This window comes from Neoarius graeffei, chromosome 1 (genome assembly GCF_027579695.1).
Source record: "Neoarius graeffei isolate fNeoGra1 chromosome 1, fNeoGra1.pri, whole genome shotgun sequence".
In the NCBI taxonomy this organism is placed as follows: domain Eukaryota; kingdom Metazoa; phylum Chordata; class Actinopteri; order Siluriformes; family Ariidae; genus Neoarius; species Neoarius graeffei.
In genome coordinates this window covers 26,802,295-26,943,730 of record NC_083569.1, presented here as the reverse complement: position 1 = coordinate 26,943,730, position 141,436 = coordinate 26,802,295, and the positions used below count along the sequence as shown (strand labels likewise).

General features: G+C 44.0%; 34 non-coding genes and 2 pseudogenes across 34 annotated transcripts; 21 read left to right on the top strand and 15 right to left on the bottom strand.

Moving 5' to 3' along the window:
- Positions 1-40,050: 40,050 nt before the first annotated feature.
- Positions 40,051-40,122, bottom strand: trnad-guc (transfer RNA aspartic acid (anticodon GUC)). Its single transcript has one exon. It is a non-coding gene; the product is annotated as a tRNA-Asp (tRNA).
- An 8,755-nt stretch (positions 40,123-48,877) lies between these two features.
- LOC132896196 (U5 spliceosomal RNA) lies at positions 48,878-48,992 on the top strand. The gene has a single exon (XR_009655964.1). It is a non-coding gene; the product is annotated as a U5 spliceosomal RNA (small nuclear RNA).
- Positions 48,993-53,817: 4,825 nt separating this feature from the next.
- On the top strand, positions 53,818-54,738 carry LOC132887065 (uncharacterized; annotated as a pseudogene).
- Positions 54,739-63,082: 8,344 nt separating this feature from the next.
- Positions 63,083-63,268, top strand: LOC132898636 (U2 spliceosomal RNA). Its single transcript, XR_009656566.1, has one exon. It is a non-coding gene; the product is annotated as a U2 spliceosomal RNA (small nuclear RNA).
- Positions 63,269-65,695: 2,427 nt separating this feature from the next.
- On the bottom strand, positions 65,696-65,768 carry trnav-aac (transfer RNA valine (anticodon AAC)). Its single transcript has one exon. It is a non-coding gene; the product is annotated as a tRNA-Val (tRNA).
- Positions 65,769-65,855: 87 nt separating this feature from the next.
- trnag-ucc (transfer RNA glycine (anticodon UCC)) lies at positions 65,856-65,927 on the top strand. Its single transcript has one exon. It is a non-coding gene; the product is annotated as a tRNA-Gly (tRNA).
- A 1,538-nt stretch (positions 65,928-67,465) lies between these two features.
- trnav-aac (transfer RNA valine (anticodon AAC)) lies at positions 67,466-67,538 on the bottom strand. Its single transcript has one exon. It is a non-coding gene; the product is annotated as a tRNA-Val (tRNA).
- An 87-nt stretch (positions 67,539-67,625) lies between these two features.
- Positions 67,626-67,697, top strand: trnag-ucc (transfer RNA glycine (anticodon UCC)). The gene has a single exon. It is a non-coding gene; the product is annotated as a tRNA-Gly (tRNA).
- Positions 67,698-72,915: 5,218 nt separating this feature from the next.
- trnat-agu (transfer RNA threonine (anticodon AGU)) lies at positions 72,916-72,988 on the top strand. Its single transcript has one exon. It is a non-coding gene; the product is annotated as a tRNA-Thr (tRNA).
- A 4,228-nt stretch (positions 72,989-77,216) lies between these two features.
- LOC132895543 (U1 spliceosomal RNA) lies at positions 77,217-77,380 on the bottom strand. The gene has a single exon (XR_009655766.1). It is a non-coding gene; the product is annotated as a U1 spliceosomal RNA (small nuclear RNA).
- A 4,566-nt stretch (positions 77,381-81,946) lies between these two features.
- trnad-auc (transfer RNA aspartic acid (anticodon AUC)) lies at positions 81,947-82,018 on the bottom strand. Its single transcript has one exon. It is a non-coding gene; the product is annotated as a tRNA-Asp (tRNA).
- A 337-nt stretch (positions 82,019-82,355) lies between these two features.
- LOC132899171 (U5 spliceosomal RNA) lies at positions 82,356-82,470 on the top strand. Its single transcript, XR_009656655.1, has one exon. It is a non-coding gene; the product is annotated as a U5 spliceosomal RNA (small nuclear RNA).
- A 188-nt stretch (positions 82,471-82,658) lies between these two features.
- Positions 82,659-82,858, top strand: LOC132898527 (U2 spliceosomal RNA). The gene has a single exon (XR_009656547.1). It is a non-coding gene; the product is annotated as a U2 spliceosomal RNA (small nuclear RNA).
- A 272-nt stretch (positions 82,859-83,130) lies between these two features.
- On the top strand, positions 83,131-83,310 carry LOC132898138 (U2 spliceosomal RNA; annotated as a pseudogene).
- Positions 83,311-92,218: 8,908 nt separating this feature from the next.
- trnav-cac (transfer RNA valine (anticodon CAC)) lies at positions 92,219-92,291 on the bottom strand. The gene has a single exon. It is a non-coding gene; the product is annotated as a tRNA-Val (tRNA).
- An 87-nt stretch (positions 92,292-92,378) lies between these two features.
- trnag-ucc (transfer RNA glycine (anticodon UCC)) lies at positions 92,379-92,450 on the top strand. The gene has a single exon. It is a non-coding gene; the product is annotated as a tRNA-Gly (tRNA).
- A 1,544-nt stretch (positions 92,451-93,994) lies between these two features.
- On the bottom strand, positions 93,995-94,067 carry trnav-cac (transfer RNA valine (anticodon CAC)). Its single transcript has one exon. It is a non-coding gene; the product is annotated as a tRNA-Val (tRNA).
- A 1,707-nt stretch (positions 94,068-95,774) lies between these two features.
- On the bottom strand, positions 95,775-95,847 carry trnav-cac (transfer RNA valine (anticodon CAC)). Its single transcript has one exon. It is a non-coding gene; the product is annotated as a tRNA-Val (tRNA).
- Positions 95,848-95,934: 87 nt separating this feature from the next.
- Positions 95,935-96,006, top strand: trnag-ucc (transfer RNA glycine (anticodon UCC)). Its single transcript has one exon. It is a non-coding gene; the product is annotated as a tRNA-Gly (tRNA).
- Positions 96,007-97,550: 1,544 nt separating this feature from the next.
- On the bottom strand, positions 97,551-97,623 carry trnav-cac (transfer RNA valine (anticodon CAC)). Its single transcript has one exon. It is a non-coding gene; the product is annotated as a tRNA-Val (tRNA).
- An 87-nt stretch (positions 97,624-97,710) lies between these two features.
- trnag-ucc (transfer RNA glycine (anticodon UCC)) lies at positions 97,711-97,782 on the top strand. The gene has a single exon. It is a non-coding gene; the product is annotated as a tRNA-Gly (tRNA).
- Positions 97,783-99,326: 1,544 nt separating this feature from the next.
- On the bottom strand, positions 99,327-99,399 carry trnav-cac (transfer RNA valine (anticodon CAC)). Its single transcript has one exon. It is a non-coding gene; the product is annotated as a tRNA-Val (tRNA).
- An 87-nt stretch (positions 99,400-99,486) lies between these two features.
- trnag-ucc (transfer RNA glycine (anticodon UCC)) lies at positions 99,487-99,558 on the top strand. Its single transcript has one exon. It is a non-coding gene; the product is annotated as a tRNA-Gly (tRNA).
- Positions 99,559-101,090: 1,532 nt separating this feature from the next.
- Positions 101,091-101,163, bottom strand: trnav-cac (transfer RNA valine (anticodon CAC)). Its single transcript has one exon. It is a non-coding gene; the product is annotated as a tRNA-Val (tRNA).
- An 87-nt stretch (positions 101,164-101,250) lies between these two features.
- trnag-ucc (transfer RNA glycine (anticodon UCC)) lies at positions 101,251-101,322 on the top strand. The gene has a single exon. It is a non-coding gene; the product is annotated as a tRNA-Gly (tRNA).
- A 1,544-nt stretch (positions 101,323-102,866) lies between these two features.
- trnav-cac (transfer RNA valine (anticodon CAC)) lies at positions 102,867-102,939 on the bottom strand. The gene has a single exon. It is a non-coding gene; the product is annotated as a tRNA-Val (tRNA).
- A 1,691-nt stretch (positions 102,940-104,630) lies between these two features.
- Positions 104,631-104,703, bottom strand: trnav-cac (transfer RNA valine (anticodon CAC)). Its single transcript has one exon. It is a non-coding gene; the product is annotated as a tRNA-Val (tRNA).
- An 87-nt stretch (positions 104,704-104,790) lies between these two features.
- trnag-ucc (transfer RNA glycine (anticodon UCC)) lies at positions 104,791-104,862 on the top strand. Its single transcript has one exon. It is a non-coding gene; the product is annotated as a tRNA-Gly (tRNA).
- A 1,544-nt stretch (positions 104,863-106,406) lies between these two features.
- Positions 106,407-106,479, bottom strand: trnav-cac (transfer RNA valine (anticodon CAC)). Its single transcript has one exon. It is a non-coding gene; the product is annotated as a tRNA-Val (tRNA).
- Positions 106,480-113,297: 6,818 nt separating this feature from the next.
- Positions 113,298-113,370, top strand: trnat-agu (transfer RNA threonine (anticodon AGU)). Its single transcript has one exon. It is a non-coding gene; the product is annotated as a tRNA-Thr (tRNA).
- Positions 113,371-117,885: 4,515 nt separating this feature from the next.
- LOC132896904 (U1 spliceosomal RNA) lies at positions 117,886-118,049 on the bottom strand. Its single transcript, XR_009656202.1, has one exon. It is a non-coding gene; the product is annotated as a U1 spliceosomal RNA (small nuclear RNA).
- Positions 118,050-121,042: 2,993 nt separating this feature from the next.
- On the top strand, positions 121,043-121,157 carry LOC132895630 (U5 spliceosomal RNA). Its single transcript, XR_009655793.1, has one exon. It is a non-coding gene; the product is annotated as a U5 spliceosomal RNA (small nuclear RNA).
- A 166-nt stretch (positions 121,158-121,323) lies between these two features.
- Positions 121,324-121,506, top strand: LOC132898851 (U2 spliceosomal RNA). The gene has a single exon (XR_009656591.1). It is a non-coding gene; the product is annotated as a U2 spliceosomal RNA (small nuclear RNA).
- A 2,418-nt stretch (positions 121,507-123,924) lies between these two features.
- Positions 123,925-124,038, top strand: LOC132896500 (U5 spliceosomal RNA). The gene has a single exon (XR_009656067.1). It is a non-coding gene; the product is annotated as a U5 spliceosomal RNA (small nuclear RNA).
- A 2,073-nt stretch (positions 124,039-126,111) lies between these two features.
- On the top strand, positions 126,112-126,301 carry LOC132897208 (U2 spliceosomal RNA). Its single transcript, XR_009656279.1, has one exon. It is a non-coding gene; the product is annotated as a U2 spliceosomal RNA (small nuclear RNA).
- A 7,500-nt stretch (positions 126,302-133,801) lies between these two features.
- LOC132897868 (U2 spliceosomal RNA) lies at positions 133,802-133,998 on the top strand. The gene has a single exon (XR_009656395.1). It is a non-coding gene; the product is annotated as a U2 spliceosomal RNA (small nuclear RNA).
- The last annotated feature ends 7,438 nt before the right edge of the window (positions 133,999-141,436 follow it).

Here is a 141,436-nt window from a genome sequence, read left to right as displayed (position 1 = left end):
CGGGTGCTCCAGTTTCCCCCACAGTCCAAAGACATGCAGGTTAGGTTAACTGGTGACTCTAAATTGACCGTGAGTGTGAATGGTTGTCTGTGTCTATGTGTCAGCCCTGTGATGACCTGGCGACTTGTCCAGGGTGTACCCCGCCTTTTGCCTGGAGTCAGCTGGGATAGGCTCCAGCTTGCCTGTGACCCTGTAGAACAGGATAAAGCGGCTAGAGATAATGAGATGAGATGAGATTTCACCATTGCTGAGATCTCATCTCATTATCTCTACCCGCTTTATCCTGTTCTACAGGGTCGCAGGCAAGCTGGAGCCTATCCCAGCTGACTATGGGTGAGAGGCAGGGTACACCCTGGACAAGTCACCAGGTCATTGCAGGGCTCACACATAGACACAAACAACCATTCACACCTATGGTCAATTTAGAGCCACCAATTAACCTAACCTGCATGCCTTTGGACTGTGGGGGAAACCAGAGCACCTGAAGGAAACCCAGGCAGACACGAGGAGAGCATGCAAACTCCACACAGAAAGGCCCGCGTCAGCCACTGGGCTCAAAGCCAGGACCTTGTTGCTGTGAGGTGACAGTGCTAACCACTACACCACTGTGCCGCCCCCGCCTAGTAGCCAGTGTCAGTAATTACTGGTCATACACACTGCCTAGGCGGCATGGTGGTGTAGTGGTTCGTGCTGTCGCATCACAGCAAGAAGATCCGGGTTCAAGCCCCGTGGCTGGCGAGGGCCTTTCTGTGCGGAGTTTGCATGTTCTCTCTTTGTCCGCATGGGTTTCTGCCGGGTGCTCCGGTTTTCCCCAAAGACATGCAGGTTAGGTTAAATGGTGACTCTAAATTGACCATGAGTGTGAATGGTTGTCTGTGTCTATGTGTCAACCCTGTGATGACCTGGTGACTTGTCCAGGGTGTACCCCGCCTTTCGCCTGTAGTCAGCTGGGATAGGCTCCAGCTTGCCTGTGACCCTGTAGAACAGGATAAAGTGGCTAGAGATAATGAGATGAGATGAGACACACTGCCTAGTGGCCAGTGTTATAGTATAGTGTAGTCAGACACATAAAGCAACATGTGAACTGGTGCCTTTTGCTATTTTGGATTTTTGAAAAAAGTATTTTTCAAATTTTTACATAAAAAATTGATTTTGACTTAGTTTCTCAGAGCAATGTTCGTTTCTGGACCATATATCTAAAACTATTCATGATCCAGATTTGAAACTTGGTATGCATGTTAACAAGGTGATGTTACATGTTCCTAACATTTTTTTGAACACTTCACCCTTATCCCCAACTGCTCCTTGGGTGCTGTAGCATAGCTGGCCACTGCTGTGGGTATGTTTGTGTTCTCAATGCTCACTTGTGTGTGTTCACTGCTTCAGATGGGTTAAATGCCGAGGAGAAATTTCACTGTGTACTTGAGTGTACGGGTAACAAATAAAGGCTTCTTCTTCTTCTTAAATCTACTCGGCTCGATAACACATGTTCAGTACTGACACAGATACTAATAAACAATCCTGTTGTCATTGCAGTGTGATTCTTGCCGTCTACAAAGATCTCGTTTCTCCGTGAATAAAAACAAAAGCATGTCACATAAAATGATCAGTGATCAGGTTTATTTTACACCCAAATGCTTGACACTCAGCATCTTTAGGGTTGTTTACAACAATTTAGAAGCAATGTGTCCACGAGCTCCACTAGCCTCGCTAAATCATGTTTAGAGCGCTGTTTGGAGTGAAACCATCTGACTGCCATCTTACCACTCACATCGTGGAGCAGCATGGTTATTCAGACTACTGGAAGCTACACAAAACTTTTTCTGTATTTTTAGGCTCTGAATGAGATTCTCTCACAACATGATCAAAATGTGCACTGTTCAGTTAATACTGTATCTTCAGCTACTATTAACACATCATATCCATCTTCCATCAAATACTGCCTGGAAACACAATAAACTTTTTTTGTGCATCAGGCACAAACACAAACAGCCTTTACACCCTCTCCTTCAACTACAGCATCGGGGTTTTAGTAAAAAAATAACAGTAATTGCTGTAACTGTTTCCACAGTGCCAAATACATTACTGTTTCTGAAATGTGATCAGGAAATTTTACTGGGGCACAGCAGATATATATTGGGGCACATGTCCCAGTAAAATGGGTCTGGCGATGCTGATGGACAACTCATAAATTCAAGCAACAGGCTAAATGCAAGCTTGACACTTACTGTGTGGTGAGCTCTTTGGGATGGCGCTTCTGACTTTTGTTTCCAGATCGTAGGAACTGCTCCGCGTACCAGACATCGCTCAAATCCTTCAATATGAATCTGCATGACAAATTTATCTTTTTCAAAATGTATGGAGCAGACACCAAACCGTCCTGTCGGCTTGAAGTTACCTCTCTTCGTCAGTACAAATCAAACCCATTCGTTTCGCAAGTGTCCTGCCGACTTTGGGCTACAATGGATCAAAATTCTGCTTTTTTAATTGGCTACACTTGAACAGCCCTGAAGGACACAACCCTGAGGAGGCATGCTTTGGTTTTAGTTTTGTTGCAGAATAAAAAAAAAAATTGTTAAAAACGTGTTATACTTTGCAAAGCAAATGAAGCCAGAAATGCCACAAACTTTCAAGTGTTTCGCATATGACGTCACTTCATTGAATGAACAGTAACTTACCAGGAATGCGTTCGTGTAATGGCGGATTCAAAGAGCCAAACTTTACCAACTAAACAGAACATGTTCCTGGTCTCGTATTAAAATGCAATTTAGATGGTAAACTATTTAACATGTCTAGTTTTATAAGGTATAATTTATAAGGTATAATAAGAAATGTGAGAAATTTAAATTTTTAGCTCACCTGGACCAACGCCAGGTGGGCCAATGCCATGGGCTGCTGAGGTCAGTGTAAAGAGGTAGGGTTGGTTTCCTGCAGCAGAACTTGAAAACTGTGACAAATAATATCTTGAAACTTGGTATATAGTTGGTATATAGGGCAGGGGATATAGTTGACTCTGTCTTCTTGTTTGTTTACTGTGGCTGAGATTTAATGTGTTCTTTATGTGTGTCTCTTGCAGGTCTGTTTAATATATTTTTGAGCCCAAATCTGATTGGATGTACTGTATCTATATTACACTAAAATCTGGTAAGGGATGTTCGAAGCACTTTCAGAGAATTGTGTAAAATAAAACCACAGCGGCCTCCACACAAGGAGGTTGGGTTTGATTACACACAGCTGCAAAGGAAACAGAAACAAAGAGACAGGGACAACCAACACTGCATGAAAATCCACAGCAGTGAAGAAACCACATTACCTGACTTAAATGTAAATTATTTAGAGTTATGCAGACATGTTATATCTACCTCCATTCATGCAGTATTTCAGTATCTACAGAGAATTAATGAAGTATCGTGGCCCTGTAAAATGTCTTTAGGAGGCAGTTAGTCACACCACCTTATTGGGGCAGGGTTTTTACATTACTCAGAGCATATTTACTGTTGATATCAGGTGACATGTCAAACAACGTACATGATTTCAACAATATTTACAGGGTCATAATAGACATTAATTAGAACAAACACCATATATATATATATATATATATATATATATATTTTTTTTTTTTTTTTTTTTTTTTCTGGTTATATATTGGGAAATGAAACAAGCTGCTGATACTAAAAGCTTTCAGGTGAGTAACAGCACAATCATAAACCAAAACATTAAATGAAAAGAGAATGTCTGCACTTTTTCCTGACCTAATCTGAAACAGAGAAAACACCACTATGCCCCATTGAATGACAAACACCACGAGGAATTTCAGACATTCACAGTGAGTATCTGATATATACAACATACAGAAATGTGATATCTGTATTCCAGCTGTTAGAAATTACACAAGCTGCCAAAGTGTTACACTCTGACAATTCAACTAATCAAATTTTACAATCATGATGAACAGAAAACCATCTCAAAATGCACAACACATCGAACATTAAGTTGGATGAGCTACAACAGCAGAAAACCACATCAAGTTCCAGTCCTGTCAGTCAAGAACCGGAATCTGAGGAAACAATGGCAATAGACTCACTGAAACTGGACAGTTGAAGATTTAGAGAAAGACGAGAATAATTTTTTCCCCACTAATCTTCAACTGTATAATCACCAGCGGCAGCTTGTGGACTAGCAGGACTAAGCCCTCATGTCTTTCAAAGAAAAAAAAAAATCAGTATAATATTTCATTTTTTGGCTTCTACATTGTCTTATTTTGGTTAACAAAATTTTAAAGATTACTATTTTGGACTTTTGTGAAGCCAAGTACAAGAGCACCATAATAAAGAAGAAGAAAAGAAAAATAAAGAATGATATAAAATGAGGCTTTGGGCAAACTGAATGAGCCCAGCGCTGTAGATTCACTCAGCGAATCAGGAACAGCCTTGTCAGATGATTACACAGAGTGACACGCCCCCTAGTTATAATCTCCATATGGACTAATACTAACCCCATTTCCAGAAAAGTTGAGATATTTTCCAAAAAGCAATTAACACAAATATCTGTGATGTGTTAATTCATGTGAACCTTTATTGAACTGACAAAAGGACAAAGAAGAGATTTTCAATAATTTTACTGACCAACTTAATTGTATTTTGTAAAAATTAAAAAAAACCTCAGAATTTGATGCCTGCAACACACTCAAAAAAAAGTTGGTTTATCTAATGGTTATTAGATGGTTTTAAGACGGCGGCATGTATGGATGCAGCAGCCCCTCACAAACCCAATAACATGATGTTTTGAAATGTTTCTTCATCTATGTCTACATGGTTGTATATGTTAAGACACAAGTACAGTTGCCAGTTTTTGGTGAATATTGGCAGAACAAGTGAACACAGTTTGACAAGCAGCACAAGAACAAAATCTCTAGAGCCTCAGCCTACTCTGCCAGATCACAACATCACTGACTTCAAGTACTGTTTCCTATCAGGAGAGGGGGCACTGCAGGCATTGTGAGAGGAAGCAGGAAAGGGGAAAGTGCAGAGGGACATGGGCTAGGCTAGCGGCTCATCCGAATAGACCGGCAGTACCAGCCATCATATTTGCCAATGTTCGTTCCATAGACAATAAGATGGACCATGTACACCTTCTGAGAGCCACCCAGTGCGACACAAGAAAATGTGTTTGTATTTTCACAGAAACATGGCTAAATAACATCATCCCGGACTCCGCCATACAGCTAGACTGGCTAATGTGCCACATAGCTGACGGAGCCTGGGGAGTGGGAGGTAAGACCAAGCAATGCTCAGTGTCAGGATATGATAGTGGTTTCTAAACACTGTTCAGCTCTGGTGGAGTTTATGATCATGAAGTGCTGAACTTTTTACCTGCTGATGGAATTTACAGCTATTTTGTTAGTAACTGTATACATTCCACCCAGCACTAATAACAGCAACAGAGAGGCAGCACGAAGTGAACTGTACCAAGCTATCAGTGAGCAAGAGCCAGCCCACCCAGATAGATTTCTTATTCTTGCTGGGGATTTTAACTATGCCAATCCAAAGTCTGTTTTACCCAAGCTACACAAACATGTTGATTTCCCAACAAGAGGAAATAATACACTGGACATTGATTTCACTAACACCAAAGGAGCATACAAGGCTGCCCCCCTCCCCTACCTCGGAATCTCTGACCACATCACAGTTATGCTAAAGCCAGCAGACAGGCCAAGGGTGAAAGTGACCAAATCAGTTCTTAAAGAGATACGTGTGCAGCCAGAGGTGCTACTTCTGCACTTCAGAACTGTTTCGACATTACAGACTGGGACAGTGATGCAGGCAGCCATGTACAACCAAAACATAGACCTACTAACCCTTCACACACCTTCTTCAGTCCCCTGCCTTCTGGAAAAAGGTACCAGAGCCTCCAAGCTAGCTCCACCAGACTGGCGAGCAGCTTTATATACCATGCTGTCAGGATGCTGAATTCTCTCTCTCTCCCCTATCTCCAAATAACTCAGTCTGTTACTACAATTCATCTGTAGTATTGTCAAGTAATAAAGCACTTGTCACTTTATGACACTTCCTCACCTCAACATCTGCTCACGACTCATCCTGTAAATGGATCATGATTTGCATATTGCAGATACTCCCATATCCTTAGCCATTTTGCACTGTTACTATTACCATTTGCACTCATGCAATTTGCACTATTTCTGTTTGTGTGGTATTGTATGTGTGTGCTTTTTTTTTAATTAATGCTTGTTTTGTTTGTGTATTTATGTTTACACCGAGGGTCTTGGAGAAACAATATTTCAATCTGTGAAAAAGCCCGTTTGCATGGCTCTGTCCTCCGTTGCATAGTTGCTCTGTTCACTAGATGAGCTCTAGTGCTCCCTTTTTAGTGAGCTCAATCAGCAGGCTGGTAACCTCCAAAAAATTAGGAAAAACCTCTTGTAATAGCCAGCCAGCCCCCTTTTTGGTCTTGAGTCTTGGGCAGGCCACAATCACTGCATTCTTATCAATTTAGGGACGCACCTGCCCATGACCCAAGTGAAAGCCCAGATACTGTACTTCCACCCACCAAATTGTACACTTCCTTGGGTTTGCTGTGAGTTATGCATATTTCAGTGATCTCAGGACAGCCCTGGGGTTTTGGAAATGCCACTACCAATGTCCCTGTGTGCTCGTGACAGGAATTGAACTATGATGCAATGGCTGGAGCGCACCTCTGCAGAGCAGGGACCTAATCTGTGAGCATTGTCCACTGAGTAAGCCACCTAGTCCACGATGTCCAGGGAGACGTGTTTGAAAATGTCAACGATGATATTCTTCACGTTCTCACCTGCTTGCTCCGGAATGCCAGACACTCATAGATTCCATCTTCTTTTTTAGGCATCCAGGTTGCTGCTTTGTTTCTGAGGACACTGTTCTCTTTTTCTAAGATGTGGACTTTACTTTGTAAGGCGATGACTTTATTTGTCATGTCCTCTACCTGTTTCCCCATAGAATCAAGGATGTCGGTGACACTTTTAATGGAATTTGTATTATTGTTAACCATTGCCTCAAGTGACTGAAGCCGTCTGAGAGATTCTTCTTGCATCTTTTCAATTATTTCCATTATTATTAGCAAAAGCAAGATGGGCACAGCCTCTTTATAATCCTCGTCACTGGCATGTGTCTTCGACTTTTTGGCTGGTCGTGGTTTTGGAGTTTCTGGTAGTGGCACCAAACACTGTTCCATTCTGTCTTGTAAAGCATCTGGTTCAAAATTTTCCCTCAGAGACGTTCTGGCATAGAAATGCATTACAGCGCAGCTATCTTCCTCTGTTTCCATATTGATGGATAACCTGAAAAAATAGCAAGTATGCTTACCAACTCCTGTCGGTTTACTTCGTATAGTGTTATGTTCACTTCTTTAGTTAGCAGGTTCACTGAATGGTTAACTAAAGGCGCTAGCTGGATAACAGTGAATAAAATGAAAGAAAACAAGGATTAAAAAATTGTTTCTGAGCGAGGTCCTTGTAGTCGCTATTTAGTTTATCAATTAGGTTCATTCTAATCAGCCCTTAAGCATATTTAGCAATTCAGCACATTAGGTTTCGTTCATCATGTTGCGGAGCTCCACAAATCACATATTACACTGACGCCATCTTGGCTGCCCCCCTGTTGCTCTTCTTCTTCACGAGCAACTTGGCTTGTATATTTGTCTACCTCTTTCTCCGTGGCTATAGGTTCTAAATCATCCTCAGACAACCAACCAACGATTGAGGATGAATTTGAAGAGCCTTTTTGTCTCTTTCAAAAGAATTAGTTTCAAGAATGGACGCCACTGCAGAGAATAGTATGGAGTCCATGTGGACACAAAAAAAGGCATTGGTGCACATGATGTCACGCATGCAGCACCGCTAACCTGTAAATCACTGCGATCTCATAATGGCGGACAAGCTTTTAGTGATTCTTGGAGCAGAATTCATATGCAAAAATGTATTTTTGAACCAATTTTTTTATTTATATGCTAACTTTGAAGAAGAAGAAACCTTTATTTGTCACATGCACACTTCAAGCACAGTGAAATTCATCCTCTGCATTTAACCCATCTGAAGCAGTGAACACACGCATGCACACACACCCAGAGCAGTGGGCAGCCACACTACAGCGCCCGGGGAGCAGTCAGAGGTTAGGTACCTTGCTCAAGGGCACTTCAGCCCAAGGCCACCCCACATTAGCCTAACTGCATGTCTTTGGACTGTGGGGGAAACCAGAGCACCTCAAGGAAACCCACGCAGACATGGGGAGAACATGCTCCACACAGAAAGGCCCCCACCAACCACTGAACCCAGAATCTTCTTGCTGTGAGGCAACAGTGCGAACCACTACACCACCCTTTAAAATTTTCGAGCTAGCCAGGAGTCGAACCTAGAATCTTCTGATCCGTAGTCAGACGCGTTATCCATCGCGCCACTGGCCCTATAACTTTGTGGCTTATTTGAGCACATCACACACAAAAAGCCAGATATTTTATGACGTAATTTTCATGAGACTAGCACTTTAAGAACGATGCAGCCAGCATTCCTTTAATTTTTTTTCTAACAGGTGAACAATTTAAGGTCAACCCTGGGCTTATCCAGGATTTCAACCTTGGACCTCTTACAAGCGAAGTGAAAATCATACCAGACAAAGCCAGACGACCCACACAAAAGTGCTTATGTGCTACTGGAATTTCATTATATCTTTCAAAGGTTTGACTTTTCATGTCTGCAGGATCCTGCTCAACATTTGAGATGGTTGCATGAGATGTGTGGAGGAAAGCAGGTTCATGTTGCTTTTGCTTTCTTCAGAAAATCTCTATGGCTAACCTGACCAAAGTGCCAGGCTCATTGGTATGGCAGTTAGAGCACATACTCAACTGTAGTGACAGGCACTCCATCACACCTTACACATGCTATTTGTCTTGTGATACGCCAAACTCATATGCAAGGTATTTTGAAGAAAGGTTTAACTGCAGCCTAGCCAAAGTTAAAATCAACATTTTGTGATTTGATGTATCCAATGCCTCCAATATGGCCAACTTCCAGTTTGATGACGACATGTGAAAATACTCTATTTTTGAGTGATTCAAGCAACTCAAGATACATTTTATAGTTGATTAAAGTAAAGTTACTTTCAAAATTAAGCACAGTTAGATTAATTGTGGTGTAAGGGCCTCTGCATGCTCTTGCGACAAGGCTTTCGCAGATAGCTTTTCGCAGACAGTTGTAATTTATCGTTGAGCGGGGAGTAATAGGCGTGCGCGATGTTATTCACCGCCACAACGCAAGGGGGCGCGAAGTCACGAAATCGCTAGGAGTAGTTGGTGGGTGTGGTTAGTGGAGTGTTTATCCTCCGGTTACTTATAATGACTAGAACTGGAGTCGTATAGATGTACGTACTTCCTCACTTCCTCGATCAACCGCTCTTCGTGCTGCTCCATCTTCGCTCGTGTTTTTAAAAATGGCAGTCGTGAAAACAAAACAAACCGGGAAAGTAGGGAAGCGGAAGTGCGTGTACAGCGGATGTAGAGTGGACCAATCAGAGCCCTCTTGTCTGCGACGCTGTCTGTGAGGCTTCTGCGGTGGTCACAATTTTTGGGAGGTGCGCGCAGAGCGTCTGCGAAGGTGGGGGGGCTACGCAGACGCTATCTGCGACACCGTCTGCGAGGACTGGGTTGTCAGCATAAACTGGCCTTAAGTGGTTAGCACAGTTGCCTCATAGCAAGAAGGTTCTGGGTTTGCGGCTGGTGGGGGCCCTTCTGTGTGGATTTTGCATGTTCTGTATGGGTTCTCAGGGTGCTCTGGCTTCCCCCACAGTTCAAAGACATGCACTTAGGTTAATATGGGATGGCTGTGGGCTGAGGTGCCCTTGAGCAAGGCACCTCACTCCCAACTGCTCCCTGGGTGCTGTTAGCATGGCTGCCCACTGCTCTGTGTGTGTGTTCATTGCTCAGGTTTGTGTTCACTGCTTCGGATGGGTTAACTGCAGAGAGGAATTTCACAAGTGTGTGATGAATAAAGTTGTTCTTCTTAATTCAAAGAAGAGCACTGATTTTTAAGAGATTCATAAGTGCTTCTCTTTGAGGCAGTCTCATCTGTGTATTTGAATTTCGTGTCTCCTGTGAGCGCTGCAATGTTTCTCTGGCTGTTACCCTAATTGTAGCACATTTAGTGTAGTTTGAATGTAAGTGCTTACAAGTTGTCTTCTAGAAGTTCAGCACTTCTTGTACCTGACTTTTGCAAAATGCCTGCTATGTGATCTCATCTCCTCTCATTATCTCTAGCCGCTTTATCCTTCTACAGGGTCGCAGGCAAGCTGGAGCCTATCCCAGCTGACTACGGGTGAAAGGCGGGGTACACCCTGGACAAGTCACTAGGTCATCACAGGGCTGACACATAGACAACCATTCACACCTACGGTCAATTTAGAGTCACCAGTTAACCTAACCTGCATGTCTTTGGGGGAAACCGGAGCACCCGGAGGAAACCCACGCGGAGAACATGCAAGCTCCACACAGAAAGGCCCTCGCCGGCCCCGGGGCTCGAACCCAGGACCTTCTTGCTGTGAGGCGACAGCACTAACCACTACACCACCGTGCCACCGCAATGTGATCTCAGAAACAAAAATTCTGCTTGCTGCATATATTTGACAAGGACTAACTGTTGTATCTAACTGCTTGGATGGCAACATGACCTACTCATAGTGGGCTTGCTGAAATAGCTCAGTAGGGAATGCATTAGTATGTCTCCCTAATGAGACATATCAATATCAGACAAATATTTCTAAGGAATACAGTGGATTACTGCATAATTTCCTCCATGTTGCAAGACAACACTGAACATGATTAAAATGGTACATATATTTATACATTTTTGAATAATATAAACATACAATATTAATAATGGGTGGCACGGTGGTGTAGTGGTTAGCGCTGTCGCCTCACAGCAAGAAGGTCCGGGTTCGAGCCCCATGGCCGGCGAGGGCCTTTCTGTGTGGAGTTTGCATGTTCTCCCCGTGTCTGCGTGGGTTTCCTTCAGGTGCTCCGGTTTCCCCCACAGTCCAAAGACATGCAGGTTAGGTTAACTGGTGACTCTAAATTGACCGTAGGTGTGAATGTGAGTGTGAATGGTTGTCTGTGTCTATGTGTCAGCCCTGTGATGACCTGGCGACTTGTCCAGGGTGTAACCTGCCTTTCGCCCGTAGTCAGCTGGGATAGGCTCCAGCTTGCCTGCGACCCTGAGATATTAATAATAATGTAAATATTTTAAATCACGTAGGTCATGTGAAAAATGGAAATTAATCATGGAAAAAAAAAAAAACTTTGTGAAATGAAAAGTAATGTGAAAATCTGTCTGTCACACTGCACTTGTACTGCATTGTTTTAGGCTACTAATTTCCAACACAGCAGATGGACTACATATGTCAAAGTCCCTCCTGCAACAGCATCTGGTCTTCTCAGGCAGTTTCCTGTCCCAGTACTAACCAGCTCTTGAGGCACATGGGTGCAGTACCGATCTCTGTTTCACTAGCCCTTGGCCTCTCACCTATTATATAGCCAGGGCAGTGTTTCTCAAACTTTTTCAGACCAAGGACCACTTTATCCATAAAAAAAAAAGTTTGTGGACCACCTTACCCCCTAAATATCCTGAACAAAAACAATGAGCCCACTTCAACAGTATATTACAAATTACACAGTAATGAAATGACAGTTTTACAAACAGTATAGTCAACTCACTCATTGTTGTCCTTCTTTTAATGGGAAGAATGGTGCTGCTTATTCTGATACATCAGTGAAGCAATGTCTGGCTCCAAACTGGACAGTTTTAAATCTCATATTGGGGGCCACATTGATTCAGTTGCACTGCTTTGTTTTCTCAAACAAAGAATCATCATGTCTTTGCACTTTGTCCTTACTTGTGTTGGATATTTCTTGTGCTTTTCTTTTGACTGACCCAGTCTTCAGCCATCGACCCATTATCTTTTTGACAGATTGATCTCTCATCTCATTATCTCTAGTCATTTTATCCTGTTCTACAGGGTCACAGGCAAGCTGAAGCCTATCCCAGCTGACTACGGGCAAAAGGCAGGGTACACCCTGGACAAGTCGCCAGGTCATCACAGGGCTGGCACGTAGACACAGACAACCATTCACACTCACTTTAGAGTTACCAGTTAACCTAAGCTGAATGTCTTTGGGGGAAACCAGAGCACCAGGAGGAAACCCACACTGCCATAGGGAGAACATCCAAACTCCCCACAGAAAGGCCCTTACCGGCCACAGGGCTCAAACCTGGACCTTCTTGCTGTGAGGTAATAGCACTAACCACTACACCACTGTGCCACCCCAATTTGAGAAACATGATACTTTATAACATCAACTTCCAGAAACAGTGAGCTCAGGTTTGGTCCTCTGGCAAGAGTTTGACTCCCTACTCACATGTGTATTACAGCATGCCTTGCCAGATGGAATAGGTAAAATTTTTATGATGACCTTTAGTATGACCCAATGGTGACTCGAACTCACAATCACCAAGTTAGAAGGTAGACACACTAACCACTAGGCCAACTTTCAGCATATGAAAAATGTGCGCCAAAGAAATAGGCATTAAGTTGAGCAACTTAATTTTAATGTTTAGTTATACTTCATTTGATATTTAAATTGGGCAGTATGGTGGTTAGTACTGTCACCTAACAACAAGAAGGTCCTGGGTTTGAGTCCAGTGGCCAGCAAGGGCCTTTCTGTGTGGAATTTGCATGTTGTCTGCATGGGTTTCCTTTGGGTGCTGTGGTTTCCCCCAAAGACATGCAGGTTAGGTTAATTGGTGGCGCTAAATTGACTGTAGGTGTGAATGGTTGTTTGTCTCTGTGTCAGCCCTGCGATAACTTGTCCAGGGTGTACCCTGCTTCTTGCCCATAGTCAGCCGGGATAGGCTCCTGAGAGCCTGTAGAATAGGATAAGTAGCTACAGATAATGGATGGATGGTATTTAAATTTGCTTACCTGTAAATAATTATCATAAATAAGGGTAACATTGTATTATGCGAGCTATTATATAGGCAATTCATCTGTTATATGAATTGTTTTTCATTTTTTTTTTCAAACATCCAAAATGATTTGATCATATTTTTTCAAGCCCTTGAATAAAATTGAATTCTACCCTTTTACCTGAACTGAGACAGAATGCAGTTGCCATACCAGACAGTGGTACAGCTCCCCAGCATGCTCTCTAAGAGTCTGCTGAATGTAATGCAGACAGGAGGGAAGAGTTTGCTTTCAATATAACAAAACTGTGTGAAAGTTTTTGTACAGTGCAGTTGGATTTCCTGTCACTGTGGGCTCCAGAGCACAGTAGTATAGTGCAGAGTCTGATACAGCAGCAGAGGAGATGAGCAGATCCACTTGTTTCTTCTCATCTCATCATCTCTAGCCGCTTTATCCTTCTACAGGGTCGCAGGCAAGCTGGAGCCTATCCCAGCTGACTACGGGCGAAAGGCGGGGTACACCCTGGACAAGTCGCCAGGTCATCACAGGGCTGACACATAGACACAGACAACCATTCACACCTACGGTCAATTTAGAGTCACCAGTTAACCTAACCTGCATGTCTTTGGACTGTGGGGGAAACCGGAGCACCCGGAGGAAACCCACGCGGACACGGGGAGAACATGCAAACTCCGCACAGAAAGGCCCTCGCCAGCCCCGGGGCTCGAACCCAGGACCTTCTTGCTGTGAGGCGACAGCGCTAACCACTACACCACCGTGCCGCCCACTTGTTTCTTATCTTTATTAAGTTTAGCGGATATTCGTGGAGAGGTGTTGGGACTTAGAGATCCACTTTGAACAATAATATAAAGAAGAAACTCAGGTTGAGATTTTGGATCTTGCCTGTACCAGTGCAGACTATATACAGAACCACTGAAGCCTTTGTAGCTGCAGGACAGAGTAACTTCATCACCTTCATTTTTAACAGTGTGAGTGACAAGTGGCTGTATTGTATCTGCCATGGAGTCACCTGTCATTGGGAAGAAAGTTTATTGCTGTTGAAATCAATTATATTAATAATACTCATATTTTTCTCTTTTTAATACCACACAGAATAATTCAGTCCTATTTCAGTATTTTTGAGATAATAAAACATCTCAACTCACCTAGTGAAAGCTAAACACATAGGAATATAACAGTCAACATGATGAATTATCTTAGCTGAATGAAAATATTCTTCCTGCACTCTGATCTGTTAAAATTATAAAGGTTCATGAAGCTCAACCCACAGCATCACATAGCAGTGTCACCAATGTTGCTGAAAGATTTTCTCCCATTGTTTAGTCTTTGTTCAGAGAAATATTTTTATAAGTCTTGAGACATCTTGAATCATTTAAGAATAATTCACAAATAAACAGTTTATTATATAAAAAGAGGAAACACTGAAAGTAGATTACAGACAAGCATGACAATTTTCTCATTTTTAAGCAAGTCGCCTCACAGCAAGAAGGTTCTGGGTTCGAGCCCAGTAGCCGATGGGGGCCTTTCAGTGGGGAGTTTGCATGTTCTCCCCTTGTCTGCATGGGTTTCCTCCAGGTGCTCTGATTTCCCCCACAGTTCAAAGACACATGGTTAGGTTAACATGGGGTGGTCTTGGGCTGAAGTGCCCTTGAGCAAAGCACCTAACCCCCAACTGCTCCCCGGGTGCTGTAGGATAACTGCCCACTGCTCTGGGTATGTGTGTGTGCTCATTGCTCACTTGTGTGTGTGTGCATGTGTCTGTTCACTGCTTCAGATGGGTTAAACGCAGAGGACGAGTTTCACTGTGCTTGAGTGTACATGTAACAAAGGCTTCTCTTCTTCTTCAAGTAAATACCAGGCATGGGGTGATGTAATATGTAATAGCTGTTCCTGACTATATTTGCACTGTGTATCTACCAGGCTAATAGAAATAAGAAATTCTAAATAATGACTTCATTTCACTAAAACACACCTCACTGTCTAAAATCACTGTGGATTAAAAAAAAAAAAACTAACACACAAATATCATTATAAAATTCGGTCTCTGCAGGATCTTGACTTCAGAAAGTGGGATGTATATGAACTTATTAAAAACTTGTTTCATGCTTTTTAGCTCTAGTGATAATTTAAGGCCTATTTCAGAATATAGGAAACATATTGTAGTTATTATAATTATAAAGCAATACTGGGTTTTATGAATAAAGACTAAATAATTGTGACGTTTGGGCTTTATTCTACAAATAATAAGACATTAGTTTACCTCCAATATTGTCTTCCTTAAAATAACGTATTACTGCAACGTCAGAGCAAAAATGATGGTTAAACTGACATCATGAAGAAGTGAGGGTAAACATGTACAGAGCTCCATCTTGTGAGAAAAGCATGGCTCTGTTCCAGTCATGTGTAGTGCTTTTTTTACAGTGTAGTTGGGTTTCCTGTCACTGTGGGCCCCAGAGCGCAGTAGTACAGTGCAGAGTCTGTCACCGCAGCAGAGGAGATGAGCAGATCCACTTTCTTACTCGTTTTATCAAGTTTTATGGACAGTCGTTGATGAGGGGGTTGAGTGTGTATGACACGTCCACTGCTTTCAAGAATCAGCAGCAGAAACTCAGGTCTTGATCCAGGTTTTTGTCGATACCAGTGGAGTCTGTTATCTGTTCCAGTATATCCAGTGTATGTGCAGGACAGTGTGGTGTTGCTGCCTTCAGTTGAAAATACATTAGTTTGGTTTGATTTAATGCTGTTGTCAGCAGCCTCTGTTAGAAAAACATTATAATAATATTGTGAAATGTTCATCATAAATGAAGCTATTCATACAGAAATTGTGCTTCTTAATGATAAAAATTATTATTTCATGTGTAATGTATAAGACTTACCAATATCAGTGATACTGAAGAAAACTAAGAGGAGTAACATCGTTATTCTGAGTGTTTAGTTCAGACCTCTAGCTTTAGAAATAGATGCCTGTGTTGTGCATTTGAGATTTTCTCTGATGTCTCGACATGTTGCTCCACCTACTCATATTTATTCATATTCATGACAACTCTGCTTCATCTCATACTGCAAATGAGAATTTTATTTATTCAGTCTGTTTATTTAACATCTTAAAAATATACGGAAAAAAACATCAACAATAAAATACACTACAGTACTAAACGATAATGAATTCATATATTTTTACTCCTTTCCTGTGACAACCAGTTATTTTTATTTTTTTACTCATGCTCTTTTGGACAGAAACTTTTGGACAGAAGCTCAAATTATTAATTGAAAGTTCACAAAACTTTGTGTGTGTGTGTGTGTGTGTGTGGGGGGGGGGTTATAGCAGTTTGTTATAGGAACTAGTGTTTAAAGTTCCCTGTACTTTATCAGTGTGTAGGTTACATCCAATTAAATTGTGCTTGAGCAAAGTTTCATTAACTCTAAATTCTATATCAAGTTCTCAGTCATTACACAGGGGAGTTAGTCTGACTTACAAATGTGTGTTTTTTTTTTTATTGAGTGCTCAGTTTAAAAAATCTGAGGGGACAAATTCACGTGTTCAGGGTGTTCATCAAGGTCCATTACCTGAGCTCACATACCGCAAAGTAACATTTATATGTACTGTACATGCATAATAAACACATGAATGAATGAATGAATGAATGAATGAATGAAGTTAATCATGGGGAAAACTGACCAGAAAAAGTCAATTAATTTATTTACACATCGTTTCCACCAGTAACACCAGACCTTCATGGTTCTGGTAGCGTCATTAAAATACATTCTTGAGCATGAAAAATGTAGATTTAAAAAGTTACTCTGATTAATGTATTGTAGTTCATAACTTCTTACATTTATTTTCCATTTATTTCAGTTGCGTTATCGCTTTTGTTTACGTCTGTGGTTAACTGACAAGAAGTTGGTTAAGGAAGTATCTTTCACCTTCTGTGGTTTTTACAAATGTTAGGTTTTTGTACAGCCTCTCACTGACTCTGTATTACTGTGCTGCTACAAGAGCGCAGTGATAGAGTGCAGAATCTGAGATCTGTAGATCTTTAATAGTAAGTTCAGTCGAGTCTGAGGATGTTTCTGCCTTGAATCGAGCGCCAGTGGGGTTGTAATTAGAAGAACTTTGTGACTTTGCGCCTTTAAACAGTAAAAACTGCGGTGCGCTGTTAGGATATTGTTTGTACCAGTGAAGCCAAATGTCATTGCTGCTTGACTGATATGAACATTTCAGAGTAACAGTGTCTGTTTCTTTCCCCACAGTGTTGGTATCTTTGTCTGCTGGCCCAATATTATCTGCAACACTGCCTGAAGCAAACAAGAATATAAAAATAAATATGAATATAAAAATACATATTTGAACTATTTTTGTAAATGTACCCAAAACATCAACTACATCAACTCATGCTTAAATTATTATATAAAAATTAATAAAATTAATGAACTGATGAAGGTTAATTACCTGTTGCTACAGTGAGAATCAGTGGGATGTATCTCACTGTGTACAGTAAGTTGTATAGTTGAGGCATTTCTGAACACAGCTCTGTGAGGATTCTGTATAATAGTGCTGTATGTATTGAACTTCACACATGAGGGAAAATGTGTTTAGAAGGCCACGCCCAGGAAGTGCAGCTGTTGTGGCATAACTCGTACAGATCATCACTTCTCAGTGTCAGTGAACTGCAGAGGTGGGAAGTAGCGAAGTACAAATCTTTCATTACTGTACTTAAGTAGAGTTTTCAGGTATCTGTTACTTGAGTATTTATTTTTCCGACAACTTTAGATTTACTCCCTACATTTAAAAACAAATATCTGTAATCTCTATTCCTTACATTTTCAAATCAGGCTCATTACTTTAGTTTCAATGTATTTGAAAAGAATTATTGATTTTTTATTTTATTTTTACTTTGCTTCAATTGCATGCCTTCCCAACATCAAAACCAATTTCAACCTCAATGGATGAGACAATAACATATTTAAATAAATAAATAAATGATTAACCTAATCCAATCTGGCAACCCTGACTCTGAAACATGAGTTTGATGAACAGGTTTTCTTTGAACTTCTAAACATTTTGGGGTTAAATACATAATGCTTTAGCTGGATGTGATGTATGCTCTTCAAACAAGCTATTAGTATTGTTGTGGTACTTGAGACTGGTCTGAAGACCACTTTTTGAAGGCCTCAGTCTCATTTCCGAATTGACCACATTTTTACTTGGTCTTGTCTCAGTCTCAGACACTGAGGACTCAGGATTTTATTTCAAGACTGGTCAAGACCACAACTGTGGGGATTTCACTACATTGCCTATGAATTGTCTGATTTATTTGTGAACATCGTTACTGTGATTGGGTGTAAAATGTCCTGTTTCAAATGACAATAACGTGACTCATTGCGAATTTGAATTTTTCTTTTCCTGTTAATGGCCATGACCCCTTCCCGCACCCTTCACACACATTGGTCTGGTCCTGGCCTTGACTCGGTCTCATCCTGCCTTGGTTTTGACTTGTTTTCAACCCTTCAAAGTCTTGGTCTCGATACACTTTGGTCTTGGTTATGACTTGGTCACAGTTTTGGTGATCTTGACTACAACACTAGCTATTAGCAAGCATGTAGGGAGCTGAGTAAGGTAAGGATAGCTATAGGTTATCATTAAATACAGCTGGGTTGTTGGTTAATGCGCTGTACTTAGGTAGCTGCTAGTCAATCAACTGCATGTGCAAGTAGATAATTTATTTATCACACATTACTTTGCAATTAAAATATTTGCAGTGGAGCATGGGTGATTCTTCTATTCTCTTTTTTCCCTCTTAAATTCTGATAAAAGGTAACTAGTCATAATTTTCTTTTAATTATGTCAAGTAAATTATGTCAACTGAGCATATATATAATAAATAAATTTTATAACTATTTGCCAGGTGGCATAGCAAAATCAAAACCACAGTCTTTAACATGGTGAGTACAAATGATCTGCTTATCTCCTATGCTGTAGACATTGTTAACCATTAAAAAAATTTATTTATTTATTTATTTATTTATTTATTTTCTAGTTTATTGAGTTTCTTTGAGTTTTTAACATTCCACAACATGACAATTTTCATCTTTTCACCATCAAATCATTATTTTTCTGTATAACAATATACACTTTTGTTTAATGTGTGGAAAATTCTTTTCAGATTTTTTTTCCCCTTTGGATAGGTGGGTGATTATTTCATTAAGTTTTACATGTAACAGTGCAGCATTGAAGATAAAACAGTTTTAAATCTGCTTTTGCTGTAAATAAAGTATCACAGCAGTAATGACGTGGTGTTTCTGGTAATGATAATGTTTTGGTGATGACATCAATGAAAAAAAATAGCATATTATAATCAACCAAAATACAGAGAACCCCCCCCCCCCCCCCCCCCCCCCCAAATCTTCAAGAAGCCTATGAGTTGTTTGCTGGAGGATCAGATGGAACAATAACATCATCAAACTAAAACAGCAGAAAAATCCAAACATAGCCTAGCCATAAATGCTACGTTCAGACTGTGAGTCTAAATCCTTTCTTTTTTTCATATCAGATCTGAATCCAATCTTTCTGATTGACTGTCCATATTATATATTGCAGGTGATCAGAGCCGATCTGTCTGTCTGTGTGACAATCCTCTTTTTCAGTTTTATTTATTTTGGTTGCTATAGTAATAGCATTGCTTCCAAAAGTAGTTGATATAAATGATGCAAAATGGAGGGTCATGAAATGGGCTTGCTTATTTACCACATGGTAATGTGGAGCCATGGCACAGGTTTTATAAAAATAATGACACAGCATCACAGACGTAGGAAGGTTGCCTTCCCTGCTTTATTTTGTGCACCACAAATTTGTATTGTTTCCTGTACATGTAACCTAAATGTGAACTTTAAATGGTGTCAAAAGTCATCCATGTTAAAAAAAAAAAGTGATCATAGCAGTCAGACCAAAAGAGATTTGCAAAAGCTGATATGCACAAAAATCAGATTTGGACTGACAATCTGAACATAGACAAAGACTCTTATGCTAAGGTCAAACATAGCCAGTTGATCCATGAAAACCGTGGCCAGGCCTACCGTGGTCATTCTGGCAGATTTGTGGGGATGATCTGTCACATAAATTTGGGTGAAGTAAATATATGCAAATGAAGCCACAGTAGCCCTGATGATAGCAATGGAAGACACCGGTAAAACTAGTGGTGCCAGCAACATTTAGCATTGTATAGCCTTACAGCAATGATGGCAGTGTGTACAGATTTCATGACTACAGTACGGCGTAGCCACGGCAAGACAAAATAAGCCACGCCCCTCTAGGCAAACTTTTTACTTTCTGCAGAATGTTGTTCCATGAACAATTTGAGCTTAATGGTTGCGATGGAATGCCATACATGTCAACCTATACGGAATGTCCGTATTTTATACGGATTTGATTCAATAAACGTAGTATACGGGCGTACAAATAAAGTTATATGGATTCTTTAAAAAAAACTTCAATATTTATTTAGAGCTATAATCAATTCCCACGATGATAAAAGAGCGCATAACATTTACAAACGTACTGTACACTACAGAAAGCACACACAGCCAGTAAAGAGTCTTATGAAATCGTGTGTTATCTTGTGGTAGCGAGACTTCGTTCCACTTTTGATCATGTGCACACCGCATTGCGAGAATCCCGCCAACCTTAACATTTTGTTTGAAATGCGTATTTCCACCTGAGCGACTTTCAGTATGAAACGATTCTGAATGGGCACTCCGGCAAGATCAACACAGACACTTGCTGTGACATGCAGCCTAGTGAGGTATTGGTGCAGAGTGCTAAAAAAGCTGTCATGGAGTACAATTCAGAACATTAGAGTGACACTTTGTGTTTTTGTCGAACATTGGAGCTTTGTATTCATTCTGAAGGTTTATTGTTATTAATATTGAATAAAAAGTAACTTGGATATATCATTGTTAATTATCATTCAAATTTTAGGTAAATTATTTTAATTTGCATCTTATATGGATTTTACAAGGGAAATACGGATTTTGGAGGTTGGTTATACAGGTTTGATTGACCAAAGGTTGACATGTATGGAATGCGATCATAACCCCTGGTAGCTGACATAAGCCTCACGAATGCCTCAAGGATGATCATGTATGCTTCAAGGATGCTCACAGATGCCTTCATGGTTGTGACAGATGAATTCATCTTGTGCTTGACCCACAGCAATTTTCAACATGACGAGATTTTCTGGGGATGCAAGCCATGCTCTCTTAGTTGTGAAGGTAGCTCCCTGACTCTCACGTATTCTGACAGAAGGGCCCAGAACATGTGCCGGTTGACCCCTGGAAGGCTCAAAATCATCTACCGGCATCTATCAAGAAATGATTCGGGCTATGAGACCTTAGCTTGAGGACAAAGATGGTAATCCATACAGTTGACATCTTTAGCTTAAAACTTAAAGAAACAATGCTCATCAAAATATGGTTGCCTTTAAACATGACACTGAACATAAAAAAAATGTGAAGGAGAGGTGCATGTGAGAAAGTTGGAGAGATGAGATGTGGAGAGTGACTGAGAGAAAAATACATGGAGAAAGACTTGGGTGACAGAGAGTAAATGAGTGTGTCCAGTAGCTGAATGAACCTATTTTAATTATGGGTCTCCTGAACCCAAAGTCTGATTCCTTCACAAATCTCATATCTCAATATGGGAACACAGTTTCTTACAGACATCCACTGGCAGCTTCATGTGCCTCTTCCTCACTGACAGAGGTGGTGGGATAAGGCAAAGGAGAACATGTGGCTAATACCACAGAATATCATCCTTCATAATCCATAAGAAATGGTTTTGGCCTGAACAGCTCATAGTTTTGACAAAAGTGTAATCCTCTGCATCCATATTTTGAATTATTCCTGGACACACGTCATATTTTACAACACACCAACATCCTTTGAGTTTGTCTGTGATTTCAGTGACCAGAGCAAAGGTTGCTTCTGCAGTCATCACAGATTTCTGCACACCCATGTTTGCAGCTCTCTTAGATGTGGTGGGCACTTACAGTCATCTGGAGCTGACCAGAAGCAGCTGAGTTCTTGCCAGTTTATGTGTCCTGGGGTGCTGGTGAACATCTGTTTCAGTAGGAAAGACTGTATGTTAATGCTGCTTTACAGATTATCCACATTATGTCAACAGCATAGAACTGAAATTTACTTGGTGAATCTTCATGGTTCCACAGACAGTGTCCAGCTGTTGGGGAATTAATTAATTAATTAATTAATTAATTAGCCTCGCTCTCAAAGATACACTGCTGCCTCCCCACTGTTTCTTATCTGGGATTTGTGCTCTCACAAGGGAAAAGAAAACTGTCCAAGGACAGACAGCGAATTCTCTGTGAGCTCAAACGTCCCAGCACCCAGACAGGCATGCTAAGGTTCCTCGGTCTGGTCAACTACTGCAGACAGTGGATTCCTCACTGCTCCACACATGATAAAGTCCATCACTCTGTTTGTAAAAAGGACTCTCCTGAACAAATCACATGGACAGAGAACATGATGAACCTCTTTTAAGACTCTCAAAACCTCCCTCTGTTCTGCTCCTCCATTGGGTTTGCTGAATGATGCTTTGCCCTTTCACTTGTATGTCTTTGAATCAGGAGGGACGGCAGCTGGAGTGTCAGCTCAAGAGCATGGAGGTAGTTATCCCTTTCTAAAACTCTAGAATTGGTTGTTCAGGGCATGCCTGCCTGTCTGTGTGCTGTCACTGCATCTGCCCTGATGCTGAACAAATTGTTTTGTCTCATCCACATGTTGTATATTCGTCTCATCAGGTAGTGACAATTCTTAATAACATTCAGACACAACACATGACAGCACAGGATTGCGGTGGGGATAAAGCAATCCTTTCTGTGACCCAAAGTCCTTCTATTAAGCCTGCAGACACTCCCAATTCACCTGCTGTAGTGTTACATCATCTATTGACTGCCTCATCATCCTCTGAACCTCCTGACTCACATGACTGTTTACATGAAATTACTGATGTCTCCAGCATTAGTTGGGATTAATCCTCTGGGCCTTTTCAGCATGGTGTGCATGTGTTTGTTGATGGTTTATGCCCAAAGCCTATTATTCCACTTTTTACTGTTGTTATTTTCTGTGTTCTTCAATACTCTCATTCCCATTATACCAGTAATTGACCTTAAAGGACACTGAAAAATCAGCTTTCCAAGATGACACTGTATATGTTCGGCACAGTGTGTCCATTCCAGTGTATTGAAGCTGAATGCATGTGCACTACCACTACTGGATCGGCACATGACTGCACATTCAGTTCCACACATGCGTAATCAATGCGCACAATCTGCTCAGACTTACATTACTGCCCCCTTCTGGAAATCATCTGTTACTGTCTCAAAGGGGAACATGGAAGGAAAATGGAAATGAAGCTGATTTTACCTGTAATTTGATTTCATTTTAGTTTGTGTTGCATTAATCATTGTTGTCTCTTTTTTTAACTGTTATTTTTACGATGATTAACCCTGGGAAGTAGGACTTATATATATATATACACACACACACACACACACACACACACATATATGACTTAGACATTTACAAACCCACTCTACAGCTGCAGACAACAAATGTTCATTCATTCATCATTTATTACCAGGAATCACTTTATCCTGGTCACATTTCCATAACTGACTTCCATAACAGCCATTCATCTTCAGGAACTGCTTTATCATGTCCAGGGTTGTGGTGGATCTGAAGTGCCTCCTGGCAACACTGCCGATGCAGCAGGAATAGACACTGGATGGGACACCATGCGCCTTCACATGTCTTGGCAGCTCTGACAGTATTACTTTATGGTGGATGTGATTAGAAAAGCTTGTTAACCATTTTTTAACCCACATTGTAATACCACTTAACCCAGTTTGTAAATATTTGATGAAAGGAGGCTGGCTACCATAACAAAACCACCAGTTTGTTTTGTGGTACAGCCCTCTCAGCCCCTTTATCAAATATATTACAGCACAGTGAAATTCTTTTCATATCCCAGCTTGTTCGAAAGTAGGCACGGTCAGCCATGATGCAGCATCCCTGGAGCAGAATGGGTTACAGGCCCTGCTCAAGAGCCCAAGAATGGCATGCTTGAACCTCTGATCAGTAGCCCAGAGCCTGAAATATCGAGTCACCACTACCCCAAGAGATTAAAGGCCCTTATTGTGTTAGGAAGATGGGAGGGGACATTCATAAAGTGGATGGCTTTATAAATTAATATTTTCTGGGAAGAATCCTCACTGAAGATGAGAGACCCTGATGATGTTCCCAGTGGTTTTCATTATCTGCTGTTGGATCATGGACACTACAACAGAATACAGTTTTCATCACAGACAGTGTTACAGCTGCACAGGGTGCTGTCTCTGATTCTTCTGAATGTAGTAAGGGTAGGAGGGGTGAGGTTTGCTCTGCTGTATTTACAGGAAATTAAGACAGTGCTGGGATTTTTCTGGCCCAGGTGAGATCTTCTGTGATGTGCCCCAAAGACTGTCTCCATGATCACAGCAGCAGAGGAACACAGATTGACCACTTGGGTTCTCCTGAGCTGTACTTTGCAGCAGTGTTGTGAGTCATCAGAGGAATTATGATCTCAGCATCTAATAAAATGTACAACCCTGATTCCAAAAAAGTTGGGACAAAGTACAAATTGTAAATTAAAATGGAATGCAATAATTTACAAATTTCAAAAACTGATATTGTATTCACAATAGAACATAGACAGCATATCAAATGTCGAAAGTGAGACATTTTGAAATTTCATGTCAAATATTGGCTCATTTGAAATTTCATGACAGCAACACATCTCAAAAAAGTTGGGACAGGGGCAATAAGAGGCTGGAAAAGTTAAAGATACAAAAAAGGAACAGCTGGAGGACCAAATTGCAACTCATTAGGTCAATTGGCAATAGGTCATTAACATGACTGGTATAAAAAGAGCATCTTGGAGTGGCAGCGGCTCTCAGAAGTAAAGATGGGAAGAGGATCACCAATCCCCCTAATTCTGCGCCGACAAATAGTGGAGCAATATCAGAAAGGAGTTCGACAGTGTAAAATTGCAAAGAGTTTGAACATATCATCATCTACAATACAGTGCATAATATCATCAATATATTCAAAGAATCTGGAAGAATCTCTGTGAGTAAGGGTCAAGGCCAGAAAACCATACTGGGTGCCTGTGATCTTCAGGCCCTTAGACGGCACTGCATCACATACAGGCACGCTTCTGTATTGGAAATCACAAAATGGGCTCAGGAATATTTCCAGAGAACATTATCTGTGAACACAATTCATCCGCCGTTGCCAGCTAAAACTCTATAGTTCAAAGAAGAAGCCGTATCTAAACATGATCCAGAAGCGCAGACGTCTTCTCTGGGCCAAGGCTCATTTAAAATGGACTGTGGCAAAGTGGAAAACTGTTCTGTGGTCTGATGAATCAAAATTTGAAGTTCTTTATGGAAATCAGGGACGCCGTGTCATTCGGACTAAAGAGTCGAAGGACGACCCAAGTTGTTATCAGCGTTCAGTTCAGAAGCCTGCATCTCTGATGGTATGGGGTTGCATTAGTGCATGTGGCATGGGCAGCTTACACATCTGGAAAGACACCATCAATGCTGAAAGGTATATCCAGGTTCTAGAGCAACATATGCTCCCATCCAGACGACATTTCTTTCAGGGAAGACCTTGCATTTTCCAACATGACAATGCCAAACCACATACTGCATCAATTACAGCATCATGGCTGCGTAGAAGAAGGGTCCGGGTACTGAACTGGCCAGCCTGCAGTCCAGATTTTTCACCCATAGAAAACATTTGGCTCATCATAAAACAGAAGATACGACAAAAAAGACCTAAGACAGTTGAGCAACTAGAATCCTACATTAGACAAGAATGGGTGAACATTCCTATCCCTAAACTTGAGCAACTTGTCTCCTCAGTCCCCAGACTTTTACAGACTGCTGTAAAGAGAAAAGGGGATGTCTCACAGTGGTAAACATGGCCTTGTCCCAACTTTTTTGAGATGTGTTTGTAGTATGAGAGCGGGTGGGTGGAGCACAGAAGTACGGCAGGCCAGAAGTGAGCTCCAAAAACTCTTTATTTTCCACTTTTCAGTGTAAACTTATTCTCCCAGGCACACACACACAAGTTGCCTGGTTGGGGAGAGAGCTCCCTTCATCTGCTCTTTCTCTCCTTATATAGGGTGCGGTCACTGGGGGAAGACACACAAACACAGATTAACAGACATCACGTGCAGTGATTCTGCCACGTACCTTCCCTGACTCCGCCATCCGGTCACAGACTGACGCTTGACCACGCCCCTGCTGCCACAGTGGTGTTGTCATGAAATTTAAAATCACCTAATCTTTCTCTTTAAATGATACATTTTCTCAGTTTAAACATTTGATATGTCCTCTATGTTCTATTCTGAATAAAATATGGAGTTTTGAAACTTCCACATCATTGCATTCCGTTTTTATTTACAATTTGTACTTTGTCCCAACTTTTTTGGAATCGGGGTTGTAGTGTTCAAACAGATTCGCAATTTTGAACTCCTGCCTAAAAACTCAAAACCAAATCAGAGTGAAAGTTACTCTTAAAATTTATTGTACTTATATTATTAGTTGCTGTGATTAAAAAGAAAAGCCAAACCATTGTACAATTTCCACTTTTCAGGTACAGTTGAGCTGTGGGTAGTATTGCTGCCCAGTTCAATGCTGAGCTCAGGTTACTGTCGATGTCGAGGTTTGCATTTTCTCCCCATATTTGTTGAGGTTTCCTTCATGTTTTCTGCTTTAATCATATTCCTCCCTCACTCCCAGTTTTCCCATGAATCAATCATGGGATGAATTAATGAATGAAGGAACTGATATCTAATAATCCAGTATATGCTAAGAATAGAAACTTCATAAATCATGAAATAATCACCCCCAAAAGTGCATGTAGATTTCTCAAAATCTTTGGCAGAACTGCTTTCAAAGGAATAAAACTGTGAAGGTTTTTGTACAGTGCAGCTGGATTTCCTGTCACTGTGGGCTGCAGAGCACAGTAGTATAGTGCAGAGTCTGATACAGCAGCAGAGGAGATGAGCAGATCCACTTGGTTATTTTCCTGAACTTTAGCAGTCATTCGTGGGGGGAGGTCAGGACTTCGAAATCCAGTTGGAGAAATATAAAGAAGGAACTTGGGTTTAGATTTTGGATATTGCCTGTACCACTGCAGGTAGTTGTTGCTTCCTGAAACACTGCTGAATTTGTAGCTGCAGGACAGAGTAACATCATCACCTTCATCAACAACTTTCTGAGTGAAAAGTGGCTCTATTGAATCTGCCATGGAGTCACCTGTCATAAAGAAGAGAACATAATGTTTTTAATCAAGCCAGGACTACATGTCAGACCTATGTTCTGAATTAATCACTAGTTCAACACTTAATTTCTGAAACAACAAAAAGTCAAAGTTAACTCACTCAGTGAAAGCCACAGACACAGGAGTATAACAGTGAACATGCTGAATGGTCTTAGTTGAATGAAAATATTCTGAGATCTTTCTGTACTCTCATATGTTAACATCATAAAGCTTCATGAAGCTCCATCCCACAGCATCACATGACAGTGTCACTAATGTTACTGTCAGACTGTTGAGTTGCTGCAGCGTTCTGGCTTTACACTGAGCATCACGTGGGACCCTGACCAGGATAAATCACTGACTAAAGATGAATCAGCGTGTGTGTATATGAGGGTGTGAGTGAGGTTTACTGAATCAAATAAAGTTTGCAGTGATATTTGCTTGAAGAGTGTGTGATAAGTTGTTTTATGTGTTTTACTTCCTTCATGTGTGCAGCAGCAGGTTAATGTTAGAACTGCTAAGTGGAAGAGAACCACGTTTACTTGAGAATTAGGAAGAAATTCATATATATTACATTTTTTTACTTGTTAACAGTGGCATTGTTAGGCCCTATCACTCGGGACTATAGCCCCGGGTATTTTCACTCTCAAAAAAGTAAGCCATTAATCGAAAACAACTGACTGAAACAGATTGGAACTTGACTTGCAGCGTCCAAAGACAAAGGGAGTAGGGGGACCAAAACTTTGGTGACTGCCAACAGAAGAAGAACATTCAGAACTGGTTGGAAGATGGCTTAAAAAACAATCCACCATTGTTGTATTTTTCAAGCTGAAACCAGATAGTAAGTCCTCGACCGTGGGCGTATATATAGAATGTATCAACAATTTAACCTGTCAAATTATGCTGATGCACAAAAACCACTCCATGTAGCCTGGTGATGTTGGATTTACAGCGTAGGCTCTGTATGATTAGTGTGCCAGGTGAGCTCAAAACTTCCAGTGGTTTAATGAATAGCCACAATCGTGGTCTATTTGTAGACACCAGTAGTTGCCCTGACATCATTTAATCATATGTTTTAATGCTTTGGGTAGCCTACGCAGAACCAGCCAGCCAACTGAACCATAGCCAGCCTTTAGCAGATTAGTCACATATAGGAAGAATTTTTTTTTCCACACAATATTAATGTTGTCCAGACATCACAAATGAGCTGCTGCAGTCAACTGAGCCTGGATGCATTGGAGAAAATGGTATTTATGTGTGTGTGAGAGAGACAGACAGAGAGAGAGACTTGGAAGACATATAAATATGATCATAATCTTGTGAGATGGGATGTCATTTGAGATTTTGGATACTGCAATATAATAATGTAGCTTAGAATGTTTGTGGTCCTAAAGGAGAGATATGTGAGTGACAAATTTTTATGAGTAGCACGCTGTGTGAGCACAATCGCTATCAGGCGCGTTAAAATGTAAATAACTTTTCTAGAATTTCACCAAAACTCATTGAATTTTCAGCATTGTAAGAGAACTCCCTAAAGTATTATTCAGCAAAACCCCAGAATGATAGCACAAATCTAGAATTTCTCATCTCATCTCATTATCTCTAGCCGCTTTATCCTTCTACAGGGTCGCAGGCAAGCTGGAGCCTATCCCAGCTGACTACGGGCGAGAGGCGGGGTACACCCTGGACAAGTCGCCAGGTCATCACAGGGCTGACACATAGACACAGACAACCATTCACACTCACATTCATACCTACGGTCAATTTAGAGTCACCAGTTAACCTAACCTGCATGTCTTTGGACTGTGGGGGAAACCCACGCGGACACGGGGAGAACATGCAAACTCCACACAGAAAGGCCCTCGCCGGCCCCGGGGCTCGAACCCAGGACCTTCTTGCTGTGAGGCGACAGCGCTAACCACTACACCACCATGCCGCCCCAAATCTAGAATTTTTAACAGAATTTTAGTTCTTAAAATTTAACGTAATTATGGACATCACGCGTAATATTTACACCCGTGAAAAATCACTTTGAATGCTGTTTTGAAAGTTTTGATCAAATATTCTCTATAATAAAAAAATCGCTTAAATATTATAAACACACAGTCTTTTAATGTCATCTCATCTCATTATCTCTAGCCGCTTTATCTTTCTACAGGGTCACAGGCAAGCTGGAGCCTATCCTAGCTGACTATGGGCGAAAGGCAGGGTACACCCTGGACAAGTCGCCAGGTCATCACAGGGCTGACACATAGACAACCATTCACACTCATGGTCAATTTAGAGTCACCAGTTAACCTAACCTGCATGTCTTTGGGGGAAACCAGAGCACCCGGAGGAAACCCACACGGACACGGGGAGAACATGCAAACTCCACACAGAAAGGCCCTCGCCAGCCACGGGGCTCGAACCCAGACCTTCTTGCTGTGAGGCAACAGCACTAACCATTACACCACCGTGCCGCCCATCTTTTAATGTATCAAAAAATAATTTTGATAAAGCAAGGAAATTCGGAAGAAAATTTGTTTTTTCTTTTGCTTGTTGTGCGCGTCACGCTACCAAAATCTAACTAACCCCTTCACGAACAATTCCAACTTTCATGGACTTGTAGCGCGAATAAACCTTTCAAAAAATATATACAATACTTCTCACCCAGTAAATTAGAATCCTGGTGATTTATATCCTCGTAGCTTCAGTAGATCTAGAGATTTAGTCGATTTAGTAAATCCCAAACGCTGTGAAACACGCCAGCCATCTATGGTGAGAAGTGCTGCTGTAGTTGAGAAACTCTCATTTCTCCCGCTTCCAACTACGGTAACTCCGTGACCCATACCAAAATAACAATGTCATGCTCATCACTTAAGGATGATTTATGCCAAGTTTCATGGAAAAATACAGCAAAATAAACTTGCTAGCAGCATTTTTCAAAATCCCAAACATTATGAAACATTTCTTGTAGGGTTTCAGGTTACAAATTTCGAGAATAGAGAAATTGCGGTGCAAAAGTTTGCCACTAAACTCGTGAAAATACTCCATCCTAGTGAGTTTCACAACCAAACTAGGCTACGTGACAGTCCGTGACCACCCAGGAATGTTCTAGAAGGTACGCTTCTAGGCACGTGCGATCGAGAAAGACGCCACGTGAAGGTAGTACAGGTAGTATTTCCACTGTCTTATGATGTTTTTGCTTGTTTTAGCGCGATAAACAATGCATTATGGGTAATCATTAAAATGCTGATTTCAAGGTTAAAATGGGTAAAAACAACTAATTTATATAGATATTATAAAAATTGTGCCTAATAGTTATTTCAGGACATAAAATCAAAACCTGATTTTTTTTTCCCTATGTTACACCATTGTGCATCTATAGCATGCTACTCATCTCTATATTTTCAGTAAAATTTATCAGCACTTTAATCGTGATATTTAATAGTCAGTTGGCACATGCCTCAGTTTCCTGAAACATTATAGGTGTTGATGATGATAATAAAGGAAACAGAAACTGAACTACATACATTTAAAAAGAGCAGTGCAAAAATCAGTAATAATAAAGATGAGTGTGGCAGTGAGGGTGTGATCGAGTGTCGGCTGTGAACGGAGAGGAGTCAGATTGAACCAGCAGGCAACATAGGACAAGGTTCAACTGTGTTTAATTATTGGCAGTCTATTAACGTGTGTCTCTGTATGTCTTTCAGATGGCCAGGAATGAGAAAGAGAGTAAGTTGAAGTAGTGGCCCTGAAAATTGACCATTAGAAATAAAAGTGCACCTTGGATTGTAGCGCCTGTCTCCATTTCCTCATTAGTGTTCAAATTAGCTTGGAAGGAGAGCTTCCTGAAGTATAGAAAAGCTCTTAGTGCTGCGAGATCAACATATTTCTCCTCCCTAATAGAAGATAACAAAAATAATCCTAGATTCCTATTTAATACTGTAGCAAAATTAACCAGGAATAAGTCCACTATCAACACATGCACACCTGCAGTATGTAGTAGCAACAACTTCACGAATTTTTTTAATGACAAAATTGAGAATATCCGACAAAAAATTCAAACTACTAATTTAAGGTTAGACAATGAAAGTGACCTTGTAGTTAACAATATAACTGTATCAGATCATCAGTTAGAATGTTTTACTCCCCTAAAAGAAACTGAATTACTTTCATTAATCTCTACATCAAAAGCCTCAACTTGCGTACTAGATCCCTTACCGACACATCTATTCAAACAGATAATGCCTGGAGTAATTGAACCGCTTCTAAATATAATAAATTCTTCTCTTATGATTGGCTATGTACCCAAATCCTTTAAACTAGCAGTTATCAAACCCCTGATTAAAAAACCTGACCTTGATCCCTGTCAGCTGTCCAATTATCGGCCAATATCAAACCTCCCCTTTATCTCCAAGATCCTTGAAAAAGCTGTGGCACAGGAGTTATGCTCATATTTACATAGGAATAACATCCATGAAATGTATCAGTCAGGATTTAGACCTCATCATAGCACAGAGACAGCACTGGTTAAAGTAGTAAACAACCTACTGTTGGCGTCTGATCAGGGCTGTGTCTCGCTACTTGTGTTGCTTGACCTTAGTGCAGCATTTGATACCATTGATCATTCCATTCTTCTGGATAGACTAGAAAATGTTGTGGGAGTTAAGGGAATGGTCCTCTCCTGGCTCAGGTCTTATCTAACTGATCGTTATCAGTATGTTGATATAAATGGTGATATTTCTAGACGTACCGAGGTAAAGTTTGGTGTTCCACAAGGTTCTGTCCTGGGTCCACTGCTTTTTTCTCTATACATGTTACCTCTGGGCGATATTATTCGTAAACATTGTATTAGTTTCCACTGTTATGCTGATGACACACAGTTGTATGTCTCTGCAAAACCTGATGAGAGACACCAGCTTAATAGAATTGAGGAATGCTTTAAGGACATTAGACACTGGATGCTTATTAATTTCCTTCTGCTTAACTCTGACAAGACTGAAGTACTTGTGCTAGGACCACATACAGCTAGAAGTAAGTTTTCTGATTACACAGTGACTCTGGATGGCCTTTCTGTTTCTTCACGTGCAGCAGTAAAAGACCTCGGAGTGATTATTGACCCCAGTCTTTCATTCGAAACTCACATTGATAACATCACCCGGATAGCTTTCTTTCATCTCAGAAATATTGCAAAGATAAGAAATTTAATGTCATTGCATGATGCAGAAAAACTAGTCCATGCTTTCGTTACCTCCAGGTTGGATTATTGTAATGCCTTACTGTATGGATGTTCCAATAAGTGCATAAACAAGCTCCAGTTAGTTCAAAATGCAGCAGCAAGAGTCCTTACTAGAACTAGAAAATATGACCACATCACGCCTGTCTTATTCACACTGCATTGGCTCCCAATCAAATTTCGTATTGATTATAAAATACTACTATTGACCTTTAAAGCACTAAATGGTCTCGCACCATAGCTCCTCTATGACCCGCCATGCCTACTTAGATCAAAAGGTGCAGGCTATCTGCTGGTACCTCGTACAGTGAAGGCTACATCAGGGGGCAGAGCCTTTTCTTACAAAGCCCCACTGTTATGGAACAGCCTTCCAAGTAATGTTCGGGAATCAGACACAGTCTCAGCATTTAAGTCTAGGCTGAAAACATATCTGTTTAGTCAAGCCTTTTGTTAATGGTGTTTATGAGGTAAAGGAGTAGATCTGGAGGGTCCTCAGACATAGAGTGTTTTGGTAAACTGGGATGTATGGATGCTGTCAGTCCCCACTCGCTTGCTCACTCGAGTTTGTTGATGGTGTAGTGGCTGGCTGCTTTATGTCCCGGGGCTCCCTCATGCTTGTGTTACCTTCTGGCTCTCTCCTTTTAGTTATGCTGTCATAGTTAGTTGCCGGAGTCCCTGCTTGTACTCAGTGCAATATGTATACTGTTCCTACTTATTCAGGTGACATTGGGCATACCTAACCACCTGTGTTTTCTTTCCCTCCCCCCCACCCCAAATCTGTCCCTCTGAGTTACATGGAGTCAACAGGAAATCTTTTGGTGGAGACGGTGGAGACCTCAACTGGCTATCGTAGCCTGCAGGGAATCGGCCATCAGACTTTCTGTCGCATGTCCCAGACCCGGTGAAATGTAACTGAATTGTCTTGGCCAGCCCTAAGGGTCCCATCTGCATCTCATCATTGCTGAGGAGTGTGCTCCCATCACCCAATCAAGCATCCAGCCAGAGCAGGTCATGATATATTTTACCATATTAACATGCCATTGTTGTGTGTTATGCCTGATGTAAAGACTCTCGTCTCTGCGAGCCTACCACACAGATTTAATACTTGTCATTTTTAGGGCATACCTAACAACGTGTTTTCTTTCTCTCTCCCCCCCCATCTGTCCCTCTGAGTTACATGTTGATCCTGGGATTGAGATGCTGGCCTCTTCTGCCCCTCGGACCTGCTTGATCCATCCTGGTGCCCTGTGTCTGGTCGGAGTTTTATCGCCCCACTCCTGTGAAGGACGGCCCCATGAGGACAGTTGAGGGTTATACCTGTTAAAACTGTTAATATTATAGTCAGGCTGTCTGTTGTTGCCCAAATGAGGATGGGTTCCCTTTTGAGTCTGGTTCCTCTCGAGGTTTCTTCCTCATGTCGTCTGAGGGAGTTTTTCCTTGCCACCATCGCCACAGGCTTGCTCATTGGGGATAGATTAGGGATAAAATTAGCTCATGTTTTAAGTCGTTCAAATTCTGTAAAGCTGCTTTGCAACAATGTTTATTGTTAAAAGCGCTGTACAAATAAACTTGATTTGATTTGATTTGTCCCAGCATAAACACTGTCACAATGATATAACCTGTGAATGTGCGTTGGTGATGATATTTCTTGTAAAGTTAGATATAACCTCCCCAATCTATCTATGCCAATCTCCTTTAAAAGAAATACAAGCCCCAGGAAAGCTTGACTGAGCCCCTGGTCTTTTCAATAGCTAGAAACGCCCCTGCTTGTTAATTAACATTCATTAAACCCCTTAATACTCAGCCCTAACAACACTAGTTTATAGGGTGTTAGATATGAAAAATAAAACGTTCCTTTACTCAAGATAGCATCAAGAGAGCAGAAGAGAACTACAGGTACTTCACTTTGTCAAAAAACAAGAATGACAATCAATGAATATGTATTCTAATTACAGTTTACTCTTCAGTGGACAGTTGTGTTGTTTTATCAGAATAGCATCTCTGTAAATGAGCGTAGCGACTCAGAGTAACCAGGCAAAATTACAAAAGCAAAATGTTTGTGGCAGATTTGCAGCAAACAAATTAGTTTGCCAAAAAAATGTTGTCACAAGTTTGCCAAAGTTCACCACTAGAGACAAACTTCCAGCAGCATTCTGGCAATAATGAGAAGTTTGCCACTACGAGCAAACATTCACCAGTGGAGGATGTAAGCAGGGTTGGACATTTCTGGAGGATGTAAGCAGGGTTGTGTGATCACTGACTGCGCCATCTTGTGTTCACCAAAGGGAAAAACCTTAACACATGAATAAATGTTCACTGATCATACAGAACAGAAAGACTAAAATGAGGGTTTTTTAAATACATAAATTTAAAAATATTCATTCTTTCTCTCTCTCTCTCTCTTTCTTTCACACACACACACACACACACACACCGGATGCATCATTTGTGCATTATGTGTGTGTTACAGAGAAAGGGAGAGAGTGAGAAAAGGAGACAAAGTTCATGTCTTAAATGAAGGGTCACTTGTTCAAATCTGCTATTCAAATCAGCAAACACCTTTGGAACACCTTCGTCTGTTTAGGTCTTCACACTAATATGGATCTGCACCTTGGAGAGTGCAGTATTAATCACACATTTTTTTGTTTTTTTAATAACATTGCAGCAAATCATGAAGTATTGTAACACAGTAATAGTGTACCATGGTAAGACAAATGCTGACTATTAACCACAAAAATAAGTAAATAGTTCAAAAAATAAATTCACAGCTTACGCAGGTGGCTCTTTGTAAACAGAAAAGATAAGTGACTATACAGTACATGCATGAATATTTAATGTAAGTGAATATAGTTTGATTTTCTTTAATGTTTCTCAGGTTTCAGGCACAATTAAACTGTTCACGTCCTGTGGCTCAGTCTTTCACCAAAGAGGTAATTCTTCTGCCAGACTATACATCTGCACGTGTGTCAAGAAAGCTTGGCTTTTTGAAAATGGACACATAAAGTCTGCCTTGGGATTTGGCTGTGACTGGGACTCCAACAGAGTAATGCAGGAAATAACGGCAGCCTTCCATCCAATTGTGGAGGGATGCAGGTAAGCTTTTGATCTGTTTTGTCACGTTTACCTGTTTTATGTGCTTTGTTTTTGCAATAATAATATCATGTACTATGAAAGGATAATTTTGAGTGTTTATTTTAAATTGAAATATTTTTGATATTCCCTTTTGCCTACTCATCACTCAGCTCTGTCCTCCCTCTCTTCTGCCAACCTCTGGCTGACTAAAACAGGTATTCCTCCAGAACTGTCCTGTATTTGGTGTCATCCATCTTTCCTTCAGTCCTGACCAGCTTTCCTGTCCCTGCAGATGAAAAAAATATCCCCACAGCATGATGCTGCCGCCACCATGCTTCACTGTAGGAATGGTGTTCTCAGGGTGTTGGGTTTGCGCCACACATGGCATTTCCCATGATGGCCAAAAAAATCAAGTCCAGGGTGTACCCAGCTTCTCGATCATGGTCAGCTCGGATTGGCTCCAGCTCACTGATGACCTACAATGGAAATGCAGTATAGAAAATGGATGGAGGGAGAGAACAATATACTCTGATAAGTACATAAATGAATATTTTAATTATGTGTTTTAGTGGTGCCTCTACATGTGCCTTTACTCCAGATATCTGTTTTTTCATCTTAATTCTTGTTAGTGTCACAATAAAACAACAATTTTCACCTTTAAAGTGGGAGGCATGTTGTGTAAATCAAATGGTGCTAACCCCTCAAAAATTCATTTTAATTCCAGCTTGTAATGCGACAAAACAGGACAAATACAAAGGGAGATGAATACTTTTGCAAGACAATGTAAGTTTGATTCTTCAGATACAAATATGTGAAAGATGAATGAATAAGCATCTAAACTATTTAAAGAAGAATCTTGCCAGTAATCAGATATTGGCAATGACACATCTGGCTGTGAGAAGACCTCTGCACATCCATAAGGTATGAGAGGGTATTTTTGCATTGCCAGGATTTTTTATTTATTAATTTTTATTTGTTTTATTGGAGAGTGATAAGTAGCTATTCAGTCACTTTCATCACCTTCTCTCTCACACAGCTCACTATTTCCTGGCTCTGTGGGGTGGCTTCAGGCTGGTTTGTTTAGCCAAAGGCTGAACACCAGTGGTGCCTGACTTTGATTAACCTGTAACATTAAAATGAGAAAATAACTAAACTTTCCAACCATTTAATTTTTCGTGACTTGTTTGAGACCTGACCGTTTTTTTTTTCTTCTCCTACATGTAAAGATTTACGATGGAAGCTACTATAGTAGGCTACTATTATATACAGTATCTTGGCTATACATATCACAGATGTAGGCCTATAAATTAAATATGAAAACATCAGCTGGAGTTTGATTATTGACAGGAACGCTGTTGACCCCAGCAGTAAGTGATTTCCATACCACATTTTTCCTGCCTTCCTGTGATGCTACTGTTCAGGCTGCCAAATAGAAATAATTTATTCCATTGGATTTGTGATTTTAAAGCTTCTATTCTGAGGGCACATAAGTTTCTCTTCTTGACCATATTACGCCTCTCCATGCCGTAAAGTCAAGGAGCAAGGCCTCTAAACCGATAATATTTAGGATTGTGATATTTAAATGACAATGGTTTTCACCCACCACATTTATCAATGCCCAATCATTCTTACACTGTGATTGGCAAGATACAAACGTTACATGAATCACACATGAACCCTGTCATACGGTGATTTCTACACTTTGACCTGCGCTGGTTTCTACATTAGATTGATAAATGAGAATTATTGTATCATCCTTGTTAGTATAGTGGACAGTATCTCCACCTGTTACGTGGAAGACCCGGGTTCAATTCCCTGATGGGGAGGCTTTAAAAATTTACTAATGTGGGTGGCTCAGTTTAAAGGCATGAAGTTTACATGGGCTGGTCTTGGGCTGAAGTGCCCTTGAGCAAGGTACTGAAAGGAGATACACAGAACCATGGCCTCACCTTTCAATGCCTTGAGACCTCAAGTATGGCATCGGAATAGATCATACACACCACCTAGTGGCCAGTGTTAGTAATTAGCAGTCATACACACCGCCTAGTGGCCAGTGTTAGTAATTACCAGTCATATACACCGCCTAGTGGCCAATGTTAGTAATTACCAGTCATACACTCCGCCTAGGCGGCACGGTGGTGTAGTGGTTAGCGCTGTCGCCTCACAGCAAGAAGGTCCTGGGTTCGAGTCCCGGGGCTGGCAAGGGCCTTTCTGTGTGGAGTTTGCATGTTCTCCCCGTGTCCGCGTGGGTTTCCTCCGGGTGCTCCGGTTTCCCCCCACAGTCCAAAGACATGCAGGTTAGGTTAACTGGTGACTCTAAATTGACCGTAGGTGTGAATGGTTGTCTATGTGTCAGCCCTGTGATGACCTGGTGACTTGTCCCCCGCCTTTCTCCCGTAGTCAGTTGGGATAGGCTCCAGCTTGCCTGCGACCCTGTAGAACAGGGGGTGTCAAACCTGATCCATAAAGGGCCTTGTGGCTGCAGGTTTTCATTCCAGCCATGCAGCAGCACACCTGACTTGGCTCATTCAATCAACTGAACTGTCTTCACACAGTCAAATACTTGCAGCCACACCCACCCTTGAGTTGATTGAATAAGCCAAATCAGGGTGCTGCTGCATGGCTGGAATGAAAACCTGCAGCCACACGGCCCTTTATGGATCAGGTTTGACACCCCTGCTGTAGAAGGATAAAGCGGCTAGAGATAATGAGATGAGACACTCTGCCTAGTGGCCAGTGTTAGTAATTACCAGTCATACACTCCGCCTTGTGGCCAGTGTTAGTAATTACCAGTCATATACACCGCCTAGTGGACAGTGTTAGTAATTACCAGTCATACACGCCGCCTAGTCATACACCAGTCATACACACCGCCTAGTGGCCAGGGTTAGTAATTACCAGTCATACACTCCGCCTAGTGGCCAGTGTTAGTAATTACCAGTCATACACTCCGCCTTGTGGCCAGTGTTAGTAATTACCAGTCATACACACCGCCTCGTGGCCAGTGCTAGCAGAGCCCCATATGCATAGAGTGTGGATATATAAAGAAACTCATCGAGTTGTTTTCTGATGGTTTCGGTTCTGTGCCACCACAGGAAACCCAAGAACTGAGTCGTGAGAAACCCATCGAGTTGTTTTCTGATTTCTTGCCATGATGAATTTCATTGTACCGCTTACCTTTAACTGACAAGCGTAATTTTATCATTTAAAGAAGTGTATGCTTATTTACATATCTGATTTTCTTTCAGCTCACCAGCAACCAGTTACTTTCTCTTTTGGATGAAAAGAAGCCCAAAGATTCCAGCCTGCAGAAATTGTCTAAAAATACAGCCAGATGGCCGATCACTGGAGTTAATTCTGTCTCAACATACTATATTATGTGCATTATTCATTTTGATAACCGTGTAATAAGGACCTGAGACCTTCATGCAAAACGTGCACACTTCTAAAAAAATATGTTCATCTTTTGCAAACAAACTATAACTCGAGAAAACTCTTTAATGGTCTTTCTAGTTTCATAACACAGTTTCTTAATATTAGTATGTTGATAATGCTGATGCTGAGTGTTTTAAATATTTCCTCAACTGCACTTTTTTTTTTTGACAAAACCTCGATCATCTTTTCAAAGTTAAAGCTCGAATCCCCGGAGCTCCATGTGCTGCATTCGGATGAGGAGTCCGTTCCCGGGAGGTTCTAATCCCACTGGGGTTTTATCCCGGGGTTTTGTACCGGGCAGCGGATTCAATGTATTATATTTAGTTTTCAAAATGATATTATTTTTCAAATATGTTTTTTTTTTGTATTCTTGTCTCAGCAATGGTGAAATCGAATTTGTAAATAAAATCAGTGCCCTGACTCTACTCATCAGGCCAGAGCTATTCTCTTTCTGTGTCTGTTTTGTACAACATAAGGAAACAGTATAGTAACTATAACGGTAAAGAAATAAAACAAGAGAGGCTGGCTATGATATAAGAAAATTCTACAACCCAGACACAGATGGGCTTTTTGGCAGTGCCTCAATCTATATACCTGTATTACCGCTTAAAACTATCCCTATGCCATTCTTGAGGTCTCAAGGCATTTAAAAACAAGAAGTGAGGCCATGGTTCTGCACATCTCCTTTCAGTACCTCGCTCAAGGGCACTTCAGCCTGAGACCAGCCCATGTTAACTGAACTACATGTCTTTGAACTGTGGGGTTAACCAGAGCTGACACAGGGAGATTCCACACAAACTCCACACAGAAAGGCCCCCACCAGCCGCTGGGCTCAAACCCAGAATCTTCTTGCTGTGAGGCGACAGTGTGACCCACTCCATCCCCCTGCTGCACAAGTTAATAAATTTTTAAAGTCTCCCCATCAGGGAATCGAACCCCGGTCTTCCGCATGACAGGCGGAGATACTGTCCACTATACTAACGAGGATGACACAATAACCTTCATTTATCAATCTAACGTAGAAACCAGCGCAGATCAAAGTGTAGCAATCACCGTATGACAGGGTTTCTCTTCCGTTTATGAGGGAAAGGAACATACACCCTCCCGACAGTCAATGCGTTATTCGCTTAAAACACATTTGCAAATTGGTAGAATGAGTTAATCATCACATGCAATATTTGCACTTAATCAAATGAATGTATTATTATTATTATTATTATTATTATTCATGAGTTAGTACAATTCTGAACTTCAAATTTTAAAAGTCTGGACTTTGGAGAGATGATGGATCTCTTTTGGTGGAACACAACGGGGCAAAATATTGTGACTCTAATGTTGACCGGAAGTTGGCGCCACTGGGGGTTGGCATTGGGTTTGTTGGAGCCATATTTATATTCAACTTAGGTTTGTAAAACATGTTGCCATATAGTTACTCAATGCATTTTTATTTAGGTATATAACTTATTTTGTTAGTTATACTTACCAGATGTATACCTGCCTACCTGAAACTTTAACTGATTTCTTGCCACATGACTGCGGACACGCCCCATAGACGTGCCGATGGCGCGAAGTCTGATATTTAATTAGTGCTTCCGGCTTGTGTTTGCTAGGATGGCAGTAGATAGGAAAAGTTTTCAGACCGCAGAAACCCAGGAACTCAAGACGTAATTACTGTTAGAAATACTTTACTTTACTTTCTTTGTTTGCAACTGGAAAGAGAACCGGACTGGATGGAATAAAAAACAACACCGACTTTACTTCATCTTTTCCGTGAGTGCTTGACTGCGTGTTGGGAACCACTTGCTCCATCCTCACTTGGCGTTCTGAAAAACGCCATAACAAAAGTCTGAAAACTCCGAAGCCCCGACAGTAACAAAGGACTGCTTTGAAATAATTCGAATTACGTGAGGATTTATCAGTGGTTGGACATTAAATTGATGCTTTCCTGTGGAGCTTAAGAAAGCGCAAAAGAAAGCAACGAAGCAAACCGGGTGAGTCGCATTTCTCTTGGAAGTGTTTATAGCCACTTGAATAACTCCAAACATGAAAAGGACTAAATTGCAGTGATTGTGAACTGTACAAACTAATCACAATGTCAGACAAAGAGAGTGAGATGGCAGAAGATCCAGCCGATATGTTAGAAACCCGAATCGCCTCACGCAGAGGGAAATTGAGCGTCTGCACAAGACGAATTAATGAGATACGGACATTGCTTGCGCAAAATGTTGATGTGGCACATGTAGATGATAATGTAAGGACATTGCTCTTAAGCATTGAAGGCTTTAAAGCCGTGCACAAATTAGTGCAATCAATGATGGACGATGAGGAGTTGGAAAGTGAAAATGACTGGTTTGAAACCAAGATGCAGGACATCCAGCACTTCCTCAAAGAAGTTGATTCATGGAAGAACGAGCAGCGAAAATTGCAGTCGCTAGTCAGGCCAGAAGACAGTATTTCGGTTCCTTCTAAGACCTCTAAAACATCCAGAACTTCATCGGCAGGAAAAATGGCATTAGCCGAGAAGGCAGCATTACACTACGTTCACACTGCAGGCTGAAGTGACTCAAATCCTATTTTTTCGCCCATATGTGACCTGTATCTGATCTTTTATTGACAATATGAACGACACAGATCCGATTTTTTCAAATCCGACCCAGGCCGTTTGGATATGTGGTCCTAATTTCGATTCCTATCCGATCTTTTCATATGCGACTTCAGTCTGAACCGCCAGGTCACATTCATCCGACTTGCACGTCATCAACAAGCCACAAACATCATTATTCTGCGCTGAAGTAGGCGGTGGGTCTCTCAAAAAAAGTTACAACAACATGGCGCATGACATCAATACGACTCCGCACCCACATGTTCCTTTGAACGGAGGTTGCAGTCACTACCCCGCAGAACGCCTGAGCCAAAACCCTTGCCCTCTTCCTTCTCAACCTCCTCCTTAACATCAGGCTATTGTGCATGTTCTGGCTCCGTCGCAACAACAACTGCATCATCGCCAGGTACTCCATGCTGGCTACTGTCATACACAGGAAACTTTAGATTACTTCCGTAAACACTGGCCATGCTCACTGCGTGTGACATCGTCGTATCCTGCAATGCACATGCGGAACACTTTTAGGTCGCTTTTCGTTCATACTGAGGATCACATACAAGTCGCATATATTTGTTAATGTGAACGACCTCACAAAGAAATCGGATTTCACAAAAAAATCGGAATTGAGTATTAAGCCTTGCAGTGTGAACGTAGTGTTAGAGGCGTGTAGTAAGGCGCTGCCAGCACTGCACGCGCTGCAAATGGAGGAGATGGCTCTTAAATCTAAGCGCGAGAGCTTGGAGCTACAAATGCAGATGGCAGAGACAAACGCTAAACTGAAGGCGCTCAGTGACAGTGAGGAACAAGAGGATGCAATGAATGCATATTTGGAATCCAGCAAAGCACAGCCCGTGGAGCCAACTCCGCCGGACGTGTCTGCCCTTGAATTTGCACCTGTGGCAACTGTTCCAAAAACACCGCTTCAACGGGCGGTATGTCAACTACACAGCAGCTCCATGGATACTGGAGCTGCCACCAGGAACCAACGGACACCACAGGGAGTAACGAACACCAGTTCTACAGACACGGAGCTGCTGCATAGACAGAGGGAGCTTACTGAAATTGTGGTGAGGCAACAAAATCTTTCATTCCTACCCAAAAGAGATGTGCTTGTTTTTAGTGGTGATCCTTTGTCATTCCAACCTTTCATTCTGGCTTTTGAACACTCAATTGAGAAAAATACAGATGATTTTCGAGATAGACTGTATTTCCTGCAGCAGTACACTGACGGTCCAGCCAAAAATATTGTGCGAAGCTGCATGCATATGGTTGCCCGCCAGGGCTATGATGAGGCAAAAAGGCTACTGAAAAAACATTTCAGGAATGAAACAAAAATTGCAAATGCATACCTGAACAAGGCTCTTAATTGGGCACTTTTAAAACCTGATGATGGAAAGGCTCCGCTTGAATATGCACTGTATTTAAGGGAATGCCTTAATGCCATGCAAAATTTGGACCATTTAGATGAACTGAATGTGGCATCCAATCTAAAGCTTCTGGTCTCCAAATTGCCCTACAAACTGCGTGAACGCTGGCGAACTGCAGTATACGAAACATCCCAGCAGAACAACACTCGAATTAAATTCCACCACCTCGTGGAGTTCTTAGATCGCCAAGCGAATATCTTGCTCCACCCAGTCTTTGGTGACATCAGAGATGCTTCAGCCTCTAAACCAGTCTCAAAGGCCAAACCGAGCACAAAGACTCTGAAAGGTGGTAGCAGCTTTGCAACCTCTGTCGCGCCAGCTGATGCTCAGGTGGTTCAGTCAGCTAAAACACAGCAAACCACCAATTGTGTTTCAAGTTCATCATCATGTAGCTTCTGCTCGGGTAAGCATGCCATCTCTGACTGTGAAAACCTAAAAGTACAGACACATGAACAAAAATTGGACCACCTAAAGAAAAATGGGCACTGCTTTGGGTGTTTAAAGAAAGGCCATCTCAGCAAAAACTGTGTGAAAAGAGCCATATGTGACCTGTGTAAGTGCAATCACCCCACCCTACTACACATCAACAGTGTGGAGGCTGTCAAGACACAAACATCTGTCAACAGTGCGCTGATCTCAGCTAGTTATGCTACAGGGGCCAGTCACTGTGTATTGGCTATTGTGCCAGTACAAGTCAAGGCAGCCAAGGGGTCTAAAACCATCAAGACCTATGCGTTCCTTGACCCAGGCAGCTCAGCAACCTTCTGTTCTGACAACATCATGCGCCAACTCAACGTCAACGGGCGCAGGACTAAGGTCGCACTGAGAACAATGGGACAGGAGCAGATGGTGAGGTGTCATGAGCTCACAGGACTGGAAGTGGGCAACATTGATGGCAGTGTGTTCATTCAGTTACCCACAGTGTACACGCAAGCCAAAATCCCTGTGTCAAAAGACCACTTGGTTACACCTGACGACCTCAAGAGATGGCCATACCTAAGTGGCATAACACTGGACAGCATTAATGCTGATGTAGAACTACTGATTGGCATGGATGTATCTAAGGCAAAGGAACCATGGGAAGTCCTAAATAGCCAAAACAATGGACCATACGCAGTCAAGACACTACTTGGATGGGTGGTGAATGGTCCACTCAGTTCTTGCTCTGCTGTGGAAAGAAGTGGAAAACAGTCCGTCACAGTCAATCAAATCTCATTGGAGAACATCAAGGATATGCTCATGAGGCAGTACAACCACGATTTCCCTGGAAAAGAATCTGAGGAGAAAAATGAGATGTCTGTTGAGGACAAAAGATTCATAGATGTGACAACAAGGTCAGTCATGCTCAAAAATAACCACTATTACTTGCCTTTACCTTTTCGTGATGAACATGTCACTTTGCCTGATAACCAGCAGATGGCGGCACAACGAACAGTGAGTCTGTCAAGAAGATTCAAAAGGGATTCTGCTTATGCAAACGAGTACAAAACATTCATGGAGGATGTGCTCAGCAAAGCCTATGCAGAAATGGTGCCAGCCAGCCAGGTGCAAAGAAATGACGGCATGACCTGGTACTTGCCACATCACGACGTGTACCACAAGCAGAAAGGCAAGCTGCGAGTTGTATTTGACTGTTCTGCTTCTTTCAAGGGCAAATCACTGAATACAGAACTTCTTCAGGGTCCGGACCTGGTGAACCCACTGCTGGGTGTTCTGTTGAGATTCAGAGCAGAGAGGATTGCTGTAATGGCTGACATTGAAGCGATGTACTACCAAGATCGTGTACAGAAACATCACCGTGACTTTCTCCGATTCCTCTGGTGGCCACAGGGGGACACGAGCAAGCCATTGGAAGTATACAGGATGAAGGTTCATCTCTTCAGTGCTGTGTCATCACCAAGCATCGCCAACTTTGCCCTGAAACAAACAGCAGTTGACAACGCAGAGCAGTTCAGTGCAAAAACACGACACAATCAAGCACAGTTTTTATGTAGATGATTGTCTCCAGTCCATGGCTTCTGTGGCAGAGGCAATACAGCTTATGCAGGACCTCAGGGAAGCATGCACCCTCGGAGGATTCACCCTGAACAAGTGGGTGAGCAATAGCTGTGAAGTCCTTGCCACAATACCTGAGAGTCACAGAGCCACGCTTGTGAAACAGCTTGATCTGGACAGAGAAAAAACACCTCTTGAAAGGGCCCTAGGAATCCAGTGGAATATTCAGAAGGACACACTCACCTTTAAAGTTGCCAACAAGACCACAGCACTCACAAGGCGAGCTATCCTTTCTGTCGTGAGCTCCATCTACGACCCATTGGGTTTCCTAGCACCCTTCATTCTTAAAGCCAAGCAAATTCTGCAGAAACTGTGCATTGAAAAGTGTGAATGGGATGAACGCATTCCAGACGAACTCTCCAAGACGTGGCAAAGATGGATGACTGAACTGAATCAGCTGCACAGATTCGAAGTGGACAGGTGCGTAAAACCTGAGGGTTTCGGCCCAACAAAGACTGTTCAGTTACACCATTTCTGTGACGCCAGTGAAGCAGGTTATGGAATGGTGACTTACCTCAGTCTCACGAACAGCTGTGGAGACATTCACATTGCCTTTATACTGTAATGGCAAAATCCAGAGTCATGCCACTTAAACAGATGACTATTCCCAGACTGGAGCTTGCTGCTGCAACACTGGCAGTGAAAGTGGACAAAATGCTTCAGAAAGAACTGCATATGAACTTGCAGGACTCCACTTTCTGGACTGACAGCACAACCATGCTGAAATACATCCACAACAAAACCAAAAGATTCCGCACATATGTTGCCAACAGGATTACAGTAATACATAGCCTTTCTCAGGTACACCAGTGGAGGTATGTCAGCACAAAGGACAATCCGGCAGATGACGCCTCACGTGGACTCCATATTGAACCACTGCTGATGTCCACTAGATGGCTCCATGGCCCTCACTTCCTCTCAAGAGGGGAATCTGAGTGGCCTGATACACCTGAGGATCTGAGCTACATACCCACCTGTGATGCAGAGGTAAAAACCATTGTTACTGTCAGTCGTGTCCAACTGGAAACTAATGCAACTTCTTCCCTGATTTAGTACTTTTCATCCTGGAAGAAGCTCCTTAGGGCTGTAGCCTGGCTGCTGAAGCTGAAACGCATCCTTCTGCTCCGAAGTAGAAAAGGAGACAATATGACATCCAAACTTAAAGGTGAGCAACAATGTTTAAATGTGGATGATCTGGACGAAGCAGAAAATGCAATAATTTGCTATGAACAGCAATGTTATTTCAATGCTGAGCTCCATCTCCTAAGAAAAGGCATGCCAGTGAACACGGACAGCTCCATATTGAAACTAGACCCAATACTGGAGGAAGGCATCCTGAGAACTGGGGGCAGGCTGAGTCAATCGTCCATGCCGGTGAGTCTAAAAAACCCAATTATTCTTCCTAAAGACTCGCACGTATCCAAACTCATCCTGCGTGACATACATCACCAAGTAGGACATGCAGGAAGAAACCACATGCTCTCCAGGCTCAGGCAAAGGTTTTGGCTTTCCTCTGCTAATTCCTCTGCAAGATCTGTCATTAAGTCTTATGTGTTTTGTAGGAAAATACAGGCCAGAGTTGGAGTCCAAAAGATGGCAGACCTGCCAATGGAACGAGTCACTCCAGACTTACCTCCCTTTTCTCATGTAGGCATTGACTACTTCGGACCTATTGAGGTCAAAAGGGGCCATTCCCTTGTGAAGAGATGGGGTGTTATTTTTACCTGCCTGGCGAGCAGGGCTGTTCACCTGGAAGTGGCGAGTATGCTCAACACAGACTCCTGCATTAATGCTATATGGCGTTTCCTTTGCAGGAGAGGGCCAGTGCTCACCATTCGAACTGACTGTGGTACTAACTTTGTTTGTGCTCAGAAAGAATTACAGGCTGCTGCAGACCAGTCAGACCACCAAAGAATCCATGATGCTCTGATGACCCACCACATCAAATGGCTGTTCAATCCTCCCTTTGCTGCACACTTTGGCGGTGTGTGGGAGCGACTCATCAAGCTGGTGAAAAAGGTACTCCTGTCAGTCCTAAAGCAACAGACACTTGATGATGACATGCTGCACACAGCCCTCTGTGAAGTGGAGTCCATCCTCAACGACAGACCCATAACAACTGTATCCAGTGACCCAAATGACCTTGACCCACTGACTCCCAACCACCTGTTGCAGCTGAACACCAAACCCCTGCTGCCCCCTGGTGTCTTCGACAGAAATGATCGGTACAGCAGAAGGAGATGGAGGCAGGTGCAATACCTGGCCGACCTCTTCTGGAAGCGCTGGACAGCTGAATACCTCATGCTGATGCAGCAGCGGCAGAAATGGACTAGTGCCAAAAGAAACTTCAAAGAAAACGACGTGGTGGTCATCGTAGATCCAACATCACCAAGAAGCTCCTGGCCTTTGGGCAGGGTGCTGAAACCTTTGCCAGGGCCAAAGGGCCTTGTGAAGAGCGTCATGGTGAAAACTAAGACCAGCATCATCCAGAGGCCGGTCGACAAGCTGTGCTTGATCTTAGAAGCTGAGGAATCGGCTTAAAGGTCTGGCTGATTCTGCCAAGCCCATGAGCTATGAGCTCCATGTCTTTGCACGCACCCACATATCCTGACAAACCTACATACTTTGATTGCGTGCCCACACACCAGCCCATACATGCATACATGGACTTTCACTTATACAGCACATCTACACTCATTGCTATGCACATACATGGACTTCTCACTCATGCAGCACACTAACACATTGACTCCCAAGAGTCAATGGACTGCGTTTTTTTGGACACCTTTTTTTCCTTTTTTGGACCCATACCCATGGACTTTTGGGGGGGATTGGGCTCACTATGAACCCTATGGACTTTGGGTTTTTAAAAAAAAAAAAAAACCTACAAAAAAAACCAGAAATTACAAAAAAAAAACCTGTATTGTCACGTATTGTAAAATTTCACTCTCAAACACTGTTTGAAACTGATGATTTGATTTTGTGACATCAGTTAGGTACTATGTATTTTGACTAGCACGTTATGGCTCCATATATTGTTTGTTTGTTGTAATTGTCATCACGTAGTATTGACAATTAGGGGCCAGTGTGTTGGAGCCATATTTATATTCAACTTAGGTTTGTAAAACATGTTGCCATATAGTTACTCAATGCATTTTTATTTAGTTATATAACTTATTTTGTTAGTTATACTTACCAGATGTATACCTGCCTACCTGAAACTTTAATTGATTTCTTGCCACATGACTGCGGACACGCCCCATAGACGTGCCGATGGCGCGAAGCCTGATATTTAATTAGTGCTTCCGGCTTGTGTTTGCTAGGATGGCAGTAGATAGGAAAAGTTTTCAGACCGCAGAAACCCAGGAACTCAAGACGTAATTACTGTTAGAAATACTTTGCTTTACTTTCTTTGTTTGCAACAGGAAAGAGAACCGGACTGGATGGAATAAAAAACAACACCGACTTTACTTCATCTTTTCCGTGAGTGCTTAATTGACTGCGTGTCAGGAACCACTTGCTCCATCCTCACTTGGCGTTCTGAAAAACGCCATAACAGGGTTTCTGTCCCCACCAATGTTAATACTAAACCTACGCCCTTGGCTGAGAGTCTCACAGCCTCCAATCCAGTGTCACTAACCTGATCCAGTGTTCAGTGCAGCTCAGGTTTCTCTTCACTGACGTGCAAATCTTTCACCTTTTACTAAACATTTCCGAGGAGAGGGATGTTAATGAGCTCAGCTTATTTTTGCAGGCTTTGCTCTGGTAGAGCTGGACATGTTTCATGGTCAAATGTTAGAAATATCGAACCTTTTGCATGGAAACCACACACACACACACACACACGGTGACATCTCTCTTCAAAAGGATCCAGCTGTTGGGGGCGGAGTCTAGCTGTGTTTACCTTTCTGGAGTTTAATATTTGGAAGTGGTTTATTTAAAGCTGTTGACTACAGCAAGCTACCTACCCCTTCTTTTTCTGTAAATAAGTGTTTTATTAAGCAAATTTTTATAACAGAGAGCTAAAATAGGGGCTTGTTCTATAGTATTGAAGTGTCTCCAAGAATGGAGTTTTTGTTCAAGAAAGATACCTTTTTTTCTTTAGTAGATGATTTCAATGTTTGGTATGTTTTCCTTATAAGAAGAGTAGCAAGATATTTTACAGTGAGAAATTAGTGTTAGGGCTGGCTTTTACTATTCTATGCATCTTCATGGTGTTGGAGTAGTTCTAGAAATAGTTATCTTAAAAAAAATTCTTTCTTTGCTTGGTTTAACTTTTCTCCATGCTCAACAAGCAACTGGACTGTTAGTCTGCAGTAATTCTTTTCCCTACTTTTTCATTAAACAGATCACACAACACCCCCTACCCCTTCTTTTTTATTTATCTATCTATCTATCTATCTATCTATCTATCAAGAACGCTTGTTGGCCAGACATTTCTCTGCCTGTTTGCAATGGCTAACAAAGGTGCAAGAGATGGGCCCAGGCCACCTTACCCTATACCAGCTTTTTGGACCTCCAATACAGTGTTCTCACTGATGCCACCAAAACATGAAAGTTCTGGATGTGTGCAATATTAGAGATATTGATTTCCATAAACAAACAATGCTTGCATTTCATGCAGAAAAGAAAAAAATCTTGATTTTTGTAATAGTATTGACTAAAAACTTTGCAATAAGAAGACAGAAGCTGCTAGAAAGTATGTAGAAAGCCTAGAGCCCAGTGTAAGAGCCTGCTATATGGTGAAATTGCAGTTAATCAATAGTCTGGAACCATATGAAATGGGAGAGGAGCTGAGTAAAGACAGCGCATTGCTGCTGGCTGTGACATACCCACACATCATCAACTACTTTTTTTTTTTGCTAAGTCCCCACACTGCTGAGGATCTGAAGTGTTTCAAGGGACTAGAAGCTTATTACCAGATGTGCTGTGGCTGGGTCAGGGAATGAAAAGCATGGAAATTTGGTGACACATATCTGGTGAAAGCAAAGGTGTGTACTGTGTACATTACATGTACAGTGATATACTGTAGGTCATGAATCACATCCCCTGTGGGCCTACCTCAGCTGACAGCAGAATGCTGATTGTGATTTTTAACTTTAGCTTCCTCTCAAGAGAACATACAGAAGCACCATCACAGCTAGACAGTAGAAATATGGTGTCATGTTTAATTTTCAGGCATTGATCAAAACTTAAAAAAAAAACACCTCATACCTGATACAAAGTGAACTGAACACGCTCTTATGTTGTGTGGATTTTTGTCGCTCAGATCTTGGTTTAGTTTGGCAAGCCAGAGACGACGACACTCCTCTGACAATTTTCTGGTTTCCTCCCCCTGATTTTCAATTATTTTAGGTAATCGGTAGAAGTACAGATGTTTCTCACGATCTGAGCGATTGTGGCAACCCAAAACTGTGCAAGTTAGGAGAGGTTGAATACAGAATCTTGCTTTATGCTGACAACATATTACTGTTCATTAATAACCCTGAGAATTTCATCCCGACTTTAAAATAAATCATAAATCAATTTGACCTGATTTCAGGGTATAAAATTAGCTATAACAAGTTGGAGGCCTTACCATTTGGGTGACTTGGGGGACTCGGTAACTCCTGTCAGTTTCCTTTTCAGGTGGTCAACCTCAGGTTTTACATATCTGGGCATCAGAGTTTCAGCAGACATTAAAGAGCTGTATAAACGAAAATTGAAAGCAATTGTAACATTTGTTAAAGATAACCTTAACAGGTGGTTTGATCTTCCGATGTCTTGGATGGGTAGAATAAGTTTGATTACAATGAATATATTTCCCAGGATATTATACCCTATGCAAATGTTGCCACTTAAGATGAATAGGAAAGTCATTTTAGATGTTGAAGGATCTCTGTCAAAATTTATATGGCATGGAAAGAAACCTCGGAGAAGGATGAAGACCTTACAGATGTCAAAAGACAGTGGGGGTCAGGCACCTCCCAATTTCCTTTACTACAATTGGGCTCATAATGCCCGAATAATATCAAGCTGGCTGAAAAATGTGAGTTGGAGATACTGAGGTCAGTCAGCAATTCAAGAAATAAAGACAAGCAAACTGAAAGGAATCTGTGATAGCTAACTTTCACAGCTCATCAGAGGAGCATATCAGCAGAAAAATAGTGTACAATGAGTTGATTTGGTCATTGTTGCAAACAATGCCACGGTTGTGGGTTTAATCCAAATAGTGGCTGTTTTCACAGATGTGCTGCTTTGAATTCGGAGAAAGAAATTTGATCTTGACTTGGCTGAAAGTGCAGATGATTCAGATGGTTTGCAAGATGACAAGAAAGTTTTTTCTCTCTAAAATGCAAGCAAGGTGGCAGTTGCTGCTTTGGAGAAAGTGGGCATCGATCCCACTACCTTTTACAGGCGAAGCAAGCGCTCTACCACTTGAGCTAAATCCCCAGCAGTGAGTTAGGGTTTGTCCAACTAAATACCGGGAGTTTCCCAAACTGCCCTTCCTGACCTGCTCGTTGCTCTCTGGAACCATGCCTGAGTTTCCATTGGTTGTTTGTTTATTTTCAAGTGAGCGATTGCCCAGAAGTGGGTATTATTCTGGGGGAGTGTATTCTGACTCCCATTTGCTTGAATATCAGTTGGTGAGCTTCAAGGGTTTTGCCACTAAAACAACCCAATCTCCTGACATGGAGTCCTTGGCATGCTTCTCACACTTTTGGGGGCATGCCTCAGGAAGCATTTGTTGCTTCATTGTTCATTGACAGCAGTTGGGTAGAAGGTGGTGAAAAGTGCCTTTTCAGGACAGATGCAAGCTTTTCATCAGCAGGTTTAAGAATACAAGCAGGTCTCATCTCATTATCTCTAGCCGCTTTATCCTTCTACAGGGTCGCAGGCAAGCTGGAGCCTATCCCAGCTGACTACGGGCGAAAGGCGGGGTACACCCTGGACAAGTCGCCAGGTCATCACAGGGCTGACACATAGACACAGACAACCATTCACACTCACATTCACACCTACGGTCAATTTAGAGTCGCCAGTTAACCTAACCTGCATGTCTTTGGACTGTGGAGCACCCAGAGGAAACCCACGCAGACACGGGGAGAACATGCAAACTCCGCACAGAAAGGCCCTCGCCGGCCACGGGGCTCGAACCCGGACCTTCTTGCTAATACAAGCAGGTAAGCATCGTATTTTCACTTTGTAAAAGCTGTCTAAGCTGACTTTGCACACAAGCAAGAGTTAGAATTTCATAGTGGATGGTGGGACTATGACAACCCTGTTGAAAAATGTGAGTTGGAGATACTGAGGTCAGTCAGCAATTCAGGAAATAAAGACAAGCAAACTGAAAGGAATCTGTGTTAGCTAACATTCGGAGCTCATCAGAGGAGCATATCAGCAGAAAAGTAGTATGCAGCTAGTTGATTTTGGTCATTGTTGCAAACAGTGCCAAGGTTGTGGGTTTAATCCAAATACTGACTGTTTTCACAGATGTGCTGCTTTGAATGTGGCAAAAGAAATTTGATCTTAACTTGGCTGAAAGTGCAGATGATTCAGATGGTTTGCAAGATGACAAGAAAGTTTTTCTCTGTTAAAAGCAAGCAAGATGGCAGTTACTGTTTTGGAGAATGTGGGCCTCAAGCTCACTACCGCTTACATGCTAAGCAAGCACTCTACCACTTGTGCTAATTCCCCTGCTGTGTTTGAGGGTTTGTCCAACTAACTACGGCAAGCCCCCCCAAACTGGCCTTCCTGGCCTGCTCATTGCTCTCTGGAACCATGCCTGAGTTTCCACTGGTTCGTGCAAAACGTGCACACTTCGAAAACAATATTTTCATCTTTTACAAACAAACTATAACTCTAGAAAACTCTTTAATGGTCTTTCTAGTTTATAACACAATTTCTTAATATTAGTATGCTGATAATGCCAATGCTGAGTGTTTAAATATTTCCTCAATTGCACTTTTTTTTTAACAAAACCTCGATCATCTTTTCAAAGTCAAAGCTCGAATCCCCGGAGCGCCATGCGCTGCATTCAGACGAGGAGTCTGTTCCTGGAAGGTTCTAATCCCACTGGGGTTTTATCCCGGGGTTTCGTACCAGGCAGCGGATTCATTGTATTATATTTAGTTTTCAATATCTCATCTCAGCTCTCATCTCATTATCTCTAGCCGCTTTATCCTGTTCTACAGGGTCGCAGGCAAGCTGGAGCCTATCCCAGCTGACTACGGGCGAAAGGCGGGGTACACCCTGGACAAGTCGCCAGGTCATCACAGGGCTGACACATAGACAAAGACAACCACTGACAAAGATTACGCACTTCCTGTTTCCTGAGTTGTTCGCGCCGAGTCCTTTTTCCCGCGAGTGCCGGCGTTAATTACTAATCCTTTTTTAACTTTTTTTCTATAAATAAATTTCCAGTATCGTCTTCATTTTTATTATACTGTCGCTTTCATTTTTGTACTTTTCACTTTCGCTTTCCTTTTTCCGGTTTTTTTTTTCCGGTTTTTTCTCTTTCTTTTTTCGGAAGAACGCCGAGACCGGAAGCTTTCTTTTTTCTCCTCCTGTGTAAAGTCCACAAGCGGAGGCCATCTGATCTGCTTTAATATCAACAGATCTTCATTTAAGGTACGTGAATCTTTTCATCATGGCACACCTTCAGCCTGTTCAGTGTGCTGAGTGCAGGATGTTTAGTCATTCTTCCTCCGTCACTAGTGATAGCTCTATTAGCTTTACTTGTGATAAGTGCAGATTAGTTAGCTCTCTGACGGAGAAGATTTCAGTGCTAGAAGCGCGTGTCCAGGCTTTAGAGCAGGTTAGTGAGCGTGAGAACAGTGTAGTTTCTGTTAGGGAAAGTCTGGACGCCCTAGGTGGAGTTAGCAATCCCCCAACTCCGGCATTAGAGCCCTTACAGCGGGGCGAATGGGTGACGGCTCGGCGGCATAAGCGTAGAGCCAAAGCTACCGCTGAGGCTCGCCCACGGGAGCACCACTCCTCTCCGCGTCACGTGTCGAACAGGTTTGCTCTCCTTAGTGATGCACCCACTGAGAAACCTGAAAGAGCTCTGGTTATAGGGGACTCTATCATACGGCACGTGAAATTAGCTCAGCCTTTAGGGGCACCAGCAGCTTTAGTCAGGTGTATACCGGGAGCCAGGGCGCCGGACATAGCAGGTAATCTTAGGGTCCTAGGCAAGCACAGGTTCTCAAAGATAGTTATCCATGCAGGAGCTAATGATATACGCCTTCGTCAGTCTGAGGTTACTAAGAGTAACTTTGTTTAGAGGTGTTTAAATTAGCGAAGGCGATGTCCGATGCTGTAGTATGCTCTGGCCCCATCCCAATGCGGCGTGGCGATGTAGCTTACAGCAGGTTATGGTCGCTGAACTGCTGGCTGTCCAGGTGGTGCTCTGAAAACAGTGTGGGCTTTATAGATAATTGGGCTAATTTTGAGGGCACTGCTGGCCTGTTAGGGTGGGACGGTATCCATCCCACTCGGGAAGGTGCTGCTCTCATTTCCTGCAGCATAGGTCATAGTCTCAGAACAGGCCTAGTTAATTTCTGACAATCCAGAGCCAAGGCCAGGGAGCAGACGAACAGGCTAAACCGACTGTCTGCTAGCTGCACAGAGTCGTCACTCAGGGCCCACTACATCGAGACTGTGTCTGTTCCCCGAGCTCAACAAAAAGGTAGAAATTTTCAGAGAGTTTGTTCCAGTAACCTAATCAATATAAAATTAGATCAGACTGACTGTACAGCTGCTGCCAGCACCTTTGATCTAAAGGTGGGGCTATTAAATATTAGATCTCTTACATCTAAAGCGCTAATGGTTAATGAACTCATTACTGATCAGGAGTTTAATGTACTGTGTTTAACAGAAACATGGATTAAGCCAAATGAATATATAGCATTAAATGAAGCGAGTCCTCCTGGATACAGTTATATACACCAGCCTCGTCTAACTGGCAGAGGAGGAGGCGTCGCGGTTATTTATAACGATTATCTAGGTGTAACACACAAACCTGGTTATAAATTTAATACATTTGAAGTTCTTCATACTCATATAATGTATGTAGCCTCGAAAAATAAGTCTACCCAGTTAATTCCATTGCTTATTATTTACAGGCCCCCGGGGCCATATTCTGAGTTTCTTTCTGAATTTGCAGATTTTATCTCAGATTTGGTTATTTCCTTAGACAAAGCTTTAGTTGTCGGAGATTTTAATATTCACTTCGATAACCCAGAAGACCCTTTAAAAACAGCGTTTGTGTCCATCTTAGATTCAGTCGGGATTAAGCAGAATGTCATAGGACTTACCCATAATGGTGGTCACACCCTTGATCTAATACTAACATTCAGATTAAACGTAGACAATATAGTCATACTTCCACAGTCTGAAGTTATCTCAGATCATTGTCTCATCTCATTCAAAATATGTCTGAGTAATAATATATGCACCTCACCACGCTACTGTATTAAACGTACTTTCACGTCAACTACTGCACAGAGCTTTATAAATGATCTCCCAGAGCTGTCAACTTTGATTGGGTCACTGTCAGCCCCTGCAGAACTCGATCAGGCAACTGAATGCTTAGAGTCAACATTCCGCCATACTTTAGATAATGTAGCTCCTCTAAAAAGGAAAATGGTCAGAGACAAAAAATTAGCACCCTGGTATAATGATGACACTCGCACATTAAAACAGACCACTCGAAAATTGGAACGTAAATGGCGTCAAACAAAATTGGTAGTGTTCAAATTGGCGTGGAAGGAGAGCTTCCTGAAGTATAAAAAAGCTCTTAGTGCTGCGAGATCAACATATTTCTCCTCCCTAATAGAAGATAACAAAAATAATCCTAGATTCCTATTTAATACTGTAGCAAAATTAACCAGGAATAAGTCCACTATCAACACATGCACACCTGCAGTATGTAGTAGCAACGACTTCACGAATTTTTTTAATGACAAAATTGAGAATATCCGACAAAAAATTCAAACTACTAATTTAAGGTTAGACAATGAAAGTGACCTTGTAGTTAACAATATAACTGTATCAGATCATCAGTTAGAATGTTTTACTCCCCTAAAAGAAACTGAATTACTCTCATTAATCTCTACATCAAAAGCCTCAACTTGCGTACTAGATCCCTTACCGACACATCTATTCAAACAGATAATGCCTGGAGTAATTGAACCGCTTCTAAAAATAATAAATTCTTCTCTTATGATTGGCTATGTACCCAAATCCTTTAAACTAGCAGTTATCAAACCCCTGATTAAAAAACCTGACCTTGATCCCTGTCAGCTGTCCAATTATCGGCCAATATCAAACCTCCCCTTTATCTCCAAGATCCTTGAAAAAGCTGTGGCACAGCAGTTATGCTCATATTTACATAGGAATAACATCCATGAAATGTATCAGTCAGGATTTAGACCTCATCATAGCACAGAGACAGCACTGGTTAAAGTAGTAAACGACCTACTGTTGGCGTCTGATCAGGGCTGTGTCTCGCTACTTGTGTTGCTTGACCTTAGTGCAGCATTTGATACCATTGATCATTCCATTCTTCTGGATAGACTAGAAAATGTTGTGGGAGTTAAGGGAATGGCCCTCTCCTGGCTCAGGTCTTATCTAACTGATCGTTATCAGTATGTCGATATAAATGGTGATATTTCTAGACGTACCGAGGTAAAGTTTGGTGTTCCACAAGGTTCTGTCTTGGGTCCACTGCTTTTTTCTCTATATATGTTACCTCTGGGCGATATTATTCGTAAACATTGTATTAGTTTCCACTGTTATGCTGATGACACACAGTTGTATGTCTCTGCAAAACCTGATGAGAGACACCAGCTTAATAGAATTGAGGAATGTGTTAAGGACATTAGACACTGGATGCTTATAAATTTCCTTCTGCTTAACTCTGACAAGACTGAAGTACTTGTGCTAGGACCACATACAGCTAGAAGTAAGTTTTCTGATTACACAGTAACTCTGGATGGCCTTTCTGTTTCTTCACGTGCAGCAGTAAAAGACCTCGGAGTGATTATTGACCCCAGTCTTTCATTCGAAACTCACATTGATAACATCACCCGGATAGCTTTCTTTCATCTCAGAAATATTGCAAAGATAAGAAATTTAATGTCATTGCATGATGCAGAAAAACTAGTCCATGCTTTCGTTACTTGTAATGCCTTACTGTCTGGATGTTCCAATAAGTGCATAAACAAGCTCCAGTTAGTTCAAAATGCTGCAGCAAGAGTTCTTACTAGAACTAGAAAATATGACCACATCACGCCTGTCTTATCCACACTGCATTGGCTCCCAATCAAATTTCGTATTGATTATAAAATACTACTATTGACCTTTAAAGCACTAAATGGTCTCGCACCACAGTACCTGAGTGAACTTCTGCTCCTCTATGACCCACCACGCCTACTTAGATCAAAAGGTGCAGGCTATCTGCTGGTACCTCGTATAGTGAAGGCTACATCAGGGGGCAGAGCCTTTTCTTACAAAGCCCCACTGTTATGGAACAGCCTTCCAAGTAATCTTCGGGAATCAGACACAGTCTCAGCATTTAAGTCTAGGCTGAAAACATATCTGTTTAGTCAAGCCTTTTGTTAATGGTGTTTATGAGGTAAAGGAGTAGATCTGGAGGGTCCTCAGACATAGAGTTTTTTGGTAAACTGGGATGTATGGATGCTGTCAGTCCCCACTCGCTTGCTCACTCGAGTTTGTTGACGGTGCAGTGGCTGGCTGCTTTATGTCCTGGGGCTCCCTCATGCCTGTGTTACCTTCTGGCTCTCTCCTTTTAGTTATGCTGTCATAGTTAGTTGCCGGAGTCCCTGCTTGTTCTCGGTGCAATATGTATACTGTTCCTACTTATTCAGGTGACATTGGGCATACCTAACCACCTGTGTTTTCTTTCTCTCCCCCCGCCCCCCAAAATCTGTCCCTCTGAGTTACATGGAGTCAACAGGAAATCTTTTGGTGGAGACGGTGGGGACCTCGACTGGCTATCGTAGCCTGCAGGGACATTCTGTCGCATGTCCCAGACCCGGTAAAATGTAACTGAATTGTCTTGGCCAGGCCTAAGGGTCCCATCTGCATCTCATCATTGCTGAGGAGTGTGCTCCCATCACCCAATCAAGCATCCAGCCAGAGCAGGTCATGATATATTTTTTACCATATTAACATGCCATTGTGCGTCATGCCTGATGTAAAGACTCTCGTCTCTGCGAGCCTACCACACAGATTTAATACTTGTCATTTTTAGGGCATACCTAACAACGTGTTTTCTTTCTCTCTCTCTCTCTCCCCCCCCATCTGTCCCTCTGAGTTACATGTTGATCCTGGGATTGAGATGCTGGCCTCTTCTGCCCCTCGGACCTGCTTGATCCATCCTGGTGCCCTGTGTCTGGTCGGAGTTTTATCGCCCCACTCCTGTGAAGGACGGCCCCATGAGGACAGTTGAGGGTTATACCTGTTAAAACTGTTAATATTATAGTCAGGCTGTCTGTTGTTGCCCAAATGAGGATGGGTTCCCTTTTGAGTCTGGTTCCTCTCGAGGTTTCTTCCTCATGTCGTCTGAGGGAGTTTTTCCTTGCCACCGTTGCCACAGGCTTGCTCATTGGGGATAGATTAGGGATAAATTAGCTCATGTTTTAAGTCGCTCAAATTCTGTAAAGCTGCTTTGCAACAATGTTTATTGTTAAAAGCCTCGTCTCGTCTTCTTCCGCTTATCCAGGACCGGGTCGCGGAGGCAGCAGTCTAAGCATGGAAGCCCAAACTTCCCTTTCCCCAGACACCTCAGCCAGCTCCTCGGGAAGAACACCGAGGCGTTCCCAGGCCAGCCGAGAGACATAGTCCCTCCAGCATGTCCTGGGTCTTCCCCGGGGCCTCCTCCCGGGGGGACATGCCTGGAACACCTCCCCAGGGAGGCGTCCAGGAGGCATCCGAAAAAGATGCCCGAGCCACCTCAGCTGGTTCCTCTCGATGTGGAGGAGCAGCGGCTCTACTCCGAGCTCCTCCCGAGTGACTGTGCTTCTCACCCTATCTCTAAGGGAGCGCCCAGCCACCCTGCGAAGGAAACTCATTTCAGCCGCTTGTATCCGCGATCTTGTTCTTTCTGTCATTACCCAAAGCTCATGACCATAGGTGAGAGTCGGAACGTAGATCGACCGGTAAATTGAGAGCTTCGCCTTTTAGCTCAGCTCCTTCTTCACCACGACGGACCGGTAAAGCGACCGCATCACTGCGGAGGCTGCACCGATCCGCCTGTCGATCTCACGCTCCATCCTTCCCTCACTCGTGAACAAGATCCCGAGATACTTAAACTCCTCCACTTGAGGCAGGACTTCTCCACCAACCTGGAGAGGGCAAGCCACCCTTTTCCGGTCGAGAACCATGGCCTCGGACTTGGAGGTGCTGATTCTCATCCCAGCCGCTTCACACTCGACTGCAAACCGCCCCAGTGCATGCTGAAGGTCCTGGTTTGAAGAAGCCAACAGGACAACATCATCCGCAAAAAGCAGAGATGAAATCCTGTGGTTCCCAAACAGGATTCCTTCCGGCCCCTGGCTGCGCCTAGAAATTCTGTCCATAAAAATTATGAACAGAACCGGTGACAAAGGGCAGCCCTGATGGAGTCCAACATGCACTGGGAACAGGTCTGACTTACTGCCGGCAATGCGAACCAGACTCCTGCTCCGTTCGTACAGGGACCGGACAGCCCTTAGCAAAGAGCCCCGAACCCCATACTCCCGAAGCACCCCCCACAGAATACCACGGGGGACACGGTCGAATGCCTTCTCCAGATCCACAAAGCACATGTGGACTGGTTGGGCAAACTCCCATGAACCCTCGAGCACCCTATGAAGGGTATAGAGCTGGTCCAGTGTTCCGCGACCAGGACGAAAACCGCATTGTTCCTCCTGGATCCGAGGTTCGACTATCGGTCGAATTCTCCTCTCCAGTACCCTGGAGTAAACTTTCCCTGGGAGGCTGAGAAGTGTGATTCCCCTATAATTGGAGCACACTCTCCGGTCCCCTTTCTTAAAAAGAGGGACCACCACCCCAGTCTGCCACTCCAGAGGCACTGTCCCCGACCGCCACGCGATGTTGCAGAGGCGTGTCAACCAAGACAGCCCCACAACATCCAGAGACTTGAGATACTCAGGGCGGATCTCATCCACCCCCGGTGCCTTGCCACCGAGGAGCTTGCAAACCACCTCAGTGACTTCGGCTTGGGTAATGGACGAGTCCACCTCTGAGTCATCAGCCTCAGTCTCCTCAGTGGAAGACATGACGGTGGGATTGAGGAGATCCTCAAAGTATTCCTTCCATCGCCCGACAATGTCCCCAGTTGAGGTCAACAGCTCCCCACCCGCACTGTAAACAGTGTTGGCAGAGTACTGCTTCCCCCTCCTGAGGCGCCGGACGGTTTGCCAGAATTTCTTCGAGGCCGACCGATAGTCCTTCTCCATGGCCTCCCCGAACTCCTCCCAGTTCCGAGTTTTTGCCTCCGCAACTGCCCGAGCTGCAGCACGCCTGGCCTGCCGATACCCGTCGGCTGCCTCAGGAGTCCCGGAGGTCAACATGGCCCGATAGGACTCCTTCTTCAGCTTGACGGCATCCCTTACTTCCGGTGTCCACCACCGGGTTCGGGGATTGCCACCACGACAGGCACCGGAGACCTTGCGGCCACAGCTCCGAACAGCTGCGTCCACAATGGAGGTAGAGAACATGGTCCACTCAGACTCAATGTCCCCCGCCTCCCTCGGAAGCTGGGAAAAGCTCTCCCGGAGGTGGGAGTTAAAGACCTCCCCAACAGAGTGCTCGGCCAGACGTTCCCAGCAGACCCTCACCATACGTTTGGGCCTGCCAGGTCTGTCCAGCTTCCTCCTCCGCCAGCGGATCCAACTCACCACCAGGTGGTGATCAGTTGACAACTCAGCCCCTCTCTTCACCCGAGTGTCCAAGACATAGGGTCGGAGATCAGATGACACGACTACAAAGTCGATCATCGACCTCCGACCTAAGGTGTCCTGGTGCCACGTGCACTTATGGACACCCCTATGCTCGAACATGGTGTTCGTTATGGACAAACTGTGACTAGCACAGAAGTCCAATAACAAAACACCACTCGGGTTCAGATCGGGGAGGCCGTTCCTCCCAACCACGCCCCTCCAGGTGTCACTGTCATCGCCCACGTGAGCATTGAAGTCCCCCAGTAGCACAATGGAGTCCCCAGTCTGAGCACCCCTCAGTACCTCTCCCAGGGACTCCAAGAAGGCCGGATACTCTATACTGCTATTTGGCCCGTAGGCACAAACAACAGCAAGAGCCCTCTCCCCAGTCCGAAGGCGCAGAGAGGCGACCCTCTCGTTCACTGGGGTAAACTCCAACACATGGCGGCTGAGCTGGGGAGCTATAAGGAAGCCCACACCAGCCCGCCGCCGCTCACCACGGGCGACTCCAGAGAAGTGGAAAGTCCAGCCCCTCTCGAGGAGCTGGGTTCCAGAGCCCAAGCTGTGCGTGGAGGTGAGCCCGACTATCTCTAGCCGGTACCTCTCAACCTCCCGCACAAGCTCAGGCTCCTTCCCCCCCAGCGAAGTGACATTCCATGTCCCAACAGCCAGCCGCTGTGTCCGGGGATCAGGTCGTCGAGGCCCCTGACTTCGACTGCCACCCAATCCACACTGCACCAAACCCCTACTGCTACCTCTGTGGGTGGTGAACCCACAGGAGGTCGGGCCCACGTCGCCTCTTCGGGCTGAGCCCGGCCGGGCCCCATGGGCAAAGGCCCGACCACCAAGCGCTCGCATACAAGCCCCAACCCCGGGCCTGGCTCCAGGGTGGGGCCCCGGCTGCGTCCTACCGGGCGACGTCACGGTCCTGGATTTTTTCTCCATAGGGGTTTTTTGGTGAACTGCTCTTGGTCTGGCCTGTCACCTAGGACCTGTCTGCCTTGGGAAACCCTAACAGGGGCATAATGCCCCCGACAACATAGCTCCTAGGATCATTCAAGCACACAAACCCCTCCACCACAATAAGGTGGCAGTTCTAGGAGGGGTATTGTTAAAAGCGCTGTACAAATAAACTTGATTTGATTTGACAACCATTCACACTCACATTCACACCTACAGTCAATTTAGAGTCACCAGTTAACCTAACCTGCATGTTTTTGGACTGTGGGGGAAACCAGAGCACCCAGAGGAAACCCACGCGGACACAGGGAGAACATGCAAACTCCACACAGAAAGGCCCTCGCCGCCCATGGGGCTCGAACCCGGACCTTCTTGCTGTGAGGCACCAGCACTAACCGCTACACCACCATGCCGCCCCTAGTTTTCAATATATTATTTTTCCAATATGTTATTTTTTTGTATTCTTGTCTCAGCAATGGTGAAATCGAATTTGTAAATAAAATCAGTGCCCTGACTCTACTCATCAGGCCAGAGCTCTTCTCTTTCTGTGTATGTTTTGTACAACATAAGGAAACAGTATAGTAACTATAACGGTAAAGAAATAAAACAAGAGAGGCTGGCAATGATATAAGAAAATTCTACAACCCAGAAACAGATGGGCTTTTAGGCAGTGCCTCAATCTATATATTACAGATTTCCGGGGAGAGGAATGTTAATGAGTTCAGCTTATTTTTGCAGGCTTTGCTCTGGTAGAGCTGCACATTTTTGGTGGTCAAATGTTAGAAATATTGAACTTTTTGCATGGAAACCACACACACACACACACCCAAAGCCCAAAGCGATGTCTCTGTTCAAAAGGATCCAGCTGTTGGGGGTGGAGTCTAGCTGTGTTTACCTTTCTGGATTTTAATATTTGGAAGTGGTATATTTAAAGCCATTGATAGTAGTAAGTTGTTGTTTCTTTGTTTGTTTTAGATGAAGCATAGTGTTTGTTTTTATCACTTTAATATCTGACGTTATTTAACTGAAAATGTTATATTAAATAGACTTTTAGACCAAACAGCTGGAGTTGGGGTTTGCTTCTTCTGCTCCACTCATCAACCTGGTTTTATAGCATTTCCAGGAATAGTGCCTTGTCCTAAATACAAAGAAACAGCTTTCTTATTTGATATATTCTTTAAATAAAGATAAATCAGTTTTCTAAAGTAGTGAGTGGGATCCCACTTCTGATATTTGCTATCGTGGGTTATGAACGGGCCATGGGTTTTATGCTCAATAGAGCTTTTTCTATTCTATCTGTTCACATGACATTGTAGTAGATCTAGAAATTGTCTTGTTAAAAAAATAAGTAAAGAAATAAGTTCTTTCTTTGCTGGGTTGACCTTTTCCCCATTTCCTGGTTTTCTCCATGTTCAACAAGCTACTGGACCGTTAGTCTGCAGTAATTCTCTCCCCTAGGTCACAACCGGCCATACGATTTTTTTGGCATTTCCCAAATCGCTGCGTTTTTTTTTTTTTTTTTGTTCATGGAGAAAGACATGCGTTGGCCGTAAGTTTGTTTTGCAACCTGAAAAAAAACGTAAGCGCCCGTAAAGTTTGTTTGACATGACAAAGAACCTCTGCGGCCGGTCTGCGGCCGGTCTGCGGCCAGTCTACGGCGCAAAAATCAGCACGTCACATGCGCACCCTCCATGCGTTTCTTGCGTTTTTTGCACGTAGACCAGCCGTAGGAGCACGTACGGCTGGTTGTGACCGAGGCTACAGATCACACAACACCCCAACTCTTTCTTTCTTTCTTTCCATCAAAAATGCTCGTTGGTCAGACATTTCTCTGCCTGTGTGCAATGGCTAATAAAGCTGTAAAGGTGTAAGAGATTGGCCCAGGCCACCTTACCCTATACCAGCTTTCTGCACCTCCAATACAGTGTCACTAACCTGGTTAAGTATAACCTAGATTTTGAGTGGTGTAAGGTGCTGTGTTTAGGTTGCAGTCTTTTCTGGAGGTGTGGACTTGAATCCCACTTCTGATATTTGCTATCGTGGGTTATGAACGGGCCATGGGTTTTATGCTCATGGTTTGCGTTTAGTGAATGCTTGTCGGGAGTTTTGCCTGCATATGAGTGAAAATGGAAGCTTCAGCTAGCATGCCTTTTCAGATAAATTTGTATTTTTTTTTCAGTTTGTTGTGAATATCTGCCACATGTTACAATATCAGTAGGTATTTTATGTTTTTAGATGTAAAAATATTAAGTTTTAGTTCGTGGAACGACATGTGACGTTTGACTTGGATTATCATGTGGTTACAATGTCAACTGAATGTTGACATTGACAAATTACAAAACTAGAAATTAATACAAACAACAAAGAATGATTAACCATGTAGCCAGCAGTCAGGGTTCTGAGAATTTTTTTTCCAACAGGTTGACGATTTCAGGTAAAACCTTCAATCATGTGTTCATGTGCAGCTGGAATTTCATTATATTATTCAAAGGTTTGACAGTGAAAACAACCCTTTGGCTATGTAATGGTTCGCATCCTGGACTTTGACTCTAGTGATCTGAGTTCAAATCTCAGTGGAACCTGTGAAGCCTTTGTTTGTGGCTTCTGAATGCACAGACTGTCTCAACTATATGCTCCTTTTTGGTCAAGCAAGCTGTCACGTCCCAAACCCTTTGTTTCCGTTAAAGTGCCAGTCTTCTGAAAATTATATTACCCCTGGGAATTATACCTGATAAAACTAGACATGTTTAATAGTTTACTGTCTAAAATGTATTTTAATACGAGACCAGGAACATGTTCTGTTTATTTGGTAAAGTTTGGCTCTTTGAGTCCATCATTACAAGAATGCGTTCCTGGTAAGTTACTGTTTGTTCAAAGAAGTGACATCATATGCAAAATGCTTAAAAGTTAGTGGGCATTTCAGGCTTCGTCTGTTTTGCAAATTGGAGCAAGTTTTTAATGATGTTTTTGATTTATTCTGCAACAAAACTAAAACCAAAGCATGCCTCCTAAGGGGTGTGTCCTTCAAGGCTGTTCAAGTGACATTTAGTGTCAATGCAAATTTGCAGCGTTCTGATGCCATGTGCAGCCCAGTTGACCTGACCTCACTCTGGAAACGAGCAACCAAGTGGTATTTGAGAACACCACCTCCCCATGACGAATTGCAATGTCCATGCTTCCACAGTCAACAGACATGTACATAATGCCTTGTGTGGAGGGGCCAAGGAGGGGACTGAGGACTGGTCTTTCCACTAGCAACGTAAGTACTTGTATGCAGGCTTGAATGACATCAGTTTGCCCCTGCGTACGTTCGACCCATGAAGCGGTGAAGAAAGAGCACGGGCTCCTGCGTGTTTTCCTTTCGTTGGCAACAAGCAACAGGTGTATATTTGTCCACAAACAGAGAACTGTAGAGTCACTGTTTAAGATTTGTTCAGCAAATGTGTCCGTACCTTGGCTGGTCAAAAGCAAATACTTGCTTCCGTAGTTGGCACGGACAGAGCAGAGATCCCAGCTCAGCAGTCACTCACTGCCGAGTTCAAAAAATAAATAAACCAACCCAGCGCTGTTTCTGCCCGGTTTCGAACGGGGGACCTTTCGTGTGTTAGACGAACGTGATAACCACTACACTACAGAAACCTCAGCTCTTGGACCGATCAGCTGTTGCCTGGGCCTCAAATACAGAAGCAATGGCACTTAGGCATGGGTCGCCAGGGTAGGCCTGCAGCGTTGGTGGTATAGTGGCTAGTATAGCTGCCTTCCAAGCAGTTGACCCGGGTTCGATTCCCGGCCAATGCACACCCTTTAACGCTTCGTTGCTCTGATGAAAGGCAGAGAGCATGGCGAGGCGCTTGGGAGGAAACAGCAGGAACGGATCAGTTGCTTGTCACTGCCTTGCCGAGGAGGTGACCGAGGGCTGATCCTTCTGCTTTCCGCTCACGTTGCATGTAGTCGAACAGCGTCGGTTTGCGCAAACCTGGGCGTGTTTGAAGGACGCGGGCACCTGCGTGTTTGTCTTTCGTTGGCGGCAAGCTACTTTGCCTGTCTTCCACAAACGGAGAACTGCACAGTCACGGTTTGAGAGTTAATAAGCAAACTTGTCTGAATGTTGGCCGGCAAATACTCGTTGAGACAGGATGAAGCATTCCAGAGTCAATGCCAATTTGCAGCGTTCTGATGCCGTGTGCAGCCCTGTTGACCTGACCTCACTCCGTAAACGAGCAACCAAGTGGTATTTGAGAACACCACCTCCCCGTGAGGAATTGCAATGTCCGTGCTTCCACAGTCAACAGACAGGCAGATAATGCCCGATTTTGTTTTTAAAGCAGCCGTCACGGACCTTGACGGAAAACCAGAGAGGCAGGGAAACCGTTCAAACGAGGTTTTGTCCCGATGGTCGTCTGCACGTAGGAGAACATGACAACCACTAATCCACAGAAAGCAATCCGGTCACGTTAAGGGTCTGTCTTTCTGGCTGTTTCGAGAGTACCTGAGCTTAGCAAGGCGGGAACTGGACGTTAACGAAAGCAGAGCTCAAAAGGCAAAGCATGGCTCTGCCAGCTTTCTCAGGAGCGTCTATTCGCTTGTTACGTGCAAGGGGAAACCACTGCACAGCAGAAAACAGGCGAAGCTTTTTCAGCGTCTCGGTTTGGGATCGTTCCAAAAGGCGCGGACGGAGCAGAGATGGCAGCTCGACATTTGTTCGCTGCCAAGTTCAAGAAAACCAGCACCGTTTCCGCCCGGTTTCGGATCGCGCACCGCTCTCGTGTTAAGCGAACGTGGTAACCAATACAATACGGAAACCACGCGTGTGTTAGCTCTTGCCTGGGCCTCAAGAAGAACGCGGGTCACACTTAAACAATTGTCACGAGAATAGGGGCACGGCCTTGGCATCGTAGAGATGAGCTGGTGGTCGAGCGTGACAAGGTTCAGCATCGAAAAGCGCTGCAACAACATCACGGGAAGAAATCAAATGCCTCGTTTGGAGGAGCCAAGGAGGGGACTGAGGACTGGTCCTTCCACTAGCAACGTAAGTACTTGTTTGCAGGCTTGAATGACATCAGTTTGCCCCTGCGTACATTCGACCCATGAAGCGGTGAAGAAAGAGCACGGGCTCCTGCGTGTTTTCCTTTCGTTGGCAACAAGCGACAGGTGTATATTTGTCCACAAACAGAGAACTGTAGAGTCACTGTTTAAGATTTGTTCAGCAAATGTGTCCGTACCTTGGCTGGTCAAAAGCAAATACTTGCTTCCGTAGTTGGCACGGACAGAGCAGAGATCACAGCTCAGCAGTCACTCACTGCCGAGTTCAAAAAATAAATAAACCAACCCAGCGCTGTTTCTGCCCGGTTTCGAACGGGGGACCTTTCGTGTGTTAGACGAACGTGATAACCACTACACTACAGAAACCTCAGCTCTTGGACCGATCAGCTGTTGCCTGGGCCTCAAATACAGAAGCAATGGCACTTAGGCATGGGTCGCCAGGGTAGGCCTGCAGCGTTGGTGGTATAGTGGCTAGCATAGCTGCCTTCCAAGCAGTTGACCCGGGGTCGATTCCCGGCCAACGCACACCCTTTAACGCTTCGTTGCTCTGATGAAAGGTAGAGAGCATGGCGAGGCGCTTGGGAGGAAACAGCAGGAACGGATCAGTTGCTCGTCACTGCCTTGCCGAGGAGGTGACCGAGGGCTGATCCTTCTGCTTTCCGCTCGCGTTGCATGTAGTCGAACAGCGTCGGTTTGCGCAAACCTGGGCGTGTTTGAAGGACGCGGGCACCTGCGTGTTTGTCTTTCGTTGGCGGCAAGCTACTTTGCCTGTCTTCCACAAACGGAGAACTGCACAGTCACGGTTTGAGAGTTAATAAGCAAACGTGTCTGAATGTTGGCCGGCAAATACTCGTTGAGACAGGATGAAGCATTCCAGAGTCAATGCCAATTTGCAGCGTTCTGATGCCGTGTGCAGCCCTGTTGACCTGACCTCACTCCGTAAACGAGCAACCAAGTGGTATTTGAGAACACCACCTGCCCGTGACGAATTGCAATGTCTGTGCTTCCACAGTCAACAGACAGGCAGATAATGCCCGATTTTGTTTTTAAAGCAGCCGTCACGGACCTTGACGGAAAACCAGAGAGGCAGGGAAACCGTTCAAACGAGGTTTTGTCCCGATGGTCGTCTGCACGTAGGAGAACATGACAACCACTAATCCACAGAAAGCAATCCGGTCACGTTAAGGGTCTGTCTTTCTGGCTGTTTCGAGGGTACCTGATTTTAGCAAGGCGATAACTGGGCATTAAGGGAAGCAGAGCTCAAAAGGCAAAGCGTGGCTCTGCCTGGTTTCTCAGGAGCGTCTATTCGCTTGTCAGGTGCAAGGGGAAACCATTGCACAGCAGAAAAGACGCAAAGCTTTTTCAGCATCTCGGTTTGGGACTGTTCCAAAAGGCACGGACGGAGCAGAGATCGCAGCTCGACATTTGTTCGCCACCAAGTTCAAGAAAACGAGCACCGATTCCGCCCGGTTTCGAATCGGGGACCGTTCTCGTGTTAAGCGAACGTGGCAGCCGCTACAGCACAGAAACCACGCATGTGTTAGCTCTTGCCTGGGCCTCAAGAAGAACACAGATCACGCTTAAGCGACTGTCACGAGGATAGGGGCACAGCCTTGGCGTCGTAGAGATGAGCTGGTGGTCGAGTGTGATGAGGATCAGCACTGAAAAGCGCTGCAACAACATCACGGGAAGAAATCAAATGCCTTGTTTGGACGGGCCAAGGAGATGACTGAAGACTGTTCCTTCCGCTTTCCACGAGCGACGTAAGTAGTTGTTTGCAGGGTTGAATGACATCAGTTTGCCCCTGCCTACGTTCGACCCATGAAGCGGTGAACAACACGGGCTCCTGCGTGTTTTCCTTTCGTTGGCAACAAGCGACAGGTGTATATTTGTCCACAAACAGAGAACTGGAGAGTCACTGTGTAAGATTTGTTCAGCAAATGTGTCCATACCTTGGCTGGTGAAAAGCAAACACTTCCGTAGTTGGCACAGCTCTTTTGGCTCTTCTTACTATAAGGAGCCGGCTCTTTCGGCTCCCAAACGGCTCCTGAGATTTTATTTTTGATTTAATTGCTGCAATTAACTAGTTAATTAATTACATTATTATTTATATTTTATCAATAGGATGTTTTCCATTTTTTTTTTAGTTTTTGTAGCCATTGTAAAGCTTTGTAAAGTATAGCAGTGTAACAATGGTCTAGCTATAGAAATAAAACTTACTTACCAATTAATAAATTATTTTCTCACAAACATAATGCAAAACTGTGTTATATTACCAGTATAAAATACACAGCTGATTTTCCCCTCCTCAGGTGCCTCACAGACTCCTCTCCCCTGCGCTCCACAACTTTAAGCATTACACCAATTTTCGTATTTTCGCAGCTGTGAATGACATCAACCCCCCCCCAACCAAAAAAAGTAGGCGTACACCATGCTACTTTTTTCCTTTGAATGGTAATAGACAACACAAAGACGCAATCGGACAGCAACTTTTGTGAAAGTCTCTCTCTCTCTGAGGCACCTAAGGACAAAAAACTAATTCGGCTCCCCAACTCGGCTCCCACCGAAGAGCCGGCTCCCGTCGTTCACTTCAAAGAGCCGGCTCTTTGAACCGGATCGTTCGCGACCGACACATCACTACCGGTTTCCTACTGACCCAGACAAGAGGGCCAAATGGATTGCAGCTGCGAAGAGACAGGATTGGGAGCCAACAGAGTACTCCAGACTTTGCAGTGATCATTTCATTTCAGGTTAGTTTATCAGTTAATGCAATTTTGATAAAATATATAGCAAAAAGTAAATGGGTCAGTGTTTGTTAACCCATCTCAGCAGTGAAACAAGGCAGTGTTAATTTGTCTAGGGTTGCATGTAGCAGACATCAGACATAAAACGCAATAACAGAGGCTAGAAAGAAACGGGACACAGAAATAAATAAACAGGGCTCCATACCAAGGCTGGGTACAGTGTTTGTGATAAAAGACAGATCCAATTTAACACGAATCACAGCTTACTTTCTTGTTAAAATGTGCAAAGGTCTCCACCATCTCATACCGGCTTGCACTGAAGGACTTAAGTGTGCCATCCAAAATGGCTGCGTCACGTGACTTGGTCACGTGGGTGAAATACCTCAATTCCCTGCTATTGAGATGAGTGAAGTCATCTGGCTGCCATCTTACCACTCACATCAATAGTGTGTGATCATTTGACTTGTGTTAAACTGTCATGTCCGATCAAATTTGCCCCAAGAAAAGTATCTCCTGACTTTTTTCCTTTCATTACCACTTCTAATTTTCTCAACTTTACCCACATTCCTTACATATCTTTATAGCACTCCCCTTCACTGTTGTTGTTTTTTTTCTTTCTTTTCCAGTTCAGTCTCTGATCATTTTTTCTGAGCAGCTCTTTTACTACTATAATTATTTTTACAGAGATTATTTCAGTTTTTCTTTGTACAGGAAATCATATATTGGACGCCATCCGGGAAATAAGCCATTGACCGGGAAATATGACCAACCCTGATTTAAGCGTACTTATCAATATACTTGGACTCAATTTAAACTAAAATCATGTTAAAACAGACAATCATGCCCATTTTGTCAATTTGTGCAAGTAGGTGTGACGTGTGTAGATGATCGACATTGTCATTTGTGCTTAGCCTGAGGTAAATGAAAATAACTGCTGACCAAACTAGAACAAGAACATCTCTTTTTATTTGCATCCCTCATTGCCATTTCTGCCTAAGGCTATGGTCCTTCTTTCATTTAGGCTACTGAGGCTAATTTACTCAGTTCATTCTTCTTTTTGAGTTTGAGCCGTTGAGCTTGAGTTCTCACATTCAATATCAAACATGTCTAGACTTTGGCTTTGATCTAGTCTGGGACATTTCCATCAAAAATCTGACACAGTTACAGTGTTCATCCCAGATATCACTGTCAGATTTTCAACAAAAACAGACAAAACGATAAGACAGATTTTCTGTTATTTTGCTCTTGCAAACCATCATAAAATGCTGTAGGTGGGTTCACGCAAATGGCACTGCACACACACATAAAAATGATCACACACTATCAATACTCACAGGTGAAATGTCTGTCCACAACCTTTGACTTGACAGTTTGTACAGTTCACTGCTGCACATGCAGGCATTTTTCTTGTAATTTTTCTCACCAACTACATCAATAACTTGACCAGTTTTGTGTAGCTTCCAGTAGCCTAAATAACCATTCTGCTCAACGATGTGAGTGGTAAGATGGCTGTCAGATGGTGTCACTCTGATGAGCCTCTGAGCTTTCCAGATTTTTATGTAGAGATCAGTGCTCCAAACATGATTTACCGGGGCTAGTGGAGCTCTTGGACACATTGCTTCTAAATTGTTGTTAACAACCCTAAAGATACCACGTGTCAAGCATTTGGGTGTAAAATAAACCGGATCATTGATAATTTTATGTGACATGCTTTTGTTTTTATTCATGGAGAAAAGAGATCTTTTTAGATGGCAAGAATCACACTGCTATGGCAACAGGATTGTTTACTAGTATCTGTGTCAGTACTGAACATGCGTTATCTAGCCAAGTAGATTTAAGAAGAAGAAGCCTTTATTTGTTTCACATACACTCAAGCACCGACTGAATCACACAGTGAAATTTCTCCTCTGCATTTAACCCATCTGAAGCAGTGAACACACACAAGTGAGCAATGAGCACACACACACATACCCACAGCAGTGGCAGCTATGCTACAGCGCCCAGGGAGCAGTTGGGGGTAAGGTGCCTTGCTGAGGGGCACCTCAGTCCATGGCTCCTATATACCTAACCACATCTTTGAACTGTGGGGGAAACTAGAGCACCCGGAGGAAGCTCACACAGACACAGGGAGATCATGCAAACTCCACACAGAAAGGCCCCTGTCAGCCGCTGGGCTCAAACCCAGGACCTTCTTGCTGTGAGGAGACAGTGATAACCACTACAACACTGTGCCACCCTAAACATTGATATGTCAAAAAATTAGGAACCCATAACATCACCTTGTTAACATGCATACCAAGTTTCAAATCTGGATCATGAATAGTTTTGGATATATGCTCCGGAAACGAACATTGCTCTGAGAAACTAAGTCAAAATATATTTATGTAAAATTTTGAAAAATACTTTTTTCAAAAATCCAAAATAGCAAAAGGCAGCAGTTCACATGTTGCTTGATGTGTATACAAAGTTTCATGAAGATATCTTTAGTAGTTTTAAAGATATGGCCCGGAAATGAAAATGTGACCGGCCGGACAGCCCGCCGGACAGAACCCATTTCTATATCCCGCGCCAAAATTCATTTGGGCAGCCGATCAAAAAAGAACCAAAAATACTGGTTGATTTTTTTTGGGTTGCAGTTCTCATCACCTGAAAACCACTGGCTGCTACTGAGGATGGCCCCACATGAAGAGCCTGGAGATCAGCGAGGTCACTCATGGTGCTTATGGTTTGTCTCTTGAGGTCTTGGCCTGTCCAGTGTTTTTGTTCACTCAGATGAGAAAGTAGCCAGAATGCACAGCCCACTCTACGACTGACGCACTGCATTATTTAAAATGAGTGTCCATTTTTTGCGAGGCAAATAGTAAACAGAAGCTAACTGCAGCTAGGAACTAAAGCTGTGAGTGACTTTACAGCAGTTTCTGGGGGCTGTTTTGGGGATCAGCGCAGGGTCTTCAAGGTTCTGCTGTTGCTCCAATCTTCAGCAACTGTGAAAGAGTTAAGGCTCCATAGCTCAGTGGTGAGAGCACTGGTTTAGTAAACCAGGGGTTGTCAGTTCAATTCTCACTGGAGCCTATAAAGAGTTAGTGAAACTGTCTCTGAGTCTTACTTTTGCTGGACGCTACCAGTTTTAGTATCGGGTGTAAACAAACCACAGCTAATGGATTCTTAATCCTCCCTGCCCTTCTCTTTCAGTAAACGATGTTTTTTTTTTTTTTTAATTATTAAAACAAAGAAAATGCAGTGAGAAGGTACATTCCAACATCCATGCAGGTAAACCTAGGCCAAAAATGGACATCATCATGCCAATAATTTCGAGCAATTTTGCACACATCATAACCATAAATAAGCTAACTTCTGCCTGTATCTATCCTTTGCTTCTCTCTGACTTAGATTATCCAAGCAATCCGGTAGTAAAGCTTTTCTAGTGGTAGCTTCCCTCAAACTGCAGACATCTGACATCTTCAATATTGCTTGCCTTCAGTATGTAAACAAAGTTCGCTTGTCCCCCGGGATAATGGCAGTAACGGTTGCTAATGTAAGTGAGATCAGTGCAAGGGGTCTGTTGCAAATTTTGACAATGTGGCACAAAGTTATAGAAGGGAACTTCTTTATAATCTCACTATCTGGTGTGACTCAGATGAGGATGGGTTCTCTTTTGAGTCTGCTTGCTCAGCTATCGGCTCCAAATCATCCTCAAACAAAAAAACAAAGATTGAGGATGAATTTGAAGAGCTTTCGTGTCTTTTTCAAAAGAATCGGTATCAAGAATTCACACCACTGAGGAGAATATTATAGAGTCTGTGTGGAAACAAAAGAAGGTCCTGATGCAAATAACGTCAAGCATACAGCGCCACCAAGCTGTAAATCGCTGCGATCTAATAATGGCGGGCAAGCTTTTTGTGATTTTTGGAACAGGTTTCAGATGCAAAAAAGCATTTTTCGAAACAGTTTTTTATTTATTCGCCAACTTTACAGTGTAATTGAGCACAGCACACACAGAAAACTGGGGGTTTTCTGACGTAACTTTCATTAGATTAGCACTTTAAGAACGATGCAGCCGAGTGAAATCTGCCTACCCGTCAGTCGCTGCGATCTAATAATGGCGGACAGGCTTTTAGTAATTTTTGGAACAGAATTCAGATGCAAAGAAGCATTTTTTTATTTATCTGCCAACTTTACAGTGTATTTGAGCACATCACACACAGAAAACCAGGTATTTTCTGATGCACCTTTCATGAAACAAGCACTTTCAGAACGATGCAGCCAAGAGAAATCCATGTCGCCAGCAGTTCAGGTCGACCATTTAAGGCATCCATTAAATTAAATCAATTTTCTGATATTTACCTAAAAGCTAAAAACACAGAAAACAGCTACAACTTAGTAAATGAAGATAAAATATGACAGAACTACAGACAAAAAAATCTGAACTTTAGCAAATGGATGCGTGAATTTTGACTAGCATCCTGTCTGTCAGTGTTAGCTAACGCTACTTATGTCATCTGCTGCACTAGTATATTTTGCCTGAGAAAGTTTCTCAACTAAAGACAAAATAAACAAAAGAACCATGACTTACCTCTGTCTACTTTGCTAAGGCATCATGTTTAGCAGATAGTTACAACTTTGTACAACACAAATCCTCATAAAATATAAAGTATTTTATAGTAAACGTACGGACGGCACAGTGGTGTAGTGGTTAGCGCTGTCGCCTCACAGCAAGAAGGTCCGGGTTTGAGCCCCGTGGCCGGCGAGGGCCTTTCTGTGCAGAGTTTGCATGTTTTCCCTGTGTCTGCGTGGGTTTCCTCCGGGTGCTCCGGTTTCCCCCACAGTCCAAAGACATGCAGGTTAGGTTAACTGGTGACTCTAAATTGACCGTAGGTGTGAATGTGAGTGTGAATGGTTGTCTGTGTCTATGTGTCAGCCCTGTGATGACCTGGCGACTTGTCCAGGGTGTACCCCACCTTTCGCCAGTAGTCAGCTGGGATAGGCTCCAGCTTGCCTGCGACCCTGTAGAACAGGATAAAGCGGCTAGAGATAATGAGATGAGATTAAACGTATGATGATGCTGTGTGATGTCACGCATTCTCACAGCGCATTCAATGATAATTCCAATGAAAATGTATTTTTTTTAATTGATGGGTGTAATTCACTTTAGCTTATTTTTTGTTGTCTAAATCATTATTGATGAACTCTCATATTGATGGTGTTTTTAGAATAGATGAAAATGAATTAAAGTATTATATTATAATAAACACTGAAGCAGAGGGAGCTCAGCTCCTGCTGGCTGTACTGCGGAGGCAAGGAGGCGGAAGTGAGCTCCGAGGGCTCCGCCCAATTTAATCTCTGGGTTCGGAACCTGAAAAGTCGGTCCCCTTCCGGATAGAAGTTTTGTTTTTTGTTTTTTTCCTGGTGCGAACCGTGACGACATCAGAGGGCGTGTTTTTAGTTTAGGATAAGTTTCTACATCTTCTTATGATTACTAGTTGGTCTGTGCTCGTATTTTGGAAGAAAGCAAATATCTGCTATGTCTGCAAGTCTTATGAAGACAAGGAGGCTCAGGCACCAAAGCGCAGTGTGTGGAGAAAATGTAGCTGGCTCCGCATGTTGCTGGTGTTTTCGTTCTGCTCGCACGGCTTTCTGACCACCAGGGAAGAAATAAAAGAACAAAGCTTGCGGGCAAGCAATGCGATCCACCATCTCCGGACTACTGTTTACTTCTGCTGTGCACTATGCAATGCCTTCTGTCGATGACGCATTCTTGATAACAGATTTCTGTTGAAAACTCATGGAGACCAAGGGCATCACTAGGCCTTTTTTACTGGGGCACATGCCCCAGTAAAAATCAGCTGTGCCCCAGTAAGAAAATGTTGAATGATTTTTGTAACAAACTAGTTTCTTTGGCAGATCATTTATCTACTGTAAGCTGTAGGACAGAGTGTGTTTCAAACTTCTATCGCCTCTTCTTTCTAACTAATTTTCTGATTGGTCTGGGAGATTCTCACTGTAAACATAGCGTGCGTGTGGCGTGCCATGAGTCCATTTAGCCTACTAGAGAGATGAGTCTACTCTTTGGATGAGTCAGAGAATGGGCTCTGGATGAGTTAAGGTAGTGCGAAGTTTTTGCAACAAAACTAAGCAAACCATATTCTAACAAACCCATTAAACTACATCGAATTAAACGATATTAAATTACTTTTCCAGATGGATATCAGACAATTCTTCTCACGAAGCAGAGACGGGGCAGGGAAACAGTGACAGATGAGGAGGAGGGTGAGAGAGGTAAGATTAAGGTTGTAGGCTATGTGCTAGTCAGTCATAACTAACCAGCTAAGTTCGTGAATTGTGAGAGTGGAGGTGACATGTTTAGCATCAGCATGCATTAAAAGCCCAAATGCCAACAATAATTTTTTTGGGGACTGGGATGTGTTTTCCGTCTCGTTGACCTATTCCTCACATAACTTCATCCACAAGAGCATGAGAATTATCCACTTTGCATAGGTTGGGGACAGGAACGTTAAGGTGCATTGTGCGGGGGGGCATTTTGTGTGTGTGTTGGGGGGGGTGCAGTGCCCCAGTAAAGCTTAATTCCTAGTGACGCCCCTGATCAAGACCCTTGCTCGTGCCAAGGTTCCCAGAAGCCTGACCTAAACCCATTCAAGAACACGTTCCCTGGTGGTCGGAAAGCCGTGCAAGCAGAGCGAAAATAACAGCAACATGCAGAGCCAGCTACATTTTCTCCACATGTTGCACTTTGGTCCCTGAGCCCACTTGTCTTCATAAGACTTCAAACACATCGTGCAACTTGCACTCCAGCGCACAACATCAGGGGAGGGGAAAGAAGGAGATAGATAGATAGATAGAAAAGCCACCAGCTCTATTTTTGACTCTGTCAGGGTTATGGGAAAGAGGAGAGAGCAGGAACGCATTCCCCCACTTTCAGAAATTATGCAGTCGATATTCCCGCATTTGAGGAATTCGCAAAGGTCTGCATGACCCCGGTGAAATTCTCTCCGTCCACGGTGCATCCTCAACAACCATTTTCTGCTCAAAACTCATAGAAACCCTAGCTGGGTGCTAAGGATAAAAGAAGCCTGAACAAAACCTGTTTCTTAGTGCTCAGAAACGCAGCAATACACAGAAACAGAGATTTTTTCCACATGTTACCCTTAAGACCATAACCCTTCTAGCTCCTCAAAGATTTAAAGCAGTTAGTAGCTCTTGATATAAAACATCTGAACACAAAGAAAAGAAAAACTTCAGAAAGACAAACAGTTCTATTTTTGATTGCAACAAAATTAGGCAAAAGGGGAGAGCGCGAACGCAGTCCCCTACTACCAAAAATTATGCAGTTGAGATTCCTACATTCGAGAAATTCACAAAGGTCAGCACAACCTGAGTACAATGGTTGGGCCTCACTTTGGACAAACCACCTTCTTGATCATGGTGTTACTCCTGCCAGGTAAGTATGAGCTTCTTTGCCTGGCTGAGATGTAACCCTGCAAGGGTGTAGGCCACTCCGTGAGGGCAGGCAAAGTGTCCGAGCAGGGTTTTGCATAATTTTTAGCCCCTCCTCTTCCAAGTCAGCACAAGACACTGGTGGTGATTTCATTGCGCTCCCTCTACTGGTCAGACAAGATATGGACCCGACAAGACTTTGCACCGACTGACACGTAGCCCTTTTCCACCAACAGGGAACGGGTTCCGTTCTGGTTCGCGCACCAAAGTTTGATCCGTTCAGAGCATTTTGGTCAAAAATCCATTGGTTCGGACAGTGGTTAAATTGGCTTTTGTAAGGAGGGGGAGCGCTTCTTCACTCACAATGGTCAATATCTCTCAAAACATTTTTATTTATCGCACCATCAGTTTAATACATATTTTATCAGCTTATGGCCTACTTATTTATATCTCACATCAATGCACATATTGGTAACTTATTAAGCCTATGTTTCACCATCAATCTACACTGTAATTTGTAAAACTTATTCACAATATACATCACCAATTCACATATTAGCAATAGTTATTTACATCTCATCAATCTACACTATTATTTGCATTACTTGTTTACATCTCACACCATCAATTCACATATTAACAACAGTTCTTTACATTTCACACCATAAATCTACATCAGTCAAATCAATTGTTTGCTAAACTTACTTACATGTCACAACATCAAACCACATATCAGCAATAGTCAGTCATTACAATTTCATTTACAACTTTCCAAATAAGACTTAGCTCAAGTTTCTCCTGCCTTTCCTGTCTCTGTCTACATGCTCCTGGGGAGACTCACAGAGCGTCTGGGAGACTAGGGATGTCTGAATCATTTAATTTTGTTATTTCGTCTAGTCTTAGTACCCCACAGCAACCTCATAACTTTGGCCAACCAAAGCAACATTGGATTGGGGGTCAAGCGCGCGAACCAATGGAAAAATCCAGGCTGCCAGTTCTCACTATCACGAGGGAGGTTTGCTAACGCTCCATGTGCAAAGATAGGTTAGCGGGCATCCATTAAATTAGCTAACTCAATTTTCTGATATTTACCTAAAAGCTAAAAACACAGAAAACTTTTTTTTTTTGTCTGACTTTTACTAGACTTAGAAATAGAATATTATTAGAAGAACATCATCAGAGGGTCTACCATTGGCAATTCATAATAGTCATAATTGACATTAACATTGACTTTAGGCATATTAAAGTATGGTCTATAGTTACTGGATTTATCTAGATCTGTTACTATTAATAAGATTTAATTGACACAAGATGTGGTTATTCATACACACACATTTTATATACATATGCTCAAGGGCACTTCAGCCCAACACCACCCCAAACTACATGTTAACAACTACCAATGTTAACCAAACTACATGTCTTTGAACTGTGGGGTTAACCAGAGCTGACACAGGGAGAACACACAAACTCCACACAGAAAGGCCCCCACCAGCCGCTGGGCTCAAACCCAGAACCTTCTTGCTGTGAGGCGACAGTGTGAACCACTCCACCCCCCTGCTGCACAAGTTAAAGGCGTCGTGCGGTAATTTCAGCAATCAGGCTATATCATGTGTCAAAATGTCGGGTTTGGTGGGTTATTCAAGCCCCTCGGTTTCCCGCGATCTCAGTGTCACGATGCGCCCGCTACAAGCATTTAAAGTTGACGCGCACAGCCAAATTTAGGCAGCCAGCCATTAACTAGGTCAATTTATGTGTGACATCATACCAGTAACCTCCCTTGGGTGATGCTGGCCTGTCCCCATGTTTTCTCTATAGCGTGCGTTTACCAGAGTTGTTTACATTGCGGATTTTGTGGATTTATTCAGTTTGTGGATAGTTTTGAACACTCAAAACACTATGAAATGATGTACTAATATTCTGTGATACAAAATGCCTAATCGGTGTATTGTGTTTGGCTCTAACAACGAACACTGAACACTATTTGTGACTGTTGTTATCAATGGATCTGATTTCAAGGTCATGGCTAGGTATTGACAGAAAAAAATTATTTTTTTAAAAACACATTGTGGCAGCGGGGGCGTGGTCAAGCGCCGGTCTGTGACAGGAGGGCGGAGCCAGGGAAGGTGAGTGGCAGAATCATTACACCTGACGGTAATTAACCTGTGTTTTGTGTGTTTTCCCAGTAACCGCGCCCTATTTAAGGAGGCAGAGCTCATCCCGGGACAAGAACGCAGTGTGTGTGTTTCGCTATCAGATTAAAACTGGCGGTTATACTGAAAAGTCTGGCAATAAAAAGCCTATTTGCATCTGAAGCGTTGTCCTGCCGTCCTCTGTGCTCCACCCACATTTCAGAGAGCTCTACAGTGGTGCCAAAACCCGGGATAAGGTGGAGCACCAACCTCGCAGCCCCATAGAATCCTCCCTGTTCGCGGACCTGGTCCACGCCCTCGCCACGGCTCAGCAAAGCCAGCACCAGGCGCTCGTCACGCTCCGAAAAGAGCAAGAGCGGCGCTTCGAAGCCCTGGTACTGGCCCAGCAGGAAGATCGCGAGGCGTTCCGGCATCTCCTCGCGTCGGCGGGGTCCACCAGCACCCCGGGCCCGTCTCCCCTCACCGTGACCAAGATGGGCCCGCAGGACGACCCCGAGGCATTTCTCACATTGTTCGAGCAGGTCGCCGAAGCCTCGGGGTGGCCGATGGAGCGGCGCGCCTCCTCCCCCGCCTGACGGGAGAGGCGCAGCTAGCCGCGCTATAACTCCCCGCCGGCCTACACGGACCTTCGCCGGGCCGTCCTCCAGCACGCGGAAGCGCTGGCGCTGTTGTTCTGGCGTGCGCCCCACGCGCTGGAGGACGGCCCGGCGAAGGTCCGCGTAGGCCGGCGGGGAGTTATAGCGCGGCCAGCTGCACCTCTCCCACCAGGAGGGGGAGGAGGCGCGCCGCTCCATCGGCCACCCCGAGGCTTCGGCGACCTGCTCGAACAATGTGAGAAACGCCTCGGGGTCGTCCTGCGGGCCCATCTTGGTCACGGTGAGAGAACGGGCCCGGGGTGCTGGTGGACCCTGTCGACGCGAGAAGATGCCGGAACGCCTCGCGATCTTCCTGCTGGGCCAGCACCAGGGCTTCGAAGCGCCGCTCTTGCTCTTTTCGGAGCGTGACGAGCGCCTGGTGCTGGCTTTGCTGAGCCGTGGCGAGGGCGTGGACCAGGTCCGCGAACAGGGAGGATTCCATGGGGCTGCGAGGTTGGTGCTCCACCTTATCCCGGGTTTTGGCACCACTGTAGAGCTCTCTGAAGTGTGGGTGGAGCACAGAGGACGGCAGGACAACGCTTCAGATGTAAATAGGCTTTTTATTGCCAGACTTTTCAGTATAACCGCCAGTTTTAATCTGATAGCGAACCACACACTGCGTTCTTGTCCCGGGATGAGCTCTTCTCTGCTCTGCCTCCTTAAATAGGGCGCGGTTACTGGGAAAACACAGGTTAATTACCGTCAGGTGTAATGATTCTGCCACTCACCTTCCCTGGCTCCGCCCTCCTGTCACAGACCGGCGCTTGACCACGCCCCCGCTGCCACACACATGTTTTAAGTGTTTATGTATCAATCATTAATTGTACAAAATGATTTTCATACATTTATGTATTTGTCATATCTTTCTTTGTCACATGAAGTGTTGTCTTGATAACACATGTGGCACATAATTTTAGCAAATGGATGACAGAAGATTAATTGAAAGATTTATGCCACAGAGCTGCCTTTAACTAATAATTATCACTTATTACTGACGATTGTACGTTTACTAAACAATACAATACAAAGCTCAATACTCCCAGCCTATAACATACTGAATATCAAGTTAAAATCAACCGCAATAAAAGGAAAATGATGAAAACTGAAATATCAAGGGGTCTACTGTATCAGAAGGCCCACTGCATTTCGCGAGATCGCAAGCTGTCAAGTTGCTAGAATTCAATCTTTCTAGCTATACTTTCACCCCTACAGCGATCAGTATTACACATAATCATAGATTAATCACACAGCATTCTAATTCAAGTGAAAATGGTCTTTAAAAATACACACAAGTAGTGATTTAGTCAGAGAAACCAACCAAAACAAGTCTTCAAGTCGCCGGTCTTCATTCTCATCTTCGTTTCTGTCGTCCTCAGAACTGTCCTCATTTTCTTCTGAAGATGAGCGCTCAGGTTCAAATCTGTAAGGCTGGATACCACCAGGACATTCAGCTGTCAAAATCTCTACTTGTGGGCCATTTTCTTCTTCTGTATCGGTAAAATCAAAGCTAATTTCCTCAGCATCGCTCCTATTTTCTGGTGTGTCCGTCATTGCAACTGCACCGAGTGGTTACTGGTATGACGTCACGCAGCTGTTCCATTGACCGAGAGGGGGCGCTGCGAACGCGGAAAATTTCAAGTGATGGGCATGATCAAATAAAGACCGATTACAACCGCGGGAAGCTTTTGAAAAATCAACGGTCAATTTATTTCGAATCTCGAAAGCATTGTGGTGCAGAATAATGCGACTTTTATCGCCACTGCATGACGCCTTTAATAAATTTTTAAAGCCTCCCCGTCGGGGAATCGAACCCCGGTCTTCCGCGTGATAGGCGGAGATACTGTCCACTATACTAACGAGGATGACGCCATAACCTTCATTTATCAATAAAAAATGTGGTATGGAAAGCACTTACTGCTGGGGTCAACAGCGTTCCTGTCAATAATCAAACTCCAGCTGTTGTTTTCATATTTAATTTATAGGCCTACATCCGTGATATTGGACAGATCACTCAGCACTCAACTGTTCCTTTTCAAAATTCAACACCACCCACCCCGCTTGCTTATCTATCTATCTATCGATCGATCTTTCTTTCAAAAAAGCTCGTTGGTCAGACATTTCTCTGCCTGCGTGCAATGGCTAATAAAGCTGTAAAGGCACCTCCAATCCAGTGTCACTAACCTGATCCAGTGTTAAGTGCAGCTCAGGTTTCTCTTCATTGACGCATAAATCTTTCGCCTTTTACTAAAGATTTCCGTGGAGAGAAATGTTAATGAGTTCAGTATATTTTTGCAGGCTTTGCTCTGGCAGAGCTGAACATTTTTAGTCAACAAATGTTAGAACTATTGATCGTTTTGCATTAAAGCATCCCCCACACGCCCCAAAAGATGATGTCTCTCTTCAAAAGGATCAAGCTGTTGGGGGCGGAGTCTAGCTGTGTTTACCTTTCTGGATTTTAATATGTGGAAGTGGTATATTTAAAGCCATTAGCTGCAGTAAATTATCATTTTGCTGCATTTTGGCTAGGGTCAAGTGTAGTATCTATTCTAATCAATTTAATATTTGATTTGTTCTTTAAACGAGAGTGTTATATCCAGCAGGTTTGTTTTTTTTTAGAGTAAGGAGCTGGGATTGGAGTTTGCTCTTTTCATATACCAATCTAATGTTATAGTACATCTGTCTTTGTTCTTGAGAAAGCTTTTTTTCTCTTATTTAACACAATCTTTAAATGAAATTGATAAATGTTTTTTTAGAGTAGAGAATAAAAAGAATTTGTTCCTTTTATTGTATACATTCATATGGTACTATAGTAGATTTAGGAATGGTTACCTTATTTTAAAAAAAGAAAAAAAAATTATTTTGCCTGCCCTAACTTTTTTCCCTATTTTTTGGTTTTCTCCATGCTCAACAACACAGGTGTAGAATTGGGTGTGGGCGGTATGGGAGAGAAATGTTAACGAGTTCAACGTAAGTTATTGCTTTTCGGCCTTTTGGTTAAGGTCAAGTGTGGTATCTATTCTTATCAATTTAATATCTGATATGTTCTGTAAATGAAAATGTTATATCAAGCAGATTATTTTTTTTAGAACAGGGAGCTGGAATGGGGGTTTGCTCCTATCAACCTGATATTGTAGTATTTTCAGGAATAATGCCTTTGCTCAAAAAAAGGATTTTTTAATTCTTATTTGACACTCTTTAAGTGAAGTTAAATGTTTTTTTTTTTTTACAGTAGATAATTAAAATAGGAATTTGGTTCTTTTGTTCTATACGCTCATGTGGTATTATACTAGATTTAGGAATGGTTACCGTATTTTAAAAAAGAAAGAAAAAAAATCTTTATTTTGCCTGCCCTAACTTTTTCCCTATTTTCTGGTTTTCTCCATGCTCAACAATACAGGTGTAGAATTGGGTGTGGGCGGTGTGGGCGTATCCCTACCAAGATTTCTGACTGAAGAAAAAAAAATCCCGCCCCGTGCGCGGCACACAAAGGGTTACTGTAGGTTTCCACTGGGCGAAACACCACGCCCAATTCGCTCATGAATATTCACTCTGGGGGCGTGGCCGCGAAAATAGCCCGCACTTTTGGCTACCGTGTCAATTAGCAAGTGCGGTTGCAGTGATGATGATAACGATGGTTTATTTCAAACATGTAAACAAACAATGAATAAATAAGCAGATAACAAGGAAAACAAAACAGCATTTGCAACAAGAACACGTAAAAAGCCACTAAATTAGAAAATAAACCTTAAATAATATAGGTAATAATAATATATCAAAACAAAAGAAAACAAGACAAAAATACAAACAAGCAGGGACGTGCACAGGATTATAGAGGGGCAGGGGCTCAAAGTCAGAAAAAGGGCAGCAAGTGCATTATTTTTTACCCCCGGTCCTTTCCAAAATATGGAACTGTAGAATTAAAATTAACGTACTAAGAGGAAGGTAAGTACTTAGCTATGTGTCCTGTGTTGGTGAAAGTGATATGCAATTGCCATTTCTTTTGTGTCAGCAAAATTGTCACTCACATTATCATAGGCTTGGAAGACATGCAAAGCAATAAAACACTGGTGCATTATTAGGCTTTTTTATTGTTAAAGATTTAACATTGAACAGTGAAACCTGAACTTTGAACAAATAAGTAAATAGCCTAATGGACAAAATGATAAAAAAAATCAGTCCTTTTTCTCATAAGGTAGAAGCCTAACATTCCAGGGGCCTTAAAGCAGTAACCTTCTGGGGGCCATGTCCCTGTAGATATTAATGACCTCATTGTGATTTATCGGTATGTCTTTTTCAATCGAGAGGAGAAGGAGATCAGAGAGCCTCTCTTCTTTGCATAGGCTTCTGAGTACATTTTTCCAGGGCTTTGAACCAGAATTTTTTTCCTATTGGTTCGTTCCGAACAGAAATGGAATTTTAACGTTTCCGGTTTTGGGTTCCACCATTAAATAGAAGTTCCCAAACCGGTTAGAACAAAAAAATTTCGTTCCCGGAACGGTTAATTACGTTCCCTGTCAGCTGTTTAACAAATGGCTATAAAATTATGTCTCTGTCTCATCCAGCTTAAGCCAAATGTAGGCTATTCTATTACAACCTTCATTAAATAAGACAAATAATTCAAAACAATTATTATTTCAAATGTTGGCGATTTGGATTCTCAGTATGTCTTCCCATCTACACAAACAGAAAAAGTGCCAAAAATGAAAGATAATTCGTTTAGTGTGTTACCAAAGGCTAGTCAGGCCCTATAGAGGGCTACCGCATGACGTCACCGCGCCGCAAGATTTTGTTAGGCGCCATATTGGAAGGCCAAGTACACATCTATGCAAGTACATACATACATAAAACAAACTACACCTGAAATGTAGCCAGGGCCGGTTCTGCCCTAATCTGGACCCGGGTGCAACATCGCACAACCCCCCCCCAAAAAAAAAAACAGTCTAAATCAGGACAACCATCACATAACTATAAACATTTTATATAAACTATTTTAACTAAATGGGCTATAATAAATAAGCCTGCAGGCAGCCACGGCGGGCTGCCTCAGAAAACTAACCATTCAATGACACCAACTGGAAGCCTGAAGCCACGGCGGGCTGCCTTAAAAAGTTAGTAACCATTTGTCCTACCTTAAAACTCGTTTTGCATTTTCTGCCTCCTTTTTTGTATTTTCGACCCTCCGTTTATTTTCTTTCCTTTTCTGAAAACCCGATTTGTGTCCAGACATTTTGTTCTGCTACCAACGAACTAACTCGTCAGGTCTCGTCTCTCGAGCCCGCGATGAAGAGCAACAACTGATACATTTTTACAAACAGCCAATAGGGAGGTTGCAACGTTCAGGCTCTTCTTTGCTCAGACACTCAGTAATTCACTTATTATCACATGGAGATGTGATAGCAGTCCACCTTCCCACTCTCTCCATTCAGTCAGCGAACGTCACACAGGAAGTGAACCCCAGCGGGTCATAGAAACTTGCGCAGGAGAAGAATGACTTTTATTTGTAGGCTACAGAAACTTTGAGGAACGAAATAAAAACCGGTATTAACCGGTTACCATTATTTTTAATAAGCGTTTCTGTTCCGGAACATAAAAAATAATAAAGTTTCTGGTTTCATTTCTGTTCCATGTGAAATAGAAAAAGTTCCCGGTTTTTGTTTTCATTCCTTGAACCGGTTCAAAGCCCTGCATTTTTCACAAGCTTTTGTTTTTGTTTTTTTTGTCAAACATAACCCACATTTGATTTGAGCACATTGTGGAAGAGGTCGACGACTAGTTATATATACAAGAGGAGAATGTAAGCTTCCCGACGGTATATGATACTTGCATGTACACCGAAGCATGCCCGAGGCAATCGATTGTGAACAGTAACAGGTCAGGTCATGTCAGTTAACAAGCAGATTATTAAACTACAGAGACTTAAATTACTCGCACAAATGTCAGTAGCCCTGAAATGACACAGGCTCGCGGAGACTCACAAGAAACGTGTGCAACAGAAAGAAACGTCTAAATCTATGGATGCTTTCCTCCGACCTAAAAACGACTCTCTAGCTGACAAAGTGACTGCGGCAGAGGTGACGAGTGTGTATCACACTGCCCAACACGCAATATCATATCGGGCAGGAGATTGTGGCACAAAGCTAGCTGCAACGATGTATCAGGACTCCGACATTGCGAAGATGATGGCATGTGGTCGGACAAAGGCAGAAGCCATCGTCACGGACGTGCTTGCCCCTGCCTCCGTCGAAGATTGCTTGAAAGTCCTCAGAAGACCACTGAATGAGCAACGAGAGACAACAACCAAAGGTAAAGTTAAAAGTTATATTAATATTAATGGATGTAACAGTGTTGCGTTAGCTATCTAGCTAAGGTCAGTGAAAAAAATTAAAAATTAATTTAATTCTGTCTCTTATCTCTCTTCCTTATTTCATTCAGATGCATACATGTCAACCTATACGGAATGTCCGTATTTTATACGGATTTGATTCAATAAACGTAGTATACGGGCGTACAAATAAAGTTATACAGATTCTTTAAAAAAACTTCAATATTTATTTAGAGCTATAATAAATTCCCACGATGATAAAAGAGCGCATAACATTTACAAACATACTGTACGCCACAGAAAGCACAAACAGCCAGTAAAGAGTCTTATGAAATCGCGCGTTATCTTGTGGTAGCGAGACTTCGTTCCACTTTTGATCATGCGCACACCGCATTGCAAGAATCCCGCCAACCAGGAAGTATTTTGTTTGAAATGCGTATTTCCATCTGAGCGACTTTCACTAGCGACTGAAAAGATTCTGAATGGGTACTCCGGCAAGATCAACACAGACACTTGCTGTGACATGCAGCCTAGTGAGTATTGGTGCAGAGTGCCAAAAAAGCTGTCATGGAGTACAATTCAGAACATTAGAGTGGCACTTTGTGTTTTTGTCGAACATTGGAGCTTTGTATTCATTCTGAAGGTTTATTGTTGTTAATATTGAATAAAAAGTAACTGGGATATATCATTGTTAATTATCATTCAAATTTTAGGTAAATTATTTTAATTTGCATCTTATACGGATTTTATAAGGGAAATACGGATTTTGGAGGTTGGTTATACAGGTTTGATTGACCAAAGGTTGACATGTATGCAGATGCTGGTGAGTCCTAAAGGTGTCCCCAAAGGCCTAAAGGTGTCCCCAAACACAGAAGAGTTTTTGCTGTGGTTGTGAGTTAAGAGACTTTTTTTCTACTGTTTCTGTGGTGCTGAGCCACTACAATTCCTCTTAATCCACTGAAAACTAAATGGAGACTTGTCACTATTCCTGCTGTACTGATGCACTGCAAAGCCTCAGACTCAATATTATATTATGATTGATTTAAAGTGAGTGGGCAGCACGGTGGTGTAGTGGTTAGCGCTGTCGCCTCACAGCAAGAAGGTCCTGGGTTCGAGCCCCGGGGCTGGCAAGGGCCTTTCTGTGCGGAGTTTGCATGTTCTCCCCGTGTCTGCGTGGGTTTCCTCCGGGTGCTCTGGTTTCCCCCACAGTCCAAAGACATGCAGGTTAGGTTAACTGGTGACTCTAAATTGACCGTAGGTGTGAATGTGAGTGTGAATGGTTGTCTGTGTCTATGTGTCAGCCCTGTGATGAGCTGGCGACTTGTCCAGGGTGTACCCCGCCTTTCGCCCGTAGTCAGCTGGGATAGGCTCCAGCTTGCCTGCGACCCTGTAGAACAGGATAAAGCGGCTAGAAATAATGAGATGAGATGAGATGAGATTTAAAGTGAATAAATTGTAATGGAAAATAAATAAAATTGAGTAGCTTCATTAAATCATAAGTGGAAGTGTGTCTGTTAAGTCATTGAATGGTCAAAATATTATTAATGTTTATTTAAAAAAAAAACACATTTGGTGGCCTGTTCATGACCATACATCACCAATAACAGCAGAATAGGGTATTATTGATATACCATGTAAGGTAGTATGTGCTAGAAATGGGTAAACCACTATCTGTGAGTCTTCCAGCGGCCGGCGCGGCGCCGTCCCACATTGTCCCTCAAAAACATACCCCTTTTCCCCCCTTGGGTTTATGAGCAGGTGGTCACCCTACCCTACAAACGCCCAGATGTCATGTCCATACAGTTTGAAAGGGCTAACTGTTAGACCACAGCTCACATGTTCCAGCTGCCTCACTGTCCGCCTCCTCTGTTATCATTGTGGCAGCGCGTGTAGCGGCTTCTTCCCTCTCACTCAGTCCGTGCACGCCCTCTCTCTGGCCGCACGCGAGCGGAGCAGCAATGGACAGAGAAGCGGCAGCTCAACGCACACAGCCACCCCGGATTACAGCGCACACAGCCACCCCGGATTACAGCGCACACAGCCACCCCGGATTACAGCGCACACAACCACCCCGCATTACAGCGCACACAGCCACCCCGGATTACAGCGCACACAGCCACCCCGCATTACAGCGCACACAGCCACCCCGGATTACAGCGCACACAGCCACCCCGGATTACAGAGCACACAACCACCTCGGATTACAGCGCACACAGCCACCCCGGGTTACAGCGCACACAGCCACCCCGGATTACAGCGCACACAGCCACCCCGGATTACAGCGCACACAGCCACCCCGGATTACAGCGCACACAGCCACCCCGGATTACAGCGCACACAACCACCCCGGATTACAAGAACATTGGTAGATTGCCGTGGAGTTTTTGTACCGCCGTTGTTTTAAACTTCTAACAGGACTGTATTATTATTTATTATTATTATTATTATTATTATTTTAAAAGGGCAACATTTAATTAGAGGCAAAAAGGGCAGGGGCTCAAGCACCCCTAAAGCCCTATGTGTGCATGTGCCTGCAAACAAGGACGCACTAAGCAGTTTTGAGTTTACATGTCCGAAAAGGAGTGGGCTGAAGTAAAAACTTATTTAATCCCACCCCTCTACTTTAGTCAATATAAATTGATTATCGAGCTTCCTTATATATACACACACACACACTGGGGGGGGGGGGGGGGGGGGGGGGCAGGAGGGGCCGTGGCCACCCCAGGGCACGCCTTGGCCCCGCCCTGGCCACCCCAGGGCCGGACAATAAAATTTATAAAACCAGTATGTCCCACGAAATGTTAGTTCTGCCCGCTGGATTTTTGTTCCGCCTATTTGGTTTCTGCGGGGATGCATATTACCGTAGCACATAAACGTTTCGCGTGTTCAAGCAGCAGGTGGTATCAGATAGTCATGCTCTAGTCCTACAACACAACAACCTACAAACTACGTGAATGTGCGATTAATTTGGGAGGTAAGTTATTCATCTCATACTTTCTTCAAGTTCTCACTTTGTATATATACAGTTACAATTCTGTCCTCAGACAATTCAGAGTTTCCAGAAATCTCCTGAGTTTCCAGAAATCTCCACTTTGCCTGGGGTTTTCGAAAGTATCTGTTTTCAGTGACTGAAACCTTCGTTTACATGTAAATGCAACCGTATAGATAAATATGTGTCTTTATAGATATCCGGCTACAGTGGGATTTGTGCTGTGGGCACACATAGATAGATACTAGATACACAGTAGATATAGAGAAGTTGTGTGATTGTTTATATTAATGTGTGTGAGATGTTGTGTGTTACTGGTGGGAGTACACATTGATTAATAATTGTCACACTCATACATACACAACACTCATGCATTCTCTCAACACACACTGTCCCCCTACCCCTCTCATGCGCCACATTTCTATATTTACATGTAACACACTCACTCATACACAACACTTATGCACTCTCTTAACACACTGTCTATCTCTCACACACACACAATTTGTGCACTACATTTCTATATTTACATGTAACATTCATACACTCTCAACACAGACACACAACTCATGCACTAAATTTTTATATTTAAATGTAACACTCATGCACTGTCTTAACACTCTCTCTCTCTCACACTCATATATGAACACACACTTCACTCTCTTAACACACACTATGGCCGAATCCCATTTCACCCCTTGGACCAACCCCTTGGCCCTTCCCCTCCATTTTGCGCGTTCACGTGAAGGGGTAGGGGCATCCCAATCCCAGTTAACGCGGAGGGGTAGGGGAAGGCATAGGGCTTCTGTACCCCTCCAAACGGAGATTTTCCTGGAGCAGACTCCGAACGAAGGGGTTTGAGTGATTTCCCACAATGCCATGCGGATTTCAGCGAGATTTCATGCGGATTTCAGAAAGATGGCGGTTCCCGCGGCGAAGGATTGTCATAAATGTATTTTCTCCATTATTTACGTGTTTTAAGTTGTTATCCAGAGGAAAAACGCCGCTTGATTCGCTTTCGAGCTGAGAATGAGCAGCGATTTCTGAAATCCAAGCTGCTGCTAAAAAGCTTTGGGAGTGAGTATTGTTTTCGGTTGCTTTACTGCGTATGTTTTGTTCTGTTATTCTCGCTTTTATTGTTTACATGAGTGTTCTGACACCTCATTCTGTCGGATGTGGTGCACGAAGCGCCAAAGATATCCCCTTCAGTGGTGTTAGTTAACAAATCACACCCTGCCAGCAGAGATTTCTGCCTCTGGCTCTGACTGTAGCGGCTGGTCGCAGCCAATGACGCGTCGCGTTTAACGCTGACGGAGGTACGCGATGACGTATGCGATCGTTGAAGGGCTATCCCAATACGTAAGGGTTGAATTTCAAGCCCTATCCCTTGTAGCTCAGTTTCAAGGGGAAGGGCCAAGGGGAAGGTGGAGGGGAAGGGGTAGGGGTAGAAATTAGAATTGGGATTGGGCCTAAGTCTTTCTCTCACTCACTATAAGATACAACTCATGCACTCTCAACACACACCCTCTCTTACACACACATACCACTCATGCATGATGCACTACATTTCTATATTTACATGTAACACACTCACTGGTATACACAACACTCGTGCACTCTCAACACACACCACTCATGCACTACATTTCTATATTCACGTATAACACACACAACACTCATGCACTCTGAACATACACTCTCTCACACACACACACACACAACTTATGCACTTCATTTTTGTATTTACATGTAACATATCTTCACACACACAGAGCTCATCTATATCTACATGCAGTGCACATACTTTCCCCCCTGTCTCTCTCACACACACACACACCACTCATGCACTACACCTCATCTATGTCATGTGTTACATCAGTGTAACACTTTCACTCACTCACTCACACACACGCACGCGCACACACACACAAACACATTTTGTAACTCAACACATTTAGTTTGTACAGTACTTACAATGGACAATATCACAACGTGTTGTAAGTGTTTACATATGTTGTATGTATGAGTTAAGTATACAAGTATTTTCCTTTTCCTGAGCAAAGCACTCTTTATTCAAGCCTGACTAATATCCTTACTACTTCCCAGGTGCCTGGGGCAGGTGATCTTTTAGTTTTTACTTCTGCATTTTAGTAGTGATCGTTAAAATCCTGATGCTTAACTAGAGTAAACAAGTTGGATGGTTTCTTTGTTTTGCAGATGCTTTATGTTACAAAAATAAATGAATACATTAATTTCTGACCTCTTGGCTCACATGGGTTTTGTTCATGAGTTAGGCACCAGATATGCCACCAGATACATCAGAATACAGGAACTCAAATCTAGCTAATTCAAAATTTCCCAGGGAAGGACCCCCGGACCCCCTCACCTCAGCTTTATTTAGTCACAGCATGGCCACCCCCTGTATATCCTTGGCCCCCCTTTGGCCACCCCATGAAAAAAATCCTGGCTACGCCACTGAATTCAACACTGGGGATTTTGCTGTTTGTGTTTGGTGATGGTTTATGCTCAATTCCTGATGAGTCCACTTCTTACTGTGGTTATTTTCTGTGTTCTGCAATACTCTCACTCCTGCTATAATTGACCTTAAAAGATGCTGAAAAATCAGCATTCTATGGCACTGTATACATTCGACACAGACTGTCCATTCCAGTGTGTTGAAGCTGAATGCATGTGCACTACCACTACTGGATCGGCATATTCAAAAAATAAATAAACAAACCCACCCACCGCTGTTTCTGCCCGGTTTCAAACCGGGGACCTTTCGTGTGTGAGACGAACGTGATAACCACTACACTACAGAAACCTCAGTGCTTAGACCGATCAGCTGTTGCCTGGGCCTCAAGTTCAGAAGCAATGGCACTTAGGCATCTGTCCCCAGGCCAGGCACGCAGCGTTGGTGGTATAGTGGCTAGCATAGCTGCCTTCCAAGCAGTTGACCCGGGTTCGATTCCTGGCCAACGCACACCCTTTAACGCTTCGTTTCTCTGATGAAAGGCAGAGAGCGTGGCCAGGCACCCGGGAGGAAACGGCAGCAACGGATCGGTTGCTCGTCACTGCCTTGCCAAGGAGGTGACTGAGGGCCGCTCCTTCTGCTTTCCGCTCGCGTTGCATGCAGTCGAATGGCATCGGTTTGCGCAAACCTGGGCGTGCTTCAAGGACACGGGCGCCTGCGTGCTTGTCTTTCGTTGGCGGCAAGCTGCTTCTTTGCATGTTTTCCACAAACAGAGGACTGCACAGTCACGGTTTGAGAGTCAATAAGCAAATGTGTCTGAATGTTGGCCGGCAAATACTCGTTGAGACATGATGAAGCATTCCAGAGTCAATGCCACTTTGCAGCGTTCTGATGCCGTGTGCAGCCCTGTTGACCTGACCTCACTCCGTAAACGAGCAACGAAGTGGCATTTGAGAACACCACCTCCCCGTGACGAATTGCAATGTCCATGCTTCCACAGTCAACAGAAATGTAGATCGTGCCCGATTTTGTTTTTAAAGCAGCCGTCACGGACCTTGATGGAAAACCAGAGAGGCAGGGAAACCGTGCAAACGAGGTTTTGTCCCGACGGTCGTCTGCACCTAGGAGAACATGACAACCACTAAGCTACAGAAAGCAATCCGGTCACGTTAAGGGTCTGTCTTTCTGGCTGTTTCGAGGGTACCTGATTTTGGCAAGGCGATAACTGGACGTTAAGGGAAGCAGAGCTCAAAAGGCAAAGCATGGCTCTGCCAGGTTTCTCAGGAGCGTCTATTCGCTTGTCAGGTGAAAGGGGAGACCACTGCACAGCAGAAAACACGCGAAGCTTTTTCAGCGTCTCGGTTTGGGACTGTTCCGAAAGGCACGGACGGAGCAGAGATCGCAGCTCGACATTTGTTCGCCGCCAAGTTCAAGAAAACGAGCACCAATTCCACCCGGTTTTGAATCGGGGACCGTTCTCGTGTTAAGCGAACGTGGCCGCCGCTACAGCACAGAAACCACGCGCGTGTTAGCTCTTGCCTGGGCCTCAAGAAGAACACAGATCACGCTTAAGCGACTGTCACGAGGATAGGGGCACGGCCTTGGCGTCGTAGAGATGAGCTGGTGGTCGAGTGTGACGAGGATCAGCACTGAAAAGCGCTGCAACAACATCACGGGAAGAAATCAAATGCCTTGTTTGGACGGGCCAAGGAGATGACTGAGGACTGTTCCTTCCGCTTTCCACGAGCGACGTAAGTAGTTGTTTGCAGGGTTGAATGACATCAGTTTGCCCCTGCGTACGTTCGACCCATGAAGCGGTGAACAACACGGGCTCCTGCGTGTTTTCCTTTCGTTGGCAACAAGCGACAGGTGTATATTTGTCCACAAACAGAGAACTGGAGAGTCACTGTGTAAGATTTGTTCAGCAAATGTGTCCATACCTTGGCTGGTGAAAAGCAAACACTTCCGTAGTTGGCACGGTCAGAGCAGAGATCACAGCTCAGCAGTCACTCAAAAAAAAAAAAAATAAATAAATAAACAAACCCACCCACCGCTGTTTCTGCCCGGTTTCGAACCGGGGACCTTTCGTGTGTGAGACGAACGTGATAACCACTACACTACAGAAACCTCAGCGCTTGGACCGATCAGCTGTTGCTTGGGCCTCAAGTTCAGAAGCAATGGCACTTAGGCATCTGTCCCCAGGCCAGGCACGCAGTGTTGGTGGTATAGTGGCTAGCATAGCTGCCTTCCAAGCAGTTGACCTGGGTTCGATTCCTGGCCAACGCACACCCTTTAACGCTTCGTTTCTCTGATGAAAGGCAGAGAGTGTGGCCAGGCACCCGGGAGGAAACGGCAGCGACGGATCGGTTGCTCGTCACTGCCTTGCCAAGGAGGTGACTGAGGGCCGCTCCTTCTGCTTTCCGCTCGCGTTGCATGCAGTCGAATGGCATCGGTTTGCGCAAACCTGGGCGTGCTTCAAGGACACGGGCGCCTGCGTGCTTGTCTTTCGTTGGCGGCAAGCTGCTTCTTTGCATGTTTTCCACAAACAGAGGACTGCACAGTCACGGTTTGAGAGTCAATAAGCAAATGTGTCTGAATGTTGGCCGGCAAATACTCGTTGAGACATGATGAAGCATTCCAGAGTCAATGCCACCTTGCAGCGTTCTGATGCCGTGTGCAGCCCTGTTGACCTGACCTCACTCCGTAAACGAGCAACGAAGTGGCATTTGAGAACACCACCTCCCCGTGACGAATTGCAATGTCCATGCTTCCACAGTCAACAGAAATGTAGATCGTGCCCGATTTTGTTTTTAAAGCAGCCGTCACGGACCTTGATGGAAAACCAGAGAGGCAGGGAAACCGTGCAAACGAGGTTTTGTCCCGACGGTCGTCTGCACCTAGGAGAACATGACAACCACTAAGCTACAGAAAGCAATCCGGTCACGTTAAGGGTCTGTCTTTCTGGCTGTTTCGAGGGTACCTGATTTTGGCAAGGCGATAACTGGACGTTAAGGGAAGCAGAGCTCAAAAGGCAAAGCATGGCTCTGCCAGGTTTCTCAGGAGCGTCTATTCGCTTGTCAGGTGAAAGGGGAGACCACTGCACAGCAGAAAACACGCGAAGCTTTTTCAGCGTCTCGGTTTGGGACTGTTCCGAAAGGCACGGACGGAGCAGAGATCGCAGCTCGACATTTGTTCGCCGCCAAGTTCAAGAAAACGAGCACCAATTCCGCCCGGTTTCGAATCGGGGACCGTTCTCGTGTTAAGCGAACGTGGCCGCCGCTACAGCACAGAAACCACGCGCGTGTTAGCTCTTGCCTGGGCCTCAAGAAGAACACAGATCACGCTTAAGCGACTGTCACGAGGATAGGGGCACGGCCTTGGCGTCGTAGAGATGAGCTGGTGGTCGAGTGTGACGAGGATCAGCACTGAAAAGCGCTGCAACAACATCACGGGAAGAAATCAAATGCCTTGTTTGGACGGGCCAAGGAGATGACTGAGGACTGTTCCTTCCGCTTTCCACGAGCGACGTAAGTAGTTGTTTGCAGGGTTGAATGACATCAGTTTGCCCCTGCGTACGTTCGACCCATGAAGCGGTGAACAACACGGGCTCCTGCGTGTTTTCCTTTCGTTGGCAACAAGCGACAGGTGTATATTTGTCCACAAACAGAGAACTGGAGAGTCACTGTGTAAGATTTGTTCAGCAAATGTGTCCATACCTTGGCTGGTGAAAAGCAAACACTTCCGTAGTTGGCACGGTCAGAGCAGAGATCACAGCTCAGCAGTCACTCAAAAAATAAATAAATAAACAAACAAACCAACCCACCCACCCACCGCTGTTTCTGCCCGGTTTCGAACCGGGGACCTTTCGTGTGTGAGACGAACGTGATAACCACTACACTACAGAAACCTCAGCGCTTGGACCGATCAGCTGTTGCCTGGGCCTCAAGTTCAGAAGCAATGGCACTTAGGCATCTGTCCCCAGGCCAGGCATGCAGCGTTGGTGGTATAGTGGCTAGCATAGCTGCCTTCCAAGCAGTTGACCCGGGTTCGATTCCCGGCCAACGCACACCCTTTAACGCTTCGTTTCTCTGATGAAAGGCAGAGAGCGTGGCCAGGCACCCGGGAGGAAACGGCAGCGACGGATCGGTTGCTCGTCACTGCCTTGCCAAGGAGGTGACTGAGGGCCGCTCCTTCTGCTTTCCGCTCGCGTTGCATGCAGTCGAATGGCATCGGTTTGCGCAAACCTGGGCGTGCTTCAAGGACACGGGCGCCTGCGTGCTTGTCTTTCGTTGGCGGCAAGCTGCTTCTTTGCATGTTTTCCACAAACAGAGGACTGCACAGTCACGGTTTGAGAGTCAATAAGCAAATGTGTCTGAATGTTGGCCGGCAAATACTCGTTGAGACATGATGAAGCATTCCAGAGTCAATGCCACTTTGCAGCGTTCTGATGCCGTGTGCAGCCCTGTTGACCTGACCTCACTCCGTAAACGAGCAACGAAGTGGCATTTGAGAACACCACCTCCCCGTGACGAATTGCAATGTCCATGCTTCCACAGTCAACAGAAATGTAGATCGTGCCCGATTTTGTTTTTAAAGCAGCCGTCACGGACCTTGATGGAAAACCAGAGAGGCAGGGAAACCGTGCAAACGAGGTTTTGTCCCGACGGTCGTCTGCACCTAGGAGAACATGACAACCACTAAGCTACAGAAAGCAATCCGGTCACGTTAAGGGTCTGTCTTTCTGGCTGTTTCGAGGGTACCTGATTTTGGCAAGGCGATAACTGGACGTTAAGGGAAGCAGAGCTCAAAAGGCAAAGCATGGCTCTGCCAGGTTTCTCAGGAGCGTCTATTCGCTTGTCAGGTGAAAGGGGAGACCACTGCACAGCAGAAAACACGCGAAGCTTTTTCAGCGTCTCGGTTTGGGACTGTTCCGAAAGGCACGGACGGAGCAGAGATCGCAGCTCGACATTTGTTCGCCGCCAAGTTCAAGAAAACGAGCACCAATTCCGCCCGGTTTCGAATCGGGGACCGTTCTCGTGTTAAGCGAACGTGGCCGCCGCTACAGCACAGAAACCACGCGCGTGTTAGCTCTTGCCTGGGCCTCAAGAAGAACACAGATCACGCTTAAGCGACTGTCACGAGGATAGGGGCACGGCCTTGGCGTCGTAGAGATGAGCTGGTGGTCGAGTGTGACGAGGATCAGCACTGAAAAGCGCTGCAACAACATCACGGGAAGAAATCAAATGCCTTGTTTGGACGGGCCAAGGAGATGACTGAGGACTGTTCCTTCCGCTTTCCACGAGCGACGTAAGTAGTTGTTTGCAGGGTTGAATGACATCAGTTTGCCCCTGCGTACGTTCGACCCATGAAGCGGTGAACAACACGGGCTCCTGCGTGTTTTCCTTTCGTTGGCAACAAGCGACAGGTGTATATTTGTCCACAAACAGAGAACTGGAGAGTCACTGTGTAAGATTTGTTCAGCAAATGTGTCCATACCTTGGCTGGTGAAAAGCAAACACTTCCGTAGTTGGCACGGTCAGAGCAGAGATCACAGCTCAGCAGTCACTCAAAAAATAAATAAATAAACAAACAAACAAACCCACCCACCGCTGTTTCTGCCCGGTTTCGAACCGGGGACCTTTCGTGTGTGAGACGAACGTGATAACCACTACACTACAGAAACCTCAGCGCTTGGACCGATCAGCTGTTGCCTGGGCCTCAAGTTCAGAAGCAATGGCACTTAGGCATCTGTCCCCAGGCCAGGCACGCAGCGTTGGTGGTATAGTGGCTAGCATAGCTGCCTTCCAAGCAGTTGACCCGGGTTCGATTCCCGGCCAACGCACACCCTTTAACGCTTCGTTTCTCTGATGAAAGGCAGAGAGCGTGGCCAGGCACCCGGGAGGAAACGGCAGCGACGGATCGGTTGCTCGTCACTGCCTTGCCAAGGAGGTGACTGAGGGCCGCTCCTTCTGCTTTCCGCTCGCGTTGCATGCAGTCGAATGGCATCGGTTTGCGCAAACCTGGGCGTGCTTCAAGGACACGGGCGCCTGCGTGCTTGTCTTTCGTTGGCGGCAAGCTGCTTCTTTGCATGTTTTCCACAAACAGAGGACTGCACAGTCACGGTTTGAGAGTCAATAAGCAAATGTGTCTGAATGTTGGCCGGCAAATACTCGTTGAGACATGATGAAGCATTCCAGAGTCAATGCCACTTTGCAGCGTTCTGATGCCGTGTGCAGCCCTGTTGACCTGACCTCACTCCGTAAACGAGCAACGAAGTGGCATTTGAGAACACCACCTCCCCGTGACGAATTGCAATGTCCATGCTTCCACAGTCAACAGAAATGTAGATCGTGCCCGATTTTGTTTTTAAAGCAGCCGTCACGGACCTTGATGGAAAACCAGAGAGGCAGGGAAACCGTGCAAACGAGGTTTTGTCCCGACGGTCGTCTGCACCTAGGAGAACATGACAACCACTAAGCTACAGAAAGCAATCCGGTCACGTTAAGGGTCTGTCTTTCTGGCTGTTTCGAGGGTACCTGATTTTGGCAAGGCGATAACTGGACGTTAAGGGAAGCAGAGCTCAAAAGGCAAAGCATGGCTCTGCCAGGTTTCTCAGGAGCGTCTATTCGCTTGTCAGGTGAAAGGGGAGACCACTGCACAGCAGAAAACACGCGAAGCTTTTTCAGCGTCTCGGTTTGGGACTGTTCCGAAAGGCACGGACGGAGCAGAGATCGCAGCTCGACATTTGTTCGCCGCCAAGTTCAAGAAAACGAGCACCAATTCCGCCCGGTTTCGAATCGGGGACCGTTCTCGTGTTAAGCGAACGTGGCCGCCGCTACAGCACAGAAACCACGCGCGTGTTAGCTCTTGCCTGGGCCTCAAGAAGAACACAGATCACGCTTAAGCGACTGTCACGAGGATAGGGGCACGGCCTTGGCGTCGTAGAGATGAGCTGGTGGTCGAGTGTGACGAGGATCAGCACTGAAAAGCGCTGCAACAACATCACGGGAAGAAATCAAATGCCTTGTTTGGACGGGCCAAGGAGATGACTGAGGACTGTTCCTTCCGCTTTCCACGAGCGACGTAAGTAGTTGTTTGCAGGGTTGAATGACATCAGTTTGCCCCTGCGTACGTTCGACCCATGAAGCGGTGAACAACACGGGCTCCTGCGTGTTTTCCTTTCGTTGGCAACAAGCGACAGGTGTATATTTGTCCACAAACAGAGAACTGGAGAGTCACTGTGTAAGATTTGTTCAGCAAATGTGTCCATACCTTGGCTGGTGAAAAGCAAACACTTCCGTAGTTGGCACGGTCAGAGCAGAGATCACAGCTCAGCAGTCACTCAAAAAATAAATAAATAAATAAATAAACAAACCCACCCACCGCTGTTTCTGCCCGGTTTCGAACCGGGGACCTTTCGTGTGTGAGACGAACGTGATAACCACTACACTACAGAAACCTCAGCGCTTGGACCGATCAGCTGTTGCCTGGGCCTCAAGTTCAGAAGCAATGGCACTTAGGCATCTGTCCCCAGGCCAGGCACGCAGCGTTGGTGGTATAGTGGCTAGCATAGCTGCCTTCCAAGCAGTTGACCCGGGTTCGATTCCTGGCCAACGCACACCCTTTAACGCTTCGTTTCTCTGATGAAAGGCAGAGAGCGTGGCCAGGCACCCGGGAGGAAACGGCAGCGACGGATCGGTTGCTCGTCACTGCCTTGCCAAGGAGGTGACTGAGGGCCGCTCCTTCTGCTTTCCGCTCGCGTTGCATGCAGTCGAATGGCATCGGTTTGCGCAAACCTGGGCGTGCTTCAAGGACACGGGCGCCTGCGTGCTTGTCTTTCGTTGGCGGCAAGCTGCTTCTTTGCATGTTTTCCACAAACAGAGGACTGCACAGTCACGGTTTGAGAGTCAATAAGCAAATGTGTCTGAATGTTGGCCGGCAAATACTCGTTGAGACATGATGAAGCATTCCAGAGTCAATGCCACTTTGCAGCGTTCTGATGCCGTGTGCAGCCCTGTTGACCTGACCTCACTCCGTAAACGAGCAACGAAGTGGCATTTGAGAACACCACCTCCCCGTGACGAATTGCAATGTCCATGCTTCCACAGTCAACAGAAATGTAGATCGTGCCCGATTTTGTTTTTAAAGCAGCCGTCACGGACCTTGATGGAAAACCAGAGAGGCAGGGAAACCGTGCAAACGAGGTTTTGTCCCGACGGTCGTCTGCACCTAGGAGAACATGACAACCACTAAGCTACAGAAAGCAATCCGGTCACGTTAAGGGTCTGTCTTTCTGGCTGTTTCGAGGGTACCTGATTTTGGCAAGGCGATAACTGGACGTTAAGGGAAGCAGAGCTCAAAAGGCAAAGCATGGCTCTGCCAGGTTTCTCAGGAGCGTCTATTCGCTTGTCAGGTGAAAGGGGAGACCACTGCACAGCAGAAAACACGCAAAGCTTTTTCAGCGTCTCGGTTTGGGACTGTTCCGAAAGGCACGGACGGAGCAGAGATCGCAGCTCGACATTTGTTCGCCGCCAAGTTCAAGAAAACGAGCACCAATTCCGCCCGGTTTCGAATCGGGGACCGTTCTCGTGTTAAGCGAACGTGGCCGCCGCTACAGCACAGAAACCACGCGCGTGTTAGCTCTTGCCTGGGCCTCAAGAAGAACACAGATCACGCTTAAGCGACTGTCACGAGGATAGGGGCACGGCCTTGGCGTCGTAGAGATGAGCTGGTGGTCGAGTGTGACGAGGATCAGCACTGAAAAGCGCTGCAACAACATCACGGGAAGAAATCAAATGCCTTGTTTGGACGGGCCAAGGAGATGACTGAGGACTGTTCCTTCCGCTTTCCACGAGCGACGTAAGTAGTTGTTTGCAGGGTTGAATGACATCAGTTTGCCCCTGCGTACGTTCGACCCATGAAGCGGTGAACAACACGGGCTCCTGCGTGTTTTCCTTTCGTTGGCAACAAGCGACAGGTGTATATTTGTCCACAAACAGAGAACTGGAGAGTCACTGTGTAAGATTTGTTCAGCAAATGTGTCCATACCTTGGCTGGTGAAAAGCAAACACTTCCGTAGTTGGCACGGTCAGAGCAGAGATCACAGCTCAGCAGTCACTCAAAAAATAAATAAATAAACCCACCCACCGCTGTTTCTGCCCGGTTTCGAACCGGGGACCTTTCGTGTGTGAGACGAACGTGATAACCACTACACTACAGAAACCTCAGCGCTTGGACCGATCAGCTGTTGCCTGGGCCTCAAGTTCAGAAGCAATGGCACTTAGGCATCTGTCCCCAGGCCAGGCACGCAGCGTTGGTGGTATAGTGGCTAGCATAGCTGCCTTCCAAGCAGTTGACCCGGGTTCGATTCCTGGCCAACGCACACCCTTTAACGCTTCGTTTCTCTGATGAAAGGCAGAGAGCGTGGCCAGGCACCCGGGAGGAAACGGCAGCGACGGATCGGTTGCTCGTCACTGCCTTGCCAAGGAGGTGACTGAGGGCCGCTCCTTCTGCTTTCCGCTCGCGTTGCATGCAGTCGAATGGCATCGGTTTGCGCAAACCTGGGCGTGCTTCAAGGACACGGGCGCCTGCGTGCTTGTCTTTCGTTGGCGGCAAGCTGCTTCTTTGCATGTTTTCCACAAACAGAGGACTGCACAGTCACGGTTTGAGAGTCAATAAGCAAATGTGTCTGAATGTTGGCCGGCAAATACTCGTTGAGACATGATGAAGCATTCCAGAGTCAATGCCACTTTGCAGCGTTCTGATGCCGTGTGCAGCCCTGTTGACCTGACCTCACTCCGTAAACGAGCAACGAAGTGGCATTTGAGAACACCACCTCCCCGTGACGAATTGCAATGTCCATGCTTCCACAGTCAACAGAAATGTAGATCGTGCCCGATTTTGTTTTTAAAGCAGCCGTCACGGACCTTGATGGAAAACCAGAGAGGCAGGGAAACCGTGCAAACGAGGTTTTGTCCCGACGGTCGTCTGCACCTAGGAGAACATGACAACCACTAAGCTACAGAAAGCAATCCGGTCACGTTAAGGGTCTGTCTTTCTGGCTGTTTCGAGGGTACCTGATTTTGGCAAGGCGATAACTGGACGTTAAGGGAAGCAGAGCTCAAAAGGCAAAGCATGGCTCTGCCAGGTTTCTCAGGAGCGTCTATTCGCTTGTCAGGTGAAAGGGGAGACCACTGCACAGCAGAAAACACGCGAAGCTTTTTCAGCGTCTCGGTTTGGGACTGTTCCGAAAGGCACGGACGGAGCAGAGATCGCAGCTCGACATTTGTTCGCCGCCAAGTTCAAGAAAACGAGCACCAATTCCGCCCGGTTTCGAATCGGGGACCGTTCTCGTGTTAAGCGAACGTGGCCGCCGCTACAGCACAGAAACCACGCGCGTGTTAGCTCTTGCCTGGGCCTCAAGAAGAACACAGATCACGCTTAAGCGACTGTCACGAGGATAGGGGCACGGCCTTGGCGTCGTAGAGATGAGCTGGTGGTCGAGTGTGACGAGGATCAGCACTGAAAAGCGCTGCAACAACATCACGGGAAGAAATCAAATGCCTTGTTTGGACGGGCCAAGGAGATGACTGAGGACTGTTCCTTCCGCTTTCCACAAGCGACGTAAGTAGTTGTTTGCAGGGTTGAATGACATCAGTTTGCCCCTGCGTACGTTCGACCCATGAAGCGGTGAACAACACGGGCTCCTGCGTGTTTTCCTTTCGTTGGCAACAAGCGACAGGTGTATATTTGTCCACCAACAGAGAACTGGAGAGTCACTGTGTAAGATTTGTTCAGCAAATGTGTCCATACCTTGGCTGGTGAAAAGCAAACACTTCCGTAGTTGGCACGGTCAGAGCAGAGATCACAGCTCAGCAGTCACTCAAAAAATAAATAAATAAATAAATAAACAAACCCACCCACCGCTGTTTCTGCCCGGTTTCGAACCGGGGACCTTTCGTGTGTGAGACGAACGTGATAACCACTACACTACAGAAACCTCAGTGCGTGGACCGATCAGCTGTTGCCTGGGCCTCAAGTTCAGAAGCAATGGCACTTAGGCATCTGTCCCCAGGCCAGGCACGCAGCGTTGGTGGTATAGTGGCTAGCATAGCTGCCTTCCAAGCAGTTGACCAGGGTTAGATTCCTGGCCAACGCACACCCTTTAACGCTTCGTTTCTCTGATGAAAGGCAGAGAGCGTGGCCAGGCACCCGGGAGGAAACGGCAGCGACCGATCGGTTGCTCGTCACTGCCTTGCCAAGGAGGTGACTGAGGGCCGCTCCTTCTGCTTTCCGCTCGCATTGCATGCAGTCGAATGGCATCGGTTTGCGCAAACCTGGGCGTGCTTCAAGGACACGGGCGCCTGCGTGCTTGTCTTTCGTTGGCGGCAAGCTGCTTCTTTGCATGTTTTCCACAAACAGAGGACTGCACAGTCACGGTTTGAGAGTCAATAAGCAAATGTGTCTGAATGTTGGCCGGCAAATACTCGTTGAGACATGATGAAGCATTCCAGAGTCAATGCCACTTTGCAGCGTTCTGATGCCGTGTGCAGCCCTGTTGACCTGACCTCACTCCGTAAACGAGCAACGAAGTGGCATTTGAGAACACCACCTCCCCGTGACGAATTGCAATGTCCATGCTTCCACAGTCAACAGAAATGTAGATCGTGCCCGATTTTGTTTTTAAAGCAGCCGTCACGGACCTTGATGGAAAACCAGAGAGGCAGGGAAACCGTGCAAACGAGGTTTTGTCCCGACGGTCGTCTGCACCTAGGAGAACATGACAACCACTAAGCTACAGAAAGCAATCCGGTCACGTTAAGGGTCTGTCTTTCTGGCTGTTTCGAGGGTACCTGATTTTGGCAAGGCGATAACTGGACGTTAAGGGAAGCAGAGCTCAAAAGGCAAAGCATGGCTCTGCCAGGTTTCTCAGGAGCGTCTATTCGCTTGTCAGGTGAAAGGGGAGACCACTGCACAGCAGAAAACACGCGAAGCTTTTTCAGCGTCTCGGTTTGGGACTGTTCCGAAAGGCACGGACGGAGCAGAGATCGCAGCTCGACATTTGTTCGCCGCCAAGTTCAAGAAAACGAGCACCAATTCCGCCCGGTTTCGAATCGGGGACCGTTCTCGTGTTAAGCGAACGTGGCCGCCGCTACAGCACAGAAACCACGCGCGTGTTAGCTCTTGCCTGGGCCTCAAGAAGAACACAGATCACGCTTAAGCGACTGTCACGAGGATAGGGGCACGGCCTTGGCGTCGTAGAGATGAGCTGGTGGTCGAGTGTGACGAGGATCAGCACTGAAAAGCGCTGCAACAACATCACGGGAAGAAATCAAATGCCTTGTTTGGACGGGCCAAGGAGATGACTGAGGACTGTTCCTTCCGCTTTCCACGAGCGACGTAAGTAGTTGTTTGCAGGGTTGAATGACATCAGTTTGCCCCTGCGTACGTTCGACCCATGAAGCGGTGAACAACACGGGCTCCTGCGTGTTTTCCTTTCGTTGGCAACAAGCGACAGGTGTATATTTGTTCACAAACAGAGAACTGGAGAGTCACTGTGTAAGATTTGTTCAGCAAATGTGTCCATACCTTGGCTGGTGAAAAGCAAACACTTCCGTAGTTGGCACGGTCAGAGCAGAGATCACAGCTCAGCAGTCACTCAAAAAATAAATAAATAAACCCACCCACCGCTGTTTCTGCCCGGTTTCGAACCGGGGACCTTTCGTGTGTGAGACGAACGTGATAACCACTACACTACAGAAACCTCAGCGCTTGGACCGATCAGCTGTTGCCTGGGCCTCAAGTTCAGAAGCAATGGCACTTAGGCATCTGTCCCCAGGCCAGGCACGCAGCGTTGGTGGTATAGTGGCTAGCATAGCTGCCTTCCAAGCAGTTGACCCGGGTTCGATTCCTGGCCAACGCACACCCTTTAACGCTTCGTTTCTCTGATGAAAGGCAGAGAGCGTGGCCAGGCACCCGGGAGGAAACGGCAGCGACGGATCGGTTGCTCGTCACTGCCTTGCCAAGGAGGTGACTGAGGGCCGCTCCTTCTGCTTTCCGCTCGCGTTGCATGCAGTCGAATGGCATCGGTTTGCGCAAACCTGGGCGTGCTTCAAGGACACGGGCGCCTGCGTGCTTGTCTTTCGTTGGCGGCAAGCTGCTTCTTTGCATGTTTTCCACAAACAGAGGACTGCACAGTCACGGTTTGAGAGTCAATAAGCAAATGTGTCTGAATGTTGGCCGGCAAATACTCGTTGAGACATGATGAAGCATTCCAGAGTCAATGCCACTTTGCAGCGTTCTGATGCCGTGTGCAGCCCTGTTGACCTGACCTCACTCCGTAAACGAGCAACGAAGTGGCATTTGAGAACACCACCTCCCCGTGACGAATTGCAATGTCCATGCTTCCACAGTCAACAGAAATGTAGATCGTGCCCGATTTTGTTTTTAAAGCAGCCGTCACGGACCTTGATGGAAAACCAGAGAGGCAGGGAAACCGTGCAAACGAGGTTTTGTCCCGACGGTCGTCTGCACCTAGGAGAACATGACAACCACTAAGCTACAGAAAGCAATCCGGTCACGTTAAGGGTCTGTCTTTCTGGCTGTTTCGAGGGTACCTGATTTTGGCAAGGCGATAACTGGACGTTAAGGGAAGCAGAGCTCAAAAGGCAAAGCATGGCTCTGCCAGGTTTCTCAGGAGCGTCTATTCGCTTGTCAGGTGAAAGGGGAGACCACTGCACAGCAGAAAACACGCGAAGCTTTTTCAGCGTCTCGGTTTGGGACTGTTCCGAAAGGCACGGACGGAGCAGAGATCGCAGCTCGACATTTGTTCGCCGCCAAGTTCAAGAAAACGAGCACCAATTCCGCCCGGTTTCGAATCGGGGACCGTTCTCGTGTTAAGCGAACGTGGCCGCCGCTACAGCACAGAAACCACGCGCATGTTAGCTCTTGCCTGGGCCTCAAGAAGAACACAGATCACGCTTAAGCGACTGTCACGAGGATAGGGGCACGGCCTTGGCGTCGTAGAGATGAGCTGGTGGTCGAGTGTGACGAGGATCAGCACTGAAAAGCGCTGCAACAACATCACGGGAAGAAATCAAATGCCTTGTTTGGACGGGCCAAGGAGATGACTGAGGACTGTTCCTTCCGCTTTCCACGAGCGACGTAAGTAGTTGTTTGCAGGGTTGAATGACATCAGTTTGCCCCTGCGTACGTTCGACCCATGAAGCGGTGAACAACACGGGCTCCTGCGTGTTTTCCTTTCGTTGGCAACAAGCGACAGGTGTATATTTGTCCACCAACAGAGAACTGGAGAGTCACTGTGTAAGATTTGTTCAGCAAATGTGTCCATACCTTGGCTGGTGAAAAGCAAACACTTCCGTAGTTGGCACGGTCAGAGCAGAGATCACAGCTCAGCAGTCACTCAAAAAATAAATAAATAAATAAATAAATAAACCCACCCACCGCTGTTTCTGCCCAGTTTCGAACCGGGGACCTTTCGTGTGTGAGACGAACGTGATAACCACTACACTACAGAAACCTCAGTGCGTGGACCGATCAGCTGTTGCCTGGGCCTCAAGTTCAGAAGCAATGGCACTTAGGCATCTGTCCCCAGGCCAGGCACGCAGCGTTGGTGGTATAGTGGCTAGCATAGCTGCCTTCCAAGCAGTTGACCAGGGTTAGATTCCTGGCCAACGCACACCCTTTAACGCTTCGTTTCTCTGATGAAAGGCAGAGAGCGTGGCCAGGCACCCGGGAGGAAACGGCAGCGACCGATCGGTTGCTCGTCACTGCCTTGCCAAGGAGGTGACTGAGGGCCGCTCCTTCTGCTTTCCGCTCGCATTGCATGCAGTCGAATGGCATCGGTTTGCGCAAACCTGGGCGTGCTTCAAGGACACGGGCGCCTGCGTGCTTGTCTTTCGTTGGCGGCAAGCTGCTTCTTTGCATGTTTTCCACAAACAGAGGACTGCACAGTCACGGTTTGAGAGTCAATAAGCAAATGTGTCTGAATGTTGGCCGGCAAATACTCGTTGAGACATGATGAAGCATTCCAGAGTCAATGCCACTTTGCAGCGTTCTGATGCCGTGTGCAGCCCTGTTGACCTGACCTCACTCCGTAAACGAGCAACGAAGTGGCATTTGAGAACACCACCTCCCCGTGACGAATTGCAATGTCCATGCTTCCACAGTCAACAGAAATGTAGATCGTGCCCGATTTTGTTTTTAAAGCAGCCGTCACGGACCTTGATGGAAAACCAGAGAGGCAGGGAAACCGTGCAAACGAGGTTTTGTCCCGACGGTCGTCTGCACCTAGGAGAACATGACAACCACTAAGCTACAGAAAGCAATCCGGTCACGTTAAGGGTCTGTCTTTCTGGCTGTTTCGAGGGTACCTGATTTTGGCAAGGCGATAACTGGACGTTAAGGGAAGCAGAGCTCAAAAGGCAAAGCATGGCTCTGCCAGGTTTCTCAGGAGCGTCTATTCGCTTGTCAGGTGAAAGGGGAGACCACTGCACAGCAGAAAACACGCGAAGCTTTTTCAGCGTCTCGGTTTGGGACTGTTCCGAAAGGCACGGACGGAGCAGAGATCGCAGCTCGACATTTGTTCGCCGCCAAGTTCAAGAAAACGAGCACCAATTCCGCCCGGTTTCGAATCGGGGACCGTTCTCGTGTTAAGCGAACGTGGCCGCCGCTACAGCACAGAAACCACGCGCGTGTTAGCTCTTGCCTGGGCCTCAAGAAGAACACAGATCACGCTTAAGCGACTGTCACGAGGATAGGGGCACGGCCTTGGCGTCGTAGAGATGAGCTGGTGGTCGAGTGTGACGAGGATCAGCACTGAAAAGCGCTGCAACAACATCACGGGAAGAAATCAAATGCCTTGTTTGGACGGGCCAAGGAGATGACTGAGGACTGTTCCTTCCGCTTTCCACGAGCGACGTAAGTAGTTGTTTGCAGGGTTGAATGACATCAGTTTGCCCCTGCGTACGTTCGACCCATGAAGCGGTGAACAACACGGGCTCCTGCGTGTTTTCCTTTCGTTGGCAACAAGCGACAGGTGTATATTTGTCCACCAACAGAGAACTGGAGAGTCACTGTGTAAGATTTGTTCAGCAAATGTGTCCATACCTTGGCTGGTGAAAAGCAAACACTTCCGTAGTTGGCACGGCTCTTTTTGCTCTTCTTAGGCCGAATCCCATTTCACCCCTTGGACCAACCCCTTGGCCCTTCCCCTCCATTTTGCGCGTTCACGTGAAGGGGTAGGGGTATCCCAATCCCAGTTAACGAGGAGGGGTAGGGGAAGGGGTAGGGCTTCTGTACCCCTCCAAACGGAGATTTTCCTGGAGCTGACTCCGAACGAAGGGGTTTGAGTGATTTCCCACAATGCCATGCGGATTTCAGCGAGATTTCATGCGGATTTCAGAAAGATGGCGGTTCCTGCGGCGAAAGATTGTCATAAATGTATTTTCTCCATTATTTACGTGTTTTAAGTTGTTATCCAGAGGAAACACGCCGCTTGATTCGCTTTCGAGCTGAGAATGAGCAGCGATTTCTGAAATCCAAGCTGCTGCTAAAAAGCTTTGGGAGTGAGTATTGTTTTCGGTTGCTTGACTGCGTACGTTTTGTTTTGTTATTCTCGCTTTTATTGTTTACATGAGTGTTCTGACACCTCATTCTGTCGGATGTGGTGCACGAAGCGCCAAAGATATCCCATTCAGTGGTGTTAGTTAACAAATCACACCCTGCCAGCAGAGATTTCTGCCTCTGGCTCTGACTGTAGCGGCTGGTCGCAGCCAATGACGCATTTGGTCGTGTTTTGCTAACGTAAACGCTGACGGAGGTACGCGATGACGTATGCGATCGTTGAAGGGCTATCCCAATACGTAAGGGTTGAATTTCAAGCCCTATCCCTTGTAGCTCAGTTTCAAGGGGAAGGGCCAAGGGGGAGGGGTAGAAATTAGAATTGGGATTGGGCCTTACTATAAGGAGCCGGCTCTTTCGGCTCCCAAACGGCTCCTGAGATTTTATTTTTGATTTAATTGCTGCAATTAACTAGTTACTTAATTACATTATTATTTATATTTTATCAATAGGATGTTTTCCATTTTATTTTTTAGTTTTTGTAGCCATTGTAAAGCTTTGTCAAGTATAGTAGTGTAACAATGTTCTAGCTATAGAAATAAAACTTACCAATTAATAAATTATTTTCTCACAAACATAATGCAAAACTGTGTTATATTACGAATATAAAATACACAGCTGATTTTCCCCTCCTCAGGTGCCTCACAGACTCCTCTCCCCTGTGCTCCACAGCTTTAAGCATTACACCAATTTTCGTATTTTCGCAGCTGTGAATGACATCAACCCCCCCAACCAAACAAAGTAGGCGTACACCATGCTACTTTTTTTCCTTTGAATGGTAATAGACAACACAAAGACGCAATCGGACAGCAACTTTTGTGAAAGTCTCTCTCTCTCTGAGGCACCTAAGGACAAAAAACTAATTCGGCTCCCACCGAAGAGCCGGCTCCCGTCGTTCACTTCAAAGAGCCGGCTCTTTGAACCGGATCGTTCGCGACCGACACATCACTACCGGTTTCCTACTGACCCAGACAAGAGGGCCAAATGGATTGCAGCTGCGAAGAGACAGGATTGGGAGCCAACAGAGTACTCCAGACTTTGCAGTGATCATTTCATTTCAGGTTAGTTTATCAGTTAACGCAATTTTGATAAAATATATTGCAAAAAGGAAATGGGTCAGTGTTTGTTAACCCATCTGAGCAGTGAAACAAGGCAGTGTTAATTTGTCTAGGGTTGCATGTAGCAGACATCAGACATAAAACGCAATAACAGAGGCTAGAAAGAAACGGGACACAGAAACAAATAAACAGGGCTCCATACCAAGGCTGGGTACAGTGTTTGTGATAAAAGACAGATCCAATTTAACACGAATCACAGCTTACTTTCTTGTTAAAATGTGCAAAGGTCTCCACCATCTCATACCGCCTTGCACTGAAGGACTTAAGCGTGCCATCCAAAATGGCTGCGTCACGTGACTTGGTCACGTGGGTGAAATACCTCAATTCCCTGCTGTTGAGATGAGTGAAGTCATCTGGCTGCCATCTTACCACTCACATCGATAGTGTGTGATCATTTGACTTCTGTGTTAAGCTGTCATGTCCGATCAAATTTGCCCCAAGAAAAGTATCTCCTGACTTTTTTCCTTTCATTACCACTTCTTATTTTCTCAACTTTACCCACATTCCTTACATATCTTTATAGCACTCCCCTTCACTGTTGTTGTTTTTTTCTTTCTTTTCCAGTTCAGTCTCTGATCATTTTTTTTGAGCAGCTCTTTTACTACTATAATTATTTTTACAGAGATTATTTCAGGTGGCACGGTGGTGTAGTGGTTAGCGCTGTTGCCTCACAGCAAGAAGGTCCTGGGTTCGAGCCCCGGGGCCGGCGAGGGCCTTTCTGTGCGGAGTTTGCATGTTGTGCCCGCGTGGGTTTCCTCCGGGTGCTCCGGTTTCCCCCACAGTCCAAAGACATGCAGGTTAGGTTAACTGGTGACTCTAAATTGAGTGTGAATGGTTGTCTGTGTCTATGTGTCAGCCCTGTGATGACCTGGCGACTTGTCCAGGGTGTACCCCGCCTTTCGCCCGTAGTCAGCTGGGATAGGCTCCAGCTTGCCTGCGACCCTGTAGAAGGATAAAGTGGCTAGAGATAATGAGATGAGATTATTTCAGTTTTTCTTTGTACAGGAAATCATATATTGGACGCCATCCGGGAAATAAGCCATTGACCGGGAAATATGACCAACCCTGATTTAAGAGTACTTATCAATATACTTGGACTCAATTTAAACTAAAATCATGTTAAAACAATCATGCCCATTTTGTCAATTTGTGCAAGTAGGTGTGACGTGTGTAGATGATCGACATTGTCATTTGTGCTTAGCCTGAGGTAAATGAAAATAACTGCTGACCAAACTAGAACAACAACATCTCTTTTTATTTGCATCCCTCATTGCCATTTCTGCCTAAGGCTATGGTCCTTCTTTCATTTAGGCTACTGAGGCTAATTTACTCAGTTCATTCTTCTTTTTGAGTTTGAGCCATTGAGCTTGAGTTCTCACATTCAATATCAAACATGTCTAGACTTTGGCTTTGATCTAGTCTGGGACATTTCCATCAAAAATCTGACACAGTCACAGTGTTCATCCCAGATATCACTGTCAGATTTTCAACAAAAACAGACAAAACGATAAGACAGATTTTCTGTTATTTTGCTCTTGCAAACCATCATAAAATGCTGTAGGTGGGTCCATGCAAATGGCACTGCACACACACATAAAAATGATCACACACTATCAATACTCACAGGTGAAATGTCCGTCCACAACCTTTGACTTGACAGTTTGTACAGTTCACTGCTGCACATGCAGGCATTTTTCTTGTAATTTTTCTCACCAACTACATCAATAACTTGACCAGTTTTGTGTAGCTTCCAGTAGCCTAAATAACCATTCTGCTCAACGATGTGAGTGGTAAGATGGCGGTCAGATGGTTTCACTCTGATGAGCCTCTGAGCTTTTCAGATTTTTATGTAGAGATCAGTGCTCCAAACATGATTTACCGAGGCTAGTGGAGCTCTTGGACACATTGCTTCTAAATTGTTGTTAACAGCCCTAAAGATACCAAGTGTCAAGCATTTGGGTGTAAAATAAACCGGCTCATTGATAATTTTATGTGACATGCTTTTGTTTTTATTCATGGAGAAAAGAGATCTTTTTAGATGGCAAGAATCACACTGCTATGGCAACAGGATTGTTTACTAGTATCTGTGTCAGTACTGAACATACATTATCTAGCCAAGTAGATTTAAGAAGAAGAAGCCTTTATTTGTTTCACATACACTCAAGCACCGACTGAATCACACAGTGAAATTTCTCCTCTGCATTTAACCCATCTGAAGCAGTGAACACACACAAGTGAGCAATGAGCACACACACACATACCCACAGCAGTGGCAGCTATGCTACAGCGCCCAGGGAGCAGTTGGGGGTAAGGTGCCTTGCTGAGGGGCACCTCAGCTCATGGCTCCTATATACCTAACCACATCTTTGAACTGTGGGGGAAACTAGAGCACCCGGAGGAAACCCACACAGACACAGGGAGATCATGCAAACTCCACACAGAAAGGCCCCTGGCAGCCGCTGGGCTCAAACCCAGGACCTTCTTGCTGTGAGGAGACAGTGATAACCACTACAACACTGTGCCACCCTAAACGTTGATATGTCAAAAAATAAAAAAAACTAGACAGGGACACTCTAACGAGTGCAAACCCCGCCTTTTCCCTATTAAAATACATTGGGCGAAAATTTCGAAGTTCTGCCATGACCTTGACCTTTGACCTTTGACCTCCAAAATTTAATGGTTTCCTTCCTGGGTGATTGGCAACACGTACAAAATTTGGTCCAAATCGATCCATTGGTTCTTGAGATATCTTGCAGACACACAGACAGACAGACAGATCCACACACACACAGACTGACGCAGGTGAAAATAATAACCCCTCCGACTACTGTCGGCGGGGTTAATAAAACAATTAGGAACCCATAACATCACCTTGTTAACATGCATACCAAGTTTCAAATCTGGATCATGAATAGTTTTGGATATATGCTCCGGAAACGAACATTGCTCTGAGAAACTAAGTCAAAATATATTTATGTAAAATTTTGAAAAATACTTTTTTCAAAAATCCAAAATAGCAAAAGGCAGCAGTTCACATGTTGCTTGATATGTATACAAAGTTTCATGAAGATATCTTCAGTAGTTTTAAAGATATGGCCCGGAAATGAAAATGTGACCAGACGGACAGCCGGCCGGACAGAACCCATTTCTATATCCCGCGCCAAAATTCATTTGGGCAGCCGATCAAAAAAGAACCAAAAATACTGGTTGAATTTTTTTGGGTTGCAGTTCTCATCACCTGAAAACCACTGACTGCTGCTGAGGATGGCCCCACATGAAGAGCCTGGAGATCAGCGAGGTCACTCATGGTGCTTACGGTTTGTCTCTTGAGGTCTTGGCCTGTCCAGTGTTTTTGTTAACTCAGATGAGAAAGTAGCCAGAATGTACAGTCCACAGCCCACTCTACGACTGACGCACTGCATTATTTAAAATGCGTGTCCATTTTTTGCGAGGCAAATAGTAAACAGAAGCTAACTGCAGCTAGGAACTAAAGCTGTGAGTGACTTTACAGCAGTTTCTGGGGGCTGTTTTGGGGATCAGCGCAGGGGCTTCAAGGTTCTGCTGTTGCTCCAATCTTCAATGACGGTGAAAGAGTTAAGGCTCCATAGCTCAGTGGTGAGAGCACTGGTCTAGTAAACCAGGGGTAGTGAGTTCAATTCTCACTGGAGCCTATAAGGAGTTAGTGAAACTGTCTCTGAGTCTTACTTTTGCTGGACGCTACCAGTTTTAGTATCGGGTGTAAACAAACCATAGCTAATGGATTCTCAATCCTCCCTGCCCTTCTCTTTCAGTAAACGATGTTTTTTTTTAAAAAATATTAAAACAGAGAAAATGCAGTGAGAAGGTACATTCCAACATCCATGTAGGTAAACCTAGGCCAAAAATGGACATCATCACGCCAATAATTTCGAGCAATTTTGCACACATCATAACCATAAATAAGCTAACTTCTGTCTGTATCTATCCTCTGCTTCTCTCTGACTTAGATTATCCAAGCACTCTGGTAGTAAAGCTTTTCTAGTGGTAGCTTTCTTCGAACTGCAGACATCTGACATCTTCAATATTGCTTGCCTTCAGTATGTAAACAACTTCACAACAACATGTGACCCAGATGAGGATGGGTTCTCTTTTGAGACTGCTTGCTCGGCTATTGGCTCCAAATCATCCTCAAACAAAAAAACAAAGACTGAGGACGAATTTGAAGAGCTTTCGTGTCTTTTTCAAAAGAATCGGTATCAAGAATTCATGCCACTGAGGAGAATATTATAGAGTCCGTGTGGAAACAAAAGAAGGTACTGGTGCAAATAACGTCAAGCGTGCAGCGCCGCCAAGCTGTAAATCGCTGCGATCTAATAATGACGGGCAAGCTTTTAGTGATTTTTGGAACAGGATTCAGATGCAAAAAAGCATTTTTCGAAACAGTTTTTTATTTATTTGCCAACTTTACAGTGTAATTGAGCACAGCACACACAGAAAACTGGGGGTTTTCTGACGTAACTTTCATTAGACTAGCACTTTAAGAACGATGCAGCCAAGTGAAATCCGCCTACCCGTCAGTCGCTGCGATCTAATAATGGTGGACAGGCTTTTAGTAATTTTTGGAACAGAATTCAGATGCAAAGAAGCATTTTTTTATTTATCTGCCAACTTTACAGTGTAATTGAGCACAGCACACACAGAAAACTGGGGGTTTTCTGACGTAACTTTCATTAGACTAGCACTTTAAGAACGATGCAGCCGAGTGAAATCCGCCTACCCGTCAGTCGCTGCGATCTAATAATGGTGGACAGGCTTTCAGTAATTTTTGGAACAGAATTCAGATGCAAAGAAGCATTTTTTTATTTATCTGCCAACTTTACAGTGTAATTGAGCACAGCACACACAGAAAACTGGGGGTTTTCTGACGTAACTTTCATTAGACTAGCACTTTAAGAACGATGCAGCCGAGTGAAATCCGCCTACCCGTCAGTCGCTGCGATCTAATAATGGTGGACAGGCTTTTAGTAATTTTTGGAACAGAATTCAGATGCAAAGAAGCATTTTTTTATTTATCTGCCAACTTTACAGTGTACTTGAGCACATCACACACAGAAAACCAGGTATTTTCTGATGCACCTTTCATGAAACAAGCACTTTCAGAATGATGCAGCCAAGAGAAATTCATGTCGTCAGCAGTTCAGGTCGACCATTTAAGGCATCCATTAAATTAGCTGAATCAATTTTCTGATATTTACCTAAAAGCTAAAAACACAGAAAACAGCTACAACTTAGTAAATGAAGATAAAATATGACAGAACAACAGACAAAAAAATCTGAACTTTAGCAAATGGATGCGTGAATTTTTCGACTAGAATCCTGTCTGTCAGTGTTAGCTAACGTTACTTATGTCATCTGCTGCACTAGTATATTTTGCCTGAGAAAGTTTCTCAACAAAAGACAAAATAAACAAAAGAACCATGACTTACCTCTGTCTAATTTGCTAAGGCATCATGTTTAGCAGATAGTTACAACTTTGTACAACACAAATCCTCATAAAATATAAAGTATTTCATAGTAAACGTACAGATGGCACAGTGGTGTAGTGGTTAGCGCTGTCGCCTCACAGCAAGAAGGTCCGGGTTTGAGCCCCGTGGCCGGCGAGGGCCTTTCTGTGCAGAGTTTGCATGTTTTCCCTGTGTCTGCATGGGTTTCCTCCAGGTGCTCTGGTTTCCCCCACAGTCCAAAGACATGCAGGTTAGGTTAACTGGTGACTCTAAATTGACCATAGGTGTGAGTGTGAATGGTTGTCTGTGTCTATGTGTCAGCCCTGTGATGACCTGGCGACTTGTCCAGGGTGTACCCCGCCTTTCGCCCGTAGTCAGCTGGGATAGGCTCCAGCTTGCCTGCGACCCTGTAGAACAGGATAAAGCGGCTAGAGATAATGAGATGAGATTAAACGTATGATGATGCTGTGATGTCACGCATTCTCACAGCGCATGCGCATTCAATGATAATTCCAATGAAAATGTGTTTTTTTTTAATTGATGGGTGTAATTCACTTTAGCTTATTTTTTGTTGTCTAAATCATTATTGATGAACTCTCATATTGATGGTGTTTTTAGAATAGATGAAAATGAATAAAAGTATTATATTATAATAAACACTGAAGCAGAGGGAGCTCAGCTCCTGCTGGCTGTACTGCCGAGGCGAGGAGGTGGAAGGGAGCTCCGGAGGGCTCCGCCCAATTTAATCTCTGGGTTCGGAACCTGAAAAGTCGGTCCCCTTCCGGATAGAAGTTTTGTTTTTTGTTTTTTTTCCTGGTGTGAACCGTGACGACATCAGAGGGCGTGTTTTTAGTTTAGGATAAGTTTCTACATCTTCTTATGATTACTAGTTGGTCTGTGCTCGTATTTTGGAAGAAAGCAAATATCTGCTATGTCTGCAAGTCTTATGAAGACAAGGAGGCTCAGGCACCAAAGCGCAGTGTGTGGAGAAAATGTACCTGGCTCCGCATGTTGCTGGTGTTTTCGTTCTGCTCGCACGGCTTTCTGACCACCAGGGAAGAAATAAAAGAACAAAGCTTGTGGGCAAGCAATGCGATCCACCATCTCCGGACTACTGTTTACTTCTGCTGTGCACTGTGCAATGCCTTCTGTCGATGACGCATTCTTGATAACAAATTTCTGTTGAAAACTCATGGAGACCAAGGGCATCACTAGGCCTTTTTTACTGGGGCACATGCCCCAGTAAAAATCAGCTGTGCCCCAGTAAGAAAATGTTGAACGATTTTTGTAACAAACTAGTTTCTTTGGCAGATCATTTATCTACTGTAAGTTGTAGGACAGAGTGTGTTTCAAACAACTATCGCCTCTTCTTTCTAACTAATTTTCTGATTGGTCTGGGAGATTCTCACTGTAAACATAGTGTGCATGTGGCGTGCCATGAGTCCATTTAGCCTACTGGAGAGATGAGTCTACTCTTTGGTTGAGTCAGAGAACGGGCTCTGGATGAGTTAAGGTAGCGCAAAGTTTTTGCAACAAAACTAAGCAAACCATATTCTAACAAACCCATTAAACTACATCGAATTAAACGATATTAAATTACTTTTCCAAATGGATATCAGACAATTCTTCTCACGAAGCAGAGACGGGGCAGGGAAGCAGTGACAGATGAGGAGGAGGGTGAGAGAGGTAAGATTAAGGTTGTAGGCTATGTGCTAGTCAGTCATAACTAACCAGCTAAGTTCGTAAATCGTGAGAGTTGAGGTGACATGTTTAGCATCAGCATGCATTAAAAGCCCAAATGCCAACAATAATTTTTTTGGGGACTGGGAAGTGTTTTCCGTCTCGTTGACCTATTCCTCGCATAACTACATCCACAAGAGCATGAGAATTATCCACTTTGCATAGGTTGGGGACAGGAACGTTAAGGTGCATTGTGTGGGGGGGTGCAGTGCCCCAGTAAAGCTTAATTCCTAGTGACGCCCCTGATCAAGACCCTTGCTTGTGCCAAGGTTCCCAGAAGCCTGACCTAAACCCGTTCAAGAACACGTTCCCTGGTGGTCGGAAAGCCGTGCGAGCAGAGCGAAAATAACAGCAACATGCGGAGCCAGCTACATTTTCTCCACATGCTGCACTTTGGTCCCTGAGCCCACTTGTCTTCATAAGACTTCAAACACATCGTGCAACTTGCACTCCAGCGCACAACGTCAGGGGAGGGCAAAGAAGGAAGGAAGGAAATAGATAGATAGATAGATAGATAGATAGAAAAGCCACCAGCTCTATTTTTGACTCTGTCAGGGTTATGGGAAAGAGGAGAGAGCAGGAACGCATTCCCCCACTGTCAGAAATTATGCAGTCGATATTCCCGCATTTGAAGAATTCGCAAAGGTCTGCACAACCCCAGTGAAATTCCCTCTGTCAACGGTGCATCCTCAACAACCATTTTCTGCTCAAAACTCATGGAAACTCTAGCTGGGTGCTAAGGATAAAAGAAACCTGAACAAAACCTGTTCCCTATGTACTCGGAAACACAGCAATACACAGAACCAGAAAGATCTTTTCCACATGTTACTTTTAAGAGCATAACCCTTCTAGCTTCTCAAAGATTTAAAACAGCTAGTAACTCTTGATATAAAACATCTGAACACAAAGAAAAATTTCAGAAAAACAAACAGCTCTATCTTTGACTCCCACAGAATTAAGCAAAAGGGGAAAATGCAAACACAGTCCTCCACTACCAGAAATTATGCAGTTGAGATTCCTGCATTTAAGGAATTCACAAAGGACAGCGCAGCTTCAGAGCAATAGCTAGACCTCATTTTGGGCAATCCATCTTCTTGATGATGGTGTTACCCCTACCAGGTAAGTATGAGCTTCTTTACCTGGCTGAGATGTAACCCTGCAAGGGTGTAGGCTGCTCCGTGAGGGTGGGCAAAGCGTCTGAGCAGGGTTTTGCATAATTTTTGGCCCCTCCTCTTCCAATTCAGCACAAGACACTGGTGCTGATTTCATGTGCGCTCCCTACTGGTCAGACAAGATATGGACCCGACAAGACTTTGCACCCACCGACACGTAGCCCTTTTCCACCAACAGGGAACGGGTTCCGTTCTGGTTCGTGCACCAAAGTTTGATCCGTTCAGACAGGGCCGGCTGCCCTAGGCGAGATTGAGTTTTGGCACCCCCCCAAGAAAAAAAACCCTCTAATAACATCTAAATAACAGAGCATTTTGGTCAAAAATCCATTCATTCAGACAGTGGTTAAATTGGCTTTTGTAAGGAGGGGGAGCCCTTCTTCACTCACAGTGGTCAATATCTCTCAAAACATTTTTATTTATTGCACCATCGGTTTAATTCATATTTTATCAACTTATGGCCTAGTTATTTATATCTCACATCAATGCACATATTGGTAACTTATTAAGCCTACGTTTCACCATCAATCTACACTGTAATTTGTAAAACTTATTCACAATATACACCACCAATTCACATATTAGCAATAGTTATTTACATCTCATCAACCAACAGTATTATTTGCATTACTTGTTTACATCTCACACCATCAATTCACATATTAAGAATAGTTCTTTACATTTCACACCATAAATCTACATCAATCAAATCAATTGTTTGCTAAACTTACTTACATGTCACAACATCAAACCACATATCAGCAATAGCCAGTCATTACAATTTAATTTACAACTTTCCAAATAAGACTTAGGGCGTATTCACACCTATGTTGTTTGGTCCGGACCAAACGACCAAACGAACCAGATTTCCCTTGGTCCGGACCTTTTGGGTTGGTCTGAATACAAACCACCGAACTCTGGTCCGGACCAAACAAGCGCACCGAGACCGAGCTGCAAGGTCGGACTCGGTCCGGACCAAAGGAACCCTGGTACGGACCTTTTGGAGGTGTGAAAGCAGACCGGACCTAATCCGACAATTTTGCTTTTTTGTACCTCGGGAGCTTCCGTCATTTGTCGAGCATTATGGGAAACAGAGTCTTGACACTCCACCGCAAAGCGCAAACACTGTTTCGGTTGTCAAGTGAACCTTACAACAGTCGTTCAGTAATTCAGGCTAGACTACAGAGTACAAAAAATGAGTAGGGGGCAAACGTGGGCCGAGGAAGAAACGCGTACCCTTGTGGATATATGGGCAGATGTCCACATATCTGAGCTTTTGGAGAGAACACACAAAAATGCCGACGTGTTTGCTGTATTCAGTGAGAAAATGAAGGAGAAGGGGTTCACGCGCTCCCCAGAACAATGTCGGCTAAAAGTGAAGAAACTCCGTCAGACCTACATTAAAATCAGGGACATTCTTTCAAAAAGTGGTGGTACTAGCGACTTGCGTGAAGAGCCAGAACTGTCACAACATGATGTGCGCTCATCAGCGCTATCCTCCGTGACTACTTTTGAACTTAATGCTGTGCGCGCGTGTCGTCTCTGACCAATAGCTGAACGACCTCAGGGCGCGTGGCTTTGTTGACAGATTTTGGTACGCTTACTAAAATGTACAGTGTGAAAGCGAACCGCACCAAAATGAAAAAATAAAAAAAACATTTGGTTTGGACCAAAGCAAGTGAACTATCGAACTATCCTGGTCTGAATACACCCTTAGATCAAGTTTCTCCTGCCTTTCCTGTCTCTGTCTACATGCTCCTGGGGAGACTCCCAGAGCGTCTGGGGGACTAGGGATGTCTGAAACATTTAATTTTGTTATTTAGTCTAGTCTTAGTACCCCACAGCAACCTCATAACTTTGGCCAACCAAAGCAACATTGGATTGGGGGTCGAGCGCGTGAGCCAATGGAAAAATCCAGGCTGCCAGTTCTCACTATCACGAGGGAGGTTTCCTAACACTCCATGCGCAAAGATATGTTAGCGGGCATCCATTAAATTAGCTAATTCAATTTTCTGATATTTACTTAAAAGCTAAAAACACAGAAATTTTTTTTTTGTCTGACTTTTACTAGACTTAGAAATTGAATATTATTAGAAGAACATCATCAGAGGGTCTACCATTGGCAATTTACAATAGTCATAATTGACATTAACATTGACTTTAGGCATATTAAAGTATGGTCTATAGTCACTGGATTTATCTAGATCTGTTACTATTAATAAGATTTAATTGACACAAAATGTGGCTATTCATACACACACTTTATATACATATGCTCAAGGGCACTTCCACCCAACACCACCCCATCTTAACTGAACTACATATCTTTGAACTGTGGGGTTAACCAGAGCTGACACAGGGAGAACACGCAAACTCCACACAGAAAGGCCCCCACCAGCCACTGGGCTCAAACCCAGAACCTTCTTGCTGTGAGGCGACAGTGTGAACCACTCCACCCCCTTGCTGCACAAGTTAATAAATGTTCAAAGTCTCCCTGTCAGGGAATCGAACCCCGGTCTTCCACGTGATAGGCAGAGATACTAACGAGGATGATGCAATACCCCTCATATATCAATAAAAAATGTGGTATGGAAAGCACTTACTGCTGGGGTCAACAGCGTTCCTGTCAATAATCAAACTCCAGCTGATGTTTTCATATTTAATTTATAGGCCTAGATCCGTGATATTGGACAGATCGCACAGCACTCAACTGTTCCTTTTCAAAATTCAACACCCCCACCCTGCTTGCTTATCTATCTATCGATCGATCGATCGATCGATCTATCTATCTATCTTTCTTTCAAAAAAGCTCATTGGTCAGACATTTCTCTGCCTGTGTGCAATGGCTACTAAAGCTGTAAAGGTGTAAGAGATTGGCCCAGGCCACCTTACCCTTTACCAGCCTTCTGCACCTCCAATACAGTGTCACTAACCTGATCCAGTGTTAAGTGTAGCTTAGGTTTCTCTTTATTGACGTATAAAGCTTTCGCCTTTTACTAAAGATTTCCGTGGAGAGAAATATTAATGAGCTCAGTATATTTTTGCAGGCTTTGCTCTGGTGGAGCTGAACATTTTTAGTCAATAAATGTTAGAACTTTTGATCTTTTTGCATAGAAGCATCTCCCACACGCCCCAAAAGGCCATGTCTCTATTCAAAAGGATCCAGCTGTGTTTACTTTTCTGGATTTTAATATGTGGAAGTGGTATTTAAAAGCATTGAGTGCAGTAAGATATTGCTTTTTGGTCTTTTGGTTAAGATCAAGCACGGTATTTATTCTTATCAATTTGATATCTTATATGTTCTATAAATGAAAATGTTATATCAAGCAGTTTTTTTTTTTGAACAGGGAACTGAAATAGGGGTTTGCTCCTATCAACCTGATATTGTAGTATCTTCAGGAATAGTACTTTTGCTCAAAAAAGGGTGTTTTTTTATTCTTATTTGACACTCTTTCAGTGAAGTTGATAAATGTTTTTTTTATAGTAGAGAATTAAAATAGGAATTTGTGTATTTTATTCTGTATGCTCATGTGGTATTATAGTAGATTTAGGAATGGTTACCTTATTTTAAAAAAGAAAGAAAAAAATCTTTATTTTGCCTGCCCTAACTTTTTCCCTATTTTCTGGTTTTCTCCATGCTCAACAACACAGGTGTAGAATTGGGTGTGGGCGGTATGGGCGTGTCCCTACTTTTCTGGCTGCCAAATTGAGGTATTTCACCTGACGTCACAGGGTCACGTGACGCCCCGGTGTCCGCCATTTTGGACGGCAAGCTAGCTAATGTCAACAACAGTAGCTAGTATGTTACTGTAGCAATGTTTACGTTCAGTCATTTGGATGACTGTTAAAACCTTTCAGTCTCAAGTTTTTCCTTTACTGGATTTACTAGTTTACTGAGCCAGCGAGCCCCGGCGCGCTAGCTAGCCGGCCAGCCCGCCCGCCCCGGAGCGCGCTCAGTAAACTAGTAAATACAGTAAAGGAAAAACTTATAACGGGCCATGTCTCAACAGACTAAGAAGTTATTTCAATTACATTTAATAACATTTTGTCTATCCTGAGGACCGAAAGTAAATGAAAATGTGAACAAACCTTAGCTGTCAGTGAACAATCCTGGTGGAAGCAGGTAAACGTCGTTCTCTAAGCCTGCTAACCTCAATTTTTGCAAATACCTCTCCCTCTGCTCGCCCTGTAAATGCCCTACGTCGCTGGATAGTGAAGGTGTTTTCTGCATCTCGCTCCTTTTTCTTTTATGTTTTTCGTTTGTCGCCTTCCTCGCATTCAAACTGATTCGAGCCGTGCCGTCCAAAATGGCAGCATCACATGACTTGGTCACGTGAGTGAAATACCTCAATAGAAATAATTTGTTCAAATGAACATTTGCAAATTGTGGTGTGCGCTGTAGCCTCACAGCAAGAAGGTCCGGGTTCGAGCCCCGTGGCCGGCAGGGCCTTTCTGTGTGGAGTTTGCATGTTCTCCCCATGTCCGCGTGGGTTTCCTCCGGGTGCTCCAGTTTCTCCCAAAGACATGCAGGTAATCGAGTGTCAGTAGGAGTGCTCCCAGAGCTATATAGTAAAAACTGTGGTGCGCTGTTAGGATATTGTTTGTACCAGTAAAGGTCAATGTTATTGCTGCTTGACTCATATGAACATTTCAGAGTAACAGTGTCTGTTTCTTTCCCCATAATGTTGGCATCTTCATCCATTGGGACAATTTTATCTGCAAAACTGCCTGTTGTAAAAAGAAAATAAAGAAAGAAATCTGGGAAATATGTTTTGTCAACAATATTGACTGAAGAAATTATGAAATCACTAGATTAATACAAAGTAGGGTATTCATTAATACAATGAAAGTGAATTACCTGTTGTGACAGTGAGAATCAGTGGGATGTATCTCACTGTGTACAGGAAGTTGTATATTTGAAATATACCTCATGCTTATGGTTTTGGAATGGGATGTTCAACAAACTCATCAGACTGGTCAGGTCTCCTATATTACAGTGTCATATATAATCACATACAGACCCAGTCTACCATAGAAACAATATAAGCAGCCATTCACCAATGAAATTACATTTCTAGAGAAAACAAATAGCGTTAGTTTAAAGTTTAGAGGCATCTATGATCTCATAATGATGCTCTCAATTTTATAAAATTAAACTTTGTCTTAGGATGTAGCACAAGCGAATATTTTTGCCTCGAGCCCCAAGAAAAAGTTGTCAATAATTATTTCAGTTTTCAGTCCAGTGATCAGAATATTTTTAAAGAAATATTGCTGCTGGCTCATCCAAGTTTAATACTTCATTGAAATGTGCTTTGAGTTGTTTATTTGTATGTTGGTCACATTTGGCTTGTGTTTCTAAACTTATACTTTTGTAATGTCAGGGTTCAAAGCTCACACAGCAGCCACGTGACCACACCTTCTGATATGACTTAGTGTTCCGACTGATTCACAAATCACAACAAAGGAAGGAGGACAAGGACAGAGACTGAAGATCTTAATTCATTTACTTAAAGAACATAGAAATATTTACTAAATGAATGTATGGTGTGAGTAAGGCAATTAATCAGTGCAAGCATGTGATGATAGTGTAGTGAAGAGTTATAGCATGAAAGAAAAAACAAATATAAAACAAATCCAGAACAGATAACCAAACCCAAGACAGCAGGTGATGAGCTCCAAGCCCCCGCCATTTCCCAAAGGCTCCTCCTTTTAAAGGAGATCCCAGGTGTTTCCGTAATGAGCTCCTCAGCCACAACTCCAAGCATCACAGCGGCAGCGCTGAGAGTCTCCCAGCCTCCAATCCAGTGTCACTAACCTGATCCAGTGTTCAGTGCAGCTCAGGTTTCTCTGCACTGACCGCAAATCTTTCACCTTTTACTAAACATTTCCGGGGAGAGGGATGTTAATGAGCTCAGCTTATTTTTGCAGGCTTTGCTCTGGTAGAGCTGGACATGTTTCATGGTCAAATGTTAGAAATATCGTGCTTTTTGCATAGAACCCCCCCAACACACACACACACACCAAGCCGATGTCTCTCTTCAAAAGGATCCAGCTGTTGGGGGCGGAGTCTAGCTGTGTTTACCTTCCTGGAGTTTAATATTTGGAAGTGGTTTATTTAAAGCTATTGACTGCAGTAAGTTATCGCTTCTCGGCCTTTTGGCTAGGGGCGATTCTAGCATCTGATCTTTGGGGGTGCTTAGCTGACAGAGGCACCTGGCTTGAACGACAGGGTTTCCACATTTATTCCGTATTTAGGCTTAACTAGACAAGAAGACTAGATTTATGAAATGTTTTAACAGAAGCTAACCCAATAAACTATGATATCTACACATTTACAACCACTGACACAAATATTTACGTTATATTTTTAACTAAACAAGACCTACTGCTGGGGTGACACGGTGGTGTAGTGGTTAGCGCTGTCGCCTCACAGCAAGAAGGTCCTGGTTCGAGCCTCGTGGCCGGCGAGGGCCTTTCTGTGTGGAGTTTGCATGTTCTCCTCGTGTCTGCGTGGGTTTCCCCCAAAGACATGCAGGTTAGGTTAACTGGTGACTCTAAATTGACTGTAGGTGTGAATGGTTGTCTGTGTCTGTTGCTGCATTCATGTGCTATGGGAATTATGGTAAATACCAAACGCCGACATGGAAAGCACACATGAATGCCCCCTCTTGTGGTATTTTCCACTGGGCAACTCGTAGAAAATTTTGATACACGAGTTGCCGAGATGAGATGAACTTTAACCTTTTCAACATGGCGGCGAGCGGTACAAGACACTTGAATGCTAAGCATTGTACACTACTAAAGTTTTTTTTTACTAGTACTAGTGGGTAGTTTTTGGTGTCTATGCAATGTTGCGTCATTAACAAGTGTAATATAATACATTAGAAATCCGTTTCCTTTAAAAATGCGTTGTTATGGTTTGTTTTTACCTATCCAGAGCAGACGCTATTGCTAACGATAGCTAACTAACTATTGCTAACTTGAATCTGGTCCACCATCTTTAATTTGTCAACCACAACAAAAGCATGTGAACACAACACACTGGTAAATACCACTTCCCAACTGGAAAATATCATCTTCCCAGAGCACATGAATGCAGGGTTATGTGTCAGCCCTGTGATGACCTGGCGACTTGTCCAGGGTGTACCCCGCCTTTCGCCCGTAGTCAGCTGGGATAGGCTCCAGCTTGCCTGCGACCCTGTAGAACAGGATAAAGCGGCTACAGATAATGAGATGAGAGGAGAAGACCTACTACTGCATTTGTAATGTTGGAGCTATTCATTTTGAACAGTGGTAATTGTTAATTAATGTGTTATTGTGTATTGTGTAATAATAGTGTGTATTATTATGATTTTACATTAGTTTATATTTTTTGTTATATTTGTTATATTTTGGTAGTGTTCTTTTGATAGTCATTTGTTTAAAATCCAAACCACACTCACTGTCCCCCCAGACAATGACCAGGGTTTGGATTTGTGAATGATAAGCAAACGTAAACGCTATGTTACATTAAATAAAATTGACTAACACACACGGTGGTCTAGCACCGTAGCGCTTGTACAGCTCTGCACAAAAGTATCTCGATATGGATGATAAATGTCGTTTTTATCATTCTGTGCAGGGAACATCAGTATTGCATTATGCATATTATTGTGTCGTGTTTAACAATTGTAACTCCAGTCCGTACCTTCACATCTCGCTATGCCAGTAATACTCAGGTGCTACTTCGAGTTCCTCATCGGCGTGGAATCCAGTTAAAAAAAACACCATGTCGTAGCAAGCACTCTCGCGGACAGGCAATCAGAGGGGACGCAAGGAGGAGAGGTATTTTACTGGTTATAGAACTATCACCTAACAGGTGAATTCAAGAACACACACGCCCGCGCACACATTCACTGCGCAGTGCGCAAGGGCACTTATTTCTGAAAATTATGTCCAAAAGCAGTGTTTTTGAGGGTGCTGAGCTAGGGGGTGCTGAGCTTGTTTTTGGGGGTGCTTGAGCACCCCCAAAAATAGGCTAAACACGCCCCTGCTTTTGGCTAAGATCAAGTGTAGTATCTGTTCTTATCAGTTTAATATCTGATATGTTCTCTAAACGAGAATGTTATATTAAACAGATTTTTAGAACAGGGAGCTGGAATAAGGGCTTGCTCTTTCTGCTCCACGCATCAACTTGGTATTGCAGTACATCCAGGAATAGTGCCCCTGTTTAAAAAAAAAAAAAGGCAAACTTTTTTTTTTAACGTGTTAGTTTAATGTTTGTGTTTTCTATATAAGAGTAGACGTTTGATAGTAGAGAGCTAGAAGTGGGGTTTGCTTTTCCTGTTCCATGCGTTTGTGTGATACTATAGTAGTCCTAGAAAGAGGTATTTTGCTCAAAAAATAAAGAAAATTCTTTTTTTTTTCTGGTCTGATTCTTCCCTGTTTTCTGGTTTTCTCCATTTTTAACAAGCAACTGGACTGTTAGTCTGCAGTAATTCTTTTTCTTACTTTTTCATGAGACACAATATTTTCCTACCTTCTACTTTCTTTTTATTTACTTACTGGCTTATTTTTTTTCTCTGTTTGCAATGGCTAAGAAAGCTGTAAAGATGCAAGAGATTGGCGCAAGCCACCTTACCCTATACCAGCTTTCTGGACTTCCAATAGTGTTTTCACCAACATCACCAAAGCACGAAAGTTTTAGATGTGTACTATATTGGAGGTTTTGATTCCTGTAAACATCAGATAGCTCCCAAGCTGGGAATTTCTTTTGTTGCAGCAGCAAGTTATCAAACATGTGAAAAGAAAAAGACAAACTGTGCAAAAAGAACAAGCTGACTTTACAATATACAGATAAAAATGTAACAATAAAAAACCCTATATATGCACTTTGTACATGTGACTGTGCATTAATAGTGCTAAAATCAAGAATTGCGATAAATGAAGATAAAAACTGTGCAAAAGTGTCAGGTATTGAATGGAAGACAAATAAATAAATAAAAACAAATCAACTCTAACAGTGCAAATGACTAATGACAGCAAACCCAAATTTATACCTGTTCAGGTAGCTTTTATTTTTTTTGCCATGTCCTAGATTCAAACCAGGGTTGCTGAGTACTAACCACTATACTATCATGGCAAACTACTCAAAGGTAGTCATACTACCCTTCAAGACCATATCACTCACAATTTTCAAGTTCTGCTCCGGAAACAAAACCTCCCCCTCAGACTAACCTGACAAACGAAGTCTGAAATTGTTTCCATTGAAACATGAAAAATTTAAATTTCTCAAGTTTCTTAGTATGAAAAGGCACATCTACATCACCTTCTTAATATGTACACCAAGTTTCAAATCCGTATCATGAATAGTTTTGGATATATCCAAACATATATATGTTTGAATATATATAGAACATACATAGAACATATAGAGATGCCATCATGTCACCTGAAGCTTCTATGTGGGAACAGGCTATGAAGGAAGAAATGGCTTCACTTAAAGTAAATGACACATTTGAATTGGTGACTTTGCCAAAGGATAGAAACACAGTGGGGGGGAGACGGGTCTATGCTTTGAAAGAAAATATAGACACAGGAAAAATTTTCAAAGCTAGATATGTTGCTAAAGGATACAAACAAACAGAAGGAATAGATTACCATGAGACATTTGCTCCTACAGCAAATCTCACTCAGTGCGAGCACTGATGCAGATAGCGGCACAGAATGACTTTTCTGTACATCAGATGGATGTGAAAACGGCATACTTACATGCCCCCATTGAAGAAGAGATCTATTTAGATCAACCAGAGGGTTTCAAAGAGGCAACAGAAACAGGAGGGAAACTAGTGTACAAGTTGAAAAAATCCCTCTATGGCCTCAAACAACCTGGAAGAAATTGGTACAAACTTTTAAACGATCATTTGGAACAAAACAGCTTCGAGAGAAATCGGGTAGATCACTGTGTATACAGGAAACAGATTGAAAATGACACAATCATAGTAATCATCTGGGTAGATGACTTGATCATTGCAGCAAGTACTGAGGATCAGCTAAACAGGTTCAAGGAAACAATGAAGTCTCAATTTAATATGAAAGATTTAGGACAAATATCATATTTTTTGGGCATCCAGTTTGAACAAAAAGAAGGAGAAATCAAAATGAGTCAAGAAAAATACATAATCAAAATGCTTGAGAGGTTCGGAATGTCCGACTGTAAACCTAGAGCTACACCAAATGAGTTGAAAATGGAATGTAACAGAAATGTAGAAGAAAACAACACTGAAATAGAAAATCCCAAAGATTACAGAGAAATTGTTGGAAGCTTGATCTATCCAATGACGTGCACCAGACCTGACATCAGTTGGATTGTCAGTAAACTGTCACAATCCTTAGCAAAACCTAAAGTACAAAACTTGGTGGCAGCCAAACATGTTTTAAGATACTTGAAGGGTACTTCTCACTACGAGCTATGTTTCAAGAAAACAGATGAACACTTGAGTCTGTCAGCATTCAGTGATTCGGATTGGGCATCCTCTGTAGAGGACAGATGTAGTACCACAGGTTACTGTTTCAGTCCAACAAAACAAGGCCCTGCAATATCTTGGAAGTCTAAGAAACAACCCACAGTGGCACTGTCAACTTGTGAAGCTGAGTATATTGGCTTAGCAAACACAACTCAGGAAAGCATCTACCTAATGCAGTTATTAAATGATTTGGATTCAAATGTTTACAATTGTACAACAATTTATGGTGACAATCAGGGAGCCATAGCACTGAGTAAAAATCCAGTACATAGGTCAAGGTGTAAGCACATTGATGTGAAATACCATTTCATTAATGATGTACTTAGGGCAGGAAGAATAACTATTAAATACTGTCCAACAGAAAACATGGTTGCAGACATACTCACTAATGGGGCTTTTCCACTACCAACGCGGCTGAGTTGGGCTGAGCCGTGCGGTGCTGAGTTGGGCTGAGTCGAGCTGAGCGGGGCTGTTGGCGTTGCATTTCGACTACAACCGCGCTGAACCGTGCTGGCTGGAAGTGGGTGGACACATTGGGTGGAGTTAGCGAAAGTGGGTGGACGTCACGTGATGTCGTTAGGCGGCGCAAACAGTGACATCAGTGAGCTTTTAAGCGGTAGTCTCACGACCCGGGTAGTAAACAATAAACATGGAGGACATGGAGTTGTTAGTGTTGCTGGTCTTGGTGCTGTGGCTTGTTGTCACCGACAACGCCAACAGATAAGAGCGTATACAGTAGATGAGGCGAGGCGCATAAGGCTTCAGAAAGCCTTCTTCTGGGTTTACGGTGTTTACAGATGGTGGTTAAAGATCCCAGCGTGCTCGCAGGGCATGTGTGGGCATGTGAGGACACTCCTCCTCACCAATCAGTGCACAGAGGACTGTCTCCTCACGCCCCTAGCCCCACTCGGCTCGGTTGGGCTCACTTCAGCCCCACTGCAAAACGGTGTGAGTAAGGCTGAAGTGAGCTCAGTCGTGCTGCTCTGAGGTAGTCGAAACGCGAGCCATGTTGGGCTGAAGTGAGCTGAAAAAGGGTCGTGGAAAAGGCCCATAAATCTGTACCAAAAATTAGAATCCTGCAGTTTAAAAATTTGCTGTTTGGAAATTAGATATACTTGATAATGGTTGTGTATGGTTTGTGAAGATGAGAACAAGTGGGGGTGTTGAGTTATGTTCTCATACAAATATTATTTGTGTTAATTTGTGTTATTAATGGTTTCCTACCATGTGTGAGTGTGTGATGTTTTGACTCTGCAACATGTGCAGTGTCTCACCGGGGACTCTTATTTTGACCTGTGTGCAATCTGTGGGAAGTGAGGTTTTATGTGTTTGTTTTCATTCGCGTGGGCAACGTTGTGCCGGCACACGAGTACCTGCTGGTGCCTTGTAGATATGTTAATAAACGGTACCTAAAATGGACGAAACCGAGTGATTCATCATCTTTACCATTAGATAGACGAAGAAAACATTTACCACATAAACATGGACAGAGAAGAAAACTCTACACTGGTGATCTTTTATATTGGTAAAGTTGTTTATAGGACCATTTCTCAGTGTCTTTGTTTTTTTAATCAATAGTTTTTCAGTAATAACTTAATATTTAACATATCACTCAATTTTAATCGCAAAAAGAGAAAATCGCAACAACTTCTCGCAACTTTCACTTCCTCCCGCAATGTAATCGCAACAAAAACCAGTGTTAAGTGCAGCTCAGGTTTCTCTTCATTGACGCATAAATCTTTCGCCTTTTGGCCCCGGTCACACCGCCCAAACTTTGCTGGAGCATTCCTTGAACGGTAGGGAGGGGGGGCCGAATTTCGACAACGCTCGTCACCGCGCACAAAATGGGAAAAAAAATCGAAAACACGGGTGTTGGCTTAGCGGTGCACCGCTGAAGCCGGCGTTGCTTTAGCGTTGGTTTAGCGGCGTTCTGCGCATGCGGGCTTTGGCTCGGCGGGGGTATTGAGGTATTTCACCTGACGTCACAGGGTCACGTGACGCCCCGGTGTCCACCATTTTGGACGGCAAGCTAGCTAATGTCAACAACAGTAGCTAGTATGTTACTGTAGCAATATTTACGTTCAGTCATTTGGATGACTGTTAAAACCTTTCAGTCTCAAGTTTTTCCTTTACTGGATTTACTAGTTTACTGAGCTAGCGCGCGATGGCTCCCGGCTTGGCCGGAGAGCGCGCGATGGCTCCCGGCTTGGCCGGAGAGCGCGCGATGGCTCCCGGCTTGGCCGAGCGCGCTAGCTCAGTAATCTAGTAAATCCAGTAAAGGAAAAACTTGAGACTGAAAGGTTTTAAGTCATCCAAATGACTGAACGTAAACATTGCTACAGTAACATACCAGCTACGATGTTGTTGACATTAGCTAGTGCTAACAGCTAGCTGCTAATACACTGCTACAACTACACCGACCCTAATAATACAGTTCTTAGTCATTGCCTGGTAACAGCAAATTTATAACGGGCCATGTCTCAACAGACTAAGAAGTTATTTCAATGACATTTTAATAACATTTTGTTTATCCTGAGGACCGAAAGTAAATGAAAATGTGAACAAACCTTAGCTGTAATCAGATGGCGACCACCGGCTCCAGGGACGACCCGCTGATGTAGGCATGTTACCCAGCCTGACACAAAATATTTGTAGGCATCCAAACTCGTATACGCTTTCAGATCAATACCTGTGTATGGCAATGGGTTTTTAATGACATAGGTATACAGATCATGTGGGCCGAAGTCAGGTAAAGACGAGGGCTTTGTGTACATCCGTACGTCAGTGAACAATCCTGGTGGAAGCAGGTAAACGTCGTTCTCTAAGCCTGCTAACCTCAATTTTTGCAAATACCTCTCCCTCTGCTCACCCTGTAAATGCCCTACGTCGCTGGATAGTGAAGGTGTTTTCTGCATCTCGCTCCTTTTTCTTTTATGTTTTTCGTTTGTCGCCTTCCTCGCATTCAAACTGATTCGAGCCGTGCCTTCCAAAATGGCAGCATCACATGACTTGGTCACGTGAGTGAAATACCTCAATAAAGTTGGTTTAGCACCAATCATAGCAAGTCTCTCAGCATCCATGGTGATACAGTTTTACTGTAACTTTGAGCAAATTCGATATAGATGAGGTCTGAACTCAACGGCAGGTCGATTCCAAATGAGCTCCTGGTCCATTTCTCCCCGTATTTATAGCCAAATTCTGGTCCCGCTCCGACACCTCTATACCAACGCCAAACCAAAGTTCATCGCCGCCATGGATAGCTGCTTCAACGCCCGACACCGTTCCAGCAACCCCGTGTCCGCTCGTAAAACGCTTACAACCGCTCCACCGAAGTTTGTGCAACGTTTAATCGCTGCCCGGGCAACGCTGGCGAAGCAGCGGTGGTCCAGCGTTCAAGATTTCTGCGTTGGCCTAGCGGACCCAAGCCACAAACTTGCGTCTAGCGGTGCCAAACTTTGACTGGGCATTGGTGCAGCGGGGGTGAACTTTGCCGGGGCGGAAAATTGCCCCCTCCTCACCGCTCGCAATATTTTGTGCAGCTCAAAACTTTCGGAGCGGTAGGAGGGCCCCTCGAGAAACATCAGCGGTGGCCGAGCGTATACGGCGTTGCTTTAACGGGGGCCAACTTTTGTTAAACGGTGGTGAACGGTTACGAGCGGTGATGAATTTTTTTCACCGCTCCAGGAACGCTCCAGCAAAGTTCAGGCGGTGTGACCGGGGCCTTTACTAAAGATTTCCGTGGAGAGAAATGTTAATGAGTTCAGTATAGACCCTTTTCAGTCACGTGACCTTCGTAAACGCGACTGCCATTTTGGACATGTAGTGGACTTCGGCTTGAATCAGTTTGAATGCGAGGAAGGCGACAAATGAAAAACATAAAAGAAAAAGGAGCGAGATGCAGAAAACACCTTCACTATCCAGCGACGTAGGGCATTTACAGGGCGAGCAGAGGGAGAGGTATTTGCAAAAATTGAGGTTAGCAGGCTTAGAGAACGACGTTTACCTGCTTCCACCAGGATTGTTCACTGACGTACGGAAGTACACGAAGCCCTCGTCTTTACCTGACTTCGGCCCACATGATCTGTATATCTATGTCGTTAAAAACCCATCGCCATACACATACACGCCAACGTCCGAGGTTCCGGAGCACGCTCCGGCTTGCTCCAGGAGTGCTCCGGCCGAGGTTCTGGAGCGCGCTCCGGCTTGCTCCCCCTCAAATTAAGCAGCGCGCTCTGGCTTGCTCCCCCTCAAATTAAGCAGCGCGCTCTGGCTTGCTCCCCCTCAAATTAAGCAGCGCGCTCCGGCGTGCTCCGGAGCAAGCCGGAGCGCGCTACTTAATTTGAGGGGGAGCAAGCCGGAGCGCGCTCCGGAACCTCGGACATTGGCTCCGGCAGCTATTTACACTGGATCCGGTGTAAATAGCTGCCGGATCATAATTACAGTAAACTAGTAAATACAGTAAAGGAAAAACTTGAGACTGAAAGGTTTTAACAGTCATCCAAATGACTGAACGTAAACATTGCTACAGTAACATACTAACTACTATGTTGTTGACATTAGCTAGTCAACAATAGCTACTACAGAAGAACAAAGAGGTTACAATGGGTTATTTTAACCTATTTGGTTACACACTCGCCGCCACAGAATGTTAACAGCAATGTGATGCCTTTTCTGGCTAATTTTATTTGTCTTACCTCCAACAAAGTGGTCACTACACAAGCGCTGGTATGCCGAGGGCTGCCAATCTTTCCTGTTAATGGCCGCTATCCATCTTCTCCGTCGGGATCCGATAAAATGATAAACCTTGCCTTGTTTGTTGATGGTTACTACATCCAGGTGCACAACAATATAGTGGCATGATGGAAGTCTTGCTGAAAGTAAAAACTTTCTTTGCTGCCGTTCCTCAATGCTGGCTGTGGTAAACTACTGGTAGTACATGTCCAAAATGGCGGCCGCGTTTGTCGTGACGTCACGTGAAAAGGGTCCATATTTTTGTAGGCTTTGCTCTGGTGGAGCTGAACATTTTTAGTCAACAAATGTTAGAACTGTTGATCTTTTTGTATTGAAGTATCTCCCACACGCCCCAAAAGGCGATGTCTCTCTTCAAAAGGATCCAGCTGTTGGGGGCGGAGTCTAGCTGTGTTTACCTTTCTGGATTTTAATATGTGGAAATGGTATCTTTAAAGCCATTAGCTGCAGTAAATTATCATTTCTTTGTATTTTGACCAGGATCAAGTGTAGTATCTATTCTAATCAATTTGATATCTGATTTGTTCTCTAAACGAGAGTGTTATGTCAAGCAAATTTTTTTAGAGCAAGGAGCTGGGATAGGGTTTGCTCTTTTGGCTCCATATACTAACCTGATATTGCAATGCCTCTGTCTTTGTTCTAGGAGAAGTTTTTTTTTTCTTATTTGGCACACTCTTTTTAAATGAAGTTGATAAATGGGTTTTTTAGAGTCGAAAATAAAAATAGGAATTTGGTCCTTTTATTCTATACTCTCATGTGGTATTATAGGAGATTTAGGAATAGTTACCTTATTTTAAAAAAGAAAGAAAAAATCTTTATTTTGCCTGCCCTAACTTTTTCCCTATTTTCTGGTTTTCTCCATGCTCAACAACACAGGTGTAGAATTGGGTATGGGCGTGTCCCTACCTTTCTGATTGAAGAAAAAAATCCCGCCCCGTGCGCGGTACACAAAGGGTTACTGTAGGTTTCCACTGGGCGAAACACCACGCCCAATTCGCTCATGAATATTCACTCTGGGGGCATGGTTTATTTCAAACATGTAAACAAACAATGAATAAATAAGCAGATAACAAGAAAAACAAAACAGCATTTGCAACAATAACACGTAAAAAGCCACTAAATTAGAAAATAAACCTTAAATAATATATGTAATAATATATCAAAATGGGCGGCACGGTGGCGTAGTGGTTAGCGCTGTCGCCTCACAGCAAGAAGGTCCTGGGTTCGAGCCCTGGGGCCGGCGAGGGCCTTTCTGTGCGGAGTTTGCATGTTCTCCCCGTGTCCACGTGGGTTTCCTCCGGGTGCTCCGGTTTCCCCCACAGTCCAAAGACATGCAGGTTAGGTTAACTGGTGACTCTAAATTGACCGTAGGTGTGAATGGTTGTCTGTGTCTATGTGTCAGCCCTGTGATGACCTGGCGACTTGTCCAGGGTGTACCCTGCCTTTCGCCCATAGTCAGCTGGGATAGGCTCCAGCTTGCCTGCGACCCTGTAGAAGGATAAAGCGGCTACAGATAATGAGAGAGAAAACAAAAGAAAACAAGACAAAAATACAAACAAGGATGCACTAAGCAGTTTTGAGTTTACATGTCTGAAAAGGAGTGGGCTGAAGTAAAAACTTATTTAATTCCACCCCTCTACTTTAGTCAATATAAATTGATTATCAAGCTTCCTTATATATATGCTGTCAAAAATGTCGCGTTATTAACGCGTTAACTTGACTCAATTTTAACGGCGATAATTTTTTTATCGTGAGATTAACGCTCTGTGACATGATGCCACGCCCCGCACAGCCAGAGTCCTCTGCCCTCCCCCGAAGAGCCACGGTGTTCGGCTTAGGTTTCGTTTTCCCATCGGCGGCTCCAGCCCCACTTTGTAGTGGCTGTGACAAGACGTGTTATGCTCTGCAATAAAAAAAGAAACATTGGTACAACCAGTGTTCGAACTATGCCGATATTTTCGGGGGGTCCCTTTATTCCCTTGGGGCGGTGCTTGCGCTTGTCTCAGAGCGCGGCTCTCCATCGTGCGCTCACTTCGGATATGCAAATGCTTCCCGTTACACACGATTGCTGTCAATAAACATCATTTTGACAATATTTTAGAGACCCCCCAACATTTCCCAAAACATGTTTTCAAGGGATCTCATGTCTGTTTCAGGGGATCTCGAATCCCCCGAGTACCCCCGTAGTTCGAACGGTGAGCAAGCCCATTCACTTTTTTATGCTGATAAGAGAATTACAATGGTTTTTCATGTGACAAAAATGTGCGATTAAATTGCAATTAATCGTGAGTTAACTATGACAGTCGCGACATTAATCGCGATGAAATATTTTAATCGCTTGACAGCACTAATATATATATATATATATATATATATACACACACTGTATATTACTTATTACTTCAACTATTCAGATATCAATTCTCTATGACTATATCATATAATTAATTAATTATATGTGTATATCCATATGTCTACACACAAGTTTACTACAAATCCCACACTCACAATGGAGAACAAAATAAAAACAAAACAAATAGATGAAGACTCAAAAAAGAAAATTTACACAATAAACAGCCAGTTATGATTAATCCCCTTCATCCTTATACCTTGTGAAAATCAAATTTTTGTACATCTTTTTAAACCGCTTCATGTCTGGACATCCCTTGAGGTCCTCATTTAAACTGTTCCACCGCTTTACCCCACAAACAGAAATACAAAAACTTTTCTTGGTTGTGCACACCCTATAATTTTTAAATTTAAATAAACCCCTTAAATTATAACTCCCTTCTCTTTCAGTGAACAGTTTTTGAATATTATGTGGTAGTTGATTATTGTTTGCTTTGAATAATATTTGTGCTGTTTGATAGTCCACCAGATCTGCAAATTTCAGTATTTCTGACTGTAAGAATAATGTGTAGGGACAGCCCAGTCCCGTCTTGGACTACAAATCCCATCAACTAACTTCCGCGATGACCTACGTCACGGCTGGGCGGGATCACCTACGTCACTTCCTCCATGACTCTATAGGTGACCCGGAAACCCTCAGTTCAGCCTCTTTGGCGCTGTGGACCATGCGTAGTACAGACATAAAGAGACACCCTCTCATCAGAACATCCGAGATCAAGACGTCTGCCTTGCAAGAAAAGAAGACTCAGCGCGCTTTCGTGTTTACCGCTGGCCGGTAAAAATGCTACTTAAGTGTGCCGTCTCACTCATTTTGAGTTACAACCGATTTTATTTGTTCATTATAAGTCACGTTACGACTGCAGCCCAAAGCAATTAATTAAAAGTTAGAAGCGACCGGATTCCTTCTGACTTAATCGCTGTGCACATTGTTTGATCAGAGACTTTTCCTCACGAACGACAAAGTTCGGACCAAGGAATTCTCTGCGCCTTTTTACAGAAGCCTCCACGAGCTCTGTGAAACTCTGCCTCTTCGGGACATCTCATCTTGCATAGAAGCAAATACTGGAAGTAAGGCTGGCATTTTGGGCAAAAACTAGTCTTAGGAATTAGCTTTATGAAGTAGTGTGAATTTAAACTCAGGAACTGTTTAATTGTGCACACTGTAGATACTCAGAGTGTTGAATTGATCATTGTTCTATATTGTCCTCTCAGTTGTTTTTAATAGATCGGTTGTTGCATGCTCTTTCTCTATCCTTTCTAACACCTTTAATTTCATTATTACACATATCTTGACCTCATCAAGATTTCAGTGGATTTAGTAATGTTATAAGCTAGTGGGTTAGCAACCACGGCTAGTCCCTTTGTCTCGACCATGAGGTGGAATCCCTTCCCCTAACACCACTTGAGAACATTCCAAACTTTACAGCCCCTCACACACACACACACAGACACACGCTCACAGACACGCACACACACATGCTCATCAAGTATATGACCATATTGTATATAATGTATTCGACTGCTATTGTTCATTTAGTACCTTTGTTATAATAAATTCAATTATCCTGTTAAACTGTGTGTCTGTTTTTGCTGATATATCCTTGAAGTCACACAATCTAAAAGAACTCCAAATTGCGTTCACCCAAGAGTATATGAATACTATTGGCTGTAGTGTCTATGTAATACGGTAAGTAATACATTGTTGCTGCATTGGTAGTGATAATAATAATTTGGAATATACCATAATTTAGCTGTTTGGTAACTTATTATTAAACACCAAAATTAAAGGTATTATTACTGAGACTGATTTAATGAGACTGATCACGTAAGACCAATTGCACCCACAAATGTATTTGTATGATCCCGAGAACCAGCCTTGTGTATAATCCATATTGCTCTTTTTTGGAGAATGAATAATGAATGTATTGTATTATTGTAATTATTGCCCCATACCTCTGCACAGTAACTTAAATAAGGTGACCCAGGGAACAGTAAAGAATCCGGAGTGACTTGTGATCTAGAAACTGTTTGACTTTGTTTAATATTGCAATACTTCTTGATACTTTGGATTGTATGTTTTTATATGTGGTTTCCAGCTAAGTTTTTCATCAATAGTTGTTCCAAGAAATTTGATTTCCTTAACTCTTTCTATAATAACCCCATCTATTTGAATATTTATTTGTGTGTTTGTTTTGTTGTTACCAAATAATATTACTTTGGATTCGTTCAAGTTTAATGATAATTTGTTATGCCTCGGTCACAACCGGCCGTACGTGCTCCTACGGCCGGTCTACGTGCAAAAAACGCAAAGAAACGCACGGAGGGCGCGTGTGTGACGTGCTGATTTTCGAGCCGTAGACTGGCCGCAGACCGGCCACAGAGGTTCTTTGTCATGTCAAACAAACTCTACGGGCACTTACGTTTTTTTCAGGTTGCAAGACAAACTTACGGCCTCGTGTGTCTTTCGTACGGCCGACGTGCGTCTTTCGTACGATTTGCTGGTGTCAGGTTTGGGCAAAATGTCAATTTTTTTCGTACGTCGCACTTGCGGACTCCGTATGTCTGTCGTGCACCCTACATACGGAATTAGTGCGGCCAATGCACGTTCAGATATTTCGTACGTTATCCATGCGTGTCGAGTAAGTCGGCCGTGCATTGGCCGTACTGCGAGAGGGCAGCAATCGCACGAAAACTCGGGTATATAAAGTTGCAGGGGTGCCTACTGCCATTTGTACACGTAGGCTTTGATTGAGAGAAAACCCAGTTTCATTTTCATTGCATCGCTTAAATTCAATATGCCGAAGGCAAAAGGGAAGAGGAGGATGGAGACAGAGGAGAGAGAGACGGCAGCAGAGAGGGAGGAGAGAGAGACGGCGGCAGAGAGGGAGGAGAGAGAGAGGACAAGGAGCAGTGAGGAGGAGGGTGAAGACCACGACAGTGGCCAGCAGGCCAGGAGTTTGTCCTACTCTTTTGGCGTAGCAGACGAGGAGAAGTTGGTCGATTTTTTCCGTGCCAACCCTTGTTTCTACGACAAGACTTTGGACCTGTACAGCAATGCCATCCACAAACGGAAATTGACACAGGGCATTGCTGCTGAACTACACACAACTGGTGAGTATTGACCTGCTAAATACTAATTATGGTGCTGTTTTGGCATTTTCTTAGTAAAAATCCTTGGATTTGTAAGTTTTGTGTAGACATACTTTGCACGTGTATTGGTTAAAGCTTTGCTTGGTATATGTTGTCATTTTTTTCCCAAGTTCATGCTGTGCACGTGAATTTTAACTTTCTTTTCTTTGCATTTCTATGCAAACGGCGCGCCTTTTGGCGCATGCACCTTGTATCGTGCAGATCCGATTTTTTTTTTAGGGGGGGCGCTGGAGTGTCTGAATAATTTCATCAAAGTAAATTCTGTATTAAAATTACTAAATAAGCAAATGCCGTTACAGTCCATAGAAGAAAACAGTAAATCAGAAAGCTGCGAATTTACTTTGATGAAATTATAATCAGACACTCAGATGCCGTTTGCATCCCTGAAATAAATACCGAAATATTTTGTTTTATGTTTTTGTTTACTGCAGTTGCCAAGGTAAATGGATGGTTCAGGAACCAGAGGATGGTTGTGGGAAAGCTTTTGAAGAAAAGGTCAGGGCAAGCAGTAGAGGCACTCACAGCCAGGAAAAGATGGCAGCTACAGAACTTTGTTTTCTTGAGGGATCACATCGTTCCAAGATCGTACATGTCTGACACAGGAAGAGTAAGCATTTACCATGTATTGTTGTTTGGATTATTATAAATGATCATGATTGATGATTAACGATCACAATTAATTATTTCATTAATGATCATGATTAATGACTATTTTCTGCTTTGTGTTTCGTTCCTCCAGCTGCCGTCATCAGAGTCCAGGAAAAGCAGGGGAGCTTCGACCAGTGAAGAAGAGGATCAAGCGAGTGACAGGTCAACCTCCAGCCGGGCCTATGTTCAAGCCAAAAAAAAGCGCTCAAAGAAGATTGATGATGTCATTCTCAAATACTTATCAAGGCCCAGGCCGTCTGAGGAGATTTCCCAAAAGGTATAAGACTTTAGCATTTGTTTGGCCAAAAGAATACAACTTTGTACAAAATGTATTTTAAATTGATGTGTATAGTTTTTATGGTATTCTTATTTAATGGTATATGGAGTTAATAATCATTATGTTTACATTTTTCCATGATCTTGAGCAGATTGAAGCAGCTTTAACCGCCAGTTCTGCAGGACCCCAAGACGAACGCACGGCACTGGGGAACTGGCTCGTGGCCAGGATCGCGAAGGTGCCCGATGAGAGATGGGAGGACTTCACTGTAGCTGCCCAGAATCTGATGCGGGAATTCACAAGGCCCATCATGCCCCTTCCACAAGCCCCAGATACTTCGTTGCCTCCTCGCATTGCCTTGCAGCATCCCTCGCAGCAGTCCTGGCAGCTGACCCACCCCGTTGCCACAGCACTCTGATGAGGCAGGTGCAGCAGGTGTGTATTACAGTGGAGTAGCCAGCGACAAGATGAGACATTCTACTCTGCACATGTATATCTTCATGATAAATTGGATTGTGTATAATCTTTTTTTAAATGACAAATTTTGATGACACATATACACTACCGTTCAAAAGTTTGGGGTCACCCAGACAATCTTGTGTTTTCCATGAAAAGTCACACTTTTATTTACCACCATAAGTTGTAAAATGAATAGAAAATATAGTCAAGACATTTTTCTGGCCATTTTGAGCATTTAATCGACCCCACAAATGTGATGCTCCAGAAACTCAATCTGCTCAAAGGAAGGTCAGTTTTATAGCTTCTCTAAAGAGCTAAACTGTTTTCAGCTGTGCTAACATGATTGTACAAGGGTTTTCTAATCATCCATTAGCCTTCTGAGGCAATGAGCAAACACATTGTACCATTAGAACACTGGAGTGATAGTTGCTGGAAATGGGCCTCTATACACCTATGGAGATATTGCACCAAAAACCAGACATTTGCAGCTAGAATAGTCATTTACCACATTAGCAATGTATAGAGTATATTTCTGATTAGTTTAAAGTGATTTTCATTGAAAAGAACAGTGCTTTTCTTTCAAAAATAAGGACATTTCAAAGTGACCCCAAACTTTTGAACGGTAGTGTAATTTAAAAAAAAAAAACAACAACAAACAAAAATCATCTTTTAAATGTTTAACGTTTCTTGTCACATTAAAAAAAATACAGGCAAACTAGAGATAACTAAATTTTAAATATCTTTTAACGTCTTTATTTTGCAGATATCTGTCCCTCTACCTAGGCCACATTCAGCAGGGCCACTCACAGCAGGGCAATTCACCCCAGGAAGCACGTCAGGGGAGAGCTTCTCCAACATAGGTCTGAGTGACAGTTTCTTGAAGCAGCTCGAGGGAGGGGACTCCGGATCGACCCCGACAAGCCAGAGGGCAGAGGACGATGTCTCAGATTAGCTATATAGGAGCGGAAAGACATGTGTAATCTGTTTTGTTAACATGTTTTGTTAATAAATGTTATGATTGACCATATATAATGACTTGTTGTTCATATTTTCCCAGAAATAAGACTTCTGAAAAAAAATTACTACAGAAAGCAGAACGATGTGTGTGTGGGTGTGTCCAAACACATCTAGTTCTCCAAAAATATTTT